Genomic DNA, 144,179 nt, shown 5'->3' on the forward strand with positions numbered 1-144,179 from the left:
AAAGAAAAGACTCTTATACAAGATAATATTTTGGAAACAATAAATACAAAGGAGGGAAGGAAAGAAACAAGGAAATAAGGGAGAAAAGAAAGAGAAGAGATGGAAGAAAAAACAGGAAGAGAATTGAGAAGAGAAAGAAAAGGAGAAAAAATAGATGTTAAATACATTATTTTCTCTCAAACTTGTCAAGTAGTTTCCATTATTAAAGATGAAACATTATTAAAGTTCTATGAACATTATGTACATATAATTTATATGTAATTCATAAGTAAATTAATAAAAAGCATTGTCATAAATTTCTGTAACATAACTCCATTTATTGCATTATTTTATACAAATATCACTAAAAGGTCTGTTTCATATCTGCATAAATACTGGTTAGTTTTACAAGGCAACAATGCTATATCTTAAGCCAATAGTTTGAAGCCTCTTTTGCAGATGTGAAAACTATTTTCAGAGATATTTAATGATTGGGACAGTATTTAACTACATATCAATAGCTAAATTAGAACTAGAACTCATAGCTCCCAGGTAAACATAACTCACTAATTTTACAAAATGAAAATTCACCTTTCTTGACTACAAAACTGAATTTCATTTTTATCATTAGTTTTTTAGTTCATTGCACATATTACAAGACATTTAATCGATATTAAAAATGAGAAAGATGAATGATTTGTAGAGCTGAACAAATTATTTAAAGCTCTTTTATTTTCCAGAAAGATCTGAATTATTTACAACATTTACATCTAGAAAATAGAGAGGACCATGGTATAAGGCAATATAAAACTGCTAAGCAAACAGTTTGGACTATTTTCATCTTGTACAAGGCTTTTTTTAAATTTTAAAAATGTTTAATTTATTAAAATATGAAGAGAAAGCAAAGCTTATTTTTGAAGTAACATCATTATTCTCTTAGATTAGTAAGCATTAAAAAGTCATGTTAATAGTATCAGCACAGGGAGGTGGGGGGGGAGGCAAGAAGATTGTTCTGCATAAAATTTTCCAATAGTAAAATGTCATTTTCTCTGAGAATATTTTTATTATGCTATTTTTCAAAATTGTGTTTTGATGTGTACTACATTAAGCAAACCTTCTCATAAGCAAAATTATAATGCACCTTTTTTAGGAATGCACATTTCTCTTTTGACCTGGATTTTGTTTTAAACACATTCTTCTATTCTGTTTCAATCACTATTTTCCCTTATTCACCTGAGGGATATACAGACAATGTGAAAGAAAAGACAGAGTTAGCATTATCATTGTTATGCTTATTCCTTTTATATATATAAAAGTGTATTACTCTCTTTTTATTATTTATAATTAGAAGTACTACAAGCTCTGAATTTAATGAAAAATACGTTGGCTCAGCTTATCTAGGTTCTTTTACTAAATTATTTATTTTTCTTAGTGTGAATGTTATATACCAGAAAAAAAAGTCTATTTCCTTGAACAAATTATATCCAGAAAAACATCTATATTGTACATTTATAACACTTACATATAAGTATATGTATAGAAGAACTTATATACATACAGATGAGCAACATATATATTCAATCAAATACATGTAAGTATATACATATTTATGCACATGTACATGAAATTACATGCACATATACATGCACATCATGCAACTATATATATATATATATATATATATATATATATATATATTATATATATTTGTAGTGGTTGGATGAGTATCTATAATTACATAATTATAGTTCAGATGTATGTTTACATCAATACAAGTGATTTAGATAATGAAAGACAATGAATACTGGAATTAGAGTAAGAAAACCAGGGTTCAAGCCCAGGTCTTTCTTGCTATTTTACTTCATAGGATCTCAAAAGTAGGAAAAAAATCTCAGGTTATTTAATTCAATTCAGGTGACTGCAAACACACTGTAAACAAATTCCAAAAAGCAGCCATTCAGCTTTCACTTGAATGTCTGTCATGAAAGGGAAATTTTCAGTTCCTAATGAAATCCTTTTTCAGGTTGTACATAAGCTATCATAATAACAGCTACTCTTTTAATAGAGATTTAAGTTTTACAAGGGTGCATCTAGACAGCACAAATGATAGAGCACTTACCCTAGAGTCAGGAAGACTCATCTTGCCGAGTTCAAATATAGTTTCAGATAACCATTAACTGTGTAATTTTAGCTAGACAAGCCAATTAACCTTTTTTGCCTCATTGTCCTCATCTGTAAAATGAGGTGAAGAAGAAAAATAAACCACTGCAATATCTTTGTGAAGAAAACCCCAAATGGAGTCACAGTCAAGCATGACTAAAAAACACTTAAATTTACCCCCAAGATTTACACTTCATAAATAGTAACTCATTTTATCCTCTCCACAAACCCTTGAAAGCCGATATAACTATTTTTATTATCTTACAGATTAAGAAACTGAGGAGTTAAGTGACTTGACAGAGTCATAAAACCAATATGATCCAGAGGTCTGAAGCTGGAATAGAACCCTAATCTTCCTTAAATGACTTCCTTAAATGACTCACACAGCCAGTAAATTTTTGCTGTTAAATTTAAACTTAGGTTTTCCTAGTTACTCCATTTATTATTGACCAAGTCAGAGTATAAAACTATTTTCTGCAGTTCTGTATACTATGCAGCCAAAGTTCATATTAACTCATTTAGACTATTATGCTATAACTAAATTAAACTTAAAGTTCACTAATATACCTTTTGCCTGATTTTTTTCCATTTCATTATACCTCCTTCATCTTATACTTTTGAAAGTGATTAATTAAATGAAAGAGTAGGATTTTATATTTTTTTAAGTTTAATGTATATAGCTCTGGCCAGAAGCAGGATGATGTTGTATATAGAGAGAGCTGACCTCAAATTCTGATCAATTTGAGTTCATATCTTACCCCTGATGCATATTGATTTTTTGACTCTGGGTAAATCTTTTAAACTTGCAATGGTCCCAGAGAACTCTGTAATTTATAATTTTCTGAGCAGATGCTGAACTTTCCTTGATAGAAAGATCTCTCTACTCTCACTCACTACTGGAACAAAATCATAAAACCAATCATAACTGATTGCACCCAACATTCCAGGTTGATATTGTCTTTTTTTGATCCTGACTGTATTAACCAACATGTTTACTTTTTGACATCTTTATATTTATTGGCATGTCATCTCTGCCTCTTTTAAGTCATTTAAAGAAATGTTAATATTACAATATGAAGGACAGCTCAAAAAGGCACTTCTTCCAAGTTGACAACAAGCCATTAATATTTTCACTTTTAGTCTAGTTGCTCAACCAGTATTTAATCAACCAAGATGTTCTGTAGTATAGATCAATGGTCTTTCAAGTGGAAACTATGGCCTGACCCTACAGGATGTACACCGTTAGACAGAATTAGGTAACAAAGGGCTTTTCATCTGTCATCACATTCAATATAAAACACACTGTGAAAGTTCCTAGCACATACTTTGAGGTTTCCCATTTGCATACTTTTCCATATATTGTTCCCTTCATGTGGAATGCTCTTCTCCCACAGTTCTACTTATCTAATCTCTACTCATTCATCAAGACTCAATTCAGGGGGCGGAGCCAAGATGGCGGAGAAGTCACACGCGACTTTCTAAGCTCTTCTCTTACCCTCTTTATCAATATTATATCGAGCCTCAAAAATAGTCTTGACTGCTACAAATCGTAAAGATAAGAAGTAGAACAACTCACCGGCCGAAGAAAATCTGCAGTCTCGCCAAAAAAGGTTGGTTCCGGGGCCAGGGGGGAGATCGGCGCAGACGGGGAGAGAAATTAGGTTCCGAGGAGAGTCTCAAACCGAGGGTGAAGGCACAGATCTCAGCACAAGCGCGCAGCCCCAACCCGCAGTACGGGGCTTCTCCTTGGGGCAGTTGTGATCCTGCACGGCAGGAGGACGCAGCCCGGGTTAGCCTCCAATCTGCCCAGTGGGGAGCTCGGCTTGGGGCCATAGAGCTTTTCCAGGGCCGATTTGCATCAGGCAGAGACGCTAGGCAGAGTTTGTGGAGGTCTGCATTCTGCAGTCAGCTGCTAATACTTACAGTCCCACAAGAGGCTCCGGCCTGGGGCGGTGACACTTTCACCACTTAGTCTCTAGCCGAGGGCAATCGATAATCCACTCAGCCCAACTGGGCACTTCAATAGCTCGGCCAGTGCTGAATCCACTTCCTGTTGGGGGAAGGGAAAACTCTCACCCAGAGCACTCCCATACCTCGGAGCCAGAAATCGGTTTACATCTTTCCCTGCTCTTCAGAGGAAGCTGGTAACCCCCTTGCCTAGGAGACCTACCCTAAAGGCTTTAAAAACATGAATAAAAAGATGAAAAGAACAATCGACAGCTTCTATGCAGAAAAAGAGCAGGTCAGCAAACCTGAAGAGACCTCAAACAGCAAAAATGCATCAGACTGTTCCTCCTTTACATGATGCTCTCATAGAAGAGACCATTAAAAGTCTCAAAAGAGAGTTAGAAGATAAATGGGGAAAGGAAAGAGAAGCCTTACAAGAGAGCAACAACTTCCTGAAATACGAATTGGAAAAAGTAAAAAAATCTCAGGAAAGTAAGAATTGTGAATTGGAAAAAATAAAGAATTCACTAGAAAGTAGGATTTGTGAATTGGAAAAGACAAAGAACTCGCAAGAAAGTAGGATCCGTGAATTGGAAAAGACAAAGAACACGCAAGAAAGTAGGATCTGTGAATTGGAAAAAGAAAATAATTCACTAAAAAAAAAAATTAGTGAAATGGAAAAAAATTCCACAGACCAAAACAATACATTCAAAAACTCAATTGGACATATACAGAAAGAAGTAAAAAAAGCTAATGAAGAAAATAATTCTTTAAAAATTAGAACTGAACAAATAGAAACTAATGATTCATTGAGACAGCAAGAATCAGTCAAGCAAAAACAAAAAAATGACAAACCGGAAAAAACCATGAATTATCTACTTGCAAAAACGACAGACTTGGAAAATAGATCTAGGAGAGATAATCTGAGGATTATTGGACTTTCTGAAAACTATGATGAAAAAAAGAGCCTAGATACTATTTTACAAGAAATCATCAAAGAGAACTGCCCAGATGTAATAGAATCAGAAGGTAAAATAGGCATTGAAAGAATTCATCGAACACCTTCTGAAAGAAACCCTAAAATAAAAACCCCAAGGAATATTGTGGCAAAATTTCAGAACTATCAGATTAAGGAAAAAATTTTACAAGCAGCCAAAAAAAAACCATTTAAATACCGAGGTGCCACAATAAGGATCACCCAAGATCTGGCTGCCTCTACATTAAAGGAAAGAAGGGCCTGGAATATGATATTCCGAAAGGCACAAGAACTTGGGATGCAGCCAAGAATAAACTACCCAGCTAAGCTGAGCATTTTCTTCCAGGGAAGAAGATGGACATTTAATGAAACAAATGAATTCCATTTGTTTCTGAAGAAAAAACCAGAACTAAACAAAAAATTTGATCTCCAAGAATAGAACTCAAGAGATGCAGAAAAGGTAAAAATAACTCTTGAGAATTGTATTTCTGTTGTGGATATACAAAAAGAATACATGTATAATTTGATTGTACTGATATAACATAAAAAAGGGAAGTAGATATGGAAAAGGGATGATGGCAGAATAAGGTGGGAAGGAGGGATAAAAAGAGGGAAACCACATCCCACAAAGAGGCTAAGGAAACTTATCATATCTGAGGGAATTTAGAGAGGGGGAGGAACATTGTGTGAATCTTACTCTCATCAGAGTTGGCTCAAAGAAAAAATAATTGACATTTGTTTTAGAGAAAATTCTCTCTCGCCTCATTAAAAACGGGGGAGAGGAAAAGGGAAAAGAAAAAGAGTAATAAGGGAAGGAAGGGGGAAAGACTCAAAGGGGGGGAGGGAGGGATTATAAAGAGGATAAGTATCGTGATACAAGAGGGGTACATAAGTTTAAAAGGGGGAAAGAGGGTTGGGGGAGGCAAGAATAAGTAAAGCACAATCTGGGGTTATTAGGATGGCAGGAAATACAGATTTAGTAATTCTAACCGTAAATGTGAATGGGATGAACTCCCCCATAAAGAGGAGGCAGATAGCAGACTGGATCAAAAGTCAGAACCCTACAATATGTTGTTTACAAGAAACACATTTAAAGCAGGGGGATACATATAGAGTAAAGGTAAAAGGCTGGAGCAAAATCTATTATGCTTCAGGTGAAGTCAAAAAAGCAGGGGTAGCCATCCTTATCTCAGATCAAGCAAAAGTAAAAATTGATCTAATTAAAAGAGATAAGGAAGGAAACTACATCCTGCTAAAGGGTAGCATAAACAACGAAGCAATATCAATATTAAACATATATGCACCAAGTGGTATGGCACTCAACTTCCTAAAGGAGAAGTTAAGAGAGTTGCAAGAAGAAATAGACAACAAAACTGTAATAGTGGGAGATCTCAACCTTGCACTCTCAGAATTAGACAAATCAAACCACAAAACAAATAAGAAAGAAATTAAAGAAGTAAATAGAATATTAGAAAAATTAGGTATGTTGGATCTTTGGAGAAAATTGAATGGAGATAGAAGGGAATATACTTTCTTCTCAGCAGTTCATGGAACCTATTCAAAAATTGACCATATATTAGGACATAAAGACCTCAAAATTAAATGCAAGAAAGCAGAAATAGTAAATGCTTTCTTTTCAGATCATGATGCAATAAAAACTACATTCAACAAAAAGTTAGGGGGAAATAGACCAAAAAGTAATTGGAAACTAAACAATCTCATCTTAAAGAATGATTGGGTGAAGCAGCAAATTATAGATACAATTAATAATTTCACTCAAGATAATGACAATGATGAGACATCATACCAAAATTTGTGGGATGCAGCCAAAGCGGTAATAAGAGGGAATTTTATATCCTTAGAGGCTTACTTGAATAAAACAGAGAAAGAAAAGATTAATGAATTGGGCTTGCAACTAAAAAAACTAAAAAAAGACCAAATTAAAAACCCCCAATCAAATACTAAATTGGAAATTCTAAAATTAAAAGGAGAAATTAAAAATATTGAAAGTAAAAAAACTATTGAACTAATTAATAAAACTAAGAGTTGGTTCTATGAAAAAGCCAATAAAATAGATAAGCCTTTGGTAAATCTGATTAGAAAAAGGAGGGAGGAAAATGAAATTAGTAGTCTTAAAAATGAAAAGGGAGAACTTTCCACCAATGAAGAGGAAATTAGAGAAATAATAAGGAGTTATTTTGCTCAACTTTATGCCAATAAATTTGATAACCTAAGTGAAATGGATGACTACCTCCAAAAATATAGACTTCCCAGACTAACAGAGGAGGAAGTAAATTGCTTGAATAGTCCCATTTCAGAAAAAGAAATAGAACAGGCAATTAAACAACTCCCTAAGAAAAAATCCCCAGGACCAGATGGATTTACATGTGAATTTTACCAAACATTTAAAGAACAATTGGCCCCAATGCTATATAAATTATTTGATAAAATAGGGAATGAAGGAGTCCTACCAAATTCCTTCTATGACACAGACATGGTACTGATACCTAAACCAGGTAGGCTGAAAACAGAGAAAGAAAATTATAGACCAATCTCCCTAATGAATATTGATGCTAAAATCTTAAATAAGATATTAGCAAAAAGACTACAGAAAATCATCTCCAAGATAATACACTATGATCAAGTAGGATTTATACCAGGAATGCAGGGCTGGTTCAATATTAGGAAAACTATCAATATAATTGGCCATGTTAATAACCAAATTAACAAAAACCATATGATCATCTCAATAGATGCAGAAAAAGCATTTGATAAAATCCAACATCCATTCCTATTAAAAACACTTGAGAGTATAGGAATAAATGGACTTTTCCTTAAAATAATCAGCAGCATCTATTTAAAACCATCAGTAAGCATCATATGTAATGGAGACAAACTGCAACCATTCCCAATAAGATCTGGAGTGAAACAAGGTTGCCCACTATCACCGTTACTATTTAATATTGTATTAGAAACGCTAGCTATAGCAATAAGAGCTGAGAAAGAGATTAAAGGAATAAGAATAGGCAATGAGGAAGCCAAATTATCACTCTTTGCCGATGACATGATGGTATACTTAGAGAACCCCAGAGATTCTGCTAAAAAGTTATTAGAAATAATCCACAACTTTAGCAAAGTTGCTGGTTATAAAATAAACCCACATAAGTCATCAGCATTCTTATATATCACTAACAAAATCCAACAGTCAGAGTTACAAAGAGAAATTCCATTTAAAGTAACTACTGATAATATAAAATATTTAGGAATCTATCTGCCAAGGGAAAATCAGAAACTTTATGAGCAAAATTACAGACCACTTTTCACACAAATTAAGTCTGATCTAACCAATTGGAAAAATATTAAATGCTCTTGGATAGGGCGAGCAAATATAATAAAGATGACAATATTACCTAAACTAATCTATTTATTTAGCGCTATACCAATCAGACTCCCAAAAAACTATTTTAATGACCTAGAAAAAATAACAACAAAGTTCATATGGAAAAACAAAAGGTCAAGAATATCAAGGGAATTAATGAAAAAAAAATCAAATGATGGTGGCTTAGCTGTACCAGATCTAAAATTATATTATAGAGCAGCAGTTACCAAAAGTATTTGGTATTGGCTAAGGAATAGATTAGTTGATCAGTGGAATAGATTAGGTTCAAGGGATAAAACAGTCAACAAATATAGCAACCTAGTCTTTGACAAACCCAAAGATCCCAGCTTTTGGGATAAGAACTTACTGTTTGATAAAAATTGCTGGGAAAATTGGAAACTAATATGGCAGAAACTAGGCATTGATCCATACTTAACGCCGTACACCAAGATAAGGTCAAAATGGGTTCATGACCTAGGCATAAAGAATGAAATTATTAATAAATTAGAGGAACATAGGATAGTTTACCTCTCAGACCTGTGGAAGGGGAAGGTCTTTATGACCAAAGCAGAACTAGAGATCATTACTGATCACAAAATAGAAAATTTCGATTATACCAAACTGAAAAGTTTTTGTACAAACAAAACTAATGCAGACAAGATTAGAAGGGAAGCAATAAACTGGGAAAATATTTTTACAGTCAAAGGTTCTGATAAAGGCCTCATTTCCAAAATATATAGAGAATTAACTCTAATTTATAAAAAATCAAGCCATTCTCCAATTGAAAAATGGTCAAAGGATATGAACAGACAATTCTCAGATGAAGAAATTGAAACTATTTCTAGTCATATGAAAAGATGCTCCAAGTCATTATTAATCAGAGAAATGCAAATTAAGACAACTCTAAGATACCACTACACACCTGTCAGATTGGCTAAGATGACAGGAAAAAATAATGATGATTGTTGGAGGGGATGCGGGAAAACTGGGACATTGATGCATTGTTGGTGGAGTTGTGAACGAATCCAACCATTTTGGAGAGTAGTTTGGAACTATGCTCAAAAAGTTATCAAACTGTGCATACCCTTTGATCCAGCAGTGTTACTACTGGGATTATATCCCAAAGAGATTATAAAGAAGGGAAAGGGACCTGTATGTGCACGAATGTTTGTGGCAGCCCTTTTTGTAGTGGCTAGAAACTGGAAACTGAATGGATGTCCATCAGTTGGAGAATGGCTGAATAAATTGTGGTATATGAAAATTATGGAATATTACTGTTCTGTAAGAAATGACCAACAGGATGATTTCAGAAAGGCCTGGAGAGACTTACACGAACTGATGCTGAGTGAAATGAGCAGGACCAGGAGATCATTATATACTTCAACAACAATACTAGATGATGACCAGTTCTGATGGATCAGGCCATCCTCAGCAACGAGATCAACCAAATCATTTCTAATGGAGCAGTAATGAACTGAACTAGCTATACCCAGAAAAAGAACTCTGGGAGAACTAAAAACCATTACATTGAATCCCCAATCCCTATATTTATGCACACCTGCATTTTTGATTTCCTTCACAAGCTAATTGTACAATAATTCAGAGTCTGATTCTTTTTGTACAGCAAAATAATGTTTTGGTCATGTATACTTATTGTGTATCTAAGTTATATTTTAATATATTTAACATCTACTGGTCATCCTGACATTTAGGGGAGGGGGTGGGGGGGTAAGAGGTGAAAAATTGGAACAAGAGGTTTGGCAATTGTTAATGCTGTAAAGTTACCCATGTATATATCCTGTAAATAAAAGGCTATTAAAAAAAAAAAAAAAAAAAAAAAAAAAAAAAAAAAGACAATTCAAATGTCATTTCCTTCAGGAAACTTTCCTTAATCGTTCTTGCTAAAATTATTCTTCCTGCTCTGAATATCCAAGTTATTTGTACTGCTATTAATGCACTTTCCTATTATCTTATATAATTCTTATCTGAGTACATGATTAATTCCTCATATTAGAAGGCACATTCCATGAGGACAAGGATATGTATATGACATGTTTTGAATTAATAAGCACAGGAAAATACCTCTCAATTTCCAACTACTGCATAGCAACAATTCACCTGTTCCCCAAGATTTAGTTATTAGCTCTGACAAAAATGATTCAATAGGGTGAGGTCTACATAATGGGGCAACTCATATTAAGATCTCTACTCCACCAGCTTTCTTTTCCTTCGGGATAGAGAGATGGCATAAAATGAACATGCATATGATCCAAATTACACATTCATTACTTATACTAATTCTAAATATCCAGTTAATTACCAAACCTTGGGATTTTATCTTAACATTCTTATAATCTTTCTTACATCTCTTTCCATCCTTCAAAAATACAGCCCTTATCTGATATTGCCTGAAAATTTTTGTATTTCCATCTGTGGTTTGCTTGCCCCAAATATCTGTCCTTCAGACTGCAATACATCTTCCACATAACTGCCAAAATAATCTTCCTAAATCACATATCTGACCATGGCACTCTTCTGTAAAATAAATTTTAATAGTCCTCTATTGACTTTAGGATCAAAAAATTTAATCTTCATCTTATATTTTTCTGATTTTTGATAACATTCATAATAAATGGTTCAATTGTACCTATATACTATTTTTAAACATCTATCTATCTATCTATCTATAGACCATATATTGGGTTTCATACGTTTTTTTGAAATAAAACACTGTGTAGTCAAAAAAACTAAAACAAAACAAAGCAAGTGCTCTAATTTCAACCTTCTCTTACTAGTCCACAAGGATAGCATGAAAGACTCTTAAATTGGTTACTTCTTCCATCCCTCCCACTGTCAAGGCCTCACAGATAATGAATGCCTTAAGTTCTAAATGAACTAAATATTTAATACAGCTAAGTTGTGTTCTATTGAGGAAATAGATTTGCAAATTCTCCAAGCCCAATTCAGAATTGTTCATCTTTGCAGAAACCTATATAACATTAAATGACACTTTCAAATACCCCTTCTTATTCCTCCTTCCATCAAACCTTTATGAGTCAGTCCTCCTTGAAAGTTCCAAATCTTTGGCAAAGATTTTATCTCTATGATATATTTTAGATTTCTTTTGAGTGGTCTTATTGAGCTTTCCTGCAAACTGAAATCCTACTGCTAATCTATTGCCAATAGGGCAAAGTGCTTATCCTATCTTCACATGACACCCCAATTTGTTTTTTTAGTTCACTGAGATAAACTTTTATTTCTCTCACTGTTGCTGTTGTTAAATTGTTCTTTATTTTTCCTTCATTTTCTTCTTCACCTCAATCCAATAAATCTTATAATGAATTCATAGAAATTTGCCAATTTGCTAACCAGGACACAAAAAATCTAAAAAGTCTTTAAAATTTTCCTTGATGCATTTTTAACCTTCTTACTTTTGGATTTTGTCTGCTTCTTTCCAAGTTCTATCTTGTCATCTCAGACTTCTATTTGTGGTTAATTATTAGTTATCCCAACCCCAAAAAAACCCAGAGATTATTCTTTTATTGGTGGTGGTTAAACAAACTATGATGTCTGAAAGTAATGAAATATTATTGTGCCAAAGAAATCATAAAATTTTAGGGAAAAAAAAAAAACTTGGAGGACCTCCATGGATTGATGCAAAGTTTATGAGGTGAATTTTAAAAATGTATGCAATTATAAAGAAAACATAAAAAATTATAAAGAATATTATAAAGAAAAACAATTTTGTAAAACTTCAATGTCTTTATAAAATACAAGTGAAGCATGACCTTTCTTTTTTGAAAGGGAAAATCCTTTGTTGACCATATGTTATTGATTGAGCAAAGATATCATAGCTTTATAGAAATCATTAGAGAGAGAATAGAACTCCATGGTCAGAGTGTTCCCTTCTTCAGTATATGAGGCTGTCACTGAGGTGATAGGGTTCAACAATTACAGAAAGAAAAAAAAGCATAATAACTTACCTTTACTAAACTATGTGGAATATTGTGTGGGAAGAGAAACACACAGAGACACACACACACACACATACAAACAGAGTGAGAAAGAAAGAGAGTAAAAGATACAGAGAGACCCAGAGACAAAGAATGAATTTAAAATGTCCCTTTCTTCCCATCTCTCAACTCACCTCTGAAAAAGGTCAACAAATTTATCATATCTTTATAACTCACAATTAACCCTATTGTCTTTGAATTGTACTAAATCCATCCATAAATGGTGAAAGAGAAATAGCTGTGGTAGTCCAGAGCATCTCCTTGCAAAAAGTTATTTGGTTTTGAAAACAGAAACTACTGGTTTTCTTTGTACTACAACCATGTGAATCAACATTTAATTTTTCCTAGTCTCATTTTTTTTCATCTTTTAAATCATAAATTTATTTATAGATAATAGCAATATAATGTGTAATTGTCCAATGCAAATATGCAAAGAAATGAGTGAAAAAATTTCAAATATGCTAATTGATTATTTTCATGTAATTGTTAAATAATCAATTGAGCTCAATAGAAAAGTAATGTTAATACTAAATTCTTGCACATGGACAAGTTAGAAGACCCTGACAATGCAAAAAGGAATCAGAGAGCCAGCTGAGAAAAATGGAAAGAAATACATATTAAAAAAACATGTTTCAGGGCCCTATAATGAAAAGCTAAAGAAGCCAGAAGATAGACATAACAAATGAGTAAAAGAATGGTAATCTTTAGGAAAAGCTACTAGAGAATAAGGCATGGTTCTTCAAAAAGAAATCTGCACAGTAAACTCCAAAATATTTTGGGAAAGTTTGGAAATCCCTCCAAAAGCTTTTAAAAACATGTGTAGGTAGGGGTATGATACCTTATGTGGACAGAGGGAAGGAGGTAAGGAAAGAAGGAAGGAAAAAAAGAGGGAAGGAGGGAAAGAAGGAAAGACAGAAGGAAAGAAGGAGGTTGCCAATTAACCAGTTCTAGGGTATGGGCCAGCTCTACTCACATAAATTGTTGTTTATCCTTTGTTCTGGAAGAGGACCATGACATCAGTGATTTGATGCTAAAAGATCCCAATCCAAGCCCTATTTGGTCATTTTGGGGTACTTATTGATTCAGATTGAATGTAAATAATAGTCATTTCTGCTTTGACCAGAAACTCTGAGAATCTTTCCCTTCTAGATTTATTTATTTGGAGGGTTTTTTAAATTATTTTGTCTAGGTAAAAGATAAGATCTTTTGCTTCAGTTTCAACCTAGTTGACAGGTGCAACCTCAATCAAACTGCTATCTATTGAAAACCTCAGCTTATTGTATCCAGGGTCATCTCCAGTCATCCAAATCTATATCTTGTTACTGGACTCATATGGTTCTGGAGGGGAAAATGAGGCAGGTAACTTTGAACTGATTTTCCTTACTCAAATCCAATTCACTTACATGTCATGGCATCATGTCCTTGATGTCATGATCCTTTTCAAGAAGAAAGGACAGCTAGGAATTAATCTTTATATATATGACAGGATTGATGTTGTATTTTCTCTTTTCTGTCACTAGTCATATAAAATATTTGCCAACAAGTTCATTTGGTGGAGATCTTCTCTTTGGAGTTAAAAGTAATCAAGGTTGAGTTGAAGACTTGCCTTTTTGCAAGAGTAATAATTTCATCAAAGAATGGGATAGAAAGTATAAAGGGTCTTGGCTAAGAATGCAGTACGACTGTTTTTGGCCTCTGAGATTGCTCCTGCTGAAATTTGTGTTATTCTCTGTATCTCAGAATATGAATAAAAATGAAAAGAAACTCCAACTTTTCGCCCTCCAATTAACCAAATGTACTACAAGGAGTGCATAGTTTCATTTCCATAACTAAATTTGATAAATACCTACCAAATGCTCCTGCATAAATTTAGCCTTATCAAGACTTTCCTTTTCACCATTTTCACTCAATAACAGAAAAATGAATCAAATATTTTAAAATTCAAAGTTAATCAAACAAAGGATCAAACAATGCAATATAAGGAATGTAAAGAATCAAGGGGCTTCAGAAATTAAAGTTAGAGAAAGGATTGAAGAAACACAAAAATTTCATTATAGAATAATTAAAATAAAATCAATGAAGTTTAGGATTCACTAGAATTGGGAAAAAGAAAACAAGTGACAAAGTTTACATTCATTGGAAAAACAGAAGTTACTCCTTGCAAATTATCCCCCCAAATTCAAATATCATTTGAATTTCAAATTGCAGAAAATGTTTTAGAGTGTATAAGATCATTTGACTCAGCCTTCTTTTTACTGTTAAGAGGAAATTGAAGGAGATGGGTAAATAACTTGCCAGGGGTCACAGTGCAGTTAAGTGTCAAAGCTGACTTTGAAATTTTATTTTTTTTCTAATTACATGTAGAATTAATGTTTAACTTTCATTTTTGTTTTTCCCCCCAAAGTTCTTGTTGGTTCTCCAGAGCTAGACTGGGATGCTATTTTAAAGTTTTAAATAAATTAAAGTATTACCACTACATGCCTTTCAAATTGGCTAATATTACAGGAAAATACAGTGAAGAATGTTGTAGGGAATGTAGGAAAACTGGGACACTAATACATTATTGGTGGAGTTATGAATGGATCCAGCCATTCTAGAGAGCAATGTGGAAGTATGCCCAAAGGGCTATCAAACTGTGCCTACTCTATCAACTAGCTGTGTCTCTACTGGGCCTATATCCCAAATAGATCATTAAAAAGGGAAAGTGATCCACATGTGCAAAAATAGTTGTAGCAGCCCTTACTGTAGTGGCAAGGAACTGAAAATTGCATGGATGCCCATACAAATTAGAGAGCAACTGAATAAGTTACTGAATAAGTTATAGTATATGAATGGAATGGAATGTTATTGTTATATAAGAAATGATCACAACAATGATTTCAGAGAGGCCTGAAGAAGCATACCTGAACTGGCTAAGTGAAATTAGCAGAGCCAGGAGAATATTATACATGGCAACAATAAGATTGCATGATGATGAATTCTGAAGGGTGTGGCTCTTTTCAACAGTGAGGTGATTCAGATCAGTTCCAATGGTCTTGTGATGAAGAGCCATATGCACCTAGAGAGAGGACTGTTGGGACCAAATGTAGATCACAACATAGTACTTTCATTTTTCTGTTGTGGTTTGCTTGTGCTTTATTTTCTTTCTCATTTTTCTCCTTTTTGATCTGATCTTTTCTTGTGCAGCATGATAATTGTGGAAATATATATAGAAGAATCACATGTTCAATATACATTGGATTATTTGCCATCTAGGGGAGAGAGTTAGGGGAAGAGAGGGAGGGAAAAAATGGAATACAAGGGTTCAAAAGACTGAATGTTAAAAATTATCTATGTATATGTTTTGAAAATAAAAAGCTTTAATAAAAAAAGAACACTAAAAAATAAAGTATTAATTGGAGGAATATTTGGGAGAGGTCAGATGGGTTCCTGATCTACCATCTTGTGTCTCCTCCTATACATCCAGTATATTCTTTTTATAAAAAAAAGAAAAAAAATAGGATTCTAGCCTAGAAAATTTCCAAGTATACCTTAGCAATTCATACATCTATTAAACTACTGAATTAATAGGAAAAAATACTGTAAAAATGAGTAAGAATCAAGGAATTACATTTTTAAGTTTTGTTTTATTCTATATCAATGTCTTCCACTTCTCCAATGTTTTGTTATTTTTGTATACTTTTCTAGGAATTCATTTTGAGCTCAGATCAAATTATATTTTTGTCTTTAGGCTTCATATGTAGCCATTTTAAAACTATTGTCCTTTTCCAATTTCATGACTTGATCCTCCCCATCACCATAGTGACTTTCTATAGTCAAGCTATTTTTTTTCTTTGCTTGTCTTTTCTGTGTGTGTGTGTGTGTGTGTGTGTGTGTGTGTGTGTTGTGTGATGTATCGTTATGTGAGAGTTGGGCTCTCCCAGGTTTTCTCCTGGGGTTCTGGCCCCAGCAGTCTTTATTCGGTATTTGATTTAATTGCCTTCATTCTCTGGAGGATCGGCTTCCTTTCAGGTTTATACTAGGGTTGGGACTTCCATGTTGGCTTCCCATTGGCCTGGGGTTTGGCTACATCCCTGTATCAGTGGTGGGAGCTTACTGCTGGGTTTCTATGGTAACAGAGTGGCTGATGCTGGAAGAGGGATCTTGTTGCTGGTGTGCCCTAGGGAGAGAGCCTTGCTAGTGGATTGCTATGGAAAAACATGTCTCTGATAGTAGGCCCCTGGGATGGCATCTGCTGTTGGTCAGTCCCAGAGCAAGGCTTTACTACTGCTCAACAATGGGGTCTTTCTGGTGGCTTGCGTTTGGCATGATATCCCTGAAGTGAGGTCTACTTTTGCTGTATAGAACTCTCACTTGCCTAGGGGGCTGATAGTTTTCAGAAAAGCAGAACTTCTGTGATTCATGTCCCCAGGTCTGGAGCCTTGCCCCTGCTGTCAGGCTGACTGGTTGACTTAAATAGCATCCCCTTCTCATCACAGTAAGGCAGATCTAGAAAATTACTCAACTCAGTTTGCCTCAATTACTCATTGTTAAATGAAGTGGAGAAGGAAATGGAAACTACTCTGGTATTTTTGTCATGAAAACTCCAGATACTATCACAAAAAGTCTGCCACTACAGGTCAATAGCAATACATGAGATAATAATAAAAAGAGAACATAAAAGCAAGATAAAATATAAAGATTTTTTAAATAGACATATAGATATGTAAATCATATGTCCTGCAAACATGGCTATATTATTTCTCTTAAAATAGTAATTATTTTCAATATTACCTTTATTTCCCATATCACAACTTTGCTATTCAGATCTATCCTTTTGTCAAAGATTTGACAAGTTTTTTTTTTCCCCCTAAAATTCTCATTTTTGCCATGTACTATGAAGGCAGAATTAAAAAAAAAAAGATATTGTTGAATATATCATGTTCCTTGCCATATGTACTATCCCATATCCATTCTCTGGTCATGTTATTTCATTGCAAAAGTATTTGCTCCAGAGATACAAAGAAATTGCATAATGCAGCTTGATTCTTAAGTCAAGCAGCCTTATCATGTATTAATTATTTTGGCAGAAATTCTAAATGTCTGCAATTCTTTAAATACATGGGTAATTTATGGGATAGGCCTTTTTCCTGATAAAACAACCCTATGACTCTTTTGCTTAAAATGAACAATTTTGGATTTGTTGTATACATTCAGATACATTTCATTACATCATAGTTTTAGAGCTGGAAAAGTGTTAGATCTTAAATGTTTATGTTGTCTAACCCTTCCTATATTGTTTACAGATAAAGAAACTGATGCCTGGAAAAGTTAGGTCACTTTGTCAATTCACATAGCTACTAAATGACTCTGCTGTGATTCAAACTTGCATTCTTTGTCTTCATATTTAGAGATATAAATTTATTTTTTTCACAGTACTATAATGCTACTTGTGGGTTTGATTAACAGAAATTCAGAGCTGTGAAACATAATTTTAGGAGATGTGCACAAGAAATATATTTCAATGAAACCAGGGTTTTTTAAATAAACAATTGAAAAACATCTCATATTAATTTATTTTGCTGAATGATTTCTTCATGGTACTTTTATCTAGGAAGTTGCTGTGAAATGGAAGATAAGATTGGAGGTATTCCTTGGAGATGATAGCATTGGAATTCCTAGAATGTGCATCAGAATATAACTAGAAGCATCATTTAAAAGAATGCAAATTCATCTTGTTTTGCTGTGCTCATTCATTAAAACAAACAAAAAATACCATGAAAACTGATTGTAGCTTAAGTGTTATTATCTGTTGCAGAGAATGAAGAGGTAGAGAAATTCTATGAGGATATATTAACTGAATTATATCAACATATGCTTTATTAGTCTACAAATTAAAAGCAAACTTTAGTATATTAGAATATAGTAAAAAAGGAACGGTTAAATAGTTTGCAAATAGGAAACAAGCGATGTGAAAGGTTTTTAGATCATTTAGAAGTTATACACACTTGTATATGTGTGTATGTGTGTATATGCATATATGTGTAAATTTAGATATAATAACAACTGAGGTACTGTAGTAGATAGAGATCTGGATTTATAATCAGGAAGTTAAAATTTCAATTCTTACTTTAAACCTTTAGTACCTATATGCATTGGACAAATCAATCAACCTTTTAAGACTTATTTTCCTCATAGTAAAAATGGGAAAATAGTATCATCTTCCCCAATGGCTTGTTGTGAAGGAAAAATGATTCTCTGTCTCTCTCTGTCTCTCTGTCTCTCTGTGTCTCTGTCTCTCTGTCTCTCTTTCTCTCTCTCCACACACACACACACACACACACATGTATATATATAAAATGAACTTTACGAAATTTAAAGGATTAGTAATTCATTATTATTTTGTTTCTATTATATTTTGATACACAAGAAATGACTAGTTACGAATCTGTGAATTAAAGATCACTAAATTATAGTGTAAAAAAGCTGAACATGAAGAGATGGCAAATTTAACTTTAAGTCTTTCATTTCATACATTTAAAGTGTTAGCAAGGACAATTCTCCTAGTTTATAAATTTCAGAGAAGGTGATGACCTGAATTAGTAAGGATAAATTCTTCATATTGGATTTTCTTCAGGAAATTAAATCACAGGCCAAACCTCTCTATTCTACCTTATCCTGCAGATCAATGATTTTTTTTTAAAAAATACAAAATTAAAAAGAAGAGAGAAAAAAGAGGGAGGGAGTATATTATGTATAACATAGGTATTTTTTTTGACATACCTAAATAAATTTTTGCCTCTAAACAGAGAATAAATAAAGAATAGATATTGATAGGGGTTATGGTTATTTACATAGTGAGTTTAATCATTGGTAATATGTTGCCACACTGATGGGGAAAAAATTCCAAGAAATCTCCTTAGCTTAAAATGAGTCAATTTCCTCAACAAATGGAAGGTTATGGTAGACTAGGATAATATCAGTTTGAAATTTAAGATCCTTAAAGAGGGAAAAAAGATCATCCCATAAAAAGTTAAGGATCAATAGAATGAAGGAGGAAAATGCCAAAAGAAACAATGTCTATTCCCCATGACCCAAATTAGACATATTATTATGGGGTCATTTTAAGAATGAAAATTGCACAATGAAAAAGAAAAAGAAGAAAACAAATATGTAAAGATTTTTGTACTTTCAGCATCAATGACAGGAGAGTAAGCATTACAGTTCTCTATGTGCTTTAGAAAGAAATAGAAATGATTTTAAAAGATGGCACTAGAGGAATTAAATCAATTATATTTTCTTGATATCGAGTTCTAACCTGAAGAGACTTAAAAAAGAAAATGATACCAAATTATTGAAAAAAATATACACATCATTTCTCATTACCAAAAGAGGGCAATTGAAAAAAAATAGAAATTGCTAACAATTCATGCCTTTTCCATTTCTACAAAATTTTCAGAACAATTTTCATACATAAAGATAAACAGTAATAAACACAAATAAGGGAAGACTATTGACAAATCTCATTCTACAGTTGACTAAATTCCATAGATTTTAAGTGAAAGGTAGAAGGAATATCACAATTTATAATGTTTATTGTTGGTTAAATATTAAAAAAAAACTACTTGATAAAGCAAAAGGCATCCCTAAAATATTCTCTGTCACCAGTGTTAACCACGAATATGATAAAATTGTAAAAGTTTACTTAAAAGATGTAGAGAGATAATTTTATTCAATGTAATTAATTATAGATATAAAGTTTGTTATAAAACACTGATCCACATGCTTGCCCAAGGCATTTTCCAGTGACATGGAGAAAGTCATTTGCTTGTATCCCAATAAATTTTTTCCAATGATTTTCCAGTAAATTGTTAGCTGCTTTAGATATCCTTATGGTTTGGTTATTACACGAAGCCTAAAAATAATGTAGAGACACATAAATGATGAAATACATATGAAACTTTGTTAGCCCCCCCAAATATTCACCCAATTAATAGTATAAAAATAGATGAATGAAGAATCCATTTGCCCAGATAATCTATAGTTATTGGACAACCAATATATCTATCATATATACTTATGCATACATATTTATACAATGGAAACATACTTGTGTGTATATACACATATGCATACTCTATACATGCACACATATATGCATTTATGTGTATGTGTCAATGACAATAGTTGAGCAGTTTAAGTCACAAAATTGAGTAAGAGATATAAATAGCTTGAATTCCCTTTGTCAAATGCTCCAGTGCTTTTATTGCTTTTAAACTCATCTTTATAAGATTGTCTTTTAACATCAATATTTTGTCAAAAATCTATATAATTCTTTATAACCATATAGAAGATATAGTCTTCACAGGTGTAAGTACTTTATAGTAAGTGCAAAGTGAGTGTAGAAAGGCTGCAGCTTACTATGAATAAAATAATGTACATGAGAAACAATGTAAAATATTTCATCAGAATATATGTGGTGCAGGTAGTCGTAAAAGAAGGTAAGTTGTTAATGTAATTGAAGAGGAGGCAAGAACAATAGCATGCTACATAGTTACCAGGGTAATATTCAGAGAACAGCAAGATCCTCAGTACATTTTATAGATTCCCTAAACAGAATTTATGGATTGACATGAATGTCATAGATGAGCATCAATCATTCTTTCAAATAATCAATAAGTATTCACTAAAAACTGTCTTTGTGCCAGACATTATCCTAGGGCATAGAGATACATATCAATAAGAAAATAGTTTGTGCCCTCAGAGAGTTTATATTCCAATTAGAAATAAGAATGGTTTGTCATTTTTACCTTTTAAGGCAATACCTACATCAATGAAATAATTAATCCATGTTAGCGTTAAAACAACTTAATTGACTAAAGAATTAAAGTAACAGTTATAGAACAATAAGATAACATCTGATGAAGTCAAAGAGTTTAAGAACTTCAATAGGAGAAAGCAGATATAATTAAAATTCTAATTATTCTTTCTTAATAGCTTTACCTCTGCACTCAAATAGTATACCTGATTAATAGTAAACTTGAAATAAATTGAAATGAATTGAAATTTGCTCTTAGATGGAAAGAAAATATTTTATGGCAATATATGTCAATAATATCCCAATATAGTTACCAAGATTTAATCATTAGTCCATTCCAATATTGAAAAATAGTGAATATTAATATAGGGGAATAAATCATTTTTGAATTTCTTCTAGCAATAGTATTTCTTAAGAAGAGATACATAGGAACTTCAGTCTCACTTAATACAAAATATGCCTCAATAAAATATGGTCACATAGTTATGTGTTTAGTCATTTCCCAAAATAACCATGTTAATTTGTTCCAGTTTTTTTCCCAACTTGCTGCTATCTTAACTGCTGACACTTGCAAACATGTTCTCTTACTCCGATCATTTTCTGAATTGCCTCCCACACTTGCAGCTACTATACCAACCCCAACTCACATAAACATACAAAGATCCCACTTTTGGTCTGTAAATTGTAAACATGAAACACTGACGATACAAGGATATGTCATATGAACATATGAATGCTCTATCCTCTTCCTTATTATCTCTCTGAGTTCCCAGTCCAAAATCAACTTCCCTTAACATTACCTCTGTATGTGTCATCTCACCTTCAACATTGAAATTTAAGTGTTTTGACTTAATGCAGGGCAGGATCTAATTGTATTTTTATAATTTTTATTTTTCTATTTTTTTACATTTATATTTTAACATTTTATATAATCCTAAACTTAGCACTTAATACTGTGCCTGACACAATGTAATTGCTGAAAAGTGTTTTGTAATTCATTTGTTTAAAAATCCAATATTTTATATACATATATATGTATATATATGTATATATTCTGAATATATATACAATTTCAGAAAACATAAGCTAGACTTTTTTCTCTACAACTACGATGTTGAATACACACCCACACCCACATGCAGACACACACACACACACACACACACTTTACCAACTAAGAAGATGGTGGTGGTGGTATGCATTGAAGCTGAAATGGAAAATAGCCAATAAGTTACTCTCCCTAAGATGCTATATGCAAATTTGACATATAGGTTTTTAATATGAGTCTTTCACATGATAGCAATCATACCATTACTTAATTACTTAGCATTACTCTTTCTCTGTGGGAATAAATCTATCTGTTCCATATCTAACTCATTATCCAGGAACTATTTGTTTACTTCAACCCCTGTGAGTATGGATCTTTGTTTTATCAAAAGGAAACTAAATCCCAGTTCCATACCCTACCAGATTGTTTAAGAACAATTAACTAAATCCAAAAATGAAATTGTTTCTCATTGATGAAACAGGCAAACTCAACAATCAAACCCAGGAAAACTGAAAAGTCTGCTTAAAAGACTGGCTAAAGTTACCAGTCTCTATGACCTTATTCTTTGAGTGCCTTGCTGAGCTGGATAAGTGAGGATAAGTAAGGCAGGAGAAAATAAGGTAGATTTAAAGAATTTCAGATTATAAGCTGTTTTGTACTCCTGAAGTTCAGATTTAGAGGAGGAAAATAGTAGACTTAAGATTGAAAGGAAATTTCAGGACTGATTATGAATGATCTTAATTTTAAGCAAAATGATTTGAAATTCATACAACTTCCACTGGAGAGCTACTTAAGGTAAAATCAAGGAAATGACAAAATGAAAGATATGTTTTAGGAATGTTAATGTTGCAGTAGGTCTATAAAGTGACCTAAAGTGAGAATTTACTGTAAGTAGTGAGATGAGTCAAATGATAGAAAATTGAATTTGTGTATAGGTAATGGTAATTCTTGATGAGATTTTTCTCATGGATTTGTGGCTATTTTATATATGTATTCTATAAATCTCATTAACTTTGGATGTATTGTCTGTGTCAATAATCCATCTTAACAGATTTTTAACCAATAAGTACACTTTGATTTATCTTTTTTGGAAAAGAGAAGTAAATATAGTCAACAACACAGAATTTAACTCTGTGTATATGTATGTATGTGTATGTGTGTGTTATATGTATAATATATTTACACACATGTGTGCATGTATATATATGTATGTGTGCGTGTGTTTATGTTAATTAGACTCAAATACCAAATATAGAACACTTGAATTTTTATTGAACGTTTAATTATTTCATAGACTCAGTCACTGAATTTGGTTTGAAAATTTTAACTCCCAAATAGCTGTGTAAATCTGTATTCATCAAAATAAAAATCAACTTAGTCAATTATTTTTTGGAATTTATTTAATTTTGCTATTTATCTTAAACAAATAAAAATAGGAAAATAAAAACCAAACAAACAGAAACAGAAAGTAAGAGAGCATTCAAAATATAAAGTAATAAATTTCCATTTCAAGAAATCCTATATAATAAACAGTACACATTTTATTCAGAGCTATCCATCTTTTCCTTGTTTTCTTGTAGGTTTTCATTTACTCATTTACTCTCTGCTGTAAAATTTTTATTTTATTTTTTCCCCTTCATTTCCAACCTCACTCTAAGAAGGCTTCAATCAAGCATGTGAATATTTGTATACATATGTATACATATGTGAATGTAAATGTAATATATATGTATACATGCAAATGCATGCATATACATAGATATCTATAACCAAATGCATATACACTCAAATACATTCATTTGTTTGTCCTCTGTTTGTCTGAAAGTGGATAATATCTTCCTATGTAAATACCAGTTTTTCCATATTTTTATAAATCCATCAGATCACTATTTCTTACATAATAAAGTAGGATATATTACAGCAATATACCAACTTTATACTGGCTAATTATTTTAAATATTTTACAACAATATTGATTAGTGTGATTAACATATAGTATAATTACCCAATTTTTCTCTTTTGATTAAAACCATTTCACCTTTAACTTTATCTGAAACCACCAATACACCTGCATTTATTACACAATGAATTCTATTCTTGATCTTTAATGTTTGTTCCTCTTACTTTCTGTCCCTCCTGTGTTCTCTGTTTTATTGCTACCCCCTATGTATTCCTATTACTTAACCTGTTCCCCACTGACCAAGTATCATTCTCTTATTCTTTCTCTTTACTCTTTTCTTTTTTCTCTTATTTCTGTCTGAATTCAGATTTTTATATCTTTCCTAATAATTTGTGTTGTTGCTTCTTTATTATTTTTTCATTAATCTACTCACACTTCTATGTCAACTTTATACTATTCCTTTACACTCTATTTCCCTTGTCTTGTTTCCCTTTGCTATCTGCTTACCTTCTTATTTCTTTCTGAATTTATGAGTTTTATACATATATACAAACATAAATTTATATATATACATATATATCCATCCATAAACATATATTTTAACAAATTAATAACATTTTGATTTATCTTTTGTGAAAAGAGAAAACATAATTAAAAATACAGAATTTAATTGTGAATATAAACACCTGTGTATGAATGAAAATTCAAATATTTTATAATGATATTTGACTCTGATTCATACACATGCATGCATGCACATACACACAAATGTGTGAATGATACACACACATATTATATTATTCCCTCTTTAATTCATTCCCAATATGAGTAGGGTTCCAGAACTACCAGCCTTCCTCCCCCATACAATTCCTGTGTCAATTTTTTCTCTTACCTCTCATTTGTATAAGGTAATTCTTCTCTTTCTTTTTTTCTTTCTTTTTCCTTTCTTTCTTTCTTTTTCTTTCTCTTTCTTTCTTTCTCCTTTTCCTTTATGGTTATGCTTTTGAGAACTGTGTTATACTCAGCTCTACCCTGGTCTTTCCTTTGTACTATCCAATTATGAATGACAGTCTTAGACATGCAATTTACATTTCAAGATATAAAAAAGTAAACAAATATTCTGTCCTTATTGAATCCTTTAAAATCAATCTTTGATGCTTACATTATATTTTTCTTGGATCTTGTATATCAAATTTCATATTAAGGGTTGGGTCTTTTTGCAAAGCAATCAGGAAAACTTGGGAATTTATTAAATATCAGGTTGTTCAGGATTGTGCTTAACTTTGTTGAATATGATATTTTCACAAGTAACCTTAGGTTTTGTGTGCGTGTGTTTTGTGTTGTATTGTTTTGTTTGTTTGTTTTTCTTTTTGTTATATAGTGTTTCAGGTGTTTTAGTGTAGTTGCTGTAAGTCTTCTGTGATTCTAATTGTGACTCCTTTCTTAGTGCCATGCTCTATTGGCTGCCCCATCCAGTTATCCCCTTTTTATTTTATTTTAAACCTGTGTGAATTATACTGCTGGAATTCTCAAATTATGCATTATATATTTAAATAAATACAAAGATACAAGTATATCTATCATCAACTAAGTGTCAGTTGCCCCTCTTAAGGGAAAATATAGAATTTAAAAAAATATTACTATCCCCTGGGAAAAAAATAACTTTTTGCCTAATGTGTTATATTGAGAGGAAAATAGTTTCCTTATTCAGATATAACACCATTCCAGAATGATTATGGCTTTGGTATGTCTTTAGTAGGACTCTAGTCAATAGTCTACTAATGGAATTGAAAGATTGTGATTAGTATAAGAGATATTTTGAAGATGGATCAATGTGGAAAGTCTTTTCTTATGCAGATAAGGGAGAGGGAAGGCATACTGGATTGATGCTTAAAGAATCTGTAGAGTATGGGCTAGCTCCCTGGAGGACCTCGGGGTCAGCCAGAGTCAGGATAAATTAAAGTCCTTGGTCTTTAGTGGGAGAAATGAAGGAGGCAGGCAACCTGTCATGAGGCTTGCAAAAGAAGCATCTTGGATCCTGGAGTCCAGAGTCAACAGCCTCTCTCCTCCTTGTCCTGACGCAAAGTCACTCTGGCTTCTCTCCCTCTGCCCTCCAATTCTTGCCTATGATTATCTTAACACCAAACATTCAGCAAGCACCAATGGTGAGAAAAGTCATTTATCAAAATACATACTAACAGAGTCATTATCTCACACTGAATAGGTAATAAGCTTTAAATTCTCAGTTGTCTGATTCAAGCATAACTTTTTGGAGTTTCAGCCATTTACAGAACCCAATGTTGTAATATAAACCCTATGACCATGATCATAAATATATTGGAATTCATAAATAATCATTTTAAAATTATATAATTCTATTATTTTTAATTTGTACACATAAACAAATATTGAAAAAAGTGACAAATTTTACTTTGCTTTTAATAAAACAACAGAACTAATCTACCTTTTTAATTATCAGTAAATACTAGTATAATGATCATTCTGCAATATTCAATAATTAAAAACTAATTAACTCAATATTTAGTATAGCTAGTTTATGAACATATGGATGAACACTTAATAGCACTGAAAAATCTAATCATATCTCTCAGTCACTCCAGCTGTTCTTTGCATCCATCACTTCACAGAAATAGCTTTGGTTTCCATAGGAAGAATCTTTGATTGCTTTCTAGGAAATTATAAGAGGAATAGATTACTTTGTACAATGATTATCTCTTTGCTGTTCTGATATAATGGAATTTTTTTTGAATTTCAATCTTTCTTTTTGGTTTGATGAATATAATCCATCACTCAGGAGTACAACTATATACCATTCAGATCTTAGAATAAGTAAGATTTATAACCTAAATGGACCTCTGAGATCTTCTGCTTCAACCTTGTCATTTTACAGATGAGGAAATAGGCCCTGAATGAGTGACTTTCTGCTTGTGAACCTACAGTTCAAGTAGGATTCAGATGGAGCTTCTCCAAATCTAAATACAGTGATCTTTTTATATCATTATTTCTTCCCATAACTAATAATTTATTTCTCCCCATGCCAATTTTAGATGTGATTATTACTGGGTTTATCAATAGGCTACTACACTTAACCAAGATGCATTAAAATGCTGGACCTGAGAGAGTCATCACGGTTGAGTCCATTCCAAAGACTAATAAAATCACAATATAAAAGCAGCATCTTTAAAGATCTTTTCATTTCTAAGCATTTTGCAATTTTTATTTCTTAAAATGTTGAAGTATATAAACACTTAACCTGTATACAGGTCAGCTACATGATTCAGTGGATAAAGTATAGGGTTTTAGAATCATGAAGACAACTTCATGAGTTCAAATCTGATCACAGACACTTATTATGTGACACTAGGGAAACTAACAAACCTTTTTGCTTCAGTTTTATCTGTGAAATGAGCTGGAGAAGGAAATGGTAAATCTTTCCTGTAATCTTTGCCCCCAAAACCCAAATGGAGTCATGAAGAGTCAGATGATTAAAATAATCAAACAACAGAAATCTGTTCCTTCCTTTTCTCAATCTCACAGAAAAAAAATAATTTTCATTTCCCAGTTTGTTGCAGTTTTATTAAAGAATCTTTTCTTTGAGATACTATTATATTATAGCGGAAAGAAAGGTCAGACAGTTTTCAAATACATTGTATATATATATATATATATATATATATATATATACATACACACACACTCACACAGATGTTAATTATTTCATCTCAAATCATTTAACCTCTAAGAGATTCAGTTTCTTCATCTTTAGAATAGGAAGAATTATAATCTGATCTGAGCTGATCTGAATAAAATCTTTTTATAAATCTAAAAAATTTATATTGATTTAAGTTTTTACTTTGATAAATTCAGGTAAAATAATCTAACAGATTCAGCAGAATCTGTTATATTTAAATATTAATAATACATATGTAATACTTTATGATGTAGAAATAAAAAATACTTTAGACTATTATTTGAATTTTTATGACTAGATTTCTATAATTTTTATACTTATCTAAATTCTATCTTGATGAAATGACTATTTTACTATGGTTATATGAGGTTTATCCCAAATATGGTAACTAAATGTTATGTTCTCCCTGGTGTCATCTTAATGAACTAATAGATTAGGTGGGACTAACCAGATGCTCTAGAGAAACTTCTTTAAAACTTACTGAGATCTTGTAGGATCAATGATGTCTTTGCCAGGTCAGGATACTCCATACTGACAAAATCTCAGAGCATGAGAGTCAAAGACAAAACATAGATCATTAAAATAAAATTTTTGGAGAAACAATTATTATATCAAGTAGATTGGAGTCTGAGAATGGCATAATTCAAGTTTAGAATAAGAATTTACTAATAATGTATTGGAAGAGGCAAAGGGCAAGTTAGAAGTGAGTTAAAAGTAAAACAAAAGCCATAGACCACATTGTTTCTGAAGGTGCAAAGAGTCCCTACAAACACTGTCACAAACCACATTGTGAACTTCCTTTAAAAATTGGTAATAAGCCACTTAACTCTATCTTTTTGTTTCTTATAAATGAACTTTGTTTGCAAATATTTCTCACTCTTTAATGTCATTTTTCAATAACTCTACCTAATACCTGACTCTAAGGTATCTTCAATAACATCTTTCTAATTGTGGGAGTGAGCCCTATGAAAGGAAAATGTGAAAAAAAAAGTTTGCCTTCAAACTCATGAAAAAATATTTAAGTTGAGTGAAAGAAAATCTTGGGGAAAGAAACCGTAACTGGTTTCAGACACTAGGTAAGAAAAAAGTATAACTTTAAATCTCAGTTGTACATTGAGGTTGAATAATCAACTATGAAAATAAAATATTTTAATTAAAAAGATAATTTCTTGATGAGAATTCCCATCTTTGCAATGAAAGATACTTGTCACAAACTGGTTTATGAAAACTAGAATAAACTTTAGTTTTATATTCCCAGAACACAAATCCCAATTTTGTGATTATTTTCGTAGTCTTATCCATCATGATGCATTGTCATGAACAATGTCTCAGGAGTTGAAAGATATATAATTAAATTCAGCCATTAATGTTAACAACCAATATTATCTTGGGTAAGTCCTTAAACAGTCTAGGATATTTCCTACATTTTGAAAATTAAGCATTTGTCTCAAACACACACACACACACACACACACACACACACACACACACATAATATTTGCTACCTAGAAAGGCAGAGGCTGGAATGTCTCTTTTATTTAGGATTTCTGATCTACATTTTCTCAGCTAATATAATATGTGCACTAACTTCTGCATTATTCTATTTAGTGGTTTTCTAGGAAGGAGAAGTCGCTTACTTATACCAGGAGAAATAAACTAGCCCACAATTAAAAATGAAATAAGTCAAAGGTTCCATGAAAATCACAAAGTTATCTTGCTTTGTAGAGATTGCTGAATATTTGCACACCTCAAGCTTGGTCCTTATAATTTTATAACATTTGACTTCTATTGTTTGGTAATTATGACTTCTGGTATTATTGTTCTTGTCACTCTTTCTGCTTATATTTTAGTCATTATATCCTTTGTGGTCTGTCTCCAAACTTTTCTACTCCACTCCATCCTTTAAGCAACTTCCAAAGTGATTATCTAAATTGACTTTCAGATCATGTCACTTTTTGATTCAGTAAATTCATTAGATGTCTCATTCAGGCTCAAATATAATACTGTCTGTTTACCTTTATCTTACCCCTTCCTATCTTTCTAATTTTATATTCTACTCCTTTCTACATGCTTTATTATTCCTAGTTTTCTTGCTTTTTCTTATACTTGACACTCCATCTCCTAAATACTCTACTTCCTCACATGGATTTTCTTATATCAAGACTCGGCTTTAAGTCCTACCTTCAAGAGCTATTTCCCGCCATATCATCACAATTGCTACCTTTCTTCTGGGATTGCTTCCTATTCACATTCGTTTTTTTTTCCTATTCACATTCTATATTTTTATGCACATATAGTTATTTGCATGCTAACTCTATCATTATGATATAAACTCCTTGAGGGAAAGGATTGTTTTCTAAATTTTGTTTTTATTCCCAGAATTTGGTACAGAGCTTGACAAATAGTAAATCCTTAATAAATATTTGTTGATTGATTCATTCAGCAAGCCAGCTCTCTCTATTATCCATATTATTATTTTATTAATAGATAAAAAATCCAAAGTAGCACATGGGTAAGGATAGAGATTTTGGATATATCAATAGAAAACTTTTTCTAAATTGGGATTAATTCATTCAAGGTTGTACTTGCATCCAGTTATCATACTAAATTTATGGCCACCTAAATGTGTTAGCATTTGTATCAGATATTTCCATTTTCTTTTCTTTATTTTATAAAGTAATATGTTTTATTTCATTGTGAATATTTTTTAATAACTGTTTATTGACAGAAACCATGCCAGAATAATTTTTTACAACATTATCCCTTGCACTCATTTCTATTCCCCCTCCCGCCCTCCATCCCCTCCCTCAGATGGCAAGCAGTCCTATACATGTTAAATAGGTTACAGTAGATCTTGGATACACTATATGTGGCAGAAACAAACAGTTCTCTTGTTGCTCAGGGAGAATTGGACTTAGAAGGTATAAATAACCTGGGAAGAAGAACAAAAATGCAAGCAGTTTACATTCATTTCCTAGTGTTCGTTCTTTGGGTGTAGCTGCTTCTGTCCATCCTTGATCAATTGAAACTAAGTTAGATCTTCTCTTTGTCAAAGAACTCCACTTCCATCAGAACACATCCCCATACAGTATCATTGTTGAGGTATATAATGATCTTCTGGTCTGCTCATTTCACTCAGCACCAGTTCATAAACTCTTGCCAATCCTCTCTGTATTCATCCTGCTGGTCATTTCTTACAGAACAATAATATTCCATAACATTCATATACCACAATTTACTCAACCATTCTCCAATTGATGGGCATCCATTCATTTTCCAGCTTCTAGCCACTATAAACAGGGCTGCCACAAACATTTTGGCACACACAGGTCCCTTTCCCTTCTTTAGTTATCTCTTTGGGGTATAAGCCCAGTAGAAACACTGTTGGATCAAAGGGTATGCACAGTTTGATAACTTTTTGAGCATAGTTCCAAACTGCTCTCCAGAATGGCTGGATATGTTCACAATTCCACCAACAATGTATCAGTGTCCCTGTTTTCCCACATCCTCTCCAACATTCTGCATTATCTTTCCCTGTGATTCTAGCCAATCTGACAGGTGTGTAGTGGTATCTCAGAGTTGTCTTAATTTGCAATTCTCTGGTTAATAGTAATTTGGAACACTCTTTCATATGAATGGTAATAGTTTCAATTTCATCATCTGAGAATTGTCTGTTCATATCCTTTGACCATTTATCAATTGTAGAATGGCTTGATTTCTTATAAATTAGAGTCAATTCTCTATATATTTTGGAAATGAGTACTTTATCAGAACCTTTGACTGTAAAAATGTTTTCCCAGTTTGTTGTTTCCCTTCTACTCTTGCCTGCATTAGTTTTGTTTGTACAAAAACTTTTCAATTTGATATAATCAAAATTTTCTATTTTGTAGTCAATAGTGATCTCTAGTTCTTCTTTGGTCATAAATTCCTTCCTCTTCCACAGGTCTGAGAGGTAAACTATCCTATGCGTTCCAATTTATTTATAATCTCATTCTTTATGCCTAGATCATGAACCCATTTTGACCTTATCTTGGTGTACTTTGTTAAGTGTGGGTCAATGCCTAGTTTCTGCCATACTAATTTCCAATTTTCCCAGCAATTTTTGTCAAATAATGCATTTTTATCCCAAAAACTGGGGTCTTTGGGTTTGTCAAACACTAGATAATTAAAGTTATTGACTGTTTTGTCCTTTGAACCTAACCTATTCCATTGATCAACTAGTAAATTTCTTAGCCAATACCAGATGGTTTTAGTAACCGCTGCTTTATAATATAATTTTAGATCGGTACAGCAAACCTTCTTTGATTTTTTTTCATTAATTCCCTTGAAATTCTTGACCTTTTGTTTTTCCATATTAACTTTGTTGTTATTTTTTCTAGGTCATCAAAATAGTTTTTGGGCAGTCTGATTGGTATAGTGCTAAATAAATAGATTAGTTTAGGTAGTATTGTCATCTTTATTATATTTGCTCACCCAATTCAAGAGCATTTAATATTTCTCCAGTTGCTTAGATCAGACTTAATTTGTGTGGAAAGCATTTTGTAGTTTTGCTCATAAAGTTTCTGATTTTCCCTTGGCAGATAGATTCCTAAATATTTTATACTATCAGTAGTTACTTTAAATGGAATTTCTCTTTGTAACTCTGACTGTTGGATTTTGTTAGTGACATATAAGAATGCTGATGACTTATGTGGGTTTGTTTTATAACCAGCAACTTTGCTAAAGTTGTGGATTATTTCTAATAACTTTTTAGTAGAATCTCTGGGGTTCTCTAAGTATACCATCATGTCATCAGCAAAGAGTGATAATTTGGTTTCCTCATTGCCTATTTTTATTCCTTTAATCTCTTTCTCAGCTCTTATTGCCAAAGCTAGCACTTCTAATACAATATTAAATAGTAACAGTGATAGTGGACAACCTTGTTTCACTCCTGATCTTATTGGGAATGGTTGCAGTTTGTCACTATTACATATATCTTACTCTGGTTTAAATAGATGCTACTGTTATTTTAAGGAAAATCCATTTATTCCTATACTCTCAAGTGTTTTTAATAGGAATGGATGTTGGATTTTATCAAATGCTTTTTCTGCATCTATTGAGATGATCATATGGTTTTTGTTAATTTGGTTATTAATATGGCCAATTATACTGATAGTTTTCATAATATTGAACCAGCCCTGCATTCCTGGTATAAATCCTACTTGATCATGGTGTGTTATCCTGGCAATGATTTTCTGTAGTCTTTTTGCTAATATCTTATTTAAGATTTTAGCTTCAATATTCTTTAGGGAGATTGGTCTATAATTTTCTTTCTCTGTTTTCAACCTACCTGGTTTAGGTATCAGTACCATGTCTGTGTCATAAAAGGAATTTGGTAGGACTCCTTCATTCCCTATTTTTTCAAATAGTTTATAAAGCATTGGGACTAATTATTCTTTGAATGTTTGGTAGAATTCACATGTAAATCTATCTGGTCCTGGGGATTTTTTTTTAGGGAGTTGATTGATAGCTTGTTCTATTCTTTTTCTGAAATGGGAGTATTTAAGCAATTTATTTCCTCCTGTGATAATCTGGGAAGCCTATATTTTTGGAGGTAGTCATCCATTTTCACTTAGGTTATCAAATTTATTGGTGTAAAGTTGGGCAAAGTAACCCCTTATTATTTCTTTAATTTCCTCTTTATTGGTGGAAAGTTCTCCCTTTTCATTTTTATGACTACTAATTTTATTTTCCTCTCTCCTTTTTCTAATCAGATTTACCAAAGGTTTATCAATTTTATTGGTTTTTTCATAAAACCAACTCTTAGTTTTATTTATTAGTTCAATAGTTTTTTTTTTACTTTCAATATTATTAATTTCTCCTTTTAATTTTAGAATTTCAAACTTAGTAATTGATTGGGGGTTTTTAATTTGGTCTTTTTGTAGCTTTTTAAGTTGTAAGCCCAATTCATTGACCTTCTCTTTCTCTATTTTGTTCAAGTAAGCCTCTAAGGAGATAAAGTTTCCCCTTATTACCGCTTTGGCTGCATCCCACAAATTTTGGTATGATATCTCACCGTTGCCATTATCTTGAGTGATGTTATTAATTGCGTCTATAATTTGCTGTTTCACCCAATCATTCTTTAAGATGTGATTATTTAATTTCCAATTACTTTTTGATTTATTTTCACTTAATTTTTTTTGAATGTAGTTTTTATTACACTGTGATCTGAAAAGAAAGCATTTACTATTTCTGCCTTCCTGCATTTAATTTTGAGGTCTTTATGTTCTAATTTACGGTCAATTTTTGTGTAGGTTCCATGAACTGCTGAGAAGAAAGTATACTCCTTTCTGTCACCATTCAGTTTTCTCTGACGATCTATATCATACCTAATTTTTCTAATATTCTATTTACCTCTTTAATTTCTTTCTTATTTGTTTTGTGATTTGATTTATCTAAATCTGAGAGTGCAAGATTGAGATCTCCCACTATTACAGTTTTTCTGTCTATTTCTTCTTGCAACTCTTTTAACTTCTCCTTTAGGAAGTTAGATGCTATACCACTTGGTGCATATATGTTTAATACTGATATTACTTCATTGTCTATAGTACCTTTTAGCAAGATATAATTTCCTTCCTTATCTCTTTTAATTAGATCAATTTTTGCTTTTGCTTGATCTGAGATAAGGATGGCTACCCCTGCTTTTTTGACTTCACCTGAAGCATAATAGATTCTGCTCCAGCCTTTTATCTTTACTCTATATGTATCTCCCTGTTGTAAATGTCTTTCCTGTAAACAACATATTGTAGGGTTGTGACTTTTGATTCAGTCTGCTATCCACCTCCTCTTCATGGGGGAGTTCATCCCATTCACATTTATGGTTGAAATTACTAATTCTGTATGTCCTGACATCTAATATCTCCAGATTATGCTTTTCTTTTTCTTGCCCTTCTTCCCCCCTTCCTTAGTATTAAACTTATTGGTCCCACTTGTGTCACCCAGCTCTCCCTCTTTACTATCCCTCCCTCTTCCCTTTGAATCCCTTTCCCTTTCTTGTACCCTTCCCTTATTACTCTTTTTCCTTTTCCCTTTTCCTCTCCCACATTTTGCTGAGGTGAGAGAAGATTCTCTGTAAAACAAATGTGTCAATTATTTCCTCTTTGAGCCAACTCTGATGAGAGTAAGAATCGCACAATGTTCCTCCCCCTCTCTAAGTTCCCTCAAATATGATAGGTTTCCTTTGCCTCATCGTGGCATGTAGTTTCCCTCTTTTTATCTCCCCTTTTCCCCTTTTTCTGACACTATCCTCTTTCCATTTCTATTTCCCTTTTTTATACTATATCAATAAAATCAAATTATACATGTGGTTTTTATGTATATCCGTAACAGAAATACAGTTCTCAAGAGTTCCTTTTACTTTTTTCTACTTGTCTTGAATCATGTTGTTGGAGATCAAATTTTTTGTTTAAGTCTGTTTTTTTCTTTAAAAATAGATGGAATTCCTCTGTTTCATTAAATTTCCATCTTCTTCCCTGGAAAAAAAATGCTCATTTTAATGTATTTAACATCTACTTGTCATCCTGCCATCTAGGGGAGGGGGTGGGGGGTAAGAGGTGAAAAATTGGAACAAGAGGTTTGGCAATTGTTAACGCTGTAAAGTTACTCATGCATATAACCTGTAAATAAAAGGCTATTAAATAAAAAAAAAAAATGCTCAGTTTAACTGGGTAGTTTATTCTTGGCTGCATTCCAAGCTCTTCTGCCTTTTGGAATATCAAATTCTAGGCCCTTCGATCCTTTAATGTTGAGGCAGCCAGATCTTGTGTGACCCTAATTGTGGCACCTTGGTATTTGAACTGTTTTTTCCTTGCTGCTTGTAGAATTTTTTCTTTAGTCTGAAAATTCTGAAGTTTGGCCACAATATTCCTCAGAGTCTTTATTTTAGGGTCTTTTTCAGAAGGTATTTGATCAATTCTTTCAACGCCTATTTTACCTTCCGGTTCTATTACTTCTGGGCAGTTCTCTTTGATGATTTCCTGTAAAATAGTATCTAGGCTCTTTTTTTCAATCATAATTTTCCGGTAGTCCGATTATCCTTACGTTATCTCTCCTAGATCTATTTTCCAAGTCTGTTGTTTTTCCAAGTACATATTTGACATTTTTTTCCAATCTTTCATTTTTTTGGTTTTGCTTGACTGATTCTTACTGTCTCAGTGAATCAGTCATTTATTTCTATTTATTCAGTTCTGATTTTTAGTGAGTTATTTTCTTCATTATCTTTTTTAACTTCTTTTTGTATATGTCCAATTAAGTTTTTAAATGAGTTGTTTTGCTCAATGGAATTTTTTTCCATTTCACTAATTTTTTTTTTAGTGAGTTATTTTCTTTCTCCAATTCACAAATTCTGTTTCCCTGCAATTCTTGGGAGTTTTTTACCTTTTCCAATTCACATTTCAGGAAGTTGTTTTCTTTTTCCACTTTATCAAATTTTTCTTTTAGTGAGTTATATGTCTTTTCTGTACTCTCTTGCATAGCTTCTCTTTCCTTTTTCCATTTTGCTTCTTGTTTTCTTTTAAGGTTTTTAATAGTCTCTTCTAGGAGAGCCTTTTGCATTGGGGACCAACAATTGTCTGGAGACTGTCTGCTATTAGTCTCTTCAGGGTTGAAAAGCTGTTCTCTTTCTGAATAGAAACTATCAATTGTCCTTTTGATTTTCTTACTCATTTTGTTAAAACCTGTAGGGTCTACCTTCAAGGCTAGGAGGTTACCAACTTCCTCTGCAGAGTAGTGAAAGATATATGGACTAGTAGCTGTCCTGCTAGTGGGCTGCAAAAAGCAGTGAGGTACTGGAGTGCTCTGGGAAAGAGTTCCCCACCAGGAAGTAACTCAGGCCTGCAGGGCAGAGCTAGGAAAATGCCCTGCAAAGAACCCCCACTGTGTGAGATAATGACTGCCCTGGGGCTGGAAGATGAGTAATGAGAGTTTCATTATCCCAAGCCAAAGTCCGTCCTGGGGCTGTGGGTATTAGCAGTTGATTAGTGAATGGATTTGCAGGGACTGGAAGTGTCTCTGCCCTGGGAAGCACAGTCCTGTTGGGGAAGTTCTATTGCCCCAGGCCAAGCCCCCCACTGTGCTGATTAGAGGCTGCCCAGGCTGTGTCCCTCTGCTGTATGGGTTTGTAACTGCCCCCGCAAAAGCCCTGAATTGCAGGATGTGGCTGCAGGGCTGCATTTCAGTCTGCCTGAGTCACTTCCGGGTTTGAGTAGTTACAGCCAGATCTTGTCTGGAGTTTTTTAGAGTACCCTCTCTTTTAGGCTTAAATTTCTCTGCCAGTTTACTGCTTTTTAATCAAGGCAGAGCAGTTAACCTATAGCAGAGTGGTCTCTGTAACTTCTCTAGCCACAGAGATCACTCCCACACCTGGTCTGCTCAGGACACTAGTCTCTCACTGCCTGTGCTAGTCTGTTCCTGGCCCCTCAGGACCAACCTTTCCTGGCGATCTTCCAGATTGACTTTAGCTGGTAAGTTGTATGCTTCCTATCTTCATAAATTTAAGCAGTGAAGAGCTATTTCTGAGGCTAGATAAAATAGTTGGTTATGAGGGGAATGAGAGGAGCTTAGAAAGTAGCGTGTGCCTTCTTTGCCATCTTGGCTCTGCCCCATGAATATCAGATATTTCCATTTTCTTCATAAGACTAATAAAATTATTACTTACAATTAATAATAGCTTACATTTATATAGTACTTACTGTATGCCAGGCACTGTCATTAAGTGTTTTGCAATTATTATTTCATCCAAATCTTATAAAAATCCTGGAAGATAGTTGCTATTAGTATCATTATTTTACATATGAGATAACTCAGCAAATAGAGGTTGTGACTTCCACAGAGTGACACAGGTAATAAAAGTATGAGATTGATTAAATATTTAATTATCTACAAAGTATAAATCAATATTGGGGCAGAGGAGGTTATAATAATGGTACTTCAGCCACAAAATGTTTGTAAAAGCTGTTTCTCTCCTTCAGCTTTAAGTTTTATTATCTAAAGACTAACATTCATATTTCACTTATCTAACTATCTATTATTAACAGCATAATGAACTTCAGGGAGACAAGAATAGAGGTTAATTCTTCCATAAACTAAAATTTCATGCATTTTAGTTTCAGGAAAATTCCAGACTCTTACCCAGAAGCCATTTTCAATTATTTTTAAGTTGAATCTTAAAAGTTTGGTTGTTCATTTCCCCATCCAAAATCAGGTTAGAGGCAAGAATTTAATAGAAAACAAGCCTATTAGATTTTTAGTGACAGGTATAACTACCACAAGACCAAAACAGTTTTATTTTTCCCTACAGTACTAAAATTTAGATATTTCTGAGAATAACTAAACACATTAAACAACCCAAAAATAATTCAGTTTAGTATTTAGTAAACATTAATTATTAGTCTTGTTGAAAGACTGAGTGAAACAGGCAGAAGCAGGAAGACATTATATACAATAATAGCAATAATGTGCAATGATTGACTATGGGAGACTTGGTTCTTCTCACTGGTTCAGTGATTCAAAGCAATCCCAACAGACTTTAAATGGAAAATGCCACCTGCATCCAGAAAAAGAACTAAGGAGACCGAATGTAAATCAACACATGCTATGTTCAGTTCCTTTTCCTGTTTTATTTATTTATTTGTAATCTCTTCCATGCTTTTTTTTCATTTTGCTCTTTCCCAATGTGATTCTTAAGGCAATGTGTATTAAAATAAACAAAAAAACAAATAAATGAATGAATGAATGAATGATTTGTCTTGTTTTATATATTCCCCATCTCATGGAAATCATTGCGTCAAACTACCCGGCTCTGCTATTACACCTTTACTAGAAAATAGTATTTCCACAAGGAATTTCTTGGTTTCTTTATCCCAGTTTTGGCCCTTTGACATGAATTTGTTTTCTGTCTTCATTTTTTAATCCACAAATTTGTCTTTAAAAATTCATTATGATGGTCTGTTTCATGCTGTTTAGTCATAGTAGTGTTTTCTTAAAATTTCCTCAAGGATCAAACGTGATAGTTATGGCTCCCTTAAGTTGTAATTGTATTAGTTCAAAAGGAAAACTGATACTGAAATATGTTTAGGTCCTCAGAAAAAAATAGGTGCTATCATCAGAGATGATAAATAAAAGGCTATTAAATTAAAAAAAAAAAAAAAGATTGTAGTTCAAGTTCAGTAGGAATAAGTCTTTGCTTGGGTATCCTAAATATATATATATATATATATATATATATATATATATATATATATATATATATATATATAAACTTGTACTATTTTTAAGAATAGGATAGTTTCCAATAATATGATAGATATAATCCTACTCTGCTCACATCAGGGTATCTAGATAGAAGAGACAGGGTATTGGGCCTGAAGTAAAAAAGACATCTTCCTGAGTTTGAATTCTGTCTTAAACACTTACTAGTTATATAACCTAAGCAAACTACCTTAATCTTTTTTTTCCCATTGGTTCCTCATTTATAAAATAAGTTGAACAAGAAAATCACAAATCACTCCATCACCTTTACCAAGAGTTGGACATGAATGAAAACTTATTCAATAACTCCGGCAATGTCAGACTTCATATGAAGCATTGTATTCAGTAACTAGTATCATAGTTGAAGAAAAATACTAATAAAATGAAGAATGACTAGAGAAGAGCAAGCAGAATGTAGATGAGTCTTCAATACATGGCCTATTTTAATATATGGGTAAAGAGTTCTTTTCCAACAATTCTGTGATTCTGGGATACAATTTCCATGAAAAATGGCATAAAAGACCTAACTCATCAAATACATGCTTGGAAAAAAAAAAGGGAGCTCATCAATTAAGGTTCATGAGGGATTAAAGATCAACAGTGCAATTACTGTATTAATTTCCACAAGATATTAAAGACTCAGAAGCAGTCCTTTGAAAAGATCTTTTATGGAGGATTTAGGAAAAGACAGCAATCACACACATTGAAATAGCATTAATTCTTCCCATTTTTTAGGGCTAATCTCAGATTTTCGACAAAGCCTTATCTGGTCACCTAAACAGGAAGCAATCTTTCCTTTCTGAGATCTCTAATACTGTTTTGATTGTATTCGTCTTATGAGATTAGAACTTTATGATTATCTTTTGTGATTACATTTTATGTTCCCAACTAGATTATTGTAGGAGTTTTGGGCTGTTTTTGTTTGTTTTAAGAGCAAGATCTCCATTTTACTTCTCTCTCTCTCTCTCTTTTTTTATTTAATAGCCTTTTATTTACAGGTTATATGTATGAGTAACTTTACAGCATTAACAATTGACAAACCTCTTGTTCCAATTTTTCACCTCTTACCCCCCACTCCCTCCCCCAGATGGCAGGATGACCAGTAGATGTTAAATATATTAAAATATAAATGAGATACACAATAAGTATACATGACCAAACTGTTATTTTGCTGTACAAAAAGAATCAGACTCTGAAATATTGTACAATTAGCTTGTGAAGGAAATCCAAAATGCAGGTGGGCATAAATATAGGGATTGGGAATTCAATGTAATGGTTTTTAGTCATCATCCAGAGTTCTTTCTCTGGGCGTAGCTGGTTCAGTTCATTACTGCTCCATTGGAAATGATTTGGTTGATCTCATTGCTGAGGATGGCCAGGTCCATCAGAACTGGTCATCATATAGTATTTTTGTTGAAGTATATAATGATCTCCTGGTCCTGCTCATTTCACTCAGCATCAGTTCGTGTAAGTCTCTCCAGGCCTTTCTGAAATCATCCTGTTGGTCATTTCTTACAGAACAATAATATTCCATAATATTCATATACCACAATTTATTCAGCCATTCTCCAACTGATGGGCATCCACTCAGTTTCCAGTTTCTAGCCACTACAAAGAGGGCTGCCACAAACATTCGTGCACATACAGGTCCCTTTCCTTTCTTTAGTATCTCTTTGGGATATAAGCCCAGTAGTAATACTGCTGGATCAAAGGATATGCACAGTTTGATAACTTTTTGAGCATAGTTCCAAATTGCTCTCCAGAATAGTTGGATTCGTTCACAACTCCACCAACAATGCATCAATGTCCCAGTTTTCCCGCATCCCCTCCAACAATCATCATTATTTTTTCCTGTCATCTTAGCCAATCTGACAGGTGTATAGTGATATCTTAGAGTTGTCTTAATTTGCATTTCTCAGATTAATAATGACTTGGAGCATCTTTTCATATGACTAGAAATAATTGAACTACAATCTAATAGCACCCTACCACCTCACCCAACAAACATACAAACAAAAAAATCTTGATGTCTGTCCATGCTTCCCCAATTTTAGATATGTGAAGATGATTTTTGATTTTCAAAATTGATTTATTTTGGGGGGTTTAAATTATATCATTGAACTTTGTCTCATTATATTCAGCCCAATGTTGACGCTAAAGTTATTGCGGGTCATTTGAATTCATCAAGTGTAGCCAGTTGTTTTCTTTGTATGTCTTTACATGTCATGAAGTGGGATTCTTTGTTAGTCATTTGTGGTCTGTTATTTACATATAATAGTCATTTTCTCTACAGGAAAAACAAAATAAGATTGAACAATTCTACTGCCTTTTCATTTCTTCAGTTATCCTTATCCATACAGATTCTATCCCATCTTTGATTTCTTTTCCTTCCAATATAGCTAAAAAAACCTTTTTGTCATCCTTAGTTTCTAATATCAGTCTCAATTTAATATGAAATTGAATTTTCTTCATATCTTTTTCACAAAATTCTGCTGTTGTTTTATTAATCTTATGTTCCTTGGCCTTGCTTTAACTGTTTCTTTCTTTCATAAATCTAAGTTGGTTAGAAAATTCATTGTGTACCTACACTGGCTTCTTCAAGTAGCTATTGTTCTTTTTTTCCTTTTTTTTTTTTTTAATTTAATAGCCTTTTATTTACAGGATATATACATGGGTAACTTTACAGCATTAACAATTGCCAAACCTCTTGTTCCAATTTTTCACCTCTTACCCCCCCCACCCACTCCCCTAAATGGCAGGATGACCAGTAGATGTTAAATATATTAAAATATAACTTAGATACACAATAAGCATACATGATCAAAACATTATTTTGCTGTACAAAAAGAATCAGACTCTGAATTATTGTACAATTAGCTTGTGAAGGAAATCAAAAATGCAGGTGTGCATAAATATAGGGATTGGGAATTCAATGTAATGGTTTTTAGTCATCTCCCAGAGTTCTTTTTCTGGGTATAGCTAGTTCAGTTCATTACTGCTCCATTAGAAATGATTTGGTTGATCTCGTTGCTGAGGATGGCCTGATCCATCAGAACTGGTCATCATCTAGTATTGTTGTTGAAGTATATAATGATCTCCTGGTCCTACTCATTTCACTCAGCATCAGTTCGTGTAAGTCTCTCCAGGCCTTTCTGAAATCATCCTGTTGGTCATTTCTTACAGAACAGTAATATTCCATAATTTTCATATACCACAATTTATTCAGCCATTCTCCAACTGATGGACATCCATTCAGTTTCCAGTTTCTAGCCACTACAAAAAGGGCTGCCACAAACATTCGTGGACATACAGGTCCCTTTCCCTTCTTTATAATCTCTTTGGGATATAATCCCAGTAGTAACACTGCTGGATCAAAGGGTATGCACAGTTTGATAACTATTTGAGCATAGTTCCAAACTACTCTCCAAAATGGTTGGATTCGTTCACAACTCCACCAACAATGAATCAATGTCCCAGTTTTCCCACATCCCCTCCAACAATCATCATTATTTTTTCCTGTCATCTTAGCCAATCTGACAGGTGTGTAGTGGTATCTTAGAGTTGTCTTAATTTGCATTTCTCTGTTCTTTTTTTCCAATGAAATTGTTTCCTATTGTATCTTCAGAATTTCATTCTTGAGTATTTATCAACCCTCTGGACTGACTTCATCTAAAACATTACAATGATCTAATTATTTAAAAATATTTAATTTAACTTAAAACTTTATAATTTATAAAACTTTTTTTTTGCAATACCCTGGAATAGTTGAAGAAACAAATGTTTTACAGAAGAAGAAACTAAAACTCAGCAAATGAATTACTAATGTATTTCTTCAGTACCTGTGTACAGTAGCCAATATATTATCCTAAGTGTCTATGAAAATAGAATTTGAATTCATGATTTCTGAATCTTGATTTAGAATTCATATTTGTATAGTAAGATGTTTTTCACCTGAATAATTTAATTCACAGGTAGCTAAAATGTTCTATGCACAAATGGTATTCTACTGTATGAAATAAATCCCAAGTAACTGCTGTCAAAATACATTAGTGAATGTGGATAGTTGTCAGGAAAAGTTCTGCCAAAGTACTGTTATTTCCCCTGATGAAGATCATAAAATCTGATCTGATTGACTTGTAATTTGTTCTCACATCAGTAAAAAAAAAAATGCTTAGGCATTAAAACTGACACTGACTCAAAAACTACCTAACAATTTCACAAAAAAAGATGGGTGAGAAAAATTTCAGAATTGGGAAAATATCATTATTATATTGTAAATCAATTGATCCCTAATAAAATAAATCCTCTTAACTTACTTGAGTTACATAGTACTTTGATGAAAAATTTCCTTATTTCAGTTTCTTCCCCACTGAAGTACCATTGATGTTTAAAAGATGCCTATGAAAATTGAAAGGAAAAATAAAAAGATCTTGTACATTAATATTTAAGGAATAATATAAGTGTATACAAATATTTTATACATATTCATATACATATGTTTATATAAAATTATGCACATATATTTGTATGTATATATACTTCAATATATTTTGACTCAATAATTGTATATATGTATATATAAATTTTGCTATTTTCCATATACATGTATGAAATACAAATGAAATACATTATAAAATAGACATTTTCAAATGTGAAGCAAAATGAAATATTTTTAAATCAACATTTTATTGTAAAATTTTCTTACATTAAAATATAATAAAAAACATTGTCATTAATGAAATTTTATGAGAGTAATATAGATGAATGGACTTCATTAAAAATCTTGGTCTAATACTCTGTGATATAGAAATTCAGAGTTTTATTTTTCCAAGATACATTTTTTATGTTTGTTTTTAATACTCATAAATCAAAAAAATATTTCAAAGATATGAATATCAAAATTGAAGAAGTACATTATTAACTGGAACTCTGATTAATGAAGCTCGATCTTTAATTCATTTACCAACTATATAAAGGGTTATTTTTGGTTAAATTTTAAAATATTCATATGTTTTCAATTCAAAATATTGTTTTCTTTCACACATTTCTCCATTAAAACAAACAAACAAACAGTTTAACATGTATGCCTGGCAAATTTATATCTCCCTTGATAGCATTTGTTTTCACAAAGTAAATGGAAAGTACTAAATTTTTATATTTTAACAAATTAGTTCATACCTATTAAAATCCTTCATATGTAATGTTATTAAACCAGTGAGGAAATTTTGTTTTGAACTTTTTTTAAGTGTGAAGAGCTTTTATAGGTAACACATTAGCATCTTTTTTTAACATCCCAGAAAATATCAAACAAAGATTCAGAAGGAAAGAAAATTATCAACATTTCTATATGCTAGAGAAGTCCAGAAGAGTGAATTCCAAGAGAAAAAGTCAGACCTGGCAATTAAGAAACTGCTGATAACTTGAAGATAACAGTTTCAATTGAGAAAGGAATCAAGAATATGAAGAAGTTGAGAATTTGGGAGATTAGAAAGTTAGTTCTGCTCTGATTATGGGTTTTTAAATGTGAATTTTTTCACTTTACTTTTGTAAATGTATTTTTGTAAAGTTTTGATATATTGGATAGCTAATTTGATGGCTATATATTGATAATAGCTGTATCTTCATATAATAGGTTTTCTTTGTAATACTATATATTTTGTGAACTTAAAAACATTATATTGCTAAAGTATTGTTTGACTTAAATAAACTGAGAAAAATTCCATGACTTTAACAAAAGTTAAAGAATTCATGACCTGAATAAAAAATAAAGAAACTTGGATGTGTGGTTAAGAGACTGGGGTTTAAATCTTTCACTATGTTCTTATTAACTAAAAGATTATGTCTATCATGTCACCTCTAAGAATCTTATCCTTCTTCTCAGTCAAGTGGGGGAAGCAAGATTTCAATTACATATTTCAAAGAATCATCCTCAAAAATGATAATGATGGCTCATTTATCTTGATAGTAATCAATTCCAATGCACATCATTATTAGCAAACAATAATTCACAATTTCAAATGTCATGGAAAATATAAAATTGTCTTATAATAGCTTTTCATTGTTTAAAGAGAGATAAGTAAAAAAGAAAAAAAAAATGAAAGTCCAGAGAAAATATGGTAAAATTGAAATAATGTTAAATTTTAAGTTAGACCAATTGTGTTCATATTTTGGAACTGCCAATTACTATCTTGTGTGATTTGAGAGAAATTGATTACCTTCTCTGAGTTTCAGTACCAAAATAAGTTTTAATTTATCTATATAAGGATTGGACATAATGATAATAATAGTAACGGTAATGATGATAATGATGATGACTTTATAATGTGCTTCAGGATTTTCATAGTGCTTTAATTATATTAATATATTTTATCTTCATAAAACCCTGTACCATAATTACTCTTAATACTATTGTTGTTGTTTGTCCTTCCTTCTCAAACAAGACCATGACATTAGAGAGATAATGACATGACATGTAAGTGAATTGAATTTGCATGAGAGAGGATTGTGCAAGGGCTACTTTGTAGATGAATAAATTGAAATAAAAAGGGTCTACAAAAGAAACTGGCAAGGAGGAGGATAAGGTTTAGAGATGAGAAGTATCTTAGAGTACTTCTAATCCTCTAATTTTTTTCTAGAGATGAGACACTGAAGCCCAAAAAGTCTGGCAAAGATAGCACAAATAATAGGTAGTACACCTTAGCCATAATTAACTTCAAATATATGCTAGGCTTTCATGTGACATAGAAATTAGGTCTGTTCTCTCCAGTCATTGAAGACAGAATTAACAGCAATTAGTGGAAGTTATAGATTTGCGAATTGTAGTTTTTCAATAGTTAGAATTAATTAGAACTGTAGTGGGTTGTATAATCATAGAGAATTCAAAACTGCAGTATTTCTTCAATGGAAAGAATCTCTTTCATACTGTCTCACACAGAGAGTGTTAAAATACCTTTTCTATATGTCAAAAAACAGACATATATTTTCAAACCAATACATAGAATTATGATCACATGTTAAGCTATTATCCAAATATTATACATATGTTAAAAAGGAAAAGGCATTCCAAATTTCTAAGATTCCTGAGGAAGCTGGATGGCATACTGGATCAAGCACTGGACCTTGAGTCAGGAAGATTTGACTTCAATTTTGCCTTAGAAACTTATTAGCTATGTACCCTTGGACAAGATTTAAATTCACTTTGCTTCATTTTTCTCAATACTAAAATGGAGATAATAATTATAACTCTCTTCTATGGTTGTTGAAAGAGTAAAAATGAGATAATATTTGTAAAGTGTTTAGCACAGAGTCTGACCCTAGTAAACACTATAAAAATTCTAGCTTTATTATTATCCTTACCATTTATTATGCACCATGTATCATTTCAGATAATAAGAGGTTTAAAAATAAATCATATTTTTGAAAAATTACTTTTTTATCAATTCAAATGGAGCATATTTGATTTTGGGATAAAATGATGTTCAAGATCTTTTACCTCATTTTTTTTCTTATGATGAAGAAACTGAAGCCAAACCAAAGGAAATCAAATACATTTGTCAAAATCACATAGAGAGAAAGTAGTGTTAGCTCCTGGATCTAAATCTAAGTTTTCTAATGGCAAATTTTGTATTCTTTGTCCTATATCACATTACTTATACAAATGTTAGCTGCTAGAAATATTATTTCCCTTTTCCTTTTTATATACTACAATTTTCAGTTAAATCAATATCATTTTTATTTCCCCAATTAGTACCATAATAAATAATATAAAATTAACCTTTTTGAATTTGAAGATAATATAGAAGATATTATGTTAAATAATTGAGTGCTCCAAATTTTACTTAACTTTTATGACCAAGCATAATTTAAATAAAACAGCTTAAGGTAAGAATAACTGCAAAAGAGAAACAGGCTAAAAGCAAAATCACATGTGAAAAATACACAAAACTTTTTATTCTAGCAAAAATTGACATTTATATTCTTTCAATCTTCAGAGAATATATTAAAATAGAGAGTGTATTACAGGCATGGGATATAGCCTTTGCAAATTCACAAATAATGATAATGGAGTGCTATATATAAGGAAAACAAAAGATCAATAACCAAAAAACACATCAAAGAGAGTACCATATAAGTAAACTGATAAGGCAGTTTGAGACTGAGTACTTTAGATGCTGTTTAGAGGAATTTGAAATCATAATAAATGTAATAAAGAGCCAGTAGAGTTTATTAATGGTCAAAGAAAATGAAAGGTTCAAACATTTGATTTAGAAATATTCCTTTATCAGATGATGAAAGGGGGTAAGAAGGCACGTGAAGAAAAAGGAGAAAGAAGATATTACAGTAAATAAGGAGATGAAGGGACCCCATAAATCGCTAGTAGGTACCAGATTGAGATATATAGAAGTAGAATTGATATCACAAGGCAGCTAATTTCATGTATAGAGTGAAAGTAAGGAATGATAGAAAATCAGATAATGAATGTGGATAATTATAAGACCAAGAGTTGCTTCATATAAGTTTTAAACAGGGATGGGTTTGGCAGAAGGAAAAAAAATGTTGAGTTTGAGATATACATGAATAGTTCAAAATGTCTGTAAGAAGTAGAAAGTGAAGAGATGCCTATCCATGGAGAATGGCTTAAGAAGTTGTGAAGGAATACTATTGTGCTATAAGAAATTAAGCATATAGTTGCATAGAACACTCAAACTGGAATTAGCAAGAGGTGTGTTTAAATCTAATGCCAAGTATCAGTTATGTGACCTTGAGCAAGTCTCCTGTATTCTACTTATTTTAGAAATCTCAACTGTAAAATGTGGATAATAATAGCATCCACCTCATACATTTGTTATGAGGATCAAATGGCACATTTGTAAAGTGCTTAGCAAAATGCCTAGCACATCATATGCACTGTAGTAATGCTTATTCCATTGTCTCAATGAGAACAATCTTTCTTTTGAAAACTCCACATCTCTGGCTATTCTTTTTAATGTTGCTATTATTTCTTTCACAGTTCTTGAAAGTGTGGTTCTGCAAAGAAGATCTAAATTATTTTAATTCCCTGCTGCTACTACAATTTTCCGACAACATCATTGAGCAAGCTCTCCTTCTTTGAAGTTCACTCAATCCCATTTTCATCAAATCTACATCACAGTTGCTGCCATATTCAGGCTCCCACATCTCTCTCCATTTCTCTCCTCTACCACTATTTTTTTGCACCAATATTCTTTAACTTCCTCATTGATGTGCATGTCCTCCCAGTTCATTTTCTTAATCCTATGACCTACTCTACTTCTCCTTAGACAGCAATGAATGCATCTGGAAGAAATCACACAAGGACATTGACTGAGTAAGCTTATAAATTTATGTTATCTGGCTTCAACTTAGATGTTACTACATCAAAGAAGTCTGTTTATTTTCCCACATCACTTATCCAATTCCCAACAAATACTATTGTAAACTTTTTCCCTCTTCTTCAAACTCACAAAACTCTTCCCCTCAAGAACTAAAGAACTTATTTCTTATTTTTCTTTGAACATTGAGGTCATGTTCAATTGCTGAGTTGTAGAATAGAGTGAGAAAAAACCATCATACATGAATGCAGAATATATATATATATATATATATATATATATATATATATATATAATCTCATTCTTTATGCCTAGATCAAGAACCCATTTTGATCTTTAGCTTGGTGTACAGTGTTAAGTGTGGGTCAATTCCTAGTTTCTGCCATATTAATTTCCAATTTTCCAATTAGTTTTTGTCAAATAGTGAATTCTTATCCCAAAATTGAGGTCTTTGGGTTTGTCAAACACTAGATTGCTATAGTTATTGATTATTTTGTCCTGTGAACCTAATCTATTCTACTGATCAACTAGTCTGTTTCTTAGCCAATACCAAATGGTTTTGTAGACTGCTGCTTTATAATATAGTATTAGATGAGGTAAAGCTAGATAATCTTCATTTGATTTTTTTTCATTAGTTCCCTTGAAATTTTTGACCTTTTGTTCTTCCAGATGAATTTTGTTTTTATTTTTTCTAGGTCAGTAAGATAGTTTTTTGTGAGTCTGATTGATATAGCACTAAATAAATAGTTTATGTAATATTGTCATCTTTATTATATTTGCTTAACCTATCCAAGAGCACTTAATGTTTTTCCAGTTGTTTAGATCTGACTTCATTTGTATGAAAAGATTTGTAGTTTTGCTCATATAATTTCTGACTTTCCATTGGCAGATAGATTCCCAAATATTTTATATTAATGACAGTTATTTTAAATGGAATTTCTCTTCCTATTTCTTGCTGTTGGATTTTGTTAGTGATGTATAAAAATGCTGATGATTTATATAGATTTATTTTGTATCCTGCAACTTTGTTAAAATTGTGGATTATTTTTTATAACTTTTTAGTAGAATCTCTGGGTTCTCTATGTATACCACCATATCATCTGCAAAGAGTGATAATTTGGTTTCCTCATTACCTACTCTAATTCCTTTAATCTCTTTCTCAACTCTTATTTTCAAGAGTAGCATTTCTAATATAATTTGAATAGTAATGGTGATAGTGGGAACCTTGTTTCACTCCTGATTTTATTGGGATTGCTGAACCCACCAACCAGATAGGTCAAAAACAGAGGAAGAAAATTATAGGCCAATCTCCCTAATGAATATTGGTGCAAAAATCTTAAATAAAATAGTAGCAAAGAGATTACAGAAAATCATCCTCAGGATAATACCCCATGACCATTTAGGATTCATACCAGGAGTGCAAGGCTGGTTCAATATTAGGAAAACTATTAACATAATTGACTATATCAATAACTAAATTAACAAAAAAAAGATCATCTCAATAGATGTAGAAAAACCATTTAATAAAATCCAACATCCATTCCTATTAAAAACACTAGAGATCATAGAAATAAATGGACTCATCCTTAAAATAGTCAGTAGCATCTATTTAAAACCCTCAGTAAGCATGATATGTAATGGTGATAAACTTTAACCATTCCCAATAAAGGGCAAGTTTTCATAAGGTGGTAAGAAAAAGTAATAAAAGTACACCCTCACATTCTTTAAAGAGTTTTAGATTTATACAAGCCATTTTCCAACTGATAAATGGTTAAAGGATATGAACAATTTTCAGACATAGAAATTAAAACTTTTTGTAGTCACATGAAAAATGCTCTAAATAACTATTAATTAGAAAATTCAAATTAAGACCACTTCACAATCTCAGTTTGACTAACATGACAGGAAAAGATAATGATAAATTTGTAAGAGATGTGGGAAAATTATATTGTTAGTAATGTTGTGAATTGATCCGACTATTCTGGAAAGCAATATAGAACTATGCCCAAAGGACTACCAAAGTGTGCACACCCTCTCATCCAGGAGTTTCACTTCTGTATCTGTATCCCAAAGAGAATATAAAAAAAGGAAAAGGGGCTCACATTTGTGAAAATGTTTGTAATAGTGCTTTTTTTAGTGGCAAGGGACTGGAAAATCAGTGGATGCCCATAATTTAGGAAATTGTTGTATATGTTATAATGTATGAATATAATGGAATGTTATTTTTCTATAAGAAATGATTAGCAGAATGATTTCAGAAAGGCTTGGAGATGTTAAATGAACTGATGCTAAGTGAAGTGAGTAGAACCAAAAGAACATTATACACTAGAAGATTATATAATGATCAACTCTGATGGACTTGGTATTTTGCAACAAGGACATGATTCAGGCGAATTCCAATAGGCTTGTAAAAGAGAGTAATCTACAAACAGAGAGAGGATTGTTGGGACTTAATATAGATCATAACATAACATTTTCACAGTTTTGTTGTTGTTTGATTCCTTGTATTTTCTTTCTCATTTTTTTCTCTTCTTTGATCTGATTTTTCTGGTGCACATGATAAATGTGAAAATATGTTTAGAAGGACTGAACATATTTAACTAATATGGCCTTAGAAGGAGGGGGTGGAGGGAAGAGAAGAAAAATCTGAAACACAAAGTTTTGCAAGGGTGAATGTTACAAACTATCTTTGCATATATTTTGAAAAATAAAAAGCTATTATAAAAAAGAACTTTAGAATTGATTTTATGACATGGATGATATTGGCATAGGGACATCCTTTCATCAGAGAAGGTGCTGTACTCTATGAGCAAAGGAAAATTGAATTAGCAAAGAAGAAATGCAAGATGCACAAAGTTAAAGAGTCACCCATTATCAGAGTTAGCTTGGCATTTGGAAGGCCTTGAAGAAAAGTGTGAGAGAGGAGAGGTATTAGAGTATCTACTAAAGTGAAGGCCTACAGAGATATTGTGCTGACTTCATTATTATATGCATATGAAACCTGGACAGTCTATCAGCACCATGCCAAGAAACTTAATTGCTTCCATTTGAATTATCTTAGGAAGATTCTGAAGATCACTCACCAGACACTGATGTCCTTTCTCAAAATAACCTGCCAAAAATATAAGTTTTATTGCACACAGGGCAATCCATTTCCCTGGCCAGTATTCATATGCCAAATGTATGCTTACCAAAAAACTTTTAAGGAGAACTCAGACAGGGCAAGCACAAACAAGGTGGTCAGAAAAAAAAGATACAGGATACTCTAAAGATCTTTCTTAAGAAGCTTAGAATTGCTTGTATGATGTAGAAGACACTGATACAAGATGACACAGCATAGAATACTCTTATAAGAAAAATTGATGTGCCCTATGAGCAAAACAGAATTGAAGTAGCTAAGAAGATGCACAAAAATAGAGAATCTACCTCCAATGTTCATAGGTACTATTTATGTTTAACCTGTGCAGAGCATTCCAAGCTCATATTTATCTGATCAGCCACAGTTAATCACACTAATTTGACTCTAACATAATGATGTCACTTTGATTATCTTCAAGAATGCAAAACAAAAATGAATCACTCACTCAATGTTAAACAATCAGATTTGATTTTAATTCTCAGTAACACCCCTTTTCCAGATCTATTTAAACATTTGCTAGGCTCCAGGGGAAGTCTTTTCATTGCAGAGGGAAAACATTCACCTCAATTTCTTCATTCCCTGCTAGTCATAATTAAGGGATATTCCACAAGCAATAAAAACAGTTAATGGAACTGCATATACTTTTTATTATAACTTTTTTATTTAGAAAAGTTCTGCATGGGTAATTTTTCAACAGTGACCTTTGCAAAACCTTCTGTTCCAACTTTTCCACTCTATCCCCCCACCCTCTCCATTACATGGCAGGTAGACCAATATATGTTATATATGTATAAATATATGTTAAATCCAAAAATATGCATACATTTTACATAGTTATCTTGTTGCATAATGAAAATCAGATCTAGAAAGAAAGAAAAAAAAACCTAAAAAGGAAAATAAAAATGCAAGCAAACAACAACAGAGACAATGGAAATGTTATGCTGTGGTCCACACTCATTTCCCAGTGTTCTCTTTCTTAGTGTAACTAATTCTCTTCATTATTGAACAAGTGGAACTGGTTTGAATAATCTCATTGTTGAAGAGAACCATGTCCATCAGAGTTGATCAGTATATAATCTTGTTGTTGCCATCTCATGATTCTTATTATTTTACTTAGCATCAATTCATGTAAGTCACTCCCAGCTTCCCTGAAATCATCCTGCTGGTCATTTCTTACACAACAATAATATTCCATGACATTCATATACCACAACTTATTAAGCCATTCTTAAACTGATGGACATCCATTTGATTTCCAGTTTCTAGCCACTACAAAAAAGGGCTGCCACAAACATTTTTGCATATGTGGGACCCTTTCCCTCCTATAAGATCTCTTTGGGATAGAAGCCCAATAGTTACACTGCTGGGTCAAAGGGTAAACAAAGTTTGATAACTTTTTGAGCATGATTCAAAATTGCTCTTTGGAATGGTTGGATCCGTTCACAACTCCACCAACAATGCATCAGTGTCCTAGTTTTCCCAAGTCCTTTCCAATATTTGTCATTAAATTTTCCTATCATCTTAGCCATTCTCAGAGGTGTGTAGTGGTATCTGAAAGTTGTCACTTTGCATTTCTGTGATCAATAATGATTTGAAGCACCTTTTCATATGACTAGAAATCATTTCAATTTGTTCATCTGAAATTGTTCATATCCTTTGACCATTTATCAATTGGATAATGGATTATGTTTCTTATAAATATGAGTCATTTCTCTAAATATTTTAGAAATGAGGCATTTATCAGAACATTTGAATGTAAAAATGTTTTCTCTGTTTATTGCTTCCCTTCTAATTTTCTCTGCATTAGTTTTGTTTGTACAAAAACTTTTTAACTTAATATAATCAAAATTTTCTATTTTGTGATCATTAATAATCTCTGATTCTTTTTTGGTCACAAATTCCTTCTTCCTCCACAGGTTTGAGAGGTAAACTATCCTTCATTCTTGTAATTTATTTATAACTCATTCTTTAAGTTTAGATCATGAACTCATTTTGACCTTATATTAGTATATGGTATTAAGTATGGGTCAATGCCTAGTTTCTGCCATACTAGTTTCCAATTTTCCCAGTAGTTTTTGGCAAATAGTGAATTCTTATACCAAAAGTTGGAGTCTTTGGGTTCAGCAAACATTAGATTGCTATTGTTATTGACTATTTTTTCCTGTGAACCTAACCTATTCTATTGATAAACTAGTCAATTTTTTAGCCAATACCAAATGATTTTGATGATTGCTGCTTTATAATACAGTTTTAGATGAGGTAAAGCTAAGCCACCTTCATTTGATTTTTTTTAATTAGTTTCCTTGAAAGTCTTGAAATTTTGTTTTCCCAGATGAATTTTATTGTTATTTTTTTCTAGGTCAGTAAGATAGTTTCTTGGGGATTTGATTGGTATAGCACTAAAAAAATAGATTAATTAGTGTTGTCATCTTTATTATATTTGCTTGACCTATCCAAGAGCACTTAATATTTTCCAATTGTTTAGATATGACTTTATTTGTATGGAAAGTGTTTTGTAATTTTTCTTATATAATTCCTGACTTTCCCTTGGCAGATAGAATCCCAAATATTTTATATTATCAACAGTTATTTTAAATGAAATTTGTCTTCGTATCTCTTGCTGTTGGATTTTGTTAGTGGTGTATAAAAATGCTGATGATTTATGTGGATTTATTTTGTATCCTCCAACTTTGTTAAAGTTGTGGATTATTTTTAATAGATTTTTAGTAGGTTCTCTAGGGTTCTCTAAGAATACCATCATATCATCTGTAAAGAGTGATACTTTGGTTTCCTCATTACTTACACTAATTCATTTAATCTCTTTTTCACCTCTTATTGCCAAAGGTAGCATTTCTAATACAATATTGAATAGTAATGGTGATAAGTGGGCAACCTTGTTTTACCCCTGATCTTACTGGGAATGGTACCAGTTTATCCTCATTACATATAATGCTTACTGATGGTTTTGAATAGATGTTTCTGGCTATTTTAAGGAAAAGTCCAATTATTCCTATACTCTCTAGTGTTTTTTTATAGAAATGGGTGTTGAATTTTATCTAATTCTTTTTCTGCATCTATTGAGATGATTACGTATCTTTTCTTAATTTGGTTAGTGATATAGTCAATTATAATAACTTTCCTAATATTGACCAAGCCCTGCATTCCTGGTACAAATCCTACTTAATCATGGTATATTATCATGGGGAAGATTTTCTCTAATTTCTTTGCTAATATTTTACTTAAGTTATTTGCATCAATATTCATTAGAGAAATTGGTCTATACTTTTCCTTTTCTCTTTTCATCCTACTTGGTTTAGGTACCAGTACTATGTCTGTGTCATAAAAGGAATTTGATAGGACTCCTTCATTCGCTATTTTTTCAAAGAATTTATATAATATTGGGGTTAATTCTTCTTTAAATTGATAGAATTCATGTGTAAATCCATCTTGTCCTGGGGATTTTTTCTTAGGGAGTTGATTAATAGCTTCTTCTATTTCTTTTTCTAAGATGGGATTATTTAAACAATTTACTTCCTGTTCTGTTAACATGCACACCCTATATTTTTATAAGTATTCATCCATTTCACTTAGGTTATCAAATTTATTGGTAAAAAGTTGGGAAAAGTAGCTCCTAATTATTGCTCTAATTTCCTCTCCATTAATGGAAAGTTCTCCCTTTTCATTTTTAAGACCAACAATTTGATTTTCCTCTTTCTTTTTTTCTAATTAAATTTGCTAAAGGTTTATCTATTTTGTTGGTTTTTACATAGAACCAACTCTTAGTTTCATTTATTAATTCAGTAATTTTTCTTAGTTTCAATTTTATTAATCTCTCCTCTGGTTTTTATAGTTTGAAGTTTAGTATTTGATTGGGAAGGTTTAATTTGGTCCCTTTTTTAGATTTTTTTCCCAATTCATTGATCATCTCTTTCTCTATTCCATGCAAGTAAGGCTCTAGAGATATAAAATTTCTCCTTATTACCACTTTGGCTGCATCCCACACATTTTGGTATGTTGTTTCATTATTGTCATTCTCTTGGGTAAAATCATTAATTGTGTCTGTGATTTGCTGTTTCACCCAATCATTCTTTAGCATGAGGCTATTTTGTTTCCAATTACTTTTTGGTCTATTTTCCCCTGCCTTTTTATTGAGTGTAATATTTATTGCATTATGATCTGAAAAAAATGCATTTAATATTTCTGCATTTAATTTTGAGCCCATTATGTCCTAACATATGGTCAATTTCTGTATAGGCTCCATAAACTGCCGAGAAGAAAGTATACTCCTTTCTGTTTCCAGTTTTCTACAAAGATCTATCATACCTAACTTTCTTTTGTATTCTATTTACCTCATTGACTTCCTTCTTATTTATTTTGTAGTTTGATTTATCTAATTCTGAGAGTGCAAGGTTGAGATATTCCAGTATTATAGTTTTGCTATTTCTTCTTGCAGCTCTCTTAACTTCTTTAGGAATTTAGATGTTGTACCACTTAGTTCATATATGTTTAGTATTGATATTGCTTCATTATCTATGCTACCTTTTAGCAAGAAAATTTCCTTCCTTACCTCTTTTAATTAGATCAATTTTTGCTTTTTCTTGATCTCAGATCAGGATGGCTGTCCCTGCTTTTTTTGTTTTATTTCACCTGAAACATAATAGATTGTGCTCCAGCCTTTTACCTGTACTCTATATGTATCACCCTGCTTTAAATGTGTTTCCTGTAAACAAAATATTGTAGAATTCTGGCTTTTAATGCAGTCTGCTATGCACTTCCACTTTGTGGGAGAGTTCAACCCATTCACATTTACAGGTAAAACTACTAATTCTATATTTCCTGCCATCTCATTATGCCCAATTATATTTTTCTCTTTCCTTTTTACTTTACCCCTCTCCCTAGTGTTTAATTTAGGCCACCACTTGCTTCAAATAGCCCTCCCTCTTTGGAATCCCTAACCCTTAGATTATCTCCCTCTTTCATATACCTTTCATCTACTATTTTTGTATTTCTTTCTATTTATCCTGCCCTACCCTTTTCATTTTTCCCCTCCAACTTTTCAATGAGGTGAGAGAAGTTTGTAAACCAAATATGTCTAATATTTTCTCTTTGAGCCAAATCTGATGAGTGTAAATTTCACAAAATGTTCATCTCCTTCCTTTCTTTCCCTCAGATACATTTGTTTTTCTTTACCTCTTCATGAGATGTAATTTTCCTCCTTTTACCTCCATTTTTCCCTTTTTCTGGCACAATCCCCTTTCCACTTCTATTTCCTTTTTTATATTATAACAGTAAAATTAAATTATACATGTATTGTCTGTGTATGTCCATAACAGAAGTGAAGTTCTCAAGAGTTCTTTTACCTTATTTATGCTTCTTTTGAGTCCTATATTTGGAGTTCAAATTTTTTGTTTAGTTTTTTTTTTTTTTTTTTGTTTCATCAGAAATAAACAGAATTCATCTATTTCATTGAATGGCCATTTTCTTCTCTGAAAGAAAATGCTCAGTTTAGTTGGGTAGTTTATTCTTGGATACATTCCAAGTTCCTTTGCCTTTCACAAGATTAGATTCCAGGCCCTTTGATCCTTTAATGTGGACGCTGCTAGATCCTGAATGATTCTTATTGTGATTCCTTGGTATTTGAATTGTTTATTTATTTATTTTTTTTTTGGTTGCTTGTAACATTTTTTCCTTGGTCCAATAGTTCTGAAATTTAATCACATTATTCCTTGGAGTTTTAATTTTGGGTATCTTTCTTTCTTTCTTTCTTTTTTTTATTATTATTTTTTTAGTTTTTTTTTATTTTATTTTATTTAATAGCCTTTTATTTACAGGTTATATGCATGGGTAACTTTACAGCATTCTTAAACCCTTGCCAATTTTCCCTCTTTCAACCCCCCCAGATGGCAGGATGACCAGTAGATGTTAAATATTTTATAAATTAGATACACAATAAGTATACATGACCAAATCGTTATTTTTGCCGTACAAAGAGAATCAGACTCCAAATTTTAAAAAATTAACTTGGAAGGAAATCAAAAAGGGTGGGCTAAATAAGGGTTAAATTCAATGTAATGGTTTTAGTCATCACCAGGTTCTTTCTCTGGGCATGTGTTAAGTTCATTACTGCTCCAGGAAATTTTTTGGATCTTTTCTTCCATCGAACTTCATCATTAGTATTGTTGAAGTATATAATGATCTCTTGGTTGCTCATTTCCTCCATCGTTATTAAGTCTTTCAGGCCTTTCTGAAATCATCCTGTTGGTCATTTTCTTGAACAATAAATTTTCCATTTTCATATACCCAATTTTTCGCCATTCTCAACTATGGGCATTTTCAGTTTCAGTTTCTACCACTACAAAAGGGCTGCCACAAACATTCCCTTTCCTTCTTTATAATCTCTTTGGGATATGCCATTAAAACACTGCTGGATCAAAGGGGTTAAACACTTTGATAACTTTTGACATAGTTCAAACTACTCTCCCAAAATGGTTGGTTTTAAACTCCCTACAATGCATCAATGTCCCAGTTTTCCAGCATCCCCTCCAACAATCATCATTATTTAATTTTGTGTGTCTTTCAACAGGTGTTCGATGAATTCTTTCTTTTTTTTTTTTTTTTTTTTTTTTTGAGTATTTGGGTGGTCATATACATCCTTGGCTTTATTTTTTTTTTCCTTTTTTTTTTTTTAATTTTAATTTACAGGATATACATGGGTAACTTTACAATTAACTTGCCAAACCTCTTTGTTCCAATTTTCCCTTTACCCCCCTCCCTAATTGGATGACCATAGATGTTAAATTTTAAAATATAACTTGATACACAATAAGTATACATAAAAACATTATTTTGCTGTACAAAAGAATCAGACTCAATTTTGTACAATTGCTTGTGGAAAAATCAAAGATGGAAATTTATAAATTAGGACTGGGAATTCAATGTAATGGTTTTTAATTCCCAGAGTTTTTTTTGGGGAAGCTGTTAGTTCATTCTGTCCATTGAAAGTTTGGTTATCCGTTGCTGGGGTGGCCCTGATCCATCGGACTGGTCATCCATCTGTTTATTGTTATATATTTGATCTCCTGGGTTGCTCTTTCAAATTGTTCTTAAAGTCTCCCGGCCTTTCAAATCATCCTGTTGGTCACACAGACAAATTTATTCCATAATTTTCATATACCACAATTTAACCATTCTCCAACGTGGACATCCATTCATTTCCAGTTTCAGCCACACAAAAGGGGAAAACATTCGTGCACAGGTCCTTTCCCTTTTTTAAATCTTTGGGATATAATCCCATAGTAACCTTGGATCAAGGGGTACAGTTTGATAACTATTTGGCATGGTTTAAACTACTCCCAAAATGGTTGGTTCCCAGCTCACCAACTGAATCAATGTCCCAGTTTTTCCCCATCCCCTCAACAATCATCATTATTTTCCTTATCTTGAATCGACAGGTGTGGTGGATCTTGAGTTGTCTTAATTTGCATTTTCTCCTGATTTAAAATGACTTGGACATCTTTTCATATGACTAGAAATGTTTCAATTTCTTCATCTGATTTGTTCTTCCTTTGACCATTTTCAATTGGAGAATGGCGATTTTTTTATAAATTAAGTTAATTCTTATATTTTGGAAATGGGGCCTTTCGAACCTTTGACTGTAAAATTTTTCCCAGTTTTCCTTCCCTTCTAATCTTGTCTGCTTAGTTTTTGTTTGTACAAAACTTTTCAGTTTGGTATAATCAAATTTTCTATTTTCTGATCAGTAATACTCTCTAGTTCTGCTTTGGTCATAAAGACCTTCCCTTCCCGGGTCTGAGAGGTAACTATCCTATTTCCTCTAATTTATTAATAATTTCATTTCTTTATCCCTAGGTCATGAACCCATTTTGACCTTATCTTGGTTCGGTTAAGTGGATCAATGCCTGTTTCCCTATTGTTTCAATTTTCCCAGAATTTTATCAAACGTAAGTTCTTATCCCAAAAGCTGGGATCTTTGGTTTTTCAAAGACTAAGGTTCTATTTTGTTGACTGTTTATCCTGAACCTAATCTATTCCACTGATCGACTAATCTATTCTTTAGCCAATACCAAATGTTTGGTAACTGCTGCTCTATAATATAATTTAGATCTGGTACCCCTAAACCCATCATTTGATTTTTTATTAATTCCTTAAATTTTGACCTTTTGCTTTCCATATGAACTTTGTTGTTATTTTCAGGTCTTAAAATTTTTTGGGTCTGTTGGTATGCGCTAAATAAATAGATTGTTTAGGTAATTTGTCATCTTTATTATATTTTCTCGCCCTATCAGGGCATTTAATATTTTCAATTGGTGATCAGACTTAATTTGTGGGGTGGTCTTAATTTTGCTCATAAGTTCGATTTTCCCTTGGCAGATGATTCCTCAATATTTTTTTATCAGTAGTTACTTTAAAGGAATTTTTCTTTGTAACTCTGACTGTTGGATTTTTGTGATATATAAAAATCTATGACTTATGTGGGTTTATTTTATAACCACATCTTTCTAAAGTTTGGATTATTTCTTAACTTTTTGAGAATCTCTGGGATTCTCTAAGTATACCATCATGTCATCGGCAAGGTATTTGCCCTCATTGCCTATTCTTTTCCTTTAATCTCTTTCTCAGCTCTTTTGCTTAAGCTAGCGTTTCTAATACAATTTAAATAGTAACGGTGATGTGGGCAACCTTGTTTCCTCAGTCTTATTGGAATGGTTGCGGTTTGTCTCCAACATATGATGTTACTGATGGTTTTAAATAATTTTTGTTATTTTTAGGAAAAGTCCATTTTTCCTATACTCTCAAGTGTTTTTAAGGAATGGATGTTGGATTTTATCAAATGCTTTTTTCTTTGAGATGATCAATGGTTTTGTTAATTTGGTTATTAACATGGCCAATTATATTGATGTTTTCCTAATTTGACCACCCATTCCTGGTATAAATCCTACTTGATTATAGTGTATTATCTTGGAGATGATTTTCTGTAGTCTTTTTTAATATCTTATTAAAGATTTTTAGCATCAATATTCATTAGGGAGTTGGTCTTTTTCTTTCTTTTTTCAGCCTACCTTTTGGGTATCATACCATGTCTTGTCATAGAAGGAATTTGGTAGGACTCCTTCTTCCCTATTTTTTATCAAATAATTTATATACATTGGGGAATTGTTCTTTAAATGTTTGGTAAAATTCACTTAAATCCATCTGGTCCTGGGGTTTTTCTTGGGAGTTTTTAATTGCCTTTCTATTTCTTTTTCTGAAATGGGACTATTCAAACAATTTACTTCTTCCTCTTTATCTGGGAAGTCTGTTTTTAGGGTCATCCATTTCATTAGGTTATCAAATTTATTGGCATAAAGTTGAGCAAAATAACCATTATTTTCTAATTTCCTCTTCATTGGGGAAAGTTCTCCCTTTTCATTTTTAAGACTACTAATTTTTTCCTCCCTCCTTTTTCTAATCAGTTTTCAAAACATCTTTTTTGGCTTTTTATAGAACCAATCTTGTTTTATTAATTAGTTCAATAGTTTTTTTTACTTTCAATATTTTCAATTTCTCCTTTTAAATTTAAATTTAATTTTAGTATTTGATTGGGGGTTTTTAATTTGGTCTTTTTAGTTTTTTGTTGCAAGCCCAATTCATTAATCTTTTCTTTTTTTATTAAGCCTCTAAGGATATAAAATTCCCTCTTATTACCCTTTGGCTGCATCCACAAATTTTCAGATTCTCATCATTGTCATTATCTTATAAATTATTAATTGTATTTATAATTTGCAGCTTTACCCAATCTTCTTTAAGTAATTGTTTAGTTTCAATTACTTTTGGTCTATTTCCCCCTAACTTTTTGTTGAAGTGTTTTATTGCATCATGATCTGGGAAAGCATTTATATTTCTGCTTTCTTGCATTTTAATTTAGGGTCTTTATGTCTAAAATATGGTCAATTTTTTGAATAGGTTCATGAACTGCTGGGAAAATATTCCTTTCTATCTCCATTCCTTTTCTCAAAATTCAACACCTCATTTTCTAATATTTATTTACTTCTTTAATTTCTTTTTATTTGTTTTGGTTTGATTTGTCTAATTCTGAGGTGCAAGGTTGAGATCTCCTACTATTTAATTGGTTTTGTTGTCTTTTCTTCTTCTTCTTAACTTCCTTTAGGAGTTGGATGCCAACCTTGATATATTTTTAATATTGATATTGCTTGTTGTTTTATCTCCCCAGGATGTGCTTCCTTCCTTATCTTTTTAATTAGATCTTTTACTTTTTGTTGATCTGAGATAAGGATGGCCTTTCTCTTTTTGGTCACCTGAACATAATAGATTTTTCCAATTTTTTACCTTTACTCTATATGTTTTCCCTGCTTTAAATTGTTTCTTGTAAACAACATATTGTGGGGTTCTGACTTTTGATCGTCTGCTATCTGCCTCCTCTTTTGGGGGTTCATCCCATTCAATTTCTTGGGAATTTAAAATCTGTATTTCCTGCCATCCTAAAACCCCAATTTGCTTTACTTACTTTCCCCCAACCTCTTTCCCCAAACTTATGTCCCCTCTTTATACGTCTTATCCTCTTTATAATCCTCCCTCCCCTTTGGTTTTCCCCCCTTCCTTCCCTTATTACTCTTTTTCTTTTCCCTTTTCCTCCCCTTTTTTAATGGGGTGAGGGAAATTTTCTTAAAACAAATGTCAATTATTTTTTTCTTTGGGCCAACTCATGGGAGTAAGATTCACCAATGTTCCTCCCCCCTCTAAATTCCTCAGAAGTAAGTTTCCTTTGCCTCTTTGTGGGATGTGGTTTCCCTCTTTTTTTCCCTCCTTCCCACCTTATTCGATCATCCCTTTTCCATATTCCCCTTTTTTAATATCAGTACAATCAAATTATACATGTATTCTTTTTGTATATCCACAACAAATACAATTCTCAAAGGTTATTTTTACCTTTTCCATCTCTTAGTTCTATAGTTTGGAATCAAATTTTTTTGTCTGTTCTGGTTTTTCTTCGAAACAAAAATTCTTTGTTTCATTAAATTTCTTCTTCCCTGGAAGAAAATCCAGATTGGTGGTTTATTCTTGGTGCATCCCAAGTTCTTGTGCCCAGATATCATATTCAGTCCTTCTTTCCTTTAATGTGGGCAAGATCTTGGGTGATTTTAATTACCTCGGTATTTTTTTTTTTTTTTTTTTTTTCTGATGTTCTGGGAAATTTTGCCACAATTTCCTTGGGTTTTATTTTAGGGTTTCTTTGAAGGTTTTCGATAATTCTTTCAATGCCTATTTTACCTTCTGATTCTATTGAATCTGGGTAGTTCTCTTTGTGATTTCTTGTAAAAATGTATCAGGCTTTTTTCATCATAGTTTTGGAAAAGTCCAATAATCCTCAGATTATTCTCTAGATCTATTTTCAAGTCTGTTTTTGTAAGTAGATAATTCATGGTTTTCCAGCTTGCCATTTTTTGTTTTTGAATTCTTGCTGTCTCAATGAATCATTAGTTTCTATTTGTTCAGTTCTAATTTTAAAATTATTTTCTTCATTAGCTTTTTTTTACTTCTTTCTGTATATGTCCAATTGAGTTTTTAAATGTATTGTTTTGGTCTGTGGAATTTTTTCCATTTCACTAATTTTTTAGTGAATTATTTTCTTTTCAATTCAGATCCTACTTTCTTGCGTGTTCTTTGTCTTTTCCAATTCACAGATCCTACTTTCTTGCAAGTTCTTTGTCTTTTCCAATTCACAAATCCTACTTTCTATTGAATTCTTTATTTTTTCTAATTCACAATTCTTACTTTTCTGAGATTTTTTTACTTTTTCCAATTCACAAATTTTGTTTCCCTGCACTTCCTGGGAATTTTTTAACTTTTCCAATTCTTATTTCAGGAAGTTGTTGGTCTCTTGTAAGGCTTCTCTTTCCTTTCCCCATTTATCTTCTAACTCTCTTTTGAGACTTTTAATGGTCTCTTCTATGAGAGCATTATGTAAAGGAGGACAGTCTGATGCATTTTTGCTGTTTGAGGTCTCTTCAGGTTTGCTGACCTGCTCTTTTTCTGCATAGAAGCTGTCGATGGTTGTTTTCATCTTTTTATTCATGTTTTAAAGCCTTTAGGGTAGGTCTCCTAGGCAAGGGGATTACCAGCTTCCTCTGCAGAGCAGGGAGAGATGTAAACCGATTTCTGGCTCCAAAGTATGGGAGTGCTCTGAGTAAGTCTTCCCTTCCCCCAACAGGAAGTGGATTCAGCACTGGCCGAGCTATCGAAGTGCCCAGTTGGGCTGCGTGGGTTAGCGATTGCCCTTGGCTAGAGACTAAGGGGTGAAAGTGTCACTGCCCCAGGCCGGAGCCTCTTGTGGGACTGTGAGTATTAGCAGCTGACCGCAGACCGTCCCGAACTCTGCCCCAGTGTCTCTGCCTAATGCAAATCGGCCCTGGAAAAGCTCTATGGCCCCAAGCAGAGTCCCCCACTGTGCAGATTGGAGGCTAACCCGGGCTGTGTCCTCCTGCCGTGCAGGATCACAACTGCCCCAAGGAAAAGCCCTGTACTGAGGGTTGGGGCTGGCTGCTTGTGCTGGGATCTGTGCTTTCACTTTCGGTTTGAGACTCTCCTCGGAACCTAATTTCTCTCCCTGTCTGGCCTGATCTCCCCCCTGGCCCCGGAACCAACCTTTTTTGGCAAGACTGCAGATTTTCTTTGGGCCAGTGAGTTGTTCTACTTCTTATCTTTACGAATTGTAGCAGTCAAGACTATTTTTGAGGCTCGATATAATATTGATAAAGAGGGTAAGAGAAGAGCTTAGAAAGTCGCGTGTGTCTTCTCCGCCATCTTCCAAATATTAATTCTTATTGGTTTACACAAAACCTAGATTGCCCTTTCTTCATTATAGTGTCTACTATGTGGTGGCAATTGTGCTAAGTCCTGAAGATAGGAACAAGAAAAAAATCAGCACTCTGTGCCTTCAAGGCACTCAAAATAAAATTGGGTAAGATAACACATACAAGAAAGCTGAAAAGGAGGGAATAGTAGCCAGGGATTCCAGAACAGGAACATTTTTTTTCTTGTAATTTTACTATGAAATTACCATGAAATTTGCAGTCCTTTAATAAATAAGGCTTTGGTGGGAGTTTATTTCTCCTCTTCCCTTACCTCCAATCAGAAGTAAGAGGCAACTGCAGACATATTATAAAAGTAAAGAATATCAAAACCTAAATCTCTCTTCATGGAGACTAGATTTCAGGTGATCAACCTATGGAGTAGAAGGCTGGGGTCTTATTGTTTGGAGCTGAGGCTAATTCTGGCTAAGGATGAAGAGTGGAGTTATTAGAAAAGTTGTGTGCCTTTTATTTTAAAAAAAAATGGCTGCAAGCTTTCTGATAGAAGGGACTTTGGAGTAATTGATCACCATCCATTTGTTGATTCCAACATTGTGGTATTTAAAAAGACAGAGAGACATAGTTTCTGAGTAATTTAATAAATTTATTAATAAGGTTATCATGTTGTAGAAACCATAGTATCTTCATTTATAATAGGAGGACACTAACTTTCACTATTTCTTTCAAAATTCCCTTGTAAGAATTCAAATTGAACCATATGTATAAAACAAATTCAATATCAGCTATTTTTTTATTACATTTTTCCCCCAGATTCATAGTTAGCATCAGGACAGTATGTCTGACACAGGGATAAGTATACTCAGCATGGTTAGATTTCATTATTTTGAAGCTTGTGCAGAAATACAGGCTGGGAATGGACTATTTATCCCTGCTCCTATGAAGAGGGAAATACACATGCATATTTGGGGAGCAGGACTTTACTGTGATTCTAAAGTGATCCTTTTCTTTCAGGAATTTGTCAATGCTTGTGCAATTACAGACCATTCAGAGTTTGGCACTACTGATGCATCTGGTGAGATAGCTTAAAGCCAAGAAGAACAATTAATTCTTGGAAAAGTTCCCTGCATTCTGCTCAAGTGCTTAAGAAGAAGCACTTCTATTATGCATGTAAAAATTTAAAATAAAGACAGGAATTGTTCTAACTGATAGAAATAAGTAGTGGGAAAAAAAGTATGTGTATACTTCCTTTTCCCTTTCTCCTCCATGAATGACATTCTTGTTACAAATGAATGATTTTGATTGATTGTACTGTGTAGTTATGCTAGTTTTAGATTTAGCTTGTGTGTAGATGTTTCTTTATCTGAAACTTATCTGAATTATCTGAATGATAAGGAAAACTTTCTAGGTTTCTGTCTTAAATTTATTTTATCTCTTTCTTACTCTATTTAGGTTAGTCAATTACATATGCAAAAATAAATGGATACACATGCATTCATATATGCATAAGCATATATATACTATGTATATAAATTTATATCTATAAGATCATGTATATATATATATATATATATATATATATATATATATACTTATCTAAATCATACAATATATTTCTATAGCTTAGAGATATGTTGGTGAGCAACCAACAAATATGTTAGCCATAGCAACAACTAGAAATGACTTATTAGACTTGAATAACATACTGTCTAGATTTACAAAGGGAATATCACTCTTTTTTTCTTTTCTTTTTGATCTTTTTACTTTATTTATTTATTTTTTTGCAAGACAATTGTGATTAAGTGATTGCTCAGGGACACACTGCTAATAAATTTCAAGCATCTGAAAACATATTTGAACTCAGGTCCTCCTCACTTTAAGATTGGTGTTCTATCTACTTTACCACTTTTCCCTTTCATGAAATAAAGAAGTAACATGTTATTGTGGATAGCCTAGATGTTCAAACTCAGCCTTTGGCAATAATAATATTGTTCCTGGATAAATCAATTAGCTTCCATCTATGTCTGTTAATTATGTAAATTTTAACAACTACAATCTAGATAGTTGATCAAGACTTCCTTTGATTGATGATACCACAGAATGTTGCATTGCATATTCATGCATGTAAATCTATATTGATGGCTAAATATTCTATCATATATACTTGATATATGCAATAATAGAAAACCATAACTTGATACATTGGGAAACAATTATTTTCTTGATGAGAAGAGTGAACATTTTAAAATAGTTCTCAAATTGTTTGAAAATTTCACAGAAGGAGAAAAGGAGAAATCTGAGGGAAAGTGAATAAAAATAGTGGTTTTCCAATCATAATCTCATTATATAAAAAATCTTGTCATCTCATCAGTATAGGTACTCCCTCAACAAACACAAATAAATAGTCTTTCTAGAGTTTTCAAAAATAGTTGCCAGAAATTGTGGTTAAATATATCTCTTTGCCTTATCTCAGAACTTTGCTAGACTAGTTCTTGGATGACAGTGCATTGCTTTTTCTGTACTTTCTAAACCTGACAGAATTTGGAATAATACCAAATTATTACTCCACTGGAAAAGAATTCTAAAAGTGAGGCTTTTCTAAAGTTTAAGCTGAATAATCAACATGAGACTTCAGTGGAGCTATGTTATCATTAAAATGTAAAACATTAAATTTCCACCTCTCCTAAATCCACAAACTATAAGTCAACAAATGATCCATCTTGAGTGAGTCAAGCAATTTTCCTTCATGTTATGTCAGAACTGCAGACTTAAAACCTGTTTCCTGATTCATCTCTTGAGGTTAGGAGAGCAGATCTGGAAGGATAAATAGGGTATCTTTTCGAACATTACAAGTGATTGTAGTCTAAAAAATATGAGTTGGCATTTCTATGTTGGTAATTCCACTCCTTTTTGACAATTAAGGATTTTTTTTTGTTTGTTTTATGGAACCCATCTGCTTCTTCTAATCTTTTCTAGGGGATCAGTAGCGCTAGACTTGTCTTGTTAGAGGAGATCAAATATCACCTAATTATACAATGATAGGAAAGAAGAGATGCCATATCTTTGGCACCAGGTTAAATTCCTTAGGGTTTACAAATAATAAGCAAATGAGTCAAAGATTAATGGGCTGAGCAACAATTTAAGTGTGTATTTATATGTGTGTGTATATATATAAAAATTTGGAGGAAAAATTGCATTCTTAAACAAGGTAAGTTCAGGAAAATACTAAATTATAAAGATCAGTATAGCATAAAATCCATTGAATTGCAAAATCAATATAGTAGAAATCAAAGGTAATATTAATTTTGGACTTTTCACACTTATATATATATACATATATATGCATATATATATATATATATATATATATATATAATCTGATTGGTTGCCCTCTTGTTATTTCTATATACATAACATTTCTTGCAAAGGCCTTTTAATATTTATACACATTGTGAACACCCTTTCTTCATTACCTCTTTTCTTGGATTGTTGTACTTCCTAATTGATCTCTCTATGTCAATTTTCTGCACTCTCCAATTCTTTCTCCAGAAAATTAACTAAACAATTTCCATAAAACCTAGACTTCACCCCATAATTCAGTGAACTCTAGCAGCTCTCTATGTAGAGAGAAAAACAAACTATTTTTGCAACATTTAAGACACTTTCCAATTTCTCACCAATCTATTTTTCCAGGTTTATCATTTATTACTTTAAAAAATGATTCTACAGCAGAAGTTTCAATTATGCCCTTCCTAGGCTTCATATGGCATTCAAAATAACCCAATGAAACCTGAATCATATTAAATTATGATTCCTATGTAATTTTAATGTGTTGTATTTATTTAAAAAAAGAATTGTAGAAAAGCATGTATTTATCAAAGTCAATATGCATGTATATGTCTGTATGTATAATATGGTTTTATCATCCCTATTTCTATATTAATTTCATAATAATGTATAGTCAAATACTCTTATTACTGTTCTTTTAACAAGAAAATGTATCTCCCAAACTTTATGTATTGCTATAGGCAATCCTATTTCTCAAATGAATTTTCTCCCTATCACCTCTTTTAAGACTTTTGTGTAGGAAAGTAATGCAAAAAAAAAAAAAAAAAAATTAAAACATATTCCATCCTCTTGTTGATAGGTTGAAATATATATTTTATCAAATATTACAGTTTTGCTTCTTCCTGTTGATAATATTCTCAGATTTACAAAAAGGGAAGCAGATAGTGTTCTTTAGCTATTATCTTTGAAAGGGGCAAAGAACATTGATAAACATTTTATAGCTGATTGAATAAGATAGCAGAAAGGTTTTTGTTGTTGTTGTTGTTGTTTTGTTTTGTTTTACTTTTTAGCCCTTCTCTTAAGTTGATTATCTTAATAAAAACAAAAATGCAACAAGAAAAGCAAGTCTCAACATATGATTTTAAGAAAAGCCAGAGAACTCTGGAATGAGATTGAACCTCCAATTCCTTCTCCAGAAATTTTGAGGATTTATCTAACAGCTCATAACTGTCATTTTTCTTTTTTGAACTTTTGCTCAGAGTTGAGAACTAAGTTTTGTTGGCTGATGCACATGGAATGTTTTAATGTTCTCCATATAAAAGTCTTCTGATTCTAGGAGTTGACTTAATAATTGAACTAAAATAAAAATTATTGAAAGAATAAGCAACAGAACCATTTTGAGCTAGATGATTTCTATATTGCTATTCAATTCTCAAAAAAAAAAAACTGGTACTATTCTTGTTTAGCTCTTCACAGTGATGAGGACAAGTTTGTATTCTTATTCCAAGTAGTTAAAATTTGTAGAAAAGTTTTTCATTTTCAAAATACTTTCAAATGTAACATCTAATCTTCTTCATGTATGGGTTAATATATCTTAGGTCAGCATAAGAAATAAAATGAAGTTTTGGGGGAGTTTTATATAGAAGCTTTATAACAAGATATTATAAATACCATAAAGGAGAAACAAAATTTCAGATTAAAAAAAAATTCTGAAATTCAAAAAATTCAGACAAAGGGAGGGATTTTTTTGTTGTTGTTGTTGATTTACCAGATCTTCAGCACTTTATCCTTAATCTTGTGCTGTGGAAGATGTACTATAAGTGAAGAAGCACTATAACGTAAATAGATATTTATTCATTTTGCAGAGTTAGAAAACAAGTTTCTGTGAGGGTAGGTAACAATCTAGATTATTTTAGAATACCCAGACATTTGATAAGAGATTCAGAACTAGAACAAAAATGCCTTGATTCCAACCTTGGAAATGAAAATTAAAAAAAAAAAAAAGAAAATTCACCTTTAGCTTATAGCACAGTTTAATATGATGCAGTGATTATCAGAATGATTGTTAAATTAAAATCAGAAAATATTTAATATGCATTTTTGTCAGTTTTTTCAGTTTTCAGTTGAACAATTTAGAAGTTATGGTACCATTCAAAATAATTGAGGCTTCTATAAAATTTGTCTAAAATTAGTCATTTGAGATATAATTAGAGTATTTTTTTTAAATAACTTTCTAGAAGCCTGAAGAAGGTCATTTTTAGTTACTGAAACAGTAATTAAATAATTCAAATTAAAGCAGCTCTTTGCAATATACTATGCAACATAGGGAACAATGTCCTATTTAGTATATCTGACTGAATATGATTTCACACAAAGTGAAATACAATTCCATTATAGAACTTAGGCCTCAGTTTCACTGAGGATTTGCCAATCTCAATTCATATATCCTTTCAACACTTTACAATTTCATCATTTCATTGAATTCTCTGCATGTTAAAGTTATTTTATTTCTTCTTTCTTTTCCTTTTTTCCTCTTTTTACATGAACCTCAGTGCAATCAGACTAAATAGATAAATCACAGGATAGAGTGGCCTAGAGCTTTTCATTGAAGGTCACTGGGAGGGATATGGATTGTTATTTTGCCATTTTGAGCTTTACAGGGATATATTTATCATCTAAGACATTCACATCTACAAACAGCTTAAATCTCTGCTGTGTTACCAATAAACATTTGATACACCTTCCACTTACAGCAAGAAAACAATTATGGATGGAGTTTCAGACTCCCCCCTGTTGTGTGGTTAGGAGAATGATTGGATTTATTGTTGGGAAAAAGCATAATAGGAAAGATTGCTGGAATAAAATAAAACCCACACAATTCTAAATTAAACATCAATGTTTGATGTGGTATAAAAAATGCTGAACTGAGTCAGAAGATATGGATTCTAATTTTGACTTTTCAATTCAGTCGCTCTGTGGTATTAAAAAAAGGTTCTTAACCTCTCTAGGTAACAGTTATTTCCTCTGTAAAATGAGAATAATGGCCTTAGTGATCTTATAGTCTCCTGCCAGTTCTAAAATTCTATGATCCTAAAGAATTTCCTAGATAATCTCCTTACCCTCTCATTAGGCCTCGAGTTGTATCAAACTTCATTTTCTCAACAAAGATATTTTTAGTTGTGTGTAGACAGTCAGAAAGAGAAAATGTAAATCCTTTGACTTCTTTAATCCTCTTTGGTCTAGTTTCATATCTAAGTTTTAAACCAAACCTGTTGGCTTTAGTGGTCATGAGCCTAGTAATCTTGGTTTATCTTCCAGCAGCTTTTGCTAGCAGTAATCAGAATGACTTATTGAAAAGTATGGTAAGAAAACGGAACTAGCTGCTTTTCATTTATTTCTAAGGAATTGTAAAAGTGTCTTGTTTGTAATTCAGAAATACTGTGGATTAGATGAAACTTGTAAGCTGTAGCTCTTCAATTCCCTCAAAGAATAGAATCTTGAACTGCACTTGGTTTTTAAATAAGATCTGCTCTCTGTAAAGGAGACATTTTTCAACTTTACAACAATTTCCTATACTTCAGTGAGAGGACAATATTTACATACTTATGATACACTCTTTTATATACAAATGCTTAAAGGGAAAGAGAGGTTCACAGAAAGATAAAAGTGTCAATTTTAATGGTTTATAAAATGAAAATGATTTAGGTGAATTGAAGAGAATTTAGAAACTATAGATCAAGAATACGAGTTTCATTTGGTGATTTTCTGGTTTCTTCAAAAGCATCAGTTCCCAAAACTTTTCAACAATGGTGTTCAAATACAAAAGAGAATCCTTAAACCACACATAAAGATCTCTATAGAGCTCATATTGACTTAGAAAACCACATGCTATATTTTTTAGTTATTTTGTTAAATATTCATGAATTACATTTTAATCTGCTTCTGAAAGAATATTGTGGCTGCAATATACCAAAAAGCACATATTCCAGTTTTAAAGGAACTGTTTTCTTCAATTGATTTTTTTTCTCATTTGGCAATTTGTATTTTTATGTATGTTCTTCAGTCAATCTTTGTCTTTATTCCCTGTTTTTGACTTTCTCTTCCATACCTCTCATTTATTTTCTCTTTTTTCTTCTACATTTCTTATTTAACTTTTAGAATCCTTTTTGAGCTCTGCTAAGAAGATTTTTTTTTTTAGGTTTGAGACCAATTTGTATCCCTTCCTTTTGAGTTTTCTCATATAAGCATTTTGTACTCTTCTGAGTTAAAATTTTGATCTCTCCTGTCACCATACTAGCTTTCTATGACTATGGGTCATTTTTTGTTTCTTGCTAATTTTTTTTTGCAACCTTGTGGAGATATTTCTATAGGGGAATAGAGAACCTATTACTGATTTTGAACCTTGGGTCCTCAGGTGCTGGCTACTTGTTAACCACATTGTTTAATTGCACCTATTGTTGCCTGTTCCCCAAGGCTGGCAAGTTGCCTTCTGTCTAGGGTGTTGTCTCCACTATTGACCTGTTGTAATACTGGCATGTTAAGCCCTGGCTGAACTGCCTTGATTGCTGAGGCTATGCTGTGGTTAAGAGCATTCTACTGGCTTGTCTGGACAATCTTAGCACTGGGCTGTTCTCCCCTTTTACCCAAATGAGACATATCTTTCCTGAACTCTTTCTAAGTTATCTTAAACTGGATAATTGTTTCGATCCATCTTATTGTGGGTTATATGTCAGTGTGGGTTATATACACAGAATCTGTATAGAGACTTGATTTAACATTTTATTAAATGTAAATTGGGGATAGCTCAAGATATTTCCTGGCTAATTTCTGCCTTCTTGGCTTTACCCCCTGATAAAGTTCTTAAAAAGTTATATGCATTATGTTGCCATATAGAAAGATAAACTATTTCATCTTATCATTTCCACTTCATATTTCCTTTTTAAAAATTTTCTCTTTAATCTTGTGTTTGAAATTCAAATTTTCTATTCTTCAGTTCTGGCATTTTCAATAGAAATTCTTGAAACTCCTTTATTTTATTAAATATTAATTTTTCTCCCTGAAGGATTATATTGAGTTGTGCAGCATATATGGTTCTTGATTGTTATCTCAGCTTTTTTTTTAAAGAATATCATATTTCAAGCATTTGAGTTCTGTTACATGATAGCTGCTAAATCTTGTGTGATCCTGACTATGCTACATGCTATGTAAAATATTTCATTTAGAATGTATGTTTTATATTCTTAAAATATGAAAAATCCATGTAGATATTTATCTATCGGTATCTCTCAGTTTCTCGTATATTATACGTTAAAAGGTTCAATATTAGCAGGAAAATTATTTTTTATTTCTGAAAGGCACTCTGAACTTTCCAAATTTCCTTAGACATAGTTTGTGAATGATGTTTTTAATGGAACTTTCAAACACCTCACTAATACTTCCTAAGATTTTGTGCATGGTTAAGACAATACAGTTAACAGAGATGCAGTAGAGAAAGATTTCATTCATGAGATGATTATGAAGTGAACAGGAGCATTATAAGGTGATAGGTAGCCTAAACAAATGGCTTCCTTCTAGAGTGTTTGAAGTATATATTAAGCAAGTAACTCCTGAAAGCAAAAAACTTTTGCTTATTGATTATGTAACCCTTGTGAATAACACAGAAAACCATTTCAATCAATATTATGTTACAATTTGATTATCAAATAATTTTTTAGTCTCCAAAACTAATAAAAAAACTGGAATGGAAGTCAGAAGTAAATTTTGAAAAAAAAAAAAAGAAGCAAAAAGCAACACATACTACTCATTGGGAACAAATCTAGTTGATACAACCTTATTAGAGTTCAGGGTGGGGGAGGTACATTTAAGAAAAGCAGAAGAGACCAATATAATTTCACTTAGAAAGATGATTAATAGAGAATTGACTCTAATTTATAAGAAATCAAGCCATTCTCCAATTGATAAATGGTCAAAGGATATGAACAGACAATTCTCAGATGAAGAAATTGAAACTATTTCTAGCCATATGAAAAGATGCTCCAAGTCATTATTAATCAGACAAATGCAAATTAAGACAACTCTGAGATACCACTACATACCTGTCAGACTGGCTAGAATGACAGGGAAAGATAATGCGGAATGTTGGAGGAGATGTGGGAAAACAGGGACAGTGATACATTGTTGGTGGAACTGTGAATACATCCAACCATTCTGGAGAGCAATTTGGAACTATGCTCAAAAAGTTATCAAACTGTGCATACCCATTGATCTAGCAGTGTTACTACAGGGCTCATATCCCAAAGAGATCATAAAGAAGGGAAAGGGACCTGTATGTGCACAAATGTTTGTGGCAGCCCTCTTTGTAGTGGCCAGAAACTGGAAACTGAGTGGATGCCCATCAATTGGAGAATGGCCGAATAAATTGTGGTATATGAATATTATGGATTATTATTGTTTGGTAAGAAATGACCAACAGGATGATTTCAGAAAGGCCTGGAGAGACTTACATGAACTGATGCTGAGTGAAACAAGCAGGGCCAAGAGATCATTATATACTTCAACAACAATACTATATGATGACCAATTTTGATGGACCTGACCATCCTCAGCAATGAGATGAACCAAATCATTTCTAATGGAGCAGTAATGAACTGAACTAGCTATACCCAGAAAAAGAACTCTGGGAGATGACTAAAAACCATTACATTGAATTCCCAATCCCTATATTTATGCACACCTGCATTTTTGATTTCCTTCACAAGCTAATTGTACAATAATTCAGAGTCTGATTCTTTTTGTACAGCAAAATAATGTTTTGGTCATGTATACTTATTGTGTATCTAAGTTATATTTTAATATATTTAACATCTACTGGTCATCCTGCCATCTGGGGGAGGGGGTGGAGGGAAGGAGGGGAAAAATTGGAACAAGAGGTTTGTCAGTTGTCAATGCTGTAAAGTTACCCATACGTATAAACTGTAAATAAAAGGCTATTAAAAAAAAACAAAAACCAAAACCAAAACAAAAAAAACCCCAAAAAAGAAAATAAATCCCAAAATGAAAATGTCCAAAATTGTTATATGGTCAAAATCCAGAAGAATAATCATACTGCAGAATTTTTAAAAAATACAAAAAGATTCAAATATTTTAAAAAAACTGCACACATAGCCAAAGTCACACTATATTATGCCATAATTTTGATGAAAGAAGGTAAATATTGAAATAAAGTATACAAAAAAGCAAAAAAAAATGGTGAAAAGAGAGGAAAGAGGAGCAACAAGGAAAATTGTCAGATACTAAATGCTTTGTCTTGTAAAATCCAGATTCTACTAACCTTTAGTGACTTTAGTGATATTTTCAATTTGTTTTGCTGTTTGTTTCATTTTCACCATTCAGTTCAACTAGAGTTCCATCAACCAATAAGCCACAAATTCCTGTGATGACTTCCTCATTTGTATGTGTAATATATTATTCTCCTTGCTATTGACAACACTCTAATTCAAAAATATTTTATTCTATGTTTGGGCAAATGCAATAATTTTCTAATAGGTTTCTGACTTTTTATCTGAAAATCCATTTTACCATTCATTTTCAGGATCATCTTCCTAATCTTCCTATCTTTCCTTGCTTGTGAAAATATCCCTATTGGGCCTATATCCCAAAGAAATCTAAAAGAAAGGAAAGGGACGCACATGTGAAAAACTATTTGTGGCAGCTGTTTTCGTAGTGACAAGCAACTGGAAACTCAGTGGATGCCCATCAGTTGGAGAATCACTGAATAAATTATGATATATGAATGTTAAGAATATTATTGTTCTGTAAGAAATGACCAACAGGATGATTTCAGAAAGTCCTGGAGAGACCTACATGAACTGATGTTAAGTGAAATGAGCAGAAAGAGGAGAATATTGTACATGGCAACATCAATATTATAGGACAATCCATTCTGATGGACATGACTCCTTCCTACAATGAGATGATTGATGCCACTTCCAATGATCTTTTGATGAAGAAACAACTACACTAGAGAGAGGATTGTGGGAAATGAGTGTGGATCTCAACATACCATTCTCACTCTTTTTGATATTGTTCACTTGCATTTTGTTTTCTTACTCATTTTATTTCCTTTTTGATCTGATATTTCTTGTGCAGCAAGAGAATTGTATAATATGTTTACACAAATTGGATTTAACATATATTTTAACATGTATAACATATATTGGATTATTTGCCATCTAGGGGAAAGGGTGGGGGAAAGGAGGGGGAAAATCTGAAACACAAAATTATGCTGGGGTCAATATTGAAAAATTATCCATGCATATATTTTGAAAGCAAAAAGCTTTTAAAATTTATAATAATCTAGCTCTCCATCACCTACAATATTAACTTTAGAGTCTTTATTTTATTTTATTTATTTTATTTATTTAATAGCCTTTTATTTACAGGTTATATGCATGGGTAACTTTACAGCATTAACAATTGCCAAACCTCTTGTTCCAATTTTTCATCTCTTACCCCCTCCCACCTCCCCCAGATGGCAGGATGACCAGTAGATGTTAAATATATTAAAATATAAATTAGATACACAATAAGTATACATGACCAAAACATTATTTTGCTGTACAAAAAGAATCAGACTCTGAATTATTGTACAATTAGCTTGTGAAGGAAATCAAAAATGCAGGTGTGCATAAATATAGGGATTGGGAATTCAATGTAATGGTTTTTAGTCATCTCCCAGAGTTCTTTTTCTGGGCATAGCTAGTTCAGTTCATTACTGCTCCATTAGAAATGATTTGGTTGATCTCGGCTGAGGATGGCCAGGTCCATCAGAACTGGTCATCATATAGTATTGTTGTTGAAGTATATAATGATCTCCTGGTCCTGCTCATTTCACTCAGCATCAGTTCATGTAAGTCTCTCTAGGCCTTTCTGAAATTATCCTGTTGGTCATTTCTTACAGAACAATAATATTCCATAATATTTATATACCACAATTTATTCAGCCATTCTCCAACTGATGGGCATCCATTCAGTTTCCAGTTTCTAGCCAATACAAAGAGGGCTGCCACAAACATTCGTGCACATACAGGTCCCTTTCCCTTCTTTATGATCTCTTTGGGATATAAGCCCAGTAGTAACACTGCTGGATCAAAGGGTATGCACAGTTTGATAACTTTTTGAGCATAGTTCCAAACTACTCTCCAGAATGGTTGGATTTTTTCACAATAGAGTCTTTAGTTTAAAAACAGATTCCTGTAAGCTGACTGACCCCTGCAGCTTCTCTTAATGATAACTACACCCTCTCACCCCCTGAATGTGACACCAGGCATGAGGGCCTCCTTTATGAAAAAAGGTGTTGTAAGATCTAAGAAGGCAATAATAAAAATAATTATTTGAATATGAAAGTAATATTCAATTATATAAAAGTTATAAACATTAAAATCATTTCATAAGCTTATTAAAGTAAATAAGGTTCAAAGTGACCTTCAGTCTATAAAATCAAATCAATGAAATAGAAATTATTTTTAGTGAATAAGTCATGTCTCTAGGAAAAGATATCTCATTTTAAAAATATTTTTGAGCATCAAGGTTTTTGTTAAATATATTGGTAAATAGACAACAACTGAACCTAACCACTAATGGCCCTTATATTCCTTGAAAGATTTTTTTTTGATAAAATATATCATATGAAAATTAAAGGAGATTACAATTTAAGACTCAGAATATAAAACTGTTACATATAACTGACAATATGCTATTGGAAGTTGATGTAGAAAGGAAGGGGAAAAGTGAATCAATATAATCCAATAGAAATTTCTATTTTTATACTTTTCCTGACTTCTCACTATTTTTTGTATGTCATTTATTTTAATATTTAATGACTCTTTTCTAATCCGTCCTACCAATCTTCATTTTCCAAAAGATAATTCTAAAATTGCTAAATTGAACTACTACCTCCCTTTCATAATCATGTGACATGACTTGTTTCTCTTGGAAGCCTTTCATTGCCTTCTTTCAAATAGTTAAAGTCAGTATTATCTTTGCAAAGCTCACTTTAAAGGGCAATTATAAGCTTGTTGATTCTAAAATTTTGTAAATTTTTATACACATCATATCCTTTTTACACATATAATTTTTGACTGTACTTTTGTTGTGCACATGTCATGTTTACATATTCTGTTTTAGTTATTCGATTTATTTACTGTATCCCTTTACAATGTCCATATGCTTTAGAACAGAAATAGTGTGTTATCAAGTTTTACTCTTTCCTAACTCTTAGTTTATTTGTTTCTAAAAAAGAACAGGAGCTTAATACATGTTTGTTAGATTTAATTTAATTAAGATGATTCTATGGTCAAATTAAAAGTGATACTCAATATTAGATATAGTAATCAATGGATGCTTCAAGAAATAGACAGGACCTGAGCTGAATTTTTTATAAGCAAAGATGTGACACTGGGAATACCTTTCATGGAATGAGCATGAAATGTATAAAACAAGGTATTTAAAATATAATCTGATTATGAAAGTCCTTGAATGACACAATGAGGAGTTACTCTTAATAAATTACTTAGTTGCACAATACTGTGACAATTTGGGTGAAAGATTGTGTGACAGTTCTTTGCATGATATAATAAAGATAGAGGAAAATTTATATGTAACTCCCTAACTGGAATATCTCTTCAATAATATAATAAATAAGGTAATAGAACTTTAACCTAGGTGAATGTGAAAAAATATTTTTTAAAAATTAAAAGGATTTGATAATAGATTAGATAAATGAGGTGGAAAAAGCAAAGATCAGGTTTATATTTCAAGCTTGATTGATTAGAAAAATAGTGATTTAATTTTTAAAAAATTTTGTTGTATTTCAGTTATAGCAATTATTCCTGGTATCAGTGAGTTAGGTCTTGATTAGTTCAAATAATAAAACCTATGAAGTAGTAGCATTGTTTCAATTTATATTGCATTTATAATGTAGTGGCATATTTTACAGAATTACAAATTTGAATAATGGTAATTTGTATGTATACGAGCACTTAATCAGGTTCATTACTAGCATTAACTATGGCCCAATTGTATCAGTTTTCTTCTTGCAGATTCAGAAGATCTTAATTTATTACTAAGCATTATTCTTAGTAGTGGTAATGTGCCATTAAATTTATGTTAATTTAAAATATTTCTGTTATTCTTTTTGCCTCCTCAAACAGCATATAATCAACATATACTATGCTAAACTTTTTTTTTTAATTATAGCATTTTATTTGCAAAATATATGCATGGATAATTTTTCAGCATTGACAACTGCAAAACTTTTTGTTCCATTTTTTCCCCTCCTTCCCCCCATCCTCTCCCCCAGATGGCAGGTAGACCAATATATGTTAAATATGTTAAAGTATATGTTAAATAGAATATATGTATATCCATACAGTTATTTTGCTGGGCAAGAACAATCAGACTTTGAAATAATGTACAATTAACCTGTGAAGGAAATCAAAAATGCAAGTGGACAAAAACAGAGGGAGTGGAAATAGTATGTAGTGGTTCACACTCATTTCCCAGAGTTCTTTCACTGGGTGTATATGCTAAACTTTTTATAAATAATTTCATTCCTTTATTTCATGTCTTGGTCCTTGGATCTGATTCTCATCAGAATTTTTTTGGTGGTTGCTACTGTGTAATTAAGATAATTCACACTTTATAAAAAGAAGTCTACAGAATGTCTTTCTATACCTTTCACATTTCTCTGAAATGAATCTAGTTTCCTATTTAAAACACAAAAAATAATAGAAAGGAAATAATGAAGATTATGATAATGTCAATATTTATATATTATTCTTTATATTTCCTGATGTAACACTACTATTCCAAAATGCTGAACACATGTACACATACATATATGTGTGGCAGTGTGTGTGTTTGTCCAGCAGAACAGTCATGGAACTCTCTTATTGAAAGTATGATAATTCAACCCAGCTTAACTGAGGGAGTGTCCTAGATCTCATCCCAGGAGAAACTCAAGAAATCTAAAATTGCAATGTGCAAATAGGGACATTATGGAGATTTCCCATTTCTCTAATATCTTCCGCTGGGAAGCCAGAAGTTATGAGAAGGCAAATGATAACTACCCCAAAGGACTATTTAAGGCTGGGGCTCAACTCTTTTTTCCCCATTATCTTCACTCTAATTTTCACACAGAGAAGGACATTTATCTCTAGAAATAAGGAGAGACTTTCATATCAATGAAACAGGTGTTTCAAAAATAATGTCTATTTTATATAGTGAAAATAAAGAAAAATAAATAAATGTATGCATCAAATACATGATGGGGGTGGAGCCAAGATGGTGGTGAGAAGCTAGGAAGTTGCCTGAGCCTTCCTTTATCAATCAACCCTCTAAATGGATCCTGGAATGACATAAACCATAATAGGATGGAATTAAACAATTTATCAGCTTAAAATAACTTAAAAGAACTGCTGGAAAGGTCTACCTCATTTGAGAAAAAGGGAGTGCAGGCACAGCACAGAATAAGCAGTAAAGACCTCTCAGATCTGGCTCAAAAAGCCAGTGACACAGCAGACCAATTGTGAGACCTGCAGCCCCAAAGCAGAAGGTAAATTGGAAGCCCCAGAACTCAGGTACAATAGACAGACTAGGCCAGGCAAACCCAATGCCATGGGCAAGCAGTTAACACTTCCAGCTATAGCATGGAAAGTCAGTGACTAAACCTCTGTTACACAGCAAAAGAATTTTGGGACAGTGTCCCCTGGGTTCTAGAAGCAAAGATCAATTTTTAAAAAAGAATAAATATTCAAAAAGAACTCTAACACTAAAAGTTACTATAGCAACAGGGAACATCAGAACAAAAACTCAGAAGAGGACAGCAATGGCAAAATACCTACATGTAAAGCCTCAAAAGAAAATATAAAAAAATAAAATAATTAAAAAGTTGGATCAAAAAAAGAGATCGAACAAGCCATGAATCAATTTACTAAGGAAAAATCTCCAGAATCAGATGGATTTACAAATGAATTTTGAAAAATGAAGTTTAAAGAAAAATTAGTTCTAATTCTATATAAACTATTTTGAAATAAAGGCCAAAAAAAATTCCTGACATGATACAAATATGGTGCTGACACCTAAATGAGTAAGAACCAAAACAGAAAAAAAAAAATTGTAGAGCAATTTCCTTCATGAATATTGACACAAAAATTAAAAAAAAAATTAGCAAAGGGATTACAGAAATGTATCATGAGAATAATTACTATGACCAATTGAGATTTATACCAGGAATGAAAGACTGGTTTGTTATCTAGAAAACTATAAACATAATGTATCTAATCAATAACAAAAGTATTAGAAATCATATGATTATATCAATACATGATGAAAAGGTTTTTTGACAAAATGTATCACTCATTCCTATTAAAATGCTAAAAAATTATAGGAATAAATGGAATTTTCTTTAAAAATCATAAGCAGCATCTATCTAAAACCATCAGCAAGCCTTAAATGTAATGAGGATAAACTAGAAATATTTCCCCATAAGATCAGAGGTGAAGCAAGTACGATTGTTATCAACACTATTATTCAACATTGCACTAGAAATGTAAACTTCAGTGAGAAGAAAATTAAATTTAAGGAATTAGACAAGGAAATGAGAAAACAAAGCAATCACTTTATATAGATGATATAATGGTATACTTAGAGAATACTGAAGGATCAAATAAAAAATCATTGGATAAAGTGAAAAACAAAAGAGCAACATATAAAATAAACAATAAATAAATCATTTGCATTTTTCTATCATTATAACACAGTCTAGCTTTAATAGATATATTTCATTTAAAATAATTTTAGACAATATAAAATATTTGGTTGTCTGTCAAGACAAACCAAGTAATTATGTGAATATAATAGCAAAATACTTTTCACACAAGTAAATTGAGATCTAAATAATTTGAAAAATATCATTTGTTCATGGGTAACCTGAAAAAATATAATAAAAATGGCAAAGCTACCTAAATTATTTTACTAAGTGCCATTACAAAGAAACTGCCATTTGTTTATAAAACTAGAAAATGTAATAATAAAATTCATTTGGAAAAATAAAAGTTCAAGAATATCAAGGAAATTAATGAAAAAAATGTAAAAGGTTTCCTAGTTATACTAGATCTAAAAGCATATTATAAAGATGCAATTTTCAAAACTATTTGGTACTGGCAAAGAAATTGTTTGATCAGGGAAATAGGTTAGACACGTAAGATACAAAAGGCAATGACTATAATAAAATAAAAATCTAATTTTTGATAAAACGAAAGGCACTAATTACATAAATTAGAACTTACTAATTGACAAAATCCACTGGGAAACTAAAATGGCAAGGCATAAACTAAGCATAAAGCAACGTTTCACATCCTATAACAAAAAAAGGTAAAATGGGTCTATGATCAAGTTATAAACACTGATCCTATAAGCAAATTAGGACAGCAAGGGAGAGTTTACCTTTTACATTTCTGAAGAAAGGAGGAATGTATAACCAAAAAAAGAGTACAGAACATTATGAAATGTGAGTTGGATAATTCTGATTACATTAAACTAAAAAAAACTTTGTGCAAACAAAACCAATGTAGCCAAGATAAAAAGAGAAGCCCCAAACTGGGAAACAATTTTTACACCCAATATTTTTGATAAAGGCTTCATTTCTGAAATATATAGAGGAATGAATAAAATTTGTAACAATAAACAAATATAAAAATAAATATAAAGAGGCAGTTTGAAATGAAGAAAATAAAGCTATATGTAATCATATAAAAATGCTCTAAATCATCACTGATTGGAGAAATGCAAATTAAAACAATGTCAGACTATCATATCATGCCTTGGCTAAGAAGACAGAAAAAGAAAATGATAAATGTTTGAAGAGATTGCGAAAACTGGGGAACTAATGAACTCTTGGTGGAGTTGTAAATTGATTCATCCATTCTGGAGAGCAATTTGGAACTATCCAACAAGAGCTTTAAAACTGTGAATACTCTTTGATCCAGCAATATCACTCCTGTATTTTATCCTAAAAAGATAATTAAAAAAGGAAAAAGGTGTAATTTGTTCCCTAGGTTTTTGTTTCCATTTTACTTTTGGGTGCATTGATTTTATTTATACAAATTCAATGTAATCAAAATTATTTATCTGGCATTTCATAATATTCATAATATTTTTATAAAGTTCATAATATTCTCCATTTTTATCTCAAATTCATTCTTTCTCTAAGAATTATCTGAAAGAGCTTTTTTTGTGGGGGCAAGGAATTGGAAATGGAAGGCATGCCTCTCAGTTGGGGACTGATTAAACAAGTGACACATGAATGTAACTGAACACTTTTATTCTATAAGAAAGTTTGTTCGGGAAGATTTAAAATAAAAAAAATACAAACCTAGAAAGATTTACATGAACTAGTACTGAGTAAAATGAATAGAACCAGGTAAAGACTGTATATAGGAACAGCAAGATTGTCAATTAGACAACTAAGATAATCTTAGTTCTTCTCAACAACAGATTTATTGAAGACAATTCTAATAGAATTTGGATAGAAAGTACCTTTCATACTTTGAGAAAAAAAAAAAAACTATGGAGATGAATGTTTATCTAAACATACTGTTTTCCTTTGTTTTTGTTTTTTTTCTCAAGGTTTTTCCTTTTTGTTCTAATTATTCATTCACAACATGACTAATATGAAATTATCTTTAACAAGAAATTACTTATATGATCTATATCACATTGCTTGCTTTTTTGGGGAGAGAAGAGGAAAGGGAACAAGGAAGAAACATTTGGAACTCAAAATTTTAAAAAAATGCTGAAAACTACTTTTGCATTTAATTGTAAAAGATCCTTTTAAGTTAAAAAAAAAAGAAAACACATGATGAAAAATGCTATATATTTTTAGCGAGAGAAATAATGAATTCTGAATATGGATTTTTTTAAAATTTTATTTTTTTCTTTTATGTGTGTGTTTTCTTTTTCAACATAGCTAATATAGGTTTTTCTTTTGCATAACTCCAAAAGTATAATTGATATTAAATTGTCTTCTCAACGTGTGGAGGAAGAGGAAGGACAAATAATTTGAAACTCAGAATTTAAAACAAATGAACATTTAAAAATTTTACATGTAATTGATAAATATTTAAGGAAAATGTATACATGTATATATGTATATATATTATACATATGTATATGTATATATGTATATATATATATATATATATATATATATATGTTGTATATACACCCATATAAGCAGTTTCTTTAAAAGAAAATCTAGCCTTCTTTTATGATTTTGTGTAGGTAGGATGTGCCATGTATTTTTTAATACAGTTTAGTTTTGCCTTAATTATTTTTTTATTCAGTTAGTAAGCTATGTACTGTTTTATCCTTCCCAGACTCAAGCTTTAATTTTCCTCATTGCTGATTTAAATTGAATGTCTTTAAGGACAAATGACTATTTATTTTTCTAGCTTTATGCCTTTGGTACTTCAGTCTTTAAAGAATTTTTTTTTTTTAAAAGATAACATAAAGGCACACACCCACAGTAAAGATCAGAGAAGTCCAATAATTAGTGGATATTTTATCCTTTATAGTCCTATATAATTATTAATTATTTTATCCTTTATAAATCCTATATAATTATAATATATAGTATATATGTATGATTTTAATGTATTAGAGCAATGATAATGCCCTTACAAGTTGCATATGTTAATTTTGAGGTGCCACCACTACTCAATAATGGCAACATATCAAAGGCAAATCTCTTTTCAAACCAAAATGCTAATTATAACTTAATCTTACTAATTTTTTTATGGATAGAGAGATTATAAAAATATTAATAATGAATGTAAAGATGTTTTAACCCAAATAATTATATTATAATTTCGGGATCATCAATTACAGAAATAAATCATATTTAGATATTTTCCATTTCAGAAATCAAAATTAATTTAATATAATGAAGTCATTTGTGATTTAAAGGAACAAAACAAACAAAAAACCTTAGTGTATGCTCTACCAAACACATTAGTGTTTGATAATCTTGCCCATTTTATATACTGGCTAATATTGTAGAATATGTGCTTATTTGTCCAAGAATTGCATGCTTGTCAGCTCCACTGAGATGAAAGGCTGGATTTGATCTGAAGCAGGCTTTATAGTATACCATTTCAACTAAGAACTTTGATATCGCAATGAATAATGTAGAAGTCTGAAAATATGGATTACATGAAGGGTAATAACCATTTAGAAATAGCAATTACACTACAAAGTAATAGCATTTTTCCCTCTGAAAGTGTATATAGATAATTTATATTTACATAGAATTTGTACTCAGCAGAAAAAGTTACATGGATGTAAAGCCTCCATGCAGCTCTACAGTAAAATTATTATTTGGATTAATAATAATAATAAGCAATATGACTACACTCTATTGTGGCTTAGATAAAATGGCTTCTTTATTAAACAGTTTTCTTATCTACTGAATTACACAAGATAATGAACAAAGTACTATCTGCTTTTAAAATTCAAGGATTCTATATTTTGAGGAACTTCAAAATTATCAAGGAAAATGAATTATTGACCCCTCCCCTTTTTCTAGCAATGGTTTCTATTTCATTAATGAGTAGAATATCTCTAGAGATAAGATACTCTCTGGCAGAATCTCTATTTAGAAATAAATGAGTAAGAGTGATAGTCTTTTTTCTGCTGAATAGTAGCTATACCAGTTAAAATTCATTTAAAAATGATCACTTGACTTAACTTTGCCATTAAAAATAGAACAGATTCCTGGGAGCCAGGAAGGTGGAGTAAGCAGTAAATTGCTACAACTCTCCCTTATTTACTCCCAAACAATTATATCCCGAAACAATTCTTGAAAAGCAAAACTAGCAAAAAAGATGGAGTGAAACAATCTTTTACTCCCAGAAACTTGGAAGATTGTCAAAAAAAGTTTATATATCTTACTCAGGCAAAAGAGAGACACAGTCCAGGAGAGGATGTGCCCTAGTAAGCCAGCAACAAGACCCAACTTAGTGAACCAGTAATAGATTCTGAGTCCCAGTGCTGTGGAGCAGGCAAATGTTAGCACCAAGGCCCTCTGCTTCTTTCCCTCAGCATTGCCAGAGAATGGAAAGACTCTAGCTCTAAGAACCATCATATGCTTTACCATTACATTGGCAAAGAGACGACCTCAAGTGTCCAAATCTATGATTAGCATAGACCTGGGCAAACAGGCAGCCATAAGCAACCAGACAATCATTTGCTTCAGTGCAGCCTTGGGGAAATGCAGAAACACTCCATCATTCTCAGCACATATTAGATATCATCACTAGGGGCTCAACTAGCCACCAAGTAAGCTGCTAAACACCCTGTGACCTTCAGCAACACCAGTTGCTAAACCCTACCTCCAGCACCAGATAAAATCCTCCATGAACCTCAGGAAAATATTACAACTTCAGATAAATAACCAGGGCTGTAGCCCTTGGCAGAAGAAGCCTGAGACAAGGTCCTTTCCACCTTCAGGAGCAGAGATCTAAATAAAAATAAAGTGGCAAAGGCCCCAAAAGATGAATAGACAACAAAACAATAACAAAAGGAATCTATCCATGGAAAGTTAATATGATGACAAGTAAGGTTAAGACACAAACTCAGAAAAAAGGCCACAATGTCAAAATGCTTATGGGCAAAGCCCCAAAGAAAAAAAAGAGAAATGGTTTTAAGCCCTGGAAAAAAAAAATCATGAAAGACCACAAAAAAGAGCTTAAAATCATTTGTGAGAGGTAGAAGAAAAAAATGAGATAAGAAATGAGAGTGATATGCCATCTTGACTCTGTCCCTGCTCTTCCCTCTGTCTGTTATTGCCTAACATTTTCAGAAGAGGGCAAAACAAGGAGGGAGGAAGAAGAATTTGGAACTCAAAAGCTTATAAAAAATTATGCTAAAAATTATCTTGACATGTAATTTTGAAAAAAAGAGAACAAAAAAGTAAAAGATAGAATATGTTACCATGGACATTTATGAAGGTTTATAAGTGTTATCTTAGGTTTAAACATCTAACATCGAGATTTATATATATAAAGCATGTGAGATATAAAATATTCTGCCACACCATAATATTAATTCTATATTGTAATTGCTCTTAAAAAGAAATTTTGGAGGAGCTGTAAAACCTTATTTTCTTCTCTTCTCAATGCGTTTTTCTGTTTTCTCATAAACCATTAGTCACTTAATGAACATTTATTGAGCATTTATTGATATATTGTGATATAAAAGAAATAATGCATATAACTTGCCCTTTTGTAATGAAATAGTTTAGCTGAGTAATAGAAACACACATATATTGTTTTAAAACAATTATAGAGTAAGGTGTTTTAATGTCTGAAGTAACATGTTATACAATAAAATTTTAAATATGGTAGTACTGCCTTGTACAATAGAAGATTTGATTCAAGTCCTATTTTTGCCACTTATTAGCCATGTTATGAACAAGTCTCCTTACTTCTCAGATGATCACTTTTCTCATTTGTAAAACAGAGAAAATACATCATTAGCTGATTCAATGTAAAATTGTAAAACAGAGAAAATAAAACTTCACTATATAACTCACTGAACTTTTGGGAGGTTGAAATTATATGATGTATAATAAAGTATTTTGAAATATTACATGAATAAAAGCTATTGACATAGATATTAGTAGTGACAAAGATAATAATAAAGGGGAATTGATTTTTGGTTAACTTCCTTATCCAAGAAAATACAGAATAAAATTCCAAGATGTTAGCAAAATGCTTAAGTATAAAAAATGAACTATGCACATTATTGATACTTCTATGACATGTGAACTCCATTAAGTAAAAAAAAAAATTAAGATTAAAAAAAAGCTAATTGTGTTTTAGGCTTTAAATAACTATGCCTTAAGGAGTTAGAAGAAATATAAAAGTCATAAGCTGGCAGTGGAGAAATCCCCAGAAATAAAAGGGGTAAGGAAGAAGGAACTTCTCTTTTATTTGCTTCTTCACTGACCATGTAGTTTTGAAAAAGAGCTACTCATCTTGTAGAATTCATGTGAGGGACCAGAAACACATTCCATGCATATTTAAATACAGAAACAATAACCCAAAGTAAAGTAATTCCAAAGAAAAGGACCTTGGAGAACAAAAAGAAAAAGGAAAAAAAAAAAAAAAAGAAAAGGAAATGACTAAGAAGAATAGATACTAAAAATCTTAAATTAAAACATCATCCCCAGCAATTAGATTATATCCAAGAGGTGCTTTATATGAACCCAACAAAAGGAAACATGGTTTTCAAATCCAACAGAGCATTAATGATGAGTTGCCTTTGACATCCAGATGCTTAATTAATGTACTAAAATATTATTTTATTTTAATTTTGTGTCCACATTTCTACTAGAATTTTATGTGTGTTTATGGGAAAGTGTACTAATTATTTGAGGGAGGTATTTTGTGGCTATTAATTTTACTATGTATTTACTTACCAAATACTTTTGCTGTGTGAGTTGATTACTAAAGGAAAGCACTGTAGGAGCCCATTAGCTATCTCATGTTAAATATGCAATCTACAGGGATTTTCCCCCTTGAATCCAATGTAGCACTCTCTCAAGAATTCAGACTTCTATGCGAGTGGGTTGTTGAAGTAGACTAGAGGTGATGCTAAACTGATAAGTGTAAATTGACATAAATCTAGGAAGACTGCCTTGAAAGTAAATTTTGATGAAAGTCTTAAGTTGAGTATTCCATAGATGTAACTTGTTAAATAGAATATCAATCATATTATGTGATGACTTATTAAACAATTCATTTTCAGAAGAATAATTTCAGCTTTAGATAATGACACAAGCAAATAATTAACTAATTACAGAGAAGATTAGCAATGTACATGGTATTAAATATAAATACATTAGTTAGACAAAAGCACATGGGCAGTGATAGAAAATACAGAGGTGTGCCAAAAAATTTAAATATGTCTGTCTCTGTGTGCTTGTGTGTAGATATGTGCATATACATATTCATATGTGTGTACATTTATGCATACATCTTTATACTTATAGATGTATGCATTTACAAGGTATAGATATATATGTGCATATTATGTTGTTTTCATATAGTGCTATTTGTTGTAAAATAAAGTATAGTATATTATAGTAATCCTATTATATAATTTAATTGTCTTATTTCTACTATTTAAATATTGAACAAGTATTATTTAATTTCTTATTAATAAAAACATAAGAAAGAATTTCTTAAAAGTAAGGATTAATAAAGTTTAAAATATTTTACCAAGTAAAATCATAGGAATTGAAAAGGTCCTGATGACCTTTTAAATTGTGATGAATCAGTCATATCTTGGTTTCCTTCCTCCTGGGAGGCAGGAAGAGTATACTAGATAACCTTTTCAAAATCCATGAACTATTCTCTCTATATAAAGTAGTGATATTCTCAGGATCCATTTGGTGGCAAATTATGGTAAATCTAAGATGTGGTTTGTGGCTTCCTGATGCTGCTTTTTGTTGTTGTTGTTGTTGTTAAACTTTCAATCTACTGACTTCAGTTTTCATTCCTCAAGGAAATAAACAGATATACAGAGCAGAAGAAGGTATAAAGTCCTTTCTTTCCAAAGCAAAAACAAACAAGTAAAAAACCTTTACATTTTAGGCACCATTTTCTGCCATTATTTGTATTTTGTTTGATTCCATTTTCTGAAAAAATCTTGGCGTCCACAGAAATAGTTTTTATTATCATGCCGTGATATAATATGCTCTATCTACTTCTGGATATGAAAAATGTACAATTAAGAGCATGACAATCATATTGAAAAAAATCATTGAAAGAAAAAATAAACTTTGAATTTAAATTCATACAAAGAAAAGATAAATATAAACAATTAAAAATAGTCAATTATAGAATATAACAATAATTATAAAGGAAAAATGCATATAATTTTATAAGAATATTCTAAAGCCAAGAATAACTTGTCAAAGTTAAGATGACATTTTGTGATAAACACAAATTGTAATTTTTATAAATCTCTCAGAAGGAAGCACTTACATATATGATTGATGCTGCTGAGATTAAATGTGTTGATTCATAGTTTATAGCAATACATTTTCTAAGAGTAAAGCTGAAGTTCATAATTTGAGAAAGAATCATTTTAAACTAGTTAAAAGTATTTTATAGTAGAAGGAAGAAATTTTGCTAACCAAAACCAGAAATATTAAATCTCTACACAAATCTAGAGTTTGTTCAACATTATTGAAATGCATTTAACATTCTTTCTTCAGTTAAGAAGAAGCTTTCCCCAATTTGTCTTTTAAGATTTGTTACAAATATTACTTCCATTCGATAAATCCCAATGATTAATGTTCTGCTTATTTTATCTAAAACCAACAAGTAGCTTTAGATACTTGTACTGAATTTTTAGAAGCTCTTCTTAAAATGGTTATTTACCAGCCTAGTTTTGTTCTAAATAGACACAATTAAACTTCTTTGACTACAGAATTCTATGAGTTTTTTTCAGGATTAATAATAAGATTACCTTATTTCATAGCATGCAAATTGTCCATAATTTTTTTTACATATCTTACTTTTTTCCCCTATTAAATAAATTATTAAGTTTCTTGAGGACAGGCATAATGGTTGTTCACATGTAAAAATGTTGCAGAATAGGCATTTTCCCAGAAAATAAGAAAGATACTGCTCTTGCCATATATTTGGAAGTCATATTTTACTCTAAAAACTTGCTGGGGTCACTAGAGTTTAAATGATTTGCAAGGAATCACACAAGTGATATATTTTAGAAATGGAACTTGAATTCAATTCTTCCTGAATCTGAGATTGAGTCTGTCATTTACAACAATCATAGAATGGTACTCACTTTGTCAGCACATACACTAATATTTGAACAAAACAATCATAGAATGACAGAATTTGGAAATTAAAACAGGAGGTACCAACAACAAATAAATGCACAGTGTAATCCCTACTCTTTTTCATATATCACAAGTAAATACTTCAATAGATAGAGTGCTTATTATTTCATGGGGCAAATGATTCTTACTTTTGGACAGTTCAATTAATTAATTAGGAAGTCTTGCACAACATTAAACCTAAACATGCCTCTTTCTAACACCCAGTTTCTGTCCTCTGGAGCAACACAGAACTTCTTCAATCCCTCTTTCATATGATAGTCCTTAAAAACCTGAACACAATTACTGAGATCCTTCTGAATCTTTTTCACAAAGCTAACTAAAATTTTCAGCAGATCCTCTGATATCATGAACTAAAGTTCCTTCATTATTGTGGTTGCTCTTCTCTGGACACTACAGTTTTAAACTGTAACACATTAATTATTTAAACACTATTCTTTAAATGAGATCTTACAAAGATAGAGTATATCTTGAATGATAAATTTTCTTGTGTTAGAAACTCTCTCTCCCAAAGAAGTCCAAGATTACATTCTATTTTTTGTCTGTCCCTGCTTACTTGTTTGAAATGTATAATTCACTAAAAGCCTGAGATTTTTTTTTGTTTTTTTTGTTTTTCCCTAGAACTGTCTACTGTCCATCTTATGCTTAGAGAATGTACTGATTTTTTTTCCACCAATTTACAATCTTTTGTAAGTAAGCCTACACTTATCTCTAATGAATTTCATCCTTTTAGAAATTTATTTTATTTTACTTGTTTATTTAGTTATTTGTTTTGTTGTTGTTTTAGTTTGCTCATATATTTTGAAGGATAGGGTTCCCTATCTTCCCCATTTTGAAAGTACAATAACCGCTCTCAAACTATATTCTACTACTTTACATATAAGAATTTTTGACCTGTTACTGATCTAAGTCAATTCACTCCTTCTTAGGCATGCTAGTGCCCATATTCTCCTCCACAGTCATCAATACCTCAAATCTCATGTTATTTATGGTTGAGTATGGTTGAGTATTTATGCCACAAAACTTCCATTCTCAAGTGATCTACTAGTATCAGTTTTCCTGGGAGAGGGGGAAAGATTCATTTACTTAGGGTGAGAAAAGTAGACAAAGCAAATATTTTCTTTTCTTCTTCCATATGCTACAAAGCAGTATACATTTTAAAAAATTCTTGACTCACTTTAGAATTAAACTTTGATTGGAAAGAAAAATACTGTAGAAATCATAACTCAAATAACTACTATTTCCTATTGAAATTTGGAAGAAAAAAATCACAGAGGTTCTTTAATAAAGACCTTATTTATCAAATATATGAAGAAATAAGTCAAAGTTATAAAAAATGTAAATTATTCCCAACTAATAAATGGTCAAATCATAAAAATAAATAGTTTTCAGAAGAAAAAATTCAGTTACTTCTAATAATATGAAAAATGTTTAAAACAAAATTAATTGTGAACACAAATAACTCTGTGATACTACCTTATACTTATCAGATTAGCTATCATTATAGAAAAGGAAAATGACAAATGTTGGAGGAAAGGTGGATAAATTGTGATGCTAAAGAACTATGGATGAAGTTGTTAATTAATCCAATCATTCTAGGAAACATTTTTGTTACTATGCCTAAAAGGTCTAAAGAGCAATAGCACTACTGTCTATATCCCACCAACTTCAAAGGAAAAAGAAAAGGATCAATATGTTCAATAATATTTATAACAGCTTTTATTTATTTTTTTTCATCAAAAAGGATTGGGAAATGGACACTAATGAGATTACTTAAAAACAACAATAATTATAGTAAATAATAGGTAAGCTTCCTCTTACCAATAAATAACCATTAAAGTAAAAGATTTAGATAAATTTATTTATTCTTTAATCTCAAATTTCTTTTGTATGCTTTCATCAATGCAAAGTAATTGATGACTGCAGATTCAGTTTTATTTAAATGGGGCATTGTTTCTGAAGAGTGAACTTTTAGGGGCAGCTAGGAGATTCAGTGAGTAGAGGACCAGCCCTGAATTCTGGAGGACCTGAGTTCAAATCTATCTGCAGATGCTTAACACTTCCTAGCTATATGACCTTTGGCAAGTCACTTAAAGTCAATTGCTTCAGCAATAAAAAAAAGTCAATTTTTAGGATATTTACCTACGACATGGAAATATGTGCATAATTGAGGATGGGGCTGTGATAATAACCAATTAAATTCATTTTGGGCTTTTAAATGACCCAAAAAACAAAGGAACAATCAAAGATTACTACAGATTCCAGCAATTTCAACTCTTCTTCCCACATTTGCTTATTTTCTATGTGACAATGGGCAAGTTGCTTTAAATGAAAAGTACAATTTGTAAGTACTATGTTTTATTTTTAAAAATCACTGAATTTTTGCTTCTTGTGAATCTGCAAATCATAAATGGTTATTCATATCAACTATACAAGAGAATAACTACCACAAAAATGTTAATTACTGACTAAAATAGAAGCCAAGATATAGTCAAGGATCATATATAGAACCAATTATCTAAACAGAGTAATGGTTAAAATGCCAGCACATAGACTCGACTGGAGTAGCTTTGGTCTAAAAGTACTATTTTGTCTTTTTTTTTTTTTTTTTTTTTTTTTTTTACCATTTGTAGTGCAAAAATAGGAGGGGCAATAATAATTTGGGGGCACTGAAATCTATCTATTAGTCAAAAAACATGAACAATCACCATCTCAATTATGTAACAGCTTGAACTCCATGCATGACAAAATGCAAAATAAATAAGTTGTTATCTTTACTATCTTGCTGACATAAGTTATGCTTTCCCATCTTTTTACCTCTTTATAATGCTGTTTGTCCTCTCTGATAGACTGAATATTATCCATCTTTTGCAATCCAATTTCAGTCATAACCTGCAAATAAACTTACTATGACTTCTATGAAATTAATTTCATTAAATCTTGCCTCCAGAAAGCATTGTTTTCCATTTCATTTGCTAATTCAGTACTTTCTAATATTTCTTCATTGTTTTAAACTATCATTTCAATCATTTTTTCTCCTACAGTTTTAGTCAAGACCTTGTCATGACATGTTGGTATTGTTACATTGTCAAAAATGGAATTTCCATATCCTCAGATACATTGTTTTTATGCTAATCAGGAGTCAGAGGATTGATTTGAATGGTAAAATCATATACAGATGCCATCTCAGCCTCATTCATTATTTGAAATAAATCAATATTAATCAAAATTCTTATTTTTATTTTCAGAATACATTCAGTGTGACAACTGCTTCATCTTCCCTTTAATTTCAATCTCCTTCTTGCCTTTGAATCAGTCCTTTATGTAAATTACCATTTTTTAAATATAAAGTTGGTCCTAATGACTTGATTTTTTTCTGCTGAAGAAATATATAGTCATTTGCATATAAGAAGAACATATTTTATTTTCTCTCAAAAAATTTTTTGAGTATAATTATGTTCTGACCTCCTCATGTCCCATAATTTTTCATTATCAGTCAATATCATAATGCACTACTTATTTTTAAACTTCTCCTCTGTAATGTAAACATATTTTGGAAGCTGTTGAATAAAGAATATGTTGCCCATAAGATATGTATTATCCAATTAATTTATAAGTTGTACTCTACACATAAGACAATAAACAGATACTATCAGATTAGCTATCATTATAGAAAAGGAAAATGACAAATGTTGGAGGAAAGGTGGATAAATTGTGATGCTAAAGAACTATGGATGAAGTTGTTAATTAATCCAATCATTCTAGGAAACATTTTCGTTACTATGCCTAAAAGGTCTAAAGAGCAATAGCACTACTGTCTATATCCCACCAAGTTCAAAGGAAAAAGAAAAGGATCAATATGTTCAATAATATTTATAACAGCTTTTATTTATTTTTTTCGTCAAAAAGGATTGGGAAATGGACACTAATGAGATTACTTAAAAATAACAATAATTATAGTAAATAATAGGTAAGCTTCCTCTTACCAATAAATAGCCATTAAAGTAAAAGATTTAGATAAATTTATTTATTCTTTAATCTCAAATTTCTTTTGTATGCTTTCTTCTTAATGCAAATGACTTTCTTCTTAATCTAACAAACTTAATCCAAAGAAATCTCTTGATGACTCCAGAAAGAATGATTCCTATACTCTGGATCTTGAAGCTGTCCAGAAAACAACTACAATGACTCACTGTTCTTCCATGTGCTGTTACTTCTTTTTTAATTATAATTGATTTACAATCGCTATTTTTCTTAATTAATAGGTTTTTATTTAGTTTTCAACATTTATCAACGAAAAACTTTGCATTCCAAATTTCTCTCCCTCCCTTCCCTTCACCCCCTCCACTAGACAGCAAATAATTCAATATAAATTAAGCATGCGTAATACTTCTATACATATGTTTACATTTTTAGCATGTTATTAAGGAGGTTTGATATTTCACAGAGAAGCTCTGAAGTTTTAGAAGTTCTAAAATATCCACACTAAGAGATATCATATGTTGTTCCTGCTGACCATAATCTCCATTCTATACTGGCCAAAATAGTAGATGACTTCTTTTTTCTATGAAAATTTTATCTTGTGCATCTGTTGTGTGCAAAATTATGAGTAGTAGTAGTTTGGATAACAGCTGATGGACTTGTCTATACCTTGCATTGCACTCTCCCTGTCCCCCCACCTCCTGAGTGAAACAGATCTTTTCTGAAGTTCTTCCAAATTATCTTCTGCTAGAAATTTATTAGCTACAAACATTTGTTGGTTCCATCACTCCCAAACCAATTCAGAGGCTTGATTTAGTGTTGATCTCTGGAAATCAGGAAGACCTTTAAGACGTGTCTCCTCTTCCCCATCTTGGCTCCTTCACTCTTCTGAACCATCTTATCTTAGGAAGGGAAGAAGATACAATTGCCCCTGCCAAACACAGCATCTGCAGTCCTTCTTTAATATTTTCCATAATCCTTGAGGGAAGTCATGACTCTTTAAGTTCTCAGCAAACAATGTGAATTTATATAGTTTTTACTAAAAAAAAAAGATTACCTGGCTGATGATGTCATTGGCCAATCTCTTATTCTGCATGATTCAGTAATAAATATATACAATTGGAGATTAAACTTTTTTTTTAAAAAGAGGACAACAACATAGTAAATGTTTTAAATAATGTTAAAGGGAGAAATTATGTATATACAGACATACAAACACATATATAAACAATAGATTAATTATTTAAAGTAAAAACAATGGTATAGTATGAAAAATAATAATAATAAGCAGAATATGAATCACAAAGATTAGAGGGGAAAAACTACAGATTGCCATTTACATGTAAAACAAATTTTGAAGGCCAGTCATGGTCAACATAGGGAAGGTGAAAAGTTGTTTGTAAAACAACAATGACAAAACAAAATGTCAATCACCTGTGAAGTCATTGAACTGAAAATCTTAAAAACTGTGCTGAGTTAAAAGTGCCATGGAGTGCATTTAAAGTATTGCCATGTTGCCAGAGATTTATGTGCCAAAGTGGCCCCTTGCTCTGGCTCAAGATATTGTTAGTTCAATTATGTTATTAGCTCATCACTAGCTCATCCTGAATAATCAGAGGAAAAAACAAAGACAACAGTATTGTCATCATACTCATGTTGCTTTTTAAAATTTTAAAGAACCTTGCCATGGAGACAAAAGACAGAGAGACAGATAGATAAAAAGAAAATAATTGAAAAAGCAACAACTAAATTTGAGGGCAGATATATTTCATGATATATTTCTTTAATAGATAAAAGTTCTATGGTTCCAGCTGTGGAAATATAATATTTCATTACTCCTTTCACTTGAGCAACACACATCCATCACATATATATATATATGAATATACATGCACATACATTTTATTTCAAGGCCTGCATTTATTAGCTGTTGTGTGTAGGAAAAAAGAGACAGATTGACACAAAGAAAGAAAGACACAGAAAGACAGAGAGACCGAGAAAGACTCAGAAAGAAAAACAGAAAAAGAGAAACAGACAGAGACAAACTGAAAGACTGAGACAGTGACAGAAAGTGATAGAAACAGAGATGAAAAGAAATAAAAACAGAGAAAGAGAGAGAGAGAAAGATTCTTATGTAAAACCATAATAAGATACCAGAGAAAAATCTATGGTAAAAAAAAAAAAAACTGCTTCCAAAATAAACATTCCCTCTCTTTGTGATGATCAAAAAGGATATTGATGATACCTAAGTGAGCATTAGAAATACTTTCTGGGCATTGGCTTAAGAGTCTAGGAGTTTTTATTTATTTGTTTGGCTTTATATTATCCTGAAGTTAAATTTATTTGAAGACAACTTCTTCCTGAAGTTAAGAAGATTGTATCTCTGAAAGAATATCTGGTACTTATTTTAAGTGTAATGATATTATATGGACAAATCTATTGTGATTGAGAGAGAATTTTTTAAAGTCAAAATTCAGAAACTGGTTTCTACAGAAAAATTTATTAGGAATTTAGTTGTGTTTAGTTTTTGACAACTCTAAACTTCTCTCCAGAGTTAAGGAAATTATTAACGATTTCCTTCTATTTTAAAGTTTTAAAAAATTCATTTAGTATTTTATTTTCCTTCCATTTATAGATATAAACAATTTATGACACTGATTTTTAAAACTTTGAGTTTCAGATTTTTTCCCTTTCTCTTTCTCTATCCCTTCTCAGTGAAAATGCTAGTAAATAAATGTGTTATACATGTGCAATCACATAAAACATTTCCATGGTAGTCATGTTCTAAAAGAAAACATGAGCAAAAAATAAATAAAAGTAAACCAACCAACAACAGAAAAGCAGCCTCCAATAAAATTATGTTTTTAAAAAGTATGCTTCAATTTCTATTCAAACATAATCACTTTTTCCCACTGGGTATGGATAGCATTTTTCATCCCAAAACTTTCAGAGTTGTCTTGGAATATTTCATTGCTGAGAATAGGTATAACATTCTCAGTTGACCATTTTACACCATAGCTGAGAATTTTTAACAATATATTTCACTTTGCATGATAACCCTTTTCAGGTTTTTTCAGAAAGTAACCTACTCATCAATGCTTTATACCACAATTATATTCTATCATGACATACCAATTTATTCAGTCATTGCCCAATTGAAGGGTTCACTTTCAATTTCAAAATTTTGTGCACAGAAAGGAGTTGCTATAAATACTTTGCACATACAAATCCTTTTTCTTTTTGTTTTTTATCTCTTTTAGGATATACAGGTATCAAAGAGTATACCAGATTTTATAGGCCTTTAGACATGCTTCCAAATTACTGTACAGAATGGATGAATCAATTCACAAATCCACCTATGATATATGCATGTTTCATTTTCTTCACATACCTGCCAATGCTTCTGATTTTCTTTTTCTGTCCTTAGCCAATCTATTATGTTATAATGAAGTTTATTACTTCAGAAATGTTTTAATTTGAATTTCTCCAATCAATATTGAGTTATAGCATTTTTAATATGAATATAAATAGATATAATCACTTCATCTGAACACTTCATATCTTTTCATCATTTATCAATTGGGGAATGGCTTTTTTTAAAATAAATTTTACTTACTTCTCTGTATGTTCAAGAAACAAAGTTTTTAATCAAAGAAATGTGCTTTAAATATTTCTCATAATTTATCTTTCCTTCTTATTGTGTTTTCTCTCTCCTTCCACCCTGTCTTTCTCATTTTTTTTCTTTTGATTGCCTCCTCCCCCAATCTACTCTCCCTTCTCCTTTCCCCTTCCCCTCCCACTTTCCTGTAGATTAAGATAGATTCTTATACTCAAATGAGTGTTCATGTTATTCCCTTTTTGAGCTAATTCTGTGAGAATAAAGATTGATTCCTCCACCCTTCTGTATTTCCCTCTATTGTAAAAAACTTTTTCTTGTATCTTTTATGTATGATGATTTACCCTCCCTTTCCTTTTCTAACAGAACATTGCTCTCTCACAACTTAATTTAAATTTTTTAGATATCATCCTTTCACATCCCATTAACACCTGTTCCCTCTATCTACATATACTTCTTCAAATTGCCCTACTAATAATAAAAAAAAAAATTTATGAATCACAAGTACCATCTTTCCGTGTAGGAACATAAGCAGTTTTGTCTTATTAAGTCCCTTATGATTTCCCTTTCTTGGTTATGTTTTTTTATGGTTCTGTAGAATCTTGTATTTGAAAGTTAAATTGTCTATTCATTGCTGGTATTTTCATTGAGAATGTATTTCATAGACTGTACATTCTTCCATTAAGGAATTATTTCAATTTTTCTTAATGATGATTGTTGGTTATAATCTTAGCTTCTTTGTCCTTTGGAATATCATATTTCATGACCTTTGATCTTTTACTGTAGAAGCTGTTTAATCCTGTGTTATCCTGACTATAGCTCCACAATTCATTAAGAATTATTTCTTTCTGACTACTTCCAAAATTTCCCTCTTAACTTGGGAGTTCTGTAATTTGTCTAAAATATTAATGAGATTTTTTATTTGGATATCTCTTTCAGTAGGTAATTCCATTTCTATTTTAGTCTATTTTTTCTGGAATATAATAGTAGTTTTCCTTGAGAATATCTTACAAGATGATGTCTAATCTGTTTTTTTTTAAATGCCTTTCAAGAAGACCATTAATTTTCAAAATACCTTTCATGAATCTATTTTCCAAATCAGTGCTTTGTCCAGTGAGATATTTCACCTTGTCTTCTATTTTCCCCATTATTTTGGTTTTATTTGTTTGTTTCTTGGTTTTTCATAAAGTCATTAGCTTGCATTAGCTCAGTTATGATTTTAATGAATTATTTTATTCAGGGGTCTTTTGTGTCTCCTTTTCCATTTGTCCACTTCTACTTTTGATGGACTTTTCTTTACTTTTTCCCATTTGGCCATTTCTACTCTTTAAAGAGTTTTTTCTTTATTGAGTTTTTGTGCCTCTCTTTATATTTTAGGAATTCTGCATCTTAATGTACTCTTCTGTTTGTAACTTTTTATAATTTCTTTGTCATTTGGCCTACTCAATTTTTAAGATGTGTTGGTGTCTCTTTTAACAAGCTGTGGATTTTTTTCATGATGTTTGCATCATTTTCATTTCTCTTCTTAATTTTTCCTCTACCTCTCTTATTTGATTTGGATGTAAGAGTTTTGACTCTATTATTTTTGAGTATTGTTTTGATCCTCCTTGTAATCATAGTAATCTTACATGATCAGAATATATCTTTTTGTTTTTTTGCTCATTTTCCCAGTCTATTACTTCATTTTTAGCTCCTTGTTACAATAGGAATATCATTTTAGAGTGGAAGGTGCATTGTCCCAAACTTTGAGAGTTTTGTGCAATTGTTTTCAAAGAAACTTCTAGAGACCTGTAAATTTTCATTTCTCCCTAAGTGGTATGAACTAAAAAGAGGTGTATTTTCTCCTCTCCTGATCTGTGTTCTGGTCAATGACTGACAACAGGCATTCTTCTGCTCTGGAACTGGGAGGAACATTGCTGCTCGCTTATGGCTGCAATGTCTGATGCTCATCATTGTCCTGGGACTGCCAACTAGGACTGAGACCTAGATTTGAGTATAGGTAAAGAAAGAGAATTTTCCCTCAGTATTAGCAAAGAAAGCCCTGTAATTTCCTTCTCACCAGTTGTTCAACTCTCTTACTGTCTGTGGGTGGAGACCTCCATAATCTGTTGGGGCCACAGGTGTTTCAATGACTTCCAAGACTTACTCCTGGTGTGATGGAATTGTGGCTGTACTAGCACAGTTCAAGGTGAACTATGTTCTATTCTCTTCCACATGTGACAAACCTTTTCTACCAATCTTATAAGTTGTCTTTAGTATCTGTAGGGTGAGAGTTCTGGAAATTTCCAGGGCTGCCTATGATTCAGTACCCCAAGGACTGTTCTTGGTTTCCTGTTAGGGGGTATATGCTAGACTATGTTCACCCTGGAGGGACAAACCTTTCTGGCCCACTTCCTAAATTGCATTGGCCTAGAAAATTATTTCATTTCATCTCTTTGTGGATTATTTTGCTCTAGAATTTGTTTAGAGTCATTATTTAAAGGTATTTGGAGAGGTTTAGGGATGAGCTTATGTGACTATCTGCTTTTACTCCCCAGTCATTACTCTGAATGTCAAGCTGATTGGGAGTTTCTAATAAGTGCTCCCCACGTATTTAGCTGCATTTATTTATGTATATTATGAAGTTAGGTTAAAAAAAAAGAAATCACTGGTAATTGAGGTCAAAATCATAAATTAGCAGATAGTAATTCCATAAGTGCATCTTCCCATCTTAATATAACAACTCCAAACATTTTGAAAATGCACTAGACTCCATCCTCAATGAAAATTTCAAGAAAATAAAATCAGTTAATCATTATCCCCAAATCTGGTTGGCATAAGGAGAGTCTGTGACACTGGAAATTTCTGGTAGGGAGCACCAACACAGAGATCATTAGAGCAAATTAAATGCTGTATACCATGGCCAAGAAAAGTCCCCTATCCAGCATGGAGGGACTAAAACTTGTGTGGGGGTACAGATCATTAGTATAACTGATTATTTTTTTATTACTACTTAGTTGCATGTTACAAATATAAGAAACAACAAAAATAAGAATCTATTCCCAGGGCTAATATTTCTATAAAAAGATTGAGTTCAGACCTTAGACTGAATACTGAGAAAGGAACCATTTCAAAATCAAATATTAAAAGTATAATTTGGATATGAATATTATGGAATATTATTGTTGGGTAAGAAATGACCAACAGGATGATTTCATAAAGTCCTGGAGAGACTTATGCGAACTGATGCTGAGTGAAACGACCAGGGCCAGGAGATCATTATATACTTCAACAACAATACTATATGATGACCAATTCTGATGGACCTGGCCATCCTCAGCAATGAGATGAACCAAATCAGTTCCAATGGAGCAGTAATGAACTGAACCAGCTACAACCAGCAAAAGAACTCTGGGAGATGACTAAGAACCATTACTTTGAATTCCCAATCCCTATATTTTTGCCCACCTGCATTTTTGATTTCCTTCACAAGCTAATTGTACAATATTTCAGAGTCCAATTCTTTTTGTACAGCAAAATAATGGTTTGGTCATGTATACTTATTGTGTATCTAATTTATATTTTAATATATTTAACATCTACTGGTCATCCTGCCATCTGGGGGAGGGGATGGAAGGAAGGAGGGGAAGAATTGGAACAAGAGGTTTGGCATTTGTCAATTCTGTAAAGCTACCCATACATATAACCTGTAAATAAAAGGCTATTAAAATAAATAAATAAAAAAAGAATTGTTGTCAGATTCAAATTATATAATAAAGGAAAATTGCTCAATAAAAAAGAGTATAATTTGGACCCTAAGAACACAGAGAAATTTAAGCTTCAACTTCTAGCCCAGATGGAAATTTGCAGAATAAAAGCAAAGGCAGGAATCAAAAGTAAAAAAGAAGTCTGAAATCCTACCACGCTGAACAATCAGATTTATAACACATTAATAATTACTTAGGAAAGCCACATTCTACTAAAACTCCAGTAAAACCTCAGTTTCAAACTCAAACAAAGATGAGGAATTCACAGAATTTTGACCAAAGGGGATAGCAAATAAGTTTTTTCTTGGACCTGAGTCCTTGGGAAGCCTTAAATCTTGCTGACATCCAGAATAAACTATCTTTGAGAACCTGTAATAACCCTTTGCTCAATACCCTAAAAAGTAATATTAGGATCAGCCTACATGATCTCTCCATAAGTAAACAGGGTCTAGAACTAAAGTAAAAACTAACATCAGGAAGATGTTAAAATGAATAAATAAACAAACAACAGCAAAAAGAATTGTACCATAAGTTATTATGGTGATAGAAATGTTGAAGACATAACCCAGAATAGAATGACTTTAAAATATTCATTAGTAAAGCTTAAAAAATGCAATTGAGCACAAATTCAAATATGATTCTTGAAAAGATAAAGTAAACTTTTAAAAAAGAATTCAAAAGTTTATAAGCACACATATATAATGACAATTCTTGAAAAAGAAAAAAAAAACCAAGATTCATGAAAGTATTTGGAAAGTAAGAGATTGATGAGAGCTACACAACTGCCAAAACAACAAACAAATTAAAGTAGAATAAAGAGAAGCTGTTGACTCAATGAGACACAATGTTAAAAAACAAAGCTAAAAGCATCTCCCCCCAAAAAAACCCCGAGAAAATATTAAATATATCAATAAAAATAACTTACTAGGGAATGGATTGAGATAGAAAAAAGAAAAGAAAAAGAGTTACTGGACTATCTAAAAGTCAGGTCCAAAAATGATCCCAGATTCTTTGCAAAAAATTTTGGAAAAAAAAAAAAAAAACTGCTGAAATCTCTTAGAAATGGAATGTAATTGTGTCTTTTAGAAACAAAGTAGTATGGACAGACCACTGAAAACCTCTTGAAAGGAATCCTCATCATCCCTAAAAGGAAAAACAAAACAAAATTGTATCTAGGAGTATAGATAAAATACAGAACTTCTAAGTAAGTATATGCATACATGTATGTAATATATACACACAGATACATACATAAATGCACACATGCATGTAAATGTGTGTGTGTGTGCAAAACATTAAAAGAAAGAATTCAAGTATTAAGAAGCCACACAATAAGAACACATAGATAATAGAATTGGGGAAATAGGGGGAAAATATACTGAAGAAAACTACTTCTTAAAAATATATTTGGTGAAATGTAAAAAAAATCCAATGAACAGAACTACTCATTTAAAAGTTTAATTGCCTCAAGGATAAAAAAGGAAAAAAAAGTAACTGAAGGAAAATATTCACTAAAAATCAGAATTGAACAAACGGAAGCAAATGATTTGATGAAACATCAAGAATCAGTGAAAGAAAAAGAGGAAAAAAAGAAAGAAAAGTAGAAGAAAATGTAAAATAATTCATTACAAAAACAACTGATCTGGAAAATATGTCTAGGAGAGACAATGTAAGAATTATTGGACTACATAAAAATCAGGATGAAAAAAGAATCTAGACAACATCTTCAAGAAATCACCAAGGAGAATTAACCTGATGTACTAGAACACAGGGTAAAATATCCATCAAAAGAATCCACAAATCATCTCCTGAAAGAGACACAGAACAAAAATTCCAAGAAATATTGTAGCTAAATTCCAGAATTGTCAAATCAAGGAGGAAAATATTGCAAATAGCAAGGAAGAAAGAAAAAATCAAATATCAAGTATCCATAATCAGGATTGCATAAGACCTAGCAGTTTCCACTTTAAAGGCTCAAAGGGGCTGGGTTATGATATTCTGGAGGGAAAAGAGACTTAGACTGCAGTCAAGAATCAACTATCCAGCAAAACTATAATCTTTTAGAGGGAAAGATGGATATTCAGTAAAATAGTGGATTTTCAATTATTTTGAGAAAAAGAGAAGAGATGAATAGAAATTTGATCTTCAAATACAGAACTCAAGAAAAGCTTTAGTAAAAAAGGAAAAAGGAAAGGAAAAACACTGATTTTTAAAGATTAAATGTTTACATAAAAAGGTGACAGTATAAACAAATTAGGAGAACAAAGGATAGTTTCCTTTATAAATCTGTGGAGAAAGAAGGAATTTATGGCCAAAGAAGAATTAGAGTACAATATGAAATGCAAAATGAATAATTTGATTATATTAAATTAAAACATTTTTGTTCAAAGAAAATCAATGCAGAACAAAATTAGAAAGGAAACAATAAGCTGGGAAAAACATTTTTTACTTACAAGGATTCTGGTAAAGGCCACATTTCTAAAATATATAGGGAAATGACTAAAATTTATAACATTACAAGCCATTATTCAATTGATAATTAGTCAAGGAATATTAATAGACAATTTTCAGATATTGAAATGAAAACCACTCCCAATAAAATGAAAAGCTCTAAATCACTATTTATCTGAGAAATACAAATTAAAACAATCCTGAGGCATTACACACATCTCAGATTGGTTAATATTGCAGGAAATAATAATCATAAATTTTGGAGGGAATGTGGGAAAACTGAGACATACATTGTTCATGGAGTATTGAACTTATCCAACCATTCTGGAGAGAAATTTGAAACTCAGCCCAAAGGGGTAACAAACTGTGCATCCCCTTTGCTCCAGCACTATCTCTACTGAGTCTGTATCCCAAAGATATCATAAAAAAGAGAAAAGAACCCACATGTGTAAAAATATTTGTATCAGTTCTTTTTGTAGTGTCAAGGAACTGGAAATAGAGTGGATGTCCATCCTTGGTAGAATGGCTGAATAAAATATGGTATATGAATTTGATGAAATATTATTTTTCTACAAGAAACAATCAGCAGGACGGTTTCAGAAAAGATTAGAGATAATTACATGAACTGATGCTAAGTAAAGTGAGTAAGAACTAAGGGAACATTGCACACTGCAACAACAAGATTATGTGATAATCAACTATGATGGATTTGTTTCTTTTCAACAATGAGGTGATTCAGATCAATTCCAATAGAATTGTGATGGAAAGAGCCATGTGCATTCAGAAGAAGACTGTAAGGACTGAATTTGGATCACAACATATTATTTTCACCTGTTTTGTTGCTGTTTGCCTGCTTTTTGTTTTCTTTGTTATTTATTTTCTTTTTCATTTTATTTTTTGTATAGTATGATAAAAGTGGAAATATAGCTATAGAAGAATTGTACATATTTAAAGTATATTGGATTACTTGTTGTCTAGGTAGGGGGTAAAGAAAAAGAGGGAGAAAAATTTGGAGCACAAGGTTTTACAAGGATGAATGTTGAAAATGATGCATATAAATTGAAAATAGCTATTTTTAAAAGGATGATTCCAAATGAATAAAATTAAATACATATGATTACAAAGAAAACCAAATAAAATCGAAATATTGTTGCCAAAAACAACAACAAAAATGTTTAGAGAACATAAAAAAGAGAATTGAATAAAATGGAAATGAACGACTCATTTCATCATCAAGAATCAGTCAAACAAAACCAAAAAGAAGAAGAAGAAGAGGAAGAAGAAGAAATAGAAGAAAATGTAAAATTGGAAAACAACTGACCTCGCAAGATTCAGGAGAAACAATCTAAGAAATATTGGACTACCAGAAAACCATGATATAAAAAGCAGCTTTAGGCAACATTTTTCATGAAATCATCAAGGAAACTTGCCTTGATACACTAGAACTAGAGGATAAAATAGCCATTGAAAGAATCTGCCAAACACCTCTTGAAACCCTAAAGTAAAAACTCCAAGGAACATTGAAGTTAAATTGCAGAATTATCAGATCGAGGGGAAAATACCATATGCCACCAGAAAGAAACAAATAAAATATCAGGTAAGCACAAACAGGATTGCTCAGGACATAACATCCTCCATTTTAAATGACTGAAGGCCAAAGGAGCTTGGATTGCAGCCAAGAATGAAGTACCCAGAAACACCAAGCATTATCTTTCAGGGAAAAAGATAGATATTCAGTGAAATAGGAGATTTTTAATTATTATTGATGAAAAGACCAGAGAGGAACAGAAAATTTGATCTTTAAATACAGAACTCAAAAAAGCATAAGAAGAAAAAAAAGGAAGAAAAAAAGAACACTATGTTTCTAAAGGTTAAAATGTTTACTTCCCTACTTGGGAAGATATGTGTAACTCTTGAAAACAGTAACTTTATCAGGGGTATACTTAGAAAATGTGGGTATAATTTGCCTTTATTGTGATGATATAAAAAAGATGTAGAGATGGAAAAGGGATTGTAGTGGAAGATGAGGAAAGGGGAGGAAAATTATATCAAGTAAAGCGGCCCAAAAGACCAGATTACAGTTGAGGGTAAAAAGGAAGGACATGGGTTGAGCATTGTTTGAACCTTAATCTCATTGGATTTGGCTGAAAGAGGGAATATCATACATTTTTAGTTTGATAGAAATTCTTGGTCCAGCCTTTAGAAAAGTAGAAGGGGAAAGGGAAAAAATGGGGGACCCTTATAAAAGTAAAAGGGGAAAGGGATAGGAAAGGAGGGAGGGGCTGTAAAAGGGGAGGGAAAATTGTGGAATATGGTAGTCAGATGCAAAACACTGGTGAGAAAGAAAAAGAAGAAAGGAAAGAGAAAAGCACACTTGAGGAAAATGTCAGTTTGGAGGGAAATACAGCCTTAGTAATTTTAACTGTGCATGTGATAAACTCTCCCATAAAATTGAAGTGGATAGCAGACTGCATTTAGAGCTGGAATCTTACAATATTTTGGTTAGAAGAAACACATTTAAAGTAGAATGATACATACAAAGTGAAGTTAAAGGGCTGTAGAAGAATCTATTATGCTTCTGCTGATGTAAAGAAGTAGGGATAGTGAACCTGATTTCAGATTAAGCAAAAGCAAAAAGAGATTTAATTAGAAGAGATAACAAAAGAAAGCACATCTTGCTAAAAGGTACCATAGATAATGAAGTAATACCAATATTAAATGCACCAAATGGTATAGCATTCAAATTCCCAGAAGAAAAGTCAACCTCACTCTATCAGAACTAGATAATTTAACCCCTAAATAAACAAGAAAAAAAGTTAAGGAAATAAACAGAATTTTAGAAAAGTTAGGTATGATAGGTCTTTGGAGAAAATTGAATGGAGGCAGGAAAGAATATACATTTCTTTTTTTTTTTTTCTCAGCAGTGCATGGAACCTACACCAAAACTGATCATGTATTATAGCATACAAATTTCAAAATCAAATGCAGAAAAAGTAGAAATAGCAAATGAATCTTTTCTTTTCAGATCATAATACAATAAAAATTACATGTAATAAAAGAATGGAGAAAAATAAACAAAAAATAATTGGAAACTAAATAATTCAGTCCCAAAGAATGAGTGGGTGAAATGAATCATAGAAGCAATGAAAAATTTCATTGAAGAGAACGACAATAATGAGACCACATACCAAAATTTATGGCTTGTAGCCAAACCATTCTCAGAAGAAATTTCACATGTCTAGATGTTTACTTGCATAAAATTGAGAAAGAAAAAATCAATGAATTGAGCATGCAATTAAAAAAGTTATAAAATAATGAATTAAAAACCTCAATTAAATGTCAAATTCTGAAAATAATAAAAGGAATTAATAAAATTGAAAGTAAAAAATTGAACTAATAGACAAAACTGAGTTGGTTTTATGAATAAAAAAAGATAAACTTTTAGTAAACTTGATTAGAAAAGTGAATGAAGAAAATATCAAATTTCCCCTTTCAAAAATGAAAAGGTAAAGTTATAACCAATGAAGAGGAAATTAATTAATTAAAGATATTTTGCCTAGCTGCATGGCAGCGAATTTGATAATTTAAGTGAAATGGATGAATAATTACAAAATATGGATTATTCAAATGAACACAGGAAATAAATTACACAAATAAACCTATTTTAGAAAAAGAAATTGAAGAAGTTAGTAGTGAACTCCCTGTGAAAAAACTACCAGTGCTCGATGAATTTATAAGTGAATTCTACTATACATTTAAAGAGCAATTAATTCTAATACAATGCAAAAAATTTGGAAAAAAATATGAAAATAAGGAATTCTACCAAATTCCTTTTATGACATAGATATGGTGCTGATACCTAAATTAGGGAAGGTCAAAACAGAGAAAAAATTATATACCACTTTCCCTAATGAATATTACTATAAAATCTTTAATTAATAATCATCAAAGATGTTATATTATCACCATGATAATACACCATAACTAAGTAGGATTTATACTAGGAATGCAAGACTGGATCAATATTAGGAAAACTATTATCATAATTGACTACATCAGTAACCAGACTTAGAGAAATCATATGATTGATTCAATAGATGCAGAAAAAGCATTTAACAAAATCCAACATCTATTTTTATGAAAAAATACCAGAGATAACAAGAATAAATGGAGGTGTCCTAAAAATGATTTAGTAGCATCTATCTAAACCCGTCTGAAAATATCACAGGTAAGATCAGGAAAGAAACAAGTTTACTCACTTTCACCATTTAATACTGTTATAGAAATATTAGCTTTAGCAATAAGAGAAGAAAAAGAAATTGAAGGAATTAAAATGAGTAATGAGGAAAAAAAATCATCTTTGCAGACAATTTGACAATATTTTGAGAATCCTAAAGATTCAACTAAAAATTATGGGAAACAATTCACAATTTTAAAAGCTGTAGGATACAAAATTAAATCAGATATAACATAGGCATTTCTATATGTTACCAACGATGTCCAGCAGAAACAGATACAAAGAAAAATTCCTTTTGAAATAACTATAAATAATATAAAATATTTGGGAGTCTTTTTGCCAAGACAAGTCAGGTACTATATGAACAAAATTACAAAACGGTTTCCACACAATTAAAGTCAGATCTGATCAATTGAAAGAATAACCAAGTATTCATGGGTAGACTGAGCTAATAAAATAAAAATAACAATTCTACCTAACAATCTACTTATTCAGTGCCATATCAGTCAAATTGCCCAGAAATTACTTTTCCAAGCTATAAAAGAATAATAACAAAGTTCATCTGGAAAAACAAAAGTTCAAGAATTTCAAGGGAATTAGTGAAAAAAATGCAAATGAAGGTGCCCTAGCTGTACTAGATGTAAAACTACATTATAAAGCAGTGGTCATCAAAACCACTTGGTACCTGTTATGACATATTGTAGTTGATCAGTAGAATAGGTTAGGATAACAAAACACAACAGTCAATGACTATAATGAGTAGTGTTTGATAAACCCAAATTTCCCAGCTTTTGGGAAAAGAACTCACTATTTAACAAAAATTGCTGGAAAAATTGGATACTAGTATGGCAGAAACTGGGAATTCCTCAGCATCTCACACACTTTACCAAGCCAAGATTGAAATGATTTCGTGATTTGAACATAAAAGATAATATTATAAGCAAATTAGAAGAAGAAGGCATGGTTTACCTTTTAGATCTATGGAGATCCAAGGTATTTGTGGCCACAGAAGTAGAATACACAATGGAATGCAAAATGGATAATTGTGATAATACTGTTAAAAAGTTTTTGTACAAACAATACCAAATGCAGACAACATTAGAGGGGAAGTAATAAACTGGGGAAAAAAAACTTTTAACATCTTAGTCTTCTTGTAAAAGCCTCATTTCTAATATATATATAGGGGCTTATACCACAAAGAGATACTAAAGAAGGGAGAGAGACCTGTATGTGCCAAAATGTTTGTGGCAGCCCTGTTTGTAGTGGCTAGAAGCTGGAAAATGAATGGATGCCCATCAATTAGAGAATGGTTGAGTAAATTGTGGTATATTAATGTTATGGAATATTATTGTTCTGTAAGAAATGACCAGCAGGATGAATACAGAGAGGATTGGTGAGACTTACATGAGCTGATGCTGAGTGAAATGAGCAGAACCAGGAGATTATTATATACCTCAACAACGATACTGTATGAAGATGTATTATGATGGAAGTGGATTTTTTTGACAAAGAGATCTAACTCAGTTTCAATTGATCAAGGATGAACAGAAGCAGCTATACCCAAAGAAAAACACTGGGAAATTAATGTAAACTGCCTGCATTTTTGTTTTTCTTCCCAGGTTATTTTTACCTTCTGAATCCAATTCTTCCTGTGCAACAAGAGAACTGTTCGGTTCTGCACACATATATTGTATCTAGGATACATTATGACATATTTAACTTGTATAGGACTGCTTGCCATCTGGGGGGGGGGGGTGAAGGGAAGGAGGGGAAAAGTCAGAATAGAAGTGAATACAAGGAATAATTACCCAGGCATGGGCTCTGTCAATAAAAAGTTATAATAAAAAATTTAAAAAATTTTATAAATAAATAAATAAAATATATAGAATTGATTCAAACTTATAGGAAAACAATCCATTCTTCAACTGATAAATGGTCAAATGATATGAACAGAAAATTTTCAGAAGAAGAAATTAAAACTAATTCTAGTTATATGGAAAAATAAATCAATATTGAGTAGAGAAATGCAAATTAAGATAAAGTTGAGATACCACCACAAACCTCTAAGATTGGTCTTTTAAACAATGACTTGATTCAAGCCAATTCCAATAGACATGATGGAGAGAACCATCTGCATTCACAAAGAGGACTATGGTGACTGAATGTGGATTACAACAAATATTTTTCCTCTTTTGTTGTTTGCTTACTTTATGGTTTCTTTTTCACTTTTTTCTTTTTTTTTTTTGATTTGATTTTTCTCATGCAGCATGGTAAATGTGGAAATATATGTATAGAAGAATTGCACATATTTAACATATATTGGATTACTTGTTCTCTAGGGAATGGGGGAGGGAAGCAAGGAAGAATAATTTGGGAGCGCAAGGTTTTGCAAGTGTGGATGTTGAAAACTACCTTTGCATGTATTTTGAAAATAAAAAGCTATGATTACAAAAAAATTATTACATGAAAAAAGTTGTCTTCAGAAAAATGTTTTCCTATTATATCCCAATTCATTATGCAACTTAAATGCAAAAGGAATATTTAGCTTTTGTTTTTGTTTTTGTTTTTCTTTCTGTTGTCACCTGAGCTCTTTTTCATTTTGGAACCCTAGGTATTGTGTTCACTCATTCCAGCCTCCAGCTTTAATAATAGGTGACTTTAAGAGTTTTGAATGCTTAGAAATCTGTAAGCATGAGTATATATATTCTTGTTACTTCTTTGTTGAAAAACCTTACCATTCCTGTTTTCTACAGTTATGAGGAGATATTTACCCTAATCCCTTCATTCAGTCTTATCTGGTACTTCCTTCTGCTGGTCCTGGCAAATTCTGGCAGTCCTTACTTTATTTTCCAAATGTTCCAGTCAATTATTTTTTAAAAAGTAGTTTCTTCCTCTCTTCTCTGCTGGGTGTCATTCTTCTATTGAGGATCAGACTTAATTTTCTTAGCAGGGACACTATAGCATGGCCAAATTTGGTTACAATATAATATTTAATTTTATTTTTATTGTGGCTACTCCATTTGCCTTGTTGTAGTCACAGTTTATATTGTTTTTGTGGTTGTACACACTTTATATCTTTTGCATTTCACAGATGTCTTATTGTGTTTGGATTTTTCAAGTTTAACATTTCTTATAACACTGTAAAATTCTATTACATTCATGTATCAAAATTTTTTTTAGCATTCCTCAAATGATAAAGAATCCAAATATTTTCAACAAAAAAGTTTTGTCCAAATAAGTTTTTTACAACTTTAGCATGATTCTTTTCCTGAAATAACATGATTTTCAAAGGATACAACCATTTTTGAACAGTTAACATTTTGTACTTTTTAGTATAACTCATTTTAAGAAAAATACAAATCAGAAACACATTTCTCCTAACATAATATGTAATTTCAATTTGCAAAATATATATCATTACCTTTCTATCAAATATCTTCTGATATTGATTGACACATCAAAAATATTTTTTCAAAAGGAAAATGAGTATTTATAGTTTATTCTGATTAAAATATACCTTTTTCAGATTATTTTTATGATAATCATTATAGCATATTTGATACCAAGTGAGAAAAATATGTTCTTACTTATTTTTCTACCTTTAGAAAAGCAGTTCAAAAGTCCTAGTTTTCTTACATGATTCCTATCTTTAGCATAAAAGTAATACTTGGCACATGTTCACTGAAGTGATATTATTCTAGAACAACCTCAAAGTATAATCTAATCTCAGTGTACCATTGCATCAACACCACTAATAAATAGTATAACAATAATGATGATTTAGCCCCCAATTATCTACTATAGCAATTAGCACATACATATGTGTATTTGTGAATATGCATTTGTACGTTTATGAATATATTTTATACATAGCTATATGAGTGCACATTTACACACATATATGTGTTTAAGTATGTAGATGTATTAAACAAAATGATTTCTAAATGAAACTTAATATACTCCTTTATTTTGCATTTGTATATTCAAAATGCCATTCAATAAGAGTTTCAATACTTAAGGCTTCATTACCTCTAGGGGAAAAAAATTATGAAGTACTTATTATGTGCAGAGCACTGTAGCAATTGCTGAGGGATATTCAAAGCTGAGCAAAGAATGAATTGATTCATTTCTTTAAAGAATTCTGCTAACCTGTAACTTTATGAATTGTTAGAAATTAGTTTGATAAAAAAGGACATTAAATGGAGAGAAGGAAAAAGGATGTAGTAGCTAACTTTAAATGAACTTAAGATATACATAAAAAAATTTACTTTCAGTTTGTATAGATTTTTTTTTTTTACATTACAAAGGATTATACAATAGAAGTTTTGAGTTTTTATGTTCCCTATATAAATGGTCACCAAGGGTAGCCCATAAAGTTTTTTTTTTTTTCCCCTAGGACCTTTTCTCCTCTCTCTAAATTATTTTCTCCATAATTAAGTCCCAGGAATTAAATTTTCCTTTGTATATTGATGATTTTCTAATCTGTTTATTCTGTCCTAACTGCTCTGTTGACTTTCCGGCTCACATCCTCAAATGATTATTGAACATCTCATAATACATATTTAAGATAATCTTAAAACCAATATATCCAAGATTGACTCTAGTATCTTTCCCCTCTCCTAACCCTTCCCATTTTCAAATTATTCTATTATTTGTAAGGCCACCACATTCTTTCCAGTTTCACAAGTTCACAATCTAGGTATCATCCTTGACTTCTCGTTCTTATTTCAACCTTTATTCAAACTGTTGCAAGCACTTTAGATTTTGCTTTTGTATATCTGTCTTACACATTTCAATCTTCCTTCTGATGGTACTCCCACATTGATGTAAATTCCCATCACCTCATTCTTTGACTATTGCAATAATCTACTGATTAGTCTCCCCATCACAATACTCCCACCTTTCCAGTCCATCTTCACATAGTGATCTCCCTAAAACACAGATCTGACTATTTCACTGTCCCTCTGGCAACTCAATAAAATCTATTGCCTGGTCATCTTGTCTAAGATATAAAACCTCTGGTGCTAAAAACTCTTCATAACTTTTCCCCTTTTATCACATTTCTAGTCTTCTTACATTTTTAACTCTTTCTCTCTCCCCTTTCTTACTTACTGTTGTTTTTGTTGTTTGTCTTTCTTTCTCAAAGAGGCCATGACATCAGGGAGGGGATGTTATGACATGCAAGTGAAGTGAATCTGAGTGAGGAAGGGCTGGGCAAGGTCACCAGAGTCATCTGGTTTTACTGGCAACATATAAATCAGGATGACTGGAGATGGCCCTGGATATAGAATGAGACCTTGGCTTTTTTAAATCCAAAGTCTTTAACAGGTCTCTATTTGACAAGGCGTCACCCATTTGTGATTAAGGCTAAGTATAAATTTAGGAAAAGAATTACCTCTTAGGTTTACCTACTGAAAAAATATAAATGAATAAATAAATGTTCCAGAACTGCTGCTTCTTTTCTATTCCTTGAGTGATACATTTCATTTCCCATCTCTTGAGTATTTTCAGTGGCTCTCATCTCTGTATTTTAGCTTCCATGGCTACCTTGAAGTTCTAGCTAAAATCCTACCTTATGTAGAACTTATTTTAAATACCTCAATTCTAGTTCCTTCCTTTTTCATTTTCTCCATTTTATCCCACAAATATATATTTTGGAACACAATTGATTGCATGTTGTCTCTTTCATTAGACTTTAAGATACTTCAGAGTGGATGCTGTATTTCTTGGTATGCCGAGAACTTAGAACAATATTTAGAACATGATAGATGCAACTTACCCCAGTTTTAAGGGAAAAAAATCCTACTTATTAGCAAACATTTTAATTGTTAAAATGACCACAATCAATTTCTTTGAAAATAGCTTATTCTTTCAATGATTCTGTTCCTATCATATAGTCTAGAAGTTTTTTTTTCTATTTTTTTTTGTTCTCTCACTAGATAGACAATTATTATTCTGCCTGAAAGGACTTACAAGGATAATTACAATGCCTTAGTTCTCATCACAGGAGGTGGTGATAATTCTGTCACTCTGTATGAAATGCAGAATATTTTGAAGAGAACTTCAAAACATATTTAGGTAATGCTATGCATTTCATTATTTGTACAACATGATTTATGAGGGAAATATTGAAACAAAATAGTAAAGAGGGACTTTTTTATTTATCATTCAAATGTTTCTCTATGACAAAAAATAAAGAAAGATGGTACAAGTCTACATGAAGGAATGCAAATGGAGAAATGAAGAATCACAATGATTTAAATCACTGGGAGGAAAGAAGCCTAATTTGTTTTCCTGTGTGATTTCTCCCCTCCTCCATATACAGGCACTGACAAATATATACCCCTTAATCAAAGGAGCCCCCCCCAACAGTAGAATCCAAGTTTCAAAGTATTTGTAAGTTATGTAAACATAAAACTGTATATGTGTGTATCTCTTGATATATGGAGATTACTGAAATATTCCATAATAATTAAAATGTTATTTTTGAGTCCAAATATATTCTGATATTCTAGATCTAAAGGGTAAAATAAAAATTGAAAGAATCCACAGATCACCTCCTGAAAGAGATCCAAAAATAAAAACTTCCAGGAATATTTTAGCCAAATTCCAGAAAGCCCTTGTCAAGAAGAAAATTCGGCAAGCATGAAGAAACTGTTAAAGTATAGTGAAGCCTCAATCAGGATAACACAAGATTTAAAATGTTCTATCTAGCATGATCCTTCAAGGAAAATTATTGAAATTCAATAAAATAGAGAGTTTTCAATCATTCTTGATGAAAAGACCAGAATTAAATAGAAAATTTGATTTTCAAAAATAGGACTCAGGAGAAGCACAAGGAAGTAATCAGGAAATTGATATCATAAAGGACTTAATAAGCTTCATCTGTTTATGTTCCTACATAGGAGGATATTTATAACTCAGAACTTTCACATTATAATGGCAGTTATAAGGAATATAAATATATAAATGTAAATATACACACACACATTCATATATGAATGTGTGCGTGTGTGTGTGTGTGTGTGTGTGTGTGTGTACACAGGGAGCATAAATGTAAATAATATATGAAGGGCTAAGATTTTTAAATTTTTAAAAATTTTACATTTTTAAGGGGTAAAGGTGAAATGTACTGGGAGAAAGGTGAAGAAAAAAATGGAATCTTATAAATTACCAGCCATACAAAGAGACAAGAAAAAGCTTCTATAATAGAGTGGGGGAAAGGAAGGAGAAGATGAGTAGGCAAACCTTACTCTCATCAGAATTTGTCTTAAAGATGAAATAACATGCACACTTAATATGGGTATAGATATTTATCTTACCCTGCAGATAAGTAGCAGGGAAAAGTTTCATGAGCAGAGGGATAGATGATAAAAGAGAAGGCATTGAGGGAGGAAGTAGTCAATACCAAAACCCTTTTGAGGAGGGGCAGGATGAAAGGAGAGAAAATAGAATAAATAGGGGAGAAATACCTTTAGCAATATAAAATCTAAAAATAATTTTGAAGCAAGTTTTCCCAATAAGGTCTCATTTCCCATAGAGTCAAATTTATATTTTGAAAAAAAGAGCCCCGATTGATAAATGACAAAATTATATGTGCTATGTACAAAGGGCTATAAATTCATACATATCCTTTGACCTAACAATACCACTACTAGGCTTGAGACCCAAAAGGAATTTTATTAAAAAATGGAAAAGGACTATATCTACAAATCTATTTATAGCAACTCTTTTCTTAGGGCAAAAACCTGAAAATTGAGGGGATGCCCATCAATGCTGGAATGGCTGAATAAATTGTGGTATGTGAATATGATATATAATTGTTGTTCTGTGGGAAATGATGAAAAGGGTGTTCTTAGAAAAACCTGGAAAGTCCTCCATGAACTCAAGCAAAGTGAAATGCACTGTGTACAAAGTAATAGCAATGTTCCCAGGCAATCATCTGTAAATCTGTATTCTCAACAGTACAATCATCCACTAATACTCTGAAGGACTTATGATGAAAGATCCTATCTATACCTAGATAAGTAAGTGATTGTGTCTGAATACAGATTGAAGTGCTCTCTCTGTCTCTCTCTCTGTCTCCTTCTCTGTTTCTCTGTCTCTCTTTTTCTCTATGTGTCTGTCTCTCTCTCTCTCTCTCTCTCTCTCTCTCTCTCTCTCTCTCTCCTTTTCTCTGTGTATGTATATTTCTCTCTTTCTCCTTTATTTTTCTTGAGATTCGTTGTTGTTTGGGGGACAATCTAAGTTTTCTTTCACAGCATGCAAATAATTTGTTTTTATTTAGTTCCTTGAAATTTGGCTTTGATGTTTACCTCATATTTCTCTTGGCTCATATATATCAAATTTTCTATTTAGTTGAGGATTTTTTGGCAACAATATTCATTGAATGTCCACTTATTGTTGTTGAGGATAATACTTCATTTTGCTGAGTATAATATTTTTCAGTCACAACTTTAGCTCTTTCAATCTGAAATATATAATATTCTAAGACAGTTTGCCTTTTATTGTATTCACTGATAGGTGTTGTGTAATTCTAATTGTGGCTTCAGTATATTTCAATTATTTTTTGTTTGTTGGTATTGGTCATTACTGTTGTTATGGCTTGTAATTTTTTTCTTTGATCTGGAGTTTGTGAAATTGAGCTGTGATGTTTCTGTAAGATTTTGTCACAGGATCTCTACCAGGAGGTGATTAGTTGATTTTTTTCAGGGTTCCTCTATTGTTGTAGCACTTTGGGGCGATTTTCTTTGATAATTTCTTTTGATAATTGTATCAATATGCTTTGGTTATAGATTTCAAGTAGTTCCATTAACATTATTGTTTTCTTGATCTGTTCTCCAGATCTGTTTTTTTTTTTTTAATGAGATGTCTCACATCTCATTCCATTTTTAAATTTTTTATATTTTGTGTAATTTGGTCTGTTGTAACTTTACTGGCTGCTCCTTACCCAATTCTATTTTCAAAGTGTAATTTTCTTGGTTAAGATTTTGGAACTCTTTTTTTTTTTCATTAGTTTGACTTTTTTTTCATGACCTTGTTTTCCTTGGATTGTTCTTTTTTAATAGTTTTTCTCAATCACTCTAATTTGATTTTTATAGTCTTTAAAAAAATTCTTTGAGGAATTGTTTTGGGACAGGTGACAACTTAACATTATTCTTTGGGGTGAAAGGTAGAGTTTTATCTTATTTGTGGGGGAAACCTAGAGAGCTTTGAATTTTCTTACCTTCCCTACTATCTTCCCAAAATTCTCTTACAAGTTGACCTTTAGCAGAATTTTGATTAAGTTTTTTCTGATTTAGTTTATATATTCTCATATAATTGCAGAAAATATATAGTAAAGAAATATAGTTCAAAATTCTGATATTATCTAATTAATACTGTACAACATATTGCTTGAACAGATAACTGTCTTTTATCTTGACTGTTGTAATATGGATGAAAACAGACATTTTTTTGCTTCACTTAATTTAAAAACGTGTGTGTGTGTGTGTGTGTGTGTGTGTGTAAGTGTTAATCTTTAAACCAGCAGCCTATGATAAGAAAGTTTGAAATTAATAAGGTATTGCATTACTATAGCCAAAAGACAATATATTTATACAGAATAATATTAAATTTGACACATATTCCAAAGATTATAATCATTATTCTAGTAACATTTTGACAGAAATGTGGATTTAGAGATAGATTAATTCCTGGATAAAGGTAATTTCTTAATGATTCCGCTCAGAACATATATATATATATATATATATATATATATATACACATAATTTAATACATCTAAATTTAGCCTATTCTAACACAATTCACTAAACAAAATTAAGATAGGGATTCATGCAAATAACTATCTCAATGTGCATGTATAATTGTTTTCTTCATAAATTTAACTTGAGTGATGCATAAATGTTTCATTATTAGAAAGTATTGTTCAACATTTACTCCATCTCAAATTTCACAATAATCATAAAATTTTCTGTTTTGAGTGCTACCTTGTTCTCATCAGTAGGGCCATCAGGAAATTTTGTCTACTTAATTCACAGCTATGATAAATGTTATTTTAAAAAAATTAAAAGTACAAATGGAGCTGAGCATTTAACTTTATTAATCCTCAGTTTTCACAATTATAAAATGAGGCAAATTGAAGTAAATAATTATAGTCAGTTACAATTTTAATTGCTTTCATCTTATAACCTGGCAAAAACTGGAGGACTTCATCACAGTTTTTATTGAAAATTAAACACATTTACTGAAAGCTCTCTCTTCCTTGTCCAAGTTTCTCATCACTCCAGAAACTTCCTTTCACCAACTCCTTTATCTTATTGAAAAGCTAACCCTTCTTCTTGACTTCTCTTTCTACTTGTAAATCCTTCAAAATGAATTAAAAAAAAAAAAAAAACTGTGTCATCCCCTCTTTGCCTTTATATATGTTTCCTAATTACCCTATTTATTTTACTAATCTTCACTTCCTGACTAATGGCAGCTCCCATGTTGTACTAAAACACACCCATATATTCCCCAATACTCGGAAAAAAAAATCCAAAACTATTCACTTGATTCCCACTAACTATCATGCTATAATTCTTGACTAAATTTATTGAAAAGGACATCTACAAGAGATACTTCCATTTCCTTCTTCTAAGTATCTTTTTTAAGCTTATAGTGTTGCTTCCATTCTCATCATTCAAATAAAACATCCCTCTCAAAATTTATTAATGATCACCTAATTGCCACATCTAATGACTTTTTCTTAATCTGAATCCTTTTTAAAAAACTTTTTTGTAGGCTCTTCTCCTTTAATGCCCTCTTCAGTCTTGTGTTAACTGTCATGGTCTCCTGTCATTCTTCTCTTACTTGTGCCTTCCCTTAACTGTTCCTTCTCTGGTTTTTTTTCTGGATTTTCATTCAAGTCTATAATTTAATTGTGGGAGAACCTTAAGGCTCTGTATTATTCCTTCTTCTTCTCTTCCAATAGATTGCTTCACTTGGTTATCTCAGCTACCATGTATTCAAACTTTATCTCTGAGATTTTGGTCAAACATATTTGCCCAGACCTACCCTGTCTTTTAATGTCCAAGCTCACATTTTGAAATACATATTGAATATTTCAGACTGTGTTTCTCTTGGACATCTTATTTTTAAGAAGATCAAAACTTAATATTAATTATTATTAAATTATAAAATTAATTATTAAAATATTAATATTCTTTCCCCATCATATAAGCTCCCTTTTTAAACATATCTTATATAACCTCCTTTTTTCACTCTGAAAGTGTCAAGACATTGTTAGCGACCTTTATTACTTCATGCTTCTATTAAGTAGTTGCTCTCCTTAACTCATACCCCTACTTATTCCAGTACATTCTTTATTCAGTTATCAAATCAATCTTCTTAAAATATAGTTCTCATTAGGTTACCCATCCTGTTAAACTCATTCAGTATAAATAAGTGGCACTATATTACCTATAAGATAAATATAAAATATTAAATTTGCATTTTAAAAATCTCCATAATCTGCCCCATTCCCATCTTCTCTGTCTTGTTAGTTTTGTTCTTTTTACACATTCCAAAGATACTGATCTTTTCATTGTTTCTTGTATGAGACACTTATCTCCTGGCTTTGTAATTTTCATTGCTAATGCTTTATGTCTGAAATTCTCTTTGTATCCATATCAATCTTCTGGCTTCTTTCATTTCCAGGTACATTCTCACATTCCTTCCCTGTTTCTCCTTAACACTAATGCCCCACCTTGTAATAGCTTCTCATTTCTTCTGTATTACATCTTATTTTTAAAAATGCGTACTTTTCCTAATAATGTAAAAAGCAACATTTTTGGTTACACATTCATATTATTTTTTATAGAACATATTTTCTTATATTCCTTTATTTTGGGGAAGAAAAATCAGGAAAAAAGGGGAGAAACCACAAGAGAGAAAAAAAAACAAGAAAAAGGAAAAAAAAATGTGAACACATCAAGCGTTGATTTACATTCAGTCTCCATAGTTGTCTATCTGAATGTATATGGCATATCCCATCCAAAGTTTCTTCAGATTGCCTTGAATCATTGAGATGCTGAGAAGAAACAAGTCTGTCATAGTTGATCATCACACAATCTTGCTGCTACTTTATACAATATATTCCTGGTTCTGCTTGTTTTGTTCAGCATTAATTCCTTTAAATTTTTCCAGAACATCCTAAAATCAGTTTTTTCATTACTTTTATAGAACAATAATAGTATATTATTTTCACATAGCATAACTTATTCAACCATTCCCCAATTGTTGGGCATCTACTCATTTTCCAATTCTTTGCCACCACAAAAGAGCACATTTTTGTACATGTGGGCCTTTTCCCCTCTTTTATGATTTTCTTGGAATACAGATCTAGTAGTAGCTCTGCTGGATCAAAGGATATGCACAGCACTAGAGCTCTCTGAACAAAACTCCAACGTTACTCTACAGAATGGCTGGATACTTTTCTCTTTACTTTCCTCTTTTCCTCCTCCCCAGTATGTTGTTTCTGATCACCACATCTCTCAAACAGCCCTCCCTCTTTAGAGCCTCTCCCCCTTTCTTACACCTCTCCCCTACTACTTATGTTTTTCCTTCTATTAGTCTTTCCCTTTCTTTTCTCCTTTTCCCTCCCACTTCCCTATAAGGTGAGACAAGTTTCTCTGTGAAACCAAATATATCTGATATTGTCTCTTTGAGATAAATCTTGGGACAAGGATTCACCTGTATCCTTGAATCTTCTTCCCTGAAAGATAATGCTCAATTTAGCTGGATAGTTTATGGTTGGTTAGAATCCACATTCCTTTGCCTTTCAGAAGATCTTTTTCCAGACCCTTCAATTCTTCAATGTGGAAGATGCTAGGTCCTGGATTATCCTGATTGTGGCTCCTTGATATTTTAATTTTTTCTTCTGCCTCTTGTAATATATTTTTTTCCTTGATCTGATAATTTTTAAATTTAGCTATGATATTCCTAGGAGTTTTCATTTTGGGGTCTCTGTGAATTCTTTAAATGACTACTTTATCTTCTGGTTCTAGTACATTGGTGAATTCTTTAAATGGCTACTTTACCTTCTGGTTCTAAGATATCAGGCCAGTTTTCCTTCATGATTTCCTGAACGATGATGCCTAGACTCTGTTTTTCATCATGACTTTCAGGAAGTCCAATAATCCTTAGATTATCTTTCCTACATCTATTTTCCAGGTCAGTTGTTTTTTCAAGGAGATATTTCATATTTTCTTCTTTTTTTTTTTTTTTTTTTCATTTTTTGGTTTTGTTTGATTGATTCTCGAAGACTTATTGGGTCATTCACTTCCATTTCTTCAGTTCTAATTTTTAGTGTATTATTTTCTCTAGTTATCTTTTTAGCTGTTTTTGTGTTTGGTCAATTGATTTATTTTCTTCCTTGCATTTTTATTTTCCATTTCACAAAATCTGTTTTTCAAAAAACTGTTATCTTTTTCACATCTATTTTGTAGGGAGTTATATTCTTTTCCCATTTTATCAAATCATTTTTAAGGAGTTTTCTTCAGATAATATAATTTTTCCTTTTCCATACCCTTTTGCAAAGATCTCATTTCCTGTCCCCATTTTTTTTTTCTTACTCTCTTTTAAGAGTTTTTTTTTTTAATTTTTTTGAAATCTTCTAAGAAAACCTTGAGGACCAGATCATATATCTTTTGAGGGCTTCATCTGGAGTTGATTTCCCTTTAGGAAACTCAGGGTTTGAGGTCTGTTTTCTCTTTTTTTTATAAAAGTTATTTTTGGTCAGAATTATTTTTTTCTTTTTTGCTCCTTTTTAAAGGATTGAGTTCTGCTTTTAAAGCCAAGAGGTGCCAGCTGCTTTAGTTTGCCTTGGGACCAGTGTTTTTGACTGAGTTCTAATGCTGGGAAATTGCAGCCAGGTCCCAAGTTCTTCCTGCACTCTATACAATTTGCCTTTTGTATGTGCATTTGAGTGTTTTAGGACAAATATTCTAAATCATATATTTACAACTAGGACAGAGTAGCCTAAGAGCCTCACAGAAGATTCCCCAGAGTGCAGACACAGCAAAACTCTGGCTCCCTGTCCCAGCTCTTTGCCCCAGTTCTGGGCTCATCAGACTGCCCCACTGCTTGATTGAAAACAGACATTTTCTGAAGTTCTTCTAAAGTATCTTCTTCTGGAAATATGTTATACTCCAAATATTTGTATGTTCTGTCACTCCAAAATCAGTTCTCCTGATAGTTTAAGAGAAGATTAGAAGAGATCACAGAAAGTCATGTCTGGTCTCTGTAAAGAACAGAACTTTGGAGAATATACTAGAAACAAGGTGTTAACTCAGTGGAATTGATGATACAATGGTTATCTAGTTTAGCATGGCGATTAATAGTTCTCTAGTTCAGTGTAATTGACTTAATCTTACAACAAATAATGGTTCCTAGTGATATAATGATTGGCTTATACTCTGTATGATGAATTGATTTAATTGTAATAGAGTACATAAACTGGGGACATGCTCAACCATGGGGGAGAAGACTTGACCAGCCTCCTGGTGGCTCTCCTGCCTTCCTCACTTCTCCATTAAGATCAAGGACTCCGACTCATCCCAAGATCCTCCAAATCTTGACTCCAAAATATAGTCTGGACAATATATTTTAACTTGGGGGCTTTAGAAAGCAGGACATAAGAAAATAAGCTCTGTTTAATCTTGAAATTATAAAAGATCTGAAAAAGGCTTGCACTTTTTATGTTTCTACATTGTCTTATGTTAATATGTTATTAGGGAATTTGGCTTTTGACGTTTTAATCCCCAATGATTGGAAATCTATAGCAAGGACATGTTTAGAACCTGGATAAAACTTGTTGTGACTTTCTGAATATAATGATCTTTGTAGAATATAAGCCCAATGAAATAGGCAACCTGGAATTAATATACCAGTCTCCTCTGCCAGCATTCTACTGGTTTGCCAGTCTGATCTTAGTGCAGGAAGCAGGAGAGCCACCAGGAGGATGATCAAAGATAGAATGTCTGTGGCTGACTTTGTCCTCAGTTTAAATAACCTATTACAATTTCATCAATTATAGAACTATTACATCACCATGCTAAGTACTAAGTATATATAAACTAGATAACCATTGTCTCATCAATTCCACAGAGTTAACACCTGGTTTCAAGTATACTTTTCCAAAGTTCTGCCCTCTACAGGTCTCCTCAATCTTGGCTCCACCTCTAGAATAGTTAAATCCTTTCACAACACCAACAACAATACATTAGTGTCACAGTATTCCATATCCCCTTCAACATTCATCATTATCTTTTCCTGTCATTTTAACCAATCTAAAATGTGTGAAGAGCTTCCTCAGAGTTGTTTTAATCTGCATTTTTCTAAAAAAGAGTGATTTAGCACATTTTTTTTCATGATTATATATGACTTTAATTTCTTCATCTGAAAATTGTCTGTTCATATCATTTGACCATTTCTCAATTGGGAAATGACTTGTCTTCTTATAAAATCAACACCATTGATTATATATTTTAAAAATGATGCCTTTATCTGAAACACTGGCTGTATTTTTTTTTTTTTTTCTAGCATGGTTCTTTTCTAATCTTGGCTATGTTGATTTTCTTTGTGAAAGCCTTTTTAATTTAATGTAATCAAAGTTGTCTGTTTTGCATTTAATACAGTTCTTTAATTCTTCTTTGGCCATAAATTCCTCCTTTCTCCAAAGATCTGATAGGTTAAGCAATCCTGTCCACTCCTAATTTATCTCATTTTACCTCCCCTTTTCTCTTTTTTACAATACAGTCCTTTTCTACCCCTTAACGCCTTTTTATTTTGATATCATCACAGCAGCACACCCTCTGTTTGTGTATTCCCCAATCACTGTCCCAGTTAAAAGATACAGTTCTAAAGCTTTTTAAGTATCATTTTCCCCATCTTGGAATGTAAACAGTTTAACATTTAAATAATGTTTTTTTTTTTCCTGTTTACCTTTTTTGCTTCTATTGTCCTGTGTCTGCAGATCAAACTTTCTGTTAAGTTCTGTTTTTTATTTTCAATAGAAATGATTGAAAAACCCTTACTTCATTCAATATCCATATTTTCTCCTTAAGATGATGCCCAATCATGTTGAGTAGTTTTACCTTGGATGTAGTTCAAAGTCCTTTGTCTTCCTGAAATATGGAATTTTAGGTCCTTTGCTCCTTTACTATAGAAAGTGCCAGATCTTGGGTAAATTTGACTGCTGCTTATCAATTATCTTTTTATTATCTTTTTTCTGGCAGCTTCCAGGCTTTTTCCTTTAGATTATGCTTCTGGAGTTTTGTGAAATTTTTTTTGAGGCTTCCTTTTTATTTATTTACTTATTTATGGTGTTTTTTTTTTTTTTTAATAGCCTTTTATTTACAGGTTATATGTATGGGTAACTTCACAGTATTGACAATTGCCAAACCTCTTGTTCCAATTTTTCCCCTCTTTCCCCCCACCCCCTCCCCCAGATGGCAGGATGACCAGTAGATGTTAAATATATTAAAATATAAATTAGATACACAATACATGACCAAACCGTTATTTTGTTGTACAAAAAGAATCAGACTCTCAAATATTGTACAATTAGCCTGTGAAGGAAATCAAAAATGCAGGTGGGCAAAAATATAGGGATTGGGAATTCAATGTAGTGGTTTTTAGTCATCTCCCAGAGTTCTTTCACTGGGCGTAGCTGCTTCAGTTCATTACTGCTCCATTGGAAATGATTTGGTTGATCTCATTGCTGAGGATGGCCAAGTCCACCAGAATTGGTCATCATATACTATTGTTGTTGAAGTATATAATGATCTCTTGGCCCTGCTTGTTTCACAAAATTTTTTTGAGGCTTCCTCATGGGATCTCTTTTTGTAGGTGATTGTTGGAATCTTTCAAGGACTATTTCATCCTGTGTTTGAAGTATATACATATATATATATATATATATATATATATATATATATATATATACTTTACATATAAAGTATATATAAAACTTCAAAAGCCTGATATACTTGATAAACTTTTTGATATATCCTGATATACTTTTCCTTGATAGTCTATAAAAGAATGCCATCCAGACTTTTTTTTGGACATGACCTTCAGGAAGAGCAATAAATTTAAAATTCTCTCTTTGAATCTATTTTCCCTGTCAGCTGTTTTTCTAATGGTATATTCTATGTTTTCTTCTATTCTTCCCTTCTTTTTAGTTTGTTCAAGTGATTCTTAATGTTTCATAAAGTCATTAGCTTCCATTTGCCTGGTTCTAGTCTTTAATGTGTGATTTTCTTCAATTGGCTTTTGTATCTCTTTTTTCATTTGATGAATAGTTAATCAACTGTTAAAGTTATTGTTTTTCCTCAGTGATTTTTTTTTTTGCATTTGGCTAATTATGATTTTTTAAAAAATTGATTTCTTTAGTGCATTTTTTGCATTTTACCAATTGTATTTTTTAAGGAAATGTTTTTCTTTTCCAGCTGTTGAGTCTCTGTTACATACCGCTCATTTCTTTTTTTCAGTTTTTCTTCTATCTCTTATTAGCCTTTTAAAATTTTTATGAACTCTTCCAAAAAACCTCTTTAGGCTTAAGGTCAAATCATATCACTCTTTCAGATATTCTCCTGTGGCATTTTGTCCTTGTCTGAGTTGGTATTTTAATGTTCCTTGTCCATATAGTAGCTTTGTATGGTTAAGTTTCTTATCTTTTTCATGCTCATTTTATTTCTTTCTCCATTTCCCCTACATATTTTGTAACTTGTAAGGTAAAGTTCTGCTCCTCAGGTACAGGGAACTTTGTCCTAAGATTTTTGTGCAGGTCTGAGCCTTGGCATTGATCATAGGGGTCCATTGTTTTTGGGTCTTGCTCACAGCAGGGATAGCCCTGCTCTCTTCAGGAAACAGCCTCGTTTTGAGGACTGACAATTTGCCTTCTGAGCTTTGCCTGGAGGCTTCCCCTCTGGTTTGTTCTGTTACTGAACCAGAGCTAAAGGTCTTAGTTTCTGTTCTGCTATGGTTAAGATCATCTCATTGGTTTTTCCCAGGCTTTCCCTCAGTTTCAAAAAAGAATTAACAATTGGTCCTGTGCTTAGATGTCCTCCATTATTCCTGCCCTGGTTCCAAACACTTTCATGCTAGGTCTGAAAATTCTTTCATTGTTCTGGCTTAAAACTGTGCTTAATAAAGGCTTAATGGTCACACCACTAACTGACTACTCTGAATTTTTTAAGAAAATATCTGGAATGGCCTGGAACATATTTTATAATAGCAATTAGAGAAAAATCTATACCATTTGGAAGAGCAGAGTCATATAATTAGAAGAGTATCATTTTCAGAATCAGAAGGTTTAAGTTTCATGACAGGCTCTGCTTTTTATTTTTTAATACTTTGTGAACCAGGAAAGATTGTTTACTTTTCTGGACCATGAAATGAATGGAAGGAATTATATTCTATCTAAGGTCTTGTCCCAGTTGAATTCCATAATCTTCTTTTCGTGGACTTTAACTTTTGCTTTTATCTTGTTTTTATTGAATACTGGGATATCCCTTTTACATTATCATTCCACCTTTTTGTTCCTTGTAAGAATTCAAAATGTGGAAAACAAAGTGAAAATTCCCTTTCCTTAATACTCTTCAAATCAGGTGTTTACCCAACTTAAAAATATATCTACTTCTATAAAATACAATTATATATAATTTAATGCTCAGTTTCTTACTAATAATATCTAGATGAATTGAAGTAATTAGCCTCTGAGTCTTATATTTTTGAGGTTCTGTGTTTCTTTAAAATTAATAATTTAAATTTTTATTAGTTTCTTCCCTTTCTCATATCTTAGAGATACTAAACTCTCTGATCTTCATTATTTTTCATTTTCAGATGCTGCTATAATTTATATGCATATGTTAAATAAGTATGTACGTATGTATGTATACATGAGCATAGGATGATTGGTTTAGAAAACCCCTACATAAAGAAAGCAATAAAGTAATCCAAGTAAATGTAGTGAAATTTCACAAGAAATATATTTGAATAATCTAAGGGAAAATATTTCCATTCCAGACCAATTCTATAAGCATAGTACATGATTTCAAAGTAGATAAATGCAGTCATCCAAGAATTTAGAACAAATGTGGCATTAGAGCATATCCTTCAGTAACAAAAGTAGTTCTTAACTGTGACAGAGAAGAGATATACAGGTAGTCATTTATTCTAAATACATCTTAAAACAGAAGAGCAAGTCTGAGGGAACTCCCCCCCCCAAAAAATGACAGTTCTTCCATCTTTCCATTCCTACTAATGCTTATCTATCCACATTATATACTACTATATAGTCTGCTGTTTTGTGACTCAAACAAAGAGAATATATTAATTATAACCAGTCAATAAGAAGTCAGTAGGAAAATTCCAACTACTACTTAACTGTGGAGACTAAATAATTGTGATTGAACTCCTAACTTTTCCAGTAACATAAATGACTTAAAATCAAGAAGGAGAGAGTTATGTGTCCCTTAGAAGCTACTATACTTCCTTTAGGCTTAATCAGGTTAATTTATGTAACTGTCATGTTGTTCATACACATAGAAAATATATAATATACATACAATATGTATCTACATGCATATTTAATAGATACTATTTATAAAATAGAATTTATACATATAAATGTATGTATGCTTGTTGGTGTGAGTGTATGTATGCAAAGGCATATGCTGAAAAGTAGGGATTTTGTGATTTGACTGGTTTAGATATTCTCTCAGGTAAGAAAACTCCATCTGCCAATTTAGGTTTACATCATATCTGTAATTGAATCTTAAGAGATCTGCCTTGAGCACTAGTGATGTGCACGTGTATCCAGAATGTGTCACAAGCAAGAAACTAATACTTTACAATATATTTATAAAATTATAAAATTGCATAATATTTTGAGGCACTATCTGTGTGTATATATATGAATATATGAACATATATGTTTGTGTATATTCATATGTGATAATATGCATATATGCATGTATACATGATGAGTTTGCTAAACATATCTTTTAATATTTTATCTTTAATGAATTATTAATAGTTAAGAGTTTAATGAAAAGTAGAGATTGAAGTCTAATATTCTTCTTAGGAACTTTCAGCTATAAAACCATTCTTTAGGTTTATTATATATTGTTTTAATTTGTATGTTTTTGATATATGGTTTTGTTTGTTCTGTGATTATTCCATAACATGTATTTTAGCATAATTTATTGACAAATTTCTTTTTTCCCCTTTTAACCAAATTTTGTATCTTACTTCCCTGACTTAATGATATTTCATTTTTCCAATTACATGTAAAGATAATTTTCAACATTCATTTTTCTTTGTTTAAAAATTCCAAATGTTTTCTGTCTTTTTCCCCTCTTCCATCACAAAGATCACAAGTAATCTGATATATGTTATACACATAAAATCCTTTTAGTCATATTGTGAAAAAAAATCAAAACAAAAGGGCAAACCAGGAGGAAAAAAAGTGAAAATAATATGCTTTAATCCATATTCAGTTTCCACACATTTATCCAGCATAGTTCCAACATTTATCATTTACTTTTCTTGTCAGTTTTCTTTCTATAGATGCAGATGGAATTTTCTACCACAAGTCTATTGGAATTGTCTTGCATCACTGTATTGCTGAGAAACCAATCTTTGTAATCGATCATCAATTGTCCTGGTTCTATTCAGTTCACTCAGCATCAGTTCATAAAGTCTTTCAAGGTTTTTTTGGAAATATGCCTGCTTATCATTCTTGTTGAAAAACAGTATCACATTTCATTCATATACTACACATTTTCAATCCTTTTCCAATAGATAGCTATCTCCTCAATTTCGAACATGTTGCTACCACAAAAAAGTGCTGCTTTTCCTTTTTTAGGTTCTCTTTGGCATAGAGACCCAGTAGGAGCACTGTTTTATAGCATAATTTTATATACTCTTTGGGCATAGTTTCAAATCACTCTCCAAAATGTTTGGATCAATTCACAACTCCAGGAACATTGTATTTGTGTACAATTTTCTATATCCTCTTCAACCATTATCATTTTCTTCTACTGTCAGATGAATCAATGTGGTAGGTATAAGGTGGTAGCTCACAGTTGTTTCAATTAGAATCTTTCTAATCTGTAGTGATTTAGAGAAATTTTTTTTTTCATGGGACTATAGATGGCTTTAATTTCTTCAACTAAAAATTGCCTCCTTATATCCTTTGTCTAATTATGAATTATGCAATGACTTGTATTTATATAAATTTAACACACACAACACACACACACACACACACACACACACACACACATATATATATATATATATATATATATATATATGGAATGGAATGAGACCTTTAAAAGAAACACTGGCTGAAATAAATTTTCTCAGCTTTCTGTTTCCATTTTAATCTTGGCTTAGTTTTCCTTGTATAAACAATAGTTAATTTGATGCAATCCAAATTATCTATTTTGCATTTCATGATATTTTCTATTTCTTATTGGTCATAAACTCTTCATTTTATTATAGGATCACCCTTTCTATCTACCTCATAAAACCAATTATTCTTATTCCAGAGAATGCTTATTCCAGAATCTACAGTCTTTGGATTTATCAAACAGTAGATTACTGTAAACATTCACTACTGGGTTAAGAATTCTTGCATAGCTAACCTATTGCACTGATCCAACATTCTATTTCTTAGCCAGTACCAAATGGCTTTGATAACTGCCACTGTATAAAATAGCTTTAGAACTTATATGGCTAGATCACCTTCTTTTGTATTTGTATTTACTTTTAATTAATTCCCTTGATATTCTTGACCTTTTGTTCTACCAAATAAATTTTATTATTGTTTTTAGTTCTAAAATTTTTTTTAGCACTTTGGTTGGTAAGTAGATTAATTTAAGCAGGATTATTATTTTGTTAGTTTTTAGTATTAACTCAATTTATGCATGGCAATTGATATTTTTCTAGTTATTTGTATGAAGAGTGTTTTATAATTTTGTTTATAAAGTGCCATAAAGTAAAATGGGGGAATACCTACAAAAAGATAGATTGTCCAGATTACCAGAGAGGAAGTAAATTGCTTAAATAGTCCTTTTTTCAGAAAAAGAAATAGAACAAGCTAAGAAAAAATCTATAGGACCAGATGGATTTACATGTGAATTCTTTTTTTTTTAATAATTATAATTTTTATTGACAGAACCCATACCTGGGTAATATTTTACAACATTATCCTTTGCATTTACTTCTATTCTGACTTTTCCCCTCCCTCCCTCCACTGCCTCCCCCAGATGGCAAGCAGTCCTATACATGGTAAACATGTCATAATATTTCCTAGATACAATATATATGTGCAGAACCGAACAGTTTTCTTGTTGTACAGCAAGAGTTGCATTCAAAAGTTAAATGAGGCCTTTATCAGAACCTTTAACTATGAAAATGTTTGCCCAGTTTGTTGCTTCCCTTCTAATTTGATATAATCAAAATTTTCTATTTTGTGATCAATAATGATTTCTAGTTCATCTTTGGTCACAGATTTCTTCCTCCTCCACAATTGTGAGAGGTAAACTATCCTATGTTCCTCTGACTTATTTATAATCTCATTCTTTATGCCTAAATCATGGACCCATTTTGATCTTATCTTGGTGTACAATGTTAAGAGTGGGTCCATGCCTAATTTCTGCAATAATAATTTCCAATGTTCCCAGCAGTTTTTTGTCAAATAATGAATTCTTATCCCAAAAGTTGACATCTTTGGGTTTGTCAAACACTAGATTGATATAGTTATTGAGTATTTTGTCTCGTGGACCCAACTTATTCCACTGATCAAATAATCTATTTCTTAGCCAATACCAAATGATTTTGGTGACTGCTGCTTCATAATAGAGTTTTAGATGAGGTACAACTAGGCCACCTTCATTTGATTTTTTTTTTCATTAATTGCCTTAAGATTCTCGACTTTTTGTTCTTCCATTTGAATTTTGTAGTTATTTTTTCTAAATCATTAAAATAGTTTCTTGGGAGTCTGATTGGGATAGCACTAAACAAATAGATTAGTTTAAGGAGTATTGTCATCTTTATTATATTTGCTCGGCCTATCCAAGAGCACTTAATATTTTTCCAGTTATGTAAATCTAACTTTATTTGTGTGGAAAGTGTTTTGTAATTTTGCTCATATAATTACTGACTTTCTTTGGTAGATAGATTCCCAAATATTTTTTGCTATCAAAGGTTCTTTCAAATGGAATTTCTCTTTGTATCTCCCTGTTGGATTTTTTGGTGATGTATAAAATTGCTGATGATTTATGTGGATTTATTTTGTATCTTGCAACTTTGCTAAAGTTATGAATTATTTCTAATAGCTTTTTAATAGAATCTCTGGGTTCTCTAAGTATACCATCATATCATCTGCAAAGAGTGATAGTTCGGTTTCCTCATTATCTACTCTTAATTCCTTTAATCTCTTTTTGAACTCTTATTGCTGAGGCTAGCATTTCTTATAGAATATTGAATAATAATGGTGATAGTGGGCAACCTTATTTCACTCCTGATCTTACTGGGAAAGGTTCCACTTTTTTTCTCATTGCATATGATGCTTACTGATGGTTTTAAATATATGCTCCTGACTATTTTAAGGAAAAGTCCATTGATTCCTATCATCTCAAGTGTTTTTATTAGGAATGGATGCTTTTTTCTGCATCTATTGAGATGATCATATGTTTTTTTGTTAATTTTGTTGCTAATAGTTTTCCTAATATTGAACCAACCCTCTATTCCTGGTATAAAACCTAGGTCATAGTGTATTATCCTGGGAATAATTTTCTGTAATCTTTTTGCTAATATTTTATTTAAGATTTTAGCATCAATATTCATTAGGGAGATTGGTCTCTAATTTTCTTCCTCTGTTTTCAATCTACCTGGTTTAGGTTATCAGTACCATGTCTGTGTAATAAAAGGAATTTGGCAGGACTCCTTCAATCACTATTTTTTTCAAATAGTTTATATAGCATTGGAGTTAATTGTTCTTTAAATGATTGGTAGAATTCACATGTAAATCCATCTGGTTCTGGGGATTTTTTCTTAGGGAGTTGGTTATTAGTTTGTTCTATTTCTTTTTCTAAAATGGGACTGTTTAGTCTATTTACTTCTTCCTCTATTAATCTGGGCAAGCTATATTTTTTAAGGTATTCTTCATTTCTTTTAAGTTATAGAATTTATTGGCATAAAGTTGAGCAAAGTAACTTCTAATTATTGCTCTAATTTCCTCTTTATTAGTGGTGAGGGTTTTTTTTTTTTCATTTTTAAGACTAACAATTTGATTTTCCTCTTTTTCTAATCAGATTTACTAAGGGTTTATTTATTTTGTTGTTATTTTCATAGAACCAACTCTTAGTTTTATTAATTAATTCAATAGTTTATTTTTTTACTTTCAATTTTATTGATCTCTCCTTTTATTTTTAGAATTTCAAGTTTAGTGTTTGACTGGGGGTTTTTAATTTGTTCCTTTAAGGAGTTGTTTTCTTCAAACAATTTTTTCTTTCCTTTTTAAGCTATTGGCTTTCTCATGTATACCTGTCATTTTCTGTGCTATTTTTTTCTTCTACCTCTCTTATTTGCCTTTTAAAATATTTTATGAGCACATCCAAGAAGTCTCTTTGCACTTGAAACCAATTCATATCACTCTTTCACAATTGTTCTATGGACATTCTATTCTCATCTGAGTTTGTGTTTTGGTCTTCCCTGTCATTCTAGTACCTTTCCATCATCAAGGTTCTTTTCTATTTCCTGTTCATTTCCTTTCGTTTTCTTTTGGTATTTTGTTTTGTTTTGTTTTTTGTTTTGTTTTGTTTTGTTTTGTTTTTGGTTGAGCTCTGCTCCTGGAATAAAGGGGACTCTGAAACAAGTTTCTTGTGTAGCTCTGAGCCTTGGCTTGATTTCTTTTTAGTCTTGCTTTCAAAGATTGGATTTTCTGTTTAGTTCTGGTCTTTCCATAATAAATAATTGAAAGTCTCCTATTTCATTGAATATCCACCTTTCCCCCTGAAAGGTAATGTTCAATTTTGCTGGCTTGTTGAATCTTGGTTGTAGTCCAAGCTCTGCCTTCTGGTATATCACACTTAACACCATCTATTCCTTTAACGTGTAAGCTCTGCTCCTTTATTTTGTAACTGCTTGTAGTATTTTGTGCTTAAACTGATAATTCTTGGATTTAGCTATAATATTCCTTGAAGTTTTCATTTTGGGGTTTCTTTCAGGAGGTGATGGGTGAATTCTTTCAATGGCTATTTAACCTTCTGGATTCTAGGATTTCAGAGTAATTTTCCTTGATGCTGTATTGAAAGATGTTGTCTAGGCTATTCTTTTTGATCATTTTAGGGAGGGAGGAAGAGGGATAAGGAAAAGCAGAATAAAAAAAAAAGAGAGAGAGAGAGAGAGAGAGAGAGAGAGAGAGTGGAAGGAAAGGAGTAAGTGAATAATAATATCCTTCAGTCTGTATGCAGATAATGTATTTCCAGTCTAATTCTAATTTTAATGAATTATTTTCTTGTTAGATTTTTTTTGCCTCTTTTTCAATTTTGCCAAATTTATTTCCAAGTTGTTTTTTATTTAACCAATATTTGTGCTCCCTTTTCCAATTTATTGACTCTTTCCCCCCATAATTCTCCTTGATAACTCATTTATAACTACTTTTCTTACTTGATTTTGAAAGTTTTTTGAGCCCTTTCAAGAGTACCTTTTTAACTTGAGGCCAATTCATATCTCCTTTTGACATTTCACTTATAGTCCTTTTGCCACAGCTGTCCTCTTCTAAGTTTGTGTTCTGATCTTCCCTATTACCATAACAGCAATCTATAGTCAGGGCTCTTTTTAGTGTTTTGCTCATTTTTTTTTTATGTTGGGGTCCAGAAGACTCTGTAACAAGCTTTGTGTGTGTGTGTGTGTATGTGCCCCTGGAAGACAAGTGCCTCTTTACTGCTTTCTGCACTGGGTCCAGGAGTACTAGCTGCTTGCCCAGTGCCCTGGAGTGGTCTTCCCTAGTTACCTCTGTTGTGCTGGGTTTCAGGGGCTCACATTTTGGCTTCAATGTTGGTCCTAAATGGCTGGTCTCTTGGCCCAATGAACCAGTATCTGTGGTCTTCAGCCCTTAATTGTGCTGGGGCTAAGAGTCTGGCTCTAGATTACCTGCACTGTGCCTAAGCTTAATCATGCTTTCCTTTTACTCAAGTGAGACAAAGATTTCCTGAACTCCTTCTAAATTGTCTTAAACTGGAAAGTTTTCTATCCATTTCTTTGTTGGTTCTGTCCCTCCAGAATAAGTTTAAAGGCTTTATTTAACATTGTTTCTAAGGGAAATTAGGGAGAGTTCAAGCTATTTCTTGGCTTCTCACTGCCATCTTCACTCCATCGCCCACCTCAGCTTAGAATTTCTAAAATAGTATGCAAAATTAAGCATTATCAATTCTATTTTGAAAATGTTAATACTTGTTTTTCAAAACAACTTCTTGGTTACATATTAATTTTAAAATGCTTAACAAGATTATAATAATTTTTCTGCATACACTTAAGTGAATATATTTATGGGCATTTTCTCAAAACTCCTGGACTAAATTGTCCTAAATTTGACCTTTGCTCTAAATAAGAATGCTAATGTATTTTCCAGGACATATTTAAATCTGTTCTAACTAATTATGAAGGTAAAAAAGAAGTTTTCTATTGTACTCTGATTTTGTACAAAAATTAATGTATTATTTATTCTGAACTGTGTTAAATTTAAATTAAATTAAAATTTATATATCTACATATTTTTCATATTACAAAACATTCATTGAATTAATGTTTATAGATAGAATGTTGTTTATAGATTATTTATTCAGTTTCAATACTTCTAAGTTCTGCTTAAATTTTCAGATATCATTTTAATATGTGAATGATTCATGATAACTTCCTTTTGATTTTAAGAAGAAAATTTCCAAAGTAGACTAAACTGCTGTATATTTATGCTATCCTGATCAAAATTAGATGGTACAAAAAAGATGATTAGGAATTAGCAAGAACCCATTTAAATTCAAACATTGCTTTTTTACTCTGTACCCATAGGAAAGCAATTTAATTTCTTTCAATCTTTATTTCTGCATCCACAATATTCACAGAAATAATAATACTAGAAATATTTCCCTCGAAGGATTATTCTAAGGGTCAAATTAAGTATTCATATTCAAACACTTGGTTAAATTTATAAATGTCAGCAAATATTACTTTTAAAGATGTCTTGTAAAGACTTCACAAAACCACACATTTTATGTCATTAAAATATTAATAATCATTTACAATTGCCAAAGACCTTTCAATTACTATGCAGAGGTTTTAAATCTCATGTTTTCTAACCTCTCTATATTATTCGATATTTTTAACCAGTATTTTCTCCTAGGTACTTATTTCATTAGGAGTTTTCAAGACTCCTAATTTTTCCCTTCTTTTAAAAGTATTCCTTAAATTTCTTGCTGCATCTATATTCATATCCCATATATTTCCTAAAGATGTATGTATCCAATGCCCTCTGATCATGAGATTTCTTCTCTCTTGTCCTTTCATATCATTTTTACTGATTCTGTGACTATATTGATGTTTTTAACAAAGCTGTTGTTCAAGTGCATTGTTTTATTACCTTTACTTCAACTCTCAACCCAAACACTACCTTCTTTAGTAAAACTTTTCCAGGGTAGAGGGCTGAAACTATCGGGTTGATGCACTGAGGTCGGGGCTGCTGTGTGCTTGAAGCTAACTACTGATTGGACAATACTCTATGGGTATATGCTTGGAAAATGGTCCTTTCCACTATCCATCCTGGCTCAATGCTTGGTGTATAGAGGATTGTAGGAGGGATATAGACGAGGGAGAAGGCCGTCAGGGAGAATCTGCTTCCATCCTGTTCAATCCTGCGTCTGGGGACCAAGAATAAAGACTGAGGACTTTTGCTTATCCTGGCTCCGGCTGATTCTGGCATGTCCTAGGTGCTAGCAAGGTCATTCATTACATTCCAGCATCCTCAGATGGTACTATCACCTTCATCATCTGCAATTTTTTTAATATAAAAAGCATGTGCATTTATTTATTTATTGATTGATTGATGTATATTTTGTTTCTATCTGGTGATAAATTATTTTCAATCAAAAATTCCCCCCCCAACCCCATTCCAGGTCTGCAGCATATAGAATTTTTTTTTTCAAACTTAAGATGCACTTAAAATAAAAGAAGTTAACTGATTTAGTTTCTGATGGCTTGTTGATGAGTTACTTAATGATTTTGCTTCTTTATCTCCACCCCCCTTTTTTTTCTATTCTCAGATCTAAGCACAGTATCTGGACTGTGCATTAATAACTTTTTGTTAACTTGCTAAGAATATCTTCTAACATTAAATAGAAGATATAAGCACATAACTTTAAAAAAAAAGAATCACAATATTAAGGCCTAAATTAATATTTATTTAGGATTCACTGTGTGAATCCTGAGAGAGTTCAGCTTTTTTAAATGTTCAAAAGAATATACTTTATTCTTTTTAATTATGTTCATGATATAAAAATTAAAAAGAAATTTTATACTCTTAATGACTTTGTAGAAAAAAAAATTCTGCTGAAAGGGATAACCAGAAATGTGGGGTATTTAAATTGTTAATGTTTTTTGTTTCATAGAAGATAAGACCACCATGTCACATTTGAAAGTTTTGGCTAGGAAATTAACAATGCTGAATAGCTAGATGTCTTAGTGCTTAGATTACTTGGCATTGATTCAGGAAGACCTGAGTTCAAATCTAACCTCAGGAATTTAATATTTATGTGACCTTGGGTAAGATAAGTAACTTTACCTCTACCATAATTCACTGGAAAAGGAAATGGCAAAGCACTTCAGCATTTTTTTCCAAAAAAAATCTTATAGAAAATATGGTTCTCAAGGTCATGAAGAGTTAGAAATAACTAAATACCAAAAAAATTGAAAATTCTACTACAGCAGATTTTGGTTGCTTTTGCTTTATAAAGCAAGACTAAAACTGGTGGAGAAGATTGTTGTTCCAGCTATTTCTTAGAATAAAGACTCATTTTTTTTCCTATTCTTTCTTTTAAGATAAAGAAAAGCTAATTATAGGCAATTATACATCAAAAGGTAAGGATAAACTTCAGAAACTAATCCATTCTCTTAGTTAAGGAATAGAGCTTAGGGGTTTATGACTTTAATTTACTAGAATGAAAGCAAGGTCATAATTGAAATATTTATTAGAGCTTTAATTAAATAGCAAGTGATTAAATGAAATAGTTGATAGGAAGCTTTTATTTAGATTTCACGCATCTTTAAATCTTACTTCAAATAATATTTTCTAATATTTTAATTGTTTACCAATGAGGTAATAAATGATTATTTTAAAGGAATATTCATGATTATTTAATTTATTCTTTTTCATTGTACAATAAGTAATCACCGTTCTCCTTTTTTTCCATGCCAAAGGAATAATTAAATTTTGTCACATGTTCTCTATGACTGATGACTGTCTAATCAACAATATAACAATATTTACAGAGGCAGATAGATGGCAGAGTACATGAAACACTGGTGTTGGAGTCAGGAAAAATTGAGTTCAAAACCCAGCCAGACTCTTAGATGTTTTGTTATTCTGCCAAATCACTTTAATCCCTACCTCATTTTGCACAGTAGTAAAATAGAGTTAATAACACTTGCCTCTCAGGGTTGATGTAAAGGTAGAGTGAAGTAATATTTGTGAATATTATATCATGTGTTATGTGTTAAATGTGAAATGTGTTATGTGAAATGTGTTAAATGCATTTCCTGGAACATGGTAGGGGCTACTTGTTTTCTTCTCTTATTTCCCTCCCATCTTAATATAACATGTAATTGTCTAAAATTTCAGTCAAGATATAACTAAAAGGAAAAGTGCCTAGCCATTTGAAAATAATTTTAGTAGTTGCCAATATCCCATGTACATACTGTGTGCTATGCTAGAAATAGAACTGAACTGATAAGCTAGGAAGCTACATTGGTTCTACTTTTCATCTTTCTGGTTATAAATCTTAGATAATAAATTCCTTAAAATTCCAGAGTCCCTTTTTTTTTTAATCTTAAAAAGAAGACATCAGGTAATAAGATTTCAACAAATACTTTCATATTTAAATGTAATAATTATCCAGTGATATAAAAAACTGGCAGGAAACCTATTATATGACAGACACAGGCACAAATACACACACATATATATGCATACATATATGTATATATATTTATTTACATACATATGTATACACATTTATATATGTAACATACGTATTTATATATGCATACAATCATATTTTTTAATCTGTGTATAACATGCTTATTTATATGTCTGTATTCTATTATTTATATATACATATTCATATGGACATATTTTTCATTTCTATTTTTTAATAGTTGAGAATTTATTTTCATTCTGTCTTTATTTCTAAATATATTGATCCCCATTTACACTTTCCAAAGAGTCATTTTTTTGTTGAAAAATAAAATGGAAAGAAAAGACTTTAAGTAATAATTCCTGCAAATAGTCTAAGAGAATATGAAACTGATCGCATATCCTATATTCTAAAACAATAATCTCTAAAAAAATTTAAGGAAAAATGAATTAGTATTTTCTTATTTATTTTTTGAGACACATTTGTTCATAATTATGCAATTTTCAATTTTATTTTTTTCCACTATCACTGAAATAAATATTGAATAAATTATTTTCCTGATTTTGCTCACTTTATTTTACAACAGTTTATATATGGATTACAATACTATATATTATTTTAATGCAAGGTAATTGGGACAAACTTATTTGCCCAGGGTCCTACAGCTAGGAAGTGTTTAAGTGTCTGAGGTTGGATTTGAACTGGAGTCCTCCTGATTCCATGGCTGATGCTGTATCTAGTGCACTATATAGCTGCCCCTCCCATGCTAATTTTATTATTCATTTGTTCTCAGATCTTATACTGCCATTAGTTTAACCAACCAAAAATGACAAGTATCTATACTCCTCCAGTTCTTCATTAACAAATGCTATACACATTTTGAAATACATCTTTTCTTTTTCTAATTGAGTTGAGGATACAGATCTAGAAGTGGAACCTCTGATTCAAGGGCCTTACATATCTTCACTTTGCAGTAAAATCCCAAATTTATTTGTGGAAATGTTGGGACAATTGATAACTTTATTAACATTTCATTTCTCTATTTTCTCAGTCACTAATGCCAAAATTGATTGTTTCTATTGTTTGTCATTTTTGCCAATTTGGAGATCATGAGATAATAGGTTAGTGATATATTTTATTTTAAATTGTTTTAATTTTATTTATTTTATTAAAAGCCAAAATAAACAAAAAAGAAAAATAGGGGGCAGTTAGGTGGCGCAGTAGATAGAGCACCAGTGCTGAAATCAGTAAGACCAGAAGTCAAATATGACCTCAAACACTTAACACTTCCCAGCTATGTGACCCTGGGCAAGTCACTTAACCCAAATTGCTTTAGCCAAGAAAAAAAAAAGGAATGCAACCAAAAATAAAACAAAATAAAACAGAACACTGTTGTGTGCCCACAAAACATTAGGGAGGATTCAAAATCTATAACAATAAATGACCAGGTGTTCAAGAAAGTATATATAACAATAGAAGACATTATACTCATCAGTGTTAATCTTTACTTCTGTTTAGGTTCTTTGTTCTTTGTACCTTTTTTATTTTATTTTTTTCCTTCTTTAATCATCTACCTTCTTAAAGCAGGCTATAGTTAAATAAGAATATATTTATTTGTGTATATATATATATATATACATATATACTCAAATACCTGTCTTACCTAGACCTGCTAATTTTTTGCTATAATTCCACTTCTTAACTTACTGATATTTTTATCTTAATTTTCTTATGTACATGAATTGTGCATATTAATATTAATTCTTCTGTTATTTTCAATTATTTTTAAAAGCTATGTGTTAATAGCATTTCATCACCACATATTTTGTTGCCAGTTTTATAAGACTTTTGAGAGATATTTGATATACAAATACTGTTGCTAAGTAATTTTTCAGTTATGTCTGACTCTTCATAATTTTATTTGGGGTTTTCTTGGTAAAGATACTGGAGTCATTTGACATTTCCTTATTCAGCTTTTACACATGCAGAAAGTGAAACAGAGTTAGATGACTTTCCCAGAGTAACAGTTAATAAATGTCAGAGCCTGGATTTGAACTCATATCTTCTTGACTCCAAGTCCAGCACTCAATTCTCTGTGCCATCTAGCTGCTCATATTTAAAGGTTGATAGATAGAAAGATAGATAGATAAATAGATATTTGTCTATATCTGTCTATATCTAAAGAGCTTCATGTGCCCATGCATATAAACATGTGCTCATGTATAGACAAAATTAGAAATGTACATATATAAACATGCATGTGCATCCACATGTATGTGCATATGTATATATACATACACATATATATGCATACCTGCAAATTGATAATCTTTTTTTCTAGAATTATATTTAAATTTTATAAATCACTATTAAGTTATAGTATTGGCATAAATTTATGTCTCTTCTTTATCCTTTCCTGGTCTGCTTAATGAGAGTATATTTGACCCACAAAATTAATTTGATTCCCTATTTTTGTTTCCCTATTCTTGAGAATAATGTGATATAATGAACTTTTTAAAATGAAACCTCTTTATAACCTTTGTTTTGTAAATGTTATTGCATTTGATCCTGAATCAAAAAGCCTGAAAATATGTGTTGTTGTTATTCTTGCTCAGTCACACACCTAGTTTCTAAGGTAAGTTTTGAACTTAGATTTTCTTAACTTCAATCCTACATTCTCTTCATTTTGTTATTTAACTAACCCAAATAAAAGTGTGAAACATTGTGCAAACATATAAGATTAAATATGTATACTAGCTATTCTTATTCTTCTAATTGTTTTTGTTATTGTTATCACTACCATTGCTGCTGCTGCTGCTGCTATTACGACTTCTCTAGGTAGCAAAGTAGTAAAGATGAAAAAAACACACAAAGTGGATAAATGTGAGATTTCTTTCATTACTTCTTTTCTACACCACTGAATTTATTAAAGTCTTATCCTCCTGCTAACTGAGATGTTTGTGAATTTTCTTATGAATTTTTTATGAGAATTTCACAAATTTCTCATTTTTGTTCAATAATCTTATTCTTCTTTGATTATTTAAGTTTTATAGGATATATATTTTGGTGTTACAACTTTTGATTATTTTGTAATATATTATACTTTTCTGTTTTCCTTTCTAATTTCTGATGCATTCTGAATAAGCCTCTTATGTTTAAATTAAGTTTCTTTGTATTGAAATTCTCACTTCTTAAAAAAGTGTTTATTTAATTTGCACAATTTAACTTTTTTTACTGTTAATTTTAGTGTTAATACAGTGCTTTTCTTGAGCTATGTAAGAATAACTCTAGAGAGATTTTCTATCATATATTTGTTTTTTTCTCTCTCTGATATGTGTGCTTTTTAACAATTCTATATTTGCAAGCTTGAATTTATGACCTAAATTCATTTCTACCTTTTATTGTTGTAGCACTTTTATAACTTTAATAAATTTGGGTTTGCTATTTAATCATTTTTGAGTAATCGATAGAATTCTGTCTTTCATCATGCAATAGTGACTCATATTTATGCATATTATATTTGTTTAATATGTTTTGGTTTTACAGAACTTTGAGATTTTAGTCATTCTTCATTTTCTTTTTTAGGCCCTATACATTTTCATGTGTATATGTACATATGCCTTTGTGCTTGTAGGTATACTGAGTTTTTATTTGGTTTTCCCTCCAGATATGTTAATGTTTCTTCATTTTTGTTTGATTTCTAGTCTCTCATTCTTTAGGCATTTAATTTCCACTGAAACCCAAACACCCAAAACATATATTGCTTGTTAGATACAGCTGCTTTTCATTGGAATGTATGAGAAGACAGCCAATTAATTTCTTGATATTAGTAAACTCTAGAGGGAAAGAATTACATTGCATTGTAGCCTTTCAGTTCTCTATAACACTCAAACTTTAGTTCCATTCTTTTTATATGTGGAGTTATGTGTCACATCTTGTATGCTATTTTTTAGATCTTTTTTCATTTCTCTGTTTCTCTTCCTTTTGAGTCTCAGGAGATTCCATTTTTTCCCAGTTATTCCCGAGAAATTTCAGGATGTGTCACCAACAAGAGAGCTGGACACAGTTAGACCCTGATTCAAAAATCATCAATTTTACTTTTGATCATTGTGGCAGATGCAGACGATTAGTGTGAAATTCCAGAAGCCCTTCAAGTCATAGTGTGGTGGCACATAAGACATTTTCACTAGGAATTAACCTTATACATTTTACTTTATTAACTTTCTAAGATTACTTTATATCTTGTGCATAACTACTCTCTTCTGAGATATGGGAGTAGAAGTTAAGACAAAGTGAATATTTTATCACCTCACTACAAATGTGATTATTACTTTAATTACTTAGCTGGCTAGGTCATGCAGGACTGACCTATTTGAGACCTTTCAGGATTAGAAAGAGATAGTATATAATTGTGGATTGACTTATATAGTTCTATTATGAAGTGCTTTTAAATTCAAAAGGAGGTTAAACATATGGAAGGCTGCAGTCATTGGAACTTCACAGAAAGCAGATATTGGAGCAGGACTTGTTATTGGATTTATTTGTCAAAGAAATGTAGGGGACAGGGACACAAGATCAAGTTCTAAGACCTATTTAAGTTTATGCAAATGCAATTCAAAAATAATTTTAGAAAGGGGATTTATTTCCTATTCATTAATGAACTCAATCTCTTGTTTTAGCCAACTTTACTAATGTTTTGATTATTCCAGACATGATTATAGCATTACACAAGATTATGCCTGGAAGCTTGAAAAATTTTACAGTCAGTTTTGCCCTTATGAGTGTATAAATAATGAATACTAGAAACGATATCCAGCCAAGCCCTTGGGGTGATCAATGTAACTTTAATTAGTTCAATTCTGTCAATTACCATAGAGAAATAAAGTATATAACTGTGTAAAAAAGAAAACTTGACACAATTTGATATGGCAACTTATTTTCCAAAATAAAATCTTCATAGCTAAATAGTTATAATATATTAAATATCTCTAACAGGTCAGAAGAAAAGCCAAAAGAAAAACACATTTTATACAGTTCCATTAGAAGTAAATGAGGATAGTACAAAATTGTATTTATCTTGTATAAGGTAATTGTGTTAATTTGAATTGTGTT

The sequence above is a fragment of the Sarcophilus harrisii genome, chromosome 3, assembly GCF_902635505.1.
Source record: "Sarcophilus harrisii chromosome 3, mSarHar1.11, whole genome shotgun sequence".
Lineage (NCBI taxonomy): Eukaryota > Metazoa > Chordata > Mammalia > Dasyuromorphia > Dasyuridae > Sarcophilus > Sarcophilus harrisii.